The sequence below is a fragment of the Pieris brassicae genome, chromosome 13, assembly GCF_905147105.1.
Source record: "Pieris brassicae chromosome 13, ilPieBrab1.1, whole genome shotgun sequence".
Lineage (NCBI taxonomy): Eukaryota > Metazoa > Arthropoda > Insecta > Lepidoptera > Pieridae > Pieris > Pieris brassicae.
The window spans coordinates 3,636,585-3,768,134 of record NC_059677.1 but is presented as its reverse complement, the minus strand read 5'-3'; the positions used below and the strand labels follow the sequence as shown (position 1 = coordinate 3,768,134).

The 131,550-nt window shown below is 35.0% G+C and overlaps 5 protein-coding genes across 7 annotated transcripts; 4 read left to right on the top strand and 1 right to left on the bottom strand.

Annotated features, from left to right (window-relative positions):
- Positions 1–33,006: 33,006 nt before the first annotated feature.
- On the top strand, positions 33,007–36,005 carry LOC123717805 (glycerophosphodiester phosphodiesterase GDPD6-like). Its single transcript, XM_045674020.1, has 2 exons — positions 33,007–33,157; positions 34,760–36,005. Exons 1-2 carry the CDS (start codon positions 33,155–33,157, stop codon positions 35,882–35,884), a joined length of 1,128 nt encoding a protein of 375 aa, XP_045529976.1. The 5' UTR covers positions 33,007–33,154; the 3' UTR covers positions 35,885–36,005.
- Positions 36,006–36,155: 150 nt separating this feature from the next.
- LOC123717806 (glycerophosphodiester phosphodiesterase GDPD6-like) lies at positions 36,156–38,228 on the top strand. The gene is made up of 2 exons (XM_045674021.1): positions 36,156–37,290; positions 37,321–38,228. The coding sequence occupies exon 1, from the start codon at positions 36,172–36,174 to the stop codon at positions 37,246–37,248; it is 1,077 nt and encodes a 358-aa protein (XP_045529977.1). The 5' UTR covers positions 36,156–36,171; the 3' UTR covers positions 37,249–37,290; positions 37,321–38,228.
- Positions 38,229–39,007: 779 nt separating this feature from the next.
- LOC123717654 (UDP-glucuronic acid decarboxylase 1) lies at positions 39,008–47,721 on the top strand. Its single transcript, XM_045673748.1, has 9 exons — positions 39,008–39,308; positions 39,413–39,729; positions 41,599–41,778; positions 42,940–43,045; positions 44,075–44,188; positions 45,143–45,330; positions 45,766–45,898; positions 46,400–46,536; positions 47,364–47,721. The coding sequence occupies exons 1-9, from the start codon at positions 39,248–39,250 to the stop codon at positions 47,478–47,480; spliced, it is 1,353 nt and encodes a 450-aa protein (XP_045529704.1). The 5' UTR covers positions 39,008–39,247; the 3' UTR covers positions 47,481–47,721.
- A 346-nt stretch (positions 47,722–48,067) lies between these two features.
- LOC123717655 (beta-1,3-galactosyltransferase 6) lies at positions 48,068–54,141 on the bottom strand. Its single transcript, XM_045673749.1, has 3 exons — positions 53,283–54,141; positions 50,063–50,253; positions 48,068–49,851 (listed from the first exon to the last, which is right to left on the bottom strand). Exons 1-3 carry the CDS (start codon positions 53,907–53,909, stop codon positions 49,578–49,580), a joined length of 1,092 nt encoding a protein of 363 aa, XP_045529705.1. The 5' UTR covers positions 53,910–54,141; the 3' UTR covers positions 48,068–49,577.
- A 361-nt stretch (positions 54,142–54,502) lies between these two features.
- On the top strand, positions 54,503–123,292 carry LOC123717909 (ATP-binding cassette subfamily C member 4-like). Of its 3 annotated transcripts, none has more exons than XM_045674171.1 (28): positions 54,503–54,748; positions 55,134–55,217; positions 55,882–55,967; positions 59,746–59,902; positions 76,536–76,667; positions 79,639–79,846; positions 81,643–81,865; positions 90,800–90,956; positions 95,742–95,944; positions 96,658–96,900; positions 99,792–99,960; positions 101,844–101,986; positions 102,319–102,471; positions 105,557–105,750; positions 106,405–106,602; positions 109,176–109,384; positions 111,217–111,377; positions 113,658–113,884; positions 114,298–114,448; positions 115,446–115,572; positions 116,987–117,090; positions 117,422–117,539; positions 119,044–119,283; positions 120,045–120,231; positions 120,634–120,806; positions 121,122–121,221; positions 121,317–121,457; positions 121,932–123,292. In XM_045674171.1, exons 2-28 carry the CDS (start codon positions 55,141–55,143, stop codon positions 121,974–121,976), a joined length of 4,326 nt encoding a protein of 1,441 aa, XP_045530127.1. In that variant the 5' UTR covers positions 54,503–54,748; positions 55,134–55,140; the 3' UTR covers positions 121,977–123,292. The 3 variants fall into 3 exon arrangements, with proteins under 3 accessions (XP_045530127.1, XP_045530126.1, XP_045530128.1); XM_045674170.1 differs by having other exon boundaries at positions 54,503–54,816; XM_045674172.1 differs by lacking the exon at positions 76,536–76,667 and having other exon boundaries at positions 54,503–54,816.
- The last annotated feature ends 8,258 nt before the right edge of the window (positions 123,293–131,550 follow it).

Sequence of the window (131,550 nt, the reverse complement as noted above, 5' to 3'; positions counted from 1 at the left end):
TGGCCTTTTGGCCTTGAGATATAGCCACGCGTTTATTATTTATCGCTCGGTAAAAGTTAATATGGCTTTAAAAATATTTCGATGGTAAAAACTAGTTTTATAACTATTTTAACACCGGCATAAGACCTAAAACTTCATGTGATACGAAATATTGAATTCCTACTTGATTATTGGAACAAAAATTATCACGAAATTTACTGCCGAGACCGTAGCGCGTTTGAGTCAATGTACTAGTACATTGACTCTATTTTGACACTATTCGACTAGGTGTTCAAAAATTTTGTAAACAATTTTTTTTCTTACAGTGGTTGACTGGAAGAGATCGCTCGAAAGCGGTAAGGCAGTTAGTCCTTTTTATTTAATTATGTCAATTGTATTATAATTATATTGAACAATAAATATAAAATATATTGTGTCTCGGAGTTTCACCCCCTTTAATCCGTTCATAGGTACATATATATATATTACTATATCATACATATCCAAACATGGATTACGGCAATATTTTTTTAATATGAATTATTTACATTGAGATTGGCGCGTGTAACCACATCCTTATTCAAAATTTCTTTATTCAAGTTACATTGTTTTACAAGTTATATTTTTAGTATTTAAATTAATAAAACTAATACAGATTATACTCTAATAACAATGTTAATAAAAGCAACTCATTCATTACATAAATGTCGCAATTGAACGTATCGTTTCTATACTGACGTCTAAATATAGAATAAAAAACACAAAACTGCTCTGTGGACACATTCTTTAAAGTTCAAAGGTCGAACTAAATCTGTAAGGAGTTTCTATTACTATTACGTATAGTAAAAGGCGCGCAAATTCTGGTGGTACATTCGAATTTTGGCGCCAATCATAATTGTTACATACATTTACTCGGTTTGTTCTTTAATTAAATATACATTATGATTTTATATTATCGATAGTTAAATGAAAAATGATATTGTTTTAAGACATAGCAAACGGTAGCTTGGACGAAGAATTGGGAATACATTCGTTTAGTTACCCATCTTATTTGTTGATCATTAGAATTTAACATTATTACTCCAGGTAATTTTAAATTTAAATATTAAACTCCATACAAGGACTTTAATCGACTTTGTTTTCTTTCCATACGATCTCAATCGATCTACGATGCTGACAAACCTATCTTGCTTCATCAACTTTCATAACATGAAAGTGATCACCTAACTGCCTATTATTATTATATTGTATAGGTATATATTGCGAATATATATACAATATATCGGAAAGCAAAGATAGTTTTGTAAGTGCGTCGTGTATTGTTTTTTTACAAATACTGATACCAAGACAAGGCGCCATAACCGAACCGACAAATGACAAATAACTTCAAAAATTAAAGTACACGAATACCAACATAAAATAAAAATGTCAAAAATTTAAATTAAGGATTAAAATATTCAAATTTAGTGCGCGTCCCGCTCGCGCTCGTAGCGTCATAACTGCCTGCGCCTGCGTCGCCGGAGCCTGTAGAACATTTCACGAGTATGGAGGGGACTTTTTATACTTTTCCTTTTTATTTTTTTTATACTTTCTCATGTCATTAAAAATATTAAATTTTTAATGACATGAGAAAGTGAATTATATTTTTTTATAGAACAGTGAACGCGGAGACTCATCTGATGCTGTCGTCTAACACGCAAGTGCGTTGCTGGCCTATAAATATTTTGAAACTGTAGGACGCAACACATTTTATTTGATATATACATGATCGGCTCTGTTTCATTAAAATAATGATTCTAGTAGTCTATAATTTATCTTTATTTATGATTGAAGGATTGGAAATTGGTTGAAGATGAGAGACAACTGGATTTTGGAGGTCTTCACTGTGTACACATCGATGTGTACTGTTAAATTGGCTATTTTAAAGATAATTTAAAAGGATTATCAGTACCAAACATTGTGACTATATAGTTATAAACATTTCTAAACTTTCTATTCATTGCTTAAACTAAAAAAGCCTCCTCCGCACAGATGTCTTTACCCGAATACTATAAATTAATGGTCAACGAAAGAAATTTTAAATATTTGAAAGGAGCATTTAGAAAAAATCAAAAGTCCCAGGATAATATATTACATAAAATAAATAATACAATCATAAAGTCGTTATAAATGTAGTGTTTATAAAACGTAATAGTGGTTTTATGGTCCATATATTTGTAGTTGTGACCCATCAGCCAGACAGGGCTATTATCGTTCTGGTGAAGGACAATTTGTATTAATTAAATCGGATTAAACAAATACTTACTTTGGAATTCTAGGTAACAAGATATATCATAGGGTTAGGTATGACAGCGCTAAGTATGATTCCATTTCTCAACGCATTGGACATATCTAGTTCGTATGTTATCATTAAATCACTCGTAACGATAGTTTGTGACTCAACAATATTTTCGTTTTTGTCACACGAGTCATTTACGGTCAATATTTATTTGGTTTGATTTGCTTTGCTTATACACAAACCATTCAGTTCGCAACCCCCAACCAATAGTAGAACTGACATGTAATTCACCAACCAGTAGAGAGAAGCGGGAAATACCTTTTCTGCAAGTTCTCGACACCAAATGTACAAGTCATCGGCAAAATTTGTTGCTGACTTCTGTAAATATGTAAACCATCAGAAAACCTACACGCAGAAATCTTTTGGATTTCTCGGAGGTAGCAACAATTTGCATCCCAAATTTGCCGCCCCAAAAATCCTGCCGCTCTAGGCTCCAGCCTACTGAACCACTGCTTAAGACTAAGGGCGACTATTGTGACATGTCAAAATGTATTCAATTTTTACGCACGGAAGTCATAATATCTTTTTAAATGTTACCTATAGCTCGCATCGAATTGTCATTTAAACTGTTCCGAGCAACAATTTCCTATAACGATAATATAATTGATAGTTTAGATATATAAATAAGTGATGTTAATATGCCTGCTTGTGATGGCAGATGGGACAAAACGATCCTTACTTAGAATAGCCCAGTGGGAAGAATAAAGAGAGGACGCCCACCAGAAACCTGGAATATAGTAGCCAAGCCAAGTGCAAGAATTTTGCAGAGGCTCGGAGTTCGTATACCAATAAATATAATAACATAAACTTAATTTAACACAAATTATAATACACATATTATTTGTTTTTAATATATATAGTATCAAAATTAGTATCCAGGTATTTCTGATAATGACAGGTCATAATTCTCACCCCCGTGCCTGCGTCAGACAAGCGACCTTTGTGCGCTAATACTGTATCGGTGGAGTCTGGCCGAGACGTACCCCATACAATTTATGCGATAATAAAGCATTTCGGATTAGAAACTTTTTTCGAAACACAATTAACTAGAACTAAATATATTATATTTAAACCGTGGACAAACGTAAACGTTAGTCAAGGAAGCAAATTGAAGCCGGACTATAGGCCAGCCCAGGCACCGCTGGACAGGGAAAGAGTGTAACGCCTGTAACAAAAGCATGTTTAGCAGTAGGTTTGAAATAAGTAATAATAATAATCCAGCGACGCTACAACCGTGGGCCAACCTCACGGTAATCTGTATGACGCTTGTCATCGAATGTTGGATTTGAGACATGCCCATTGTCTCTCGATTCCTGTAGAATGTTGCGCACATTAAAAAAAACCCTTATTTCCAAAACATAATTATGCATTTAGCTCATTTATATGGATAAAAAATATCTTTTAACAGTAAGTAAATTTCAATGTAACATTTGGGAACAATTATATTCTTGTTTATCAGGTTTTAGTTCGTCCACCGTTGGACATAGGCCTCCTCCATCCAGATCCACTCGTGTCTGTCGTGAGCCTGACGCGGCCAGGTGGCTTTTCGACACTGGTTTTTCTTCTGTATGTTGTTATATTGTTCTTGGTTATTATTTGAATTTTCAGAGTGTCGAACCGACTCAATAAACAAAATAACTTGGCACAATTATTGTAGAGATTCGTACATATTGATATATCGTTTGCTTTTATGATATTTAACGATCTTTGGACATTTTAAATTTAATTTCTAGATACCTCAGGCAACCCATGGTCCTATTTGTTCCTTTCAGAAGAACGCGTTTTGGTCAAAACTTTCCTAGGTACTCTTGAGTGAGTGAGTGAGTCACACTTTGAAATCAATCTTAGTTATTTATAATTAATGAGGTTTTTCCTTCGTGTCTGTTATGTTTGCCTATAAGTGCGTGTCAAAAGAAGTTGTGTCGAGCGTTGGCAAGCTTTTTCAAATAGATAAACACAATGAGTTAATACATGAAATATTGAGCAAGAGGGCAAGAGCAGTGCTTCGCAAACTTCAATACTGAAGGTCGTGCTTGTCTTAAATCACGAAATCTTGAAATACAACGACTTGCTGCACACTACTCAACTTGCCTCAGTGAATTGGGGATGTTGAGGCCCATAATTAGCCTCCGACTTCTCCTGCCATCTCACTCCTCTCTACCATTACCAACTTGTCAAGACTGTTTGGTTCTCTCCTTGCAATATGGCCAAGGTATATAAGCACTCGTTTGTAAATGGTAGTCGAGAATCTCATAGTGATTTTTATATTGGTTAAAAATGTAAGAAGAAAAATGAAAGGGTATAATTTAATGTTTAATAGACCAGTGTTGGCCTAGTGGCTTCAGCGTGCGTCTCTCATACCTAAGGTCGTAGGTTCGATCCCCGGCTGTGCACCAAAACCTTTCTTTCTATGCGCATTTAACATTAACGTGAAGGAAAACATCGTGAGGAAACCGGCTTGCCTTAGACCCAAAAAGTCGACGGTGTGTGTCAGGCACAGAAGGATCACCTACTTGCCTATTCAATTCACAAACGATCATGAAACAGATACAGAAATCTGAGGCCCAGACCTAAAAAAGGTTGTAGCGCCATTGGTTTATTATTTAATATAATGTTTATCATATATTGTTGTGAAACATAGTGTATAGTAAAATTTCTAAATCCAACAATAATAAACACAGTTTTCTATAAATTATGTATAAAAATTAGATGTGTATGTATAATTAGAAATAAAGATTTAACCGTCGTTTTGAATAACTAACGAAATCTTATACAAACACTCTCGCTGAAAGGAAAAGCGAAGTTAAGGTGACTGAGGCGACTGAGGGCAAGATAGTATCGATTGCCACACCCCCCGCGGCCCGTTGCCTAGTAACCGAATTCACGGAATGCCTTGAGTTCAAATGACTAAGATATATTGTAGATTTGAGGTTGCTGAAATGTTTTCGTTATATTGACAACACATGACAACGTGAGTTCACGTACTTCAGAATCACTTATTCATTTAGGTAACACAATGTACACTTATGAACGTCAAAAACTATATACATATTCAATCCTTATAATGTTACAAATACTGCCATTTCTCAAGGGCGTAGAACGCACGAGAACTGGCAACAAACTGTCCACCGCTCTTTTAATCGTCAAGTTTAGTTTACAAAATGTAAGGAGCAACCATTACACCATGTTCAACATGACATAGTTAAGTAATTAACTATTCTAATAATAAAATATATTATGTCCTTACATATGAAATTGGCGTTTTGTATGGGAGGAAACAAAAAGTCGAATATTTTTAAATATAATATATTTAATTAATCAAAGTATGAACCATTGCTTTCTATGCACTTTTGTCATCTCATAGATAGTTCATTGATCCCTTTACTAAAAAAACCAGTCGGACGGGAATCAATAAAATCTGTGAAGGCGATTTGGACTGCCCCATTAGAATTAATTTTTTTCCCTTGCAAGAAGTTGTCCAAATTTCGAAAAAAATGGTAATCTGTTGGAGCAAGGTCCGGGGAGTACGGAGGATGTCTTAGACATTCCAATTGAAGCTCTTCTAATTTGGTACCCGTCTGTTGTGCAGTGTGTGGTCTAGCGTTGCCGTGAAGTAGCAGTGGCGGGGAGCGATTGACCAGCCTAGGTTGTTTAGCCGTTGTCTAGCTCTTCCATCATGGTTTGCAATTGCTGACAATAGACATCAGCCGTAATAGTCTGGCCAGATTTGAGAAAACTGCAATGAACAATACCGGGACTAGTCCACCAAACGCTTACAAGTAACTTTTTTGGGGTTAATTTTCGCTTGGGGCAGGATTTGGCTGGCTGGCCAGGATCCAACCATTGCGCTGAGCGCTTCCGATTATCGTAAAGAATCCATTTTTCATCACAGGTAATAATTCGGTTTTAAATACCTTCTTTATTGTGCCGGTGCAGTAATGTAAGGTAGCAGTCGACACGCGTTTGCCGGTTTGCTTCAGTCAATTCGTGAGGTACCCGCCTTTCAAGCTTTTTAATCTTCCCAATTTGCTTCAAGTCAATTCAATTGCTTCAATTAAAACAGTTTTATCACTAACACCGCAGCCTGCAGCTAACTCGGACGTGCTTTGCGATGAATCCGCTTCCACAATAGCCTTCAATACTTCATTATCAACTTGGGTCACAGGCCGTCCACGGGGCTTGTTCTGCAGGTCGAAATTTCCAGAACGAAAACGTTGGAACCAAAAACGAACTGTGTTTTCTTTTGCAACATGACCGCCATACACATCATTCGACCTTCGAGTCGTTTCCGCAGCACTAGTGCCACGGCGGAAATCGTACTCGTAAATAATGCAATACTTTAAGTTTTATATTTTGTAAAATGAGTGACGCAGACAGAAAAAAAGGAAGAAAAATACAAATGAATGACGATCATCGATGCACAAATACATGAGTAAATAGCTGTACAAATTTGAATTTGAAATTCCTAACCAAAGAGGAGGTATTTGAGGTCAAAGTGGCCAGTACGACAAAACGCCAATTTCATATGTAAGGACCTAATATATAAACGAAAAAACAAATATTTATCCTCTATCAGCAGTAGGTATGGAATAGGAGCACGCACTTATATTCTCGTGGGAACAATATGCAAACTAAACTAAAACTAAACAGTGGTAATTAGGTAAATATTACACATGAACGGAATTTTCCCTTTATTAGAGACTGTAGATGTTATTGGACACTTAATGACAAATATCCCTTTTTTGTAAATTAGGTTATTTTTAAATTAGAATAAAAATAATAAACTATGCCGTTCTTGAAGAAGAATGCTGTGTAAACCACGATCAGTTTCTGCCAAGTTGTCATCGCTTCTGGGCGAAGCAGAATTAAGAATATATCCGCACAAGTTTACGAGCTAGAGTAAGCGTACCACGCAATTTTATAGCGATTTAAATGATTGAATAAATAATAACAAATCACCTCGGAACTCAGATTTTGATAACTTAGTTTTAAATATAATTCCCTGGGTCTAAAATCAGTAATTAGCAATATTTTCCAATGTCCTTCTGCAAAAACAAACCTAGTCCAGGTAAATTCTTCGCGATTTGAACGGATTGAACAGTGCTTATCCGGAGCTGGATATATTCGGGATTGGTCTAATCGGCTTTAGAGCATTGTTGGGAACCTATCTCGAACCTAATTCGCTGTTTTGCAGTTTTATTTTCTGCTTTACCAAAAAATTCTGGTAATATTACTATGTGTTTATTTTATATCGTATGTTTTAATTGAATTTTTAAATTTAATTATTCTTTGTAACACTTATGTTTACTTCAATTTTCATACATTTTAGATGGAAAATTTTGTTAAATATGCCGTACATTTAGTACTATGTATGATGTTGTAAACTTTAATAAATAAATATAATCGGGTCTGAGTGTGAATATAGTTTTTGGCGTACGGCATATACAAAATATTTGCGACCGCGACTTGATCTATAATGTAAAATTATACCCAAACCAGATATTTTGCGATCGAGTGATCCACCGAGAATCTACATTTTTATATGACAATGAAAGGAGTGGTCCTCCCTCACGTGGTTTCGTTTTACTACTTGAAGACGTGATTATTTATATAAAACGTATAGGTTTATTGTAACATAATAATAATAATAATAACATCATATGAAATTACGTGTAACAGCTGTAAAATACTTTAACAGCAGAAGTTTGTTTTGCATAGTGTAGCTATTGTAATCTTGAGAATTGGAACGTGCAGAAGCGTCCTAGCAACTGTCAACGATACGGACATAAAAGAAAACATTGATGTAAGTTACAGTTGAACTGTTACATATTTTAGTTACTAATAAGCAGCGTAAATCATCTCACATGAAGCCAAATATGAGCCCTTAAGTTTTTACCACACTAAACATTCTCGTTTCCGCTAATGTACAATAACATAAGTGTAATTTAGATTTATGAACCCTTTAGTTAATAATATATTTGCAAGAATATGTTCCAAAAATATAAAAGTGGTAACATAAACTTCGCATATTTTGGCGTGCGAATTTGTCTTAAAAGATAGATCATAGAAAGTTACATTGCAGTTACGGTTAGTTAGTACTTAGTTAGTAATTATTTTTATTTATTACATTCAATTATAAGGATCTGTACAACTTTGATTTCCTTTGGAACCCACTATTGGGCCGTGATGTGCACAGGCGCCAATTAAAGACTGAAGTTGGAAGATAGTACCGGAGACCCCAGATCTGGTGCTTTCGCTCAACGAATAGGTATCGCAATACAGGAAACGCCAGCATTAAAAGTAAACTGCCACCGCTTGAAACACTGACACACGTTTATTGTTGTGTTGTCATAAATTATATCATATTTGCATAAGGACTTATTGTTTCTCATCGCGAAGTATAAAAGTAATATGAATGACTGTTTTACTCTTATCAAAACTTTTAAACCTTGTTAAAATAGAAAATAAAAGAATGCGTCCATTGATTTTTGCGCAGGCCATAACTTTTAAAAAAAATTCTCACCTCTGCTCTTTTTGGTCGTGATGTTCTACAGAACATTCTCGACAAATGGACAATGAATAAACTTTATTTATGATTAGCTGTGTTGCGGTTCCCTCATTGAATTCAGTCGTAGCTTCTCTCGGAAAATAGACTTTTAAATGCCAAAAGAATATTTTGTTAGACTTATGTTGTCGCGGACTTTGAGAAATTGATGTCTTCTATAAAAGTGTAGTACATTGCTCTATTGTCTCCGCAGCGTACACCTTTACACAATCGTAATTTCATACACAACATTTCGTGAAGTCGTTTATTTCTGAATTGTAAGTTTTAACATACCTCGTTATAAAATATCTCGCCTTTGGGAATAGGCCTTCCTTGGCAAATCTGCTCCAGTATGGCCCTAAGGTGTGGCTGTCATCTTGCCGTGGTACTTTGTGCCCCTATCCTCTGGTCACTCTTGCCACAGAATGTTTGTATGCTCCATTTATCAATATTTGTTCAGTATGGCTTCAAGGTCAGGCTGATATCAACCTGCCATCGTGTTTTGTTCCTTTATCCTCTGGTCATTCTTGAATACCACAGAGTTACCTGTTTGCTCCATTTATCAACTTTGGTCCAGTATCGCCCCAAGGTCGTGCTGATGTTTTCTTGTCATCGTGTTAAACGTCCCTGTCGTCTTGTTACTCTAGGATACCATAGTTACCTGTTTGCTCCATCCAACTTTGCTTATCACCGAGTGGCCTGTCCATATTTCAAGTGTCATAGACCACTAGATTAGCGCGTTCATAAAAACCTCTTTAAATGTTCAGCCCCAAATTCCCCATTATACTGTATAATCGAATTAAAACGATCCGTTTTTGGTGTATTTGAAATGCCGAAAACAGTGTTATTTATGTTCACATTATCTCAAACGGGGATCTCGTCTTTTGCCGCTAGTTTTTGTCACCAAAGAAAAAACGCGGCGATGCCTTTTTAACTTTGCGATTTTTATCTTTATGGTATCATTGGTAAACTGTTAAGGTCGTTTCAATCGGCAAATAAATCGTTTAAGAATTAATACTTAAATTAAAGAGTACTCAGTTAGACCTAAAACCCCCTGTGGGCGTCCTCCAGTGGGACCCTTATGCCTGGTGGAGGACTCACGGGGTGCTCTTCGTGATCTTTAAGTATGCCTTCTATAACAGCTTACTTAAAGATCACGAAGAGCAATTAATAAAAGGCCGGCAACAAACTTGCGAGCTCTCTTATTTCTTACTCTGTAACACATCCACTTGCCCACACACACACACACGCACGCGCATACACGCACACCAAATTTATTTTTACGACTCCGTTTTCAATGTTTTCTTTTAGCACTTACTTATTTTCTTCTATTGTATCTTATGACAATGACCTGATTGTACGTGTTCCGGTACGGCTCGTGGAGAGGCTGGATATCTGTCTCTCAGGTCTCAGGTCTCCTGTTACAGAGACCAGTCTCTCACATACACTTCCAAATGTTATTACCTTAGTTTAATCATAATAACCTTCTATGTATATGTGAGAGAATAAAGATTATTTATTATTATCCATATAACACTCTAAGTAAAAAAAACAAAAATATTTTCAATGAATTTATTAAAACAGTAAGGAAAACTGGATATAGATATAACAAACACGATAAAGTACTGAGTAAATTGAAAAAATATACATTAACCGTCCCTTATCAAGTCGATATCAAGGGCGTGAAAAGAATTGGCAAGATACTCACACATTCTTTAAAATTACGATTGTAAATATTTTTTATTGATATCACGCCTTTTTCTCGAATGGCAGAGACAACGGATCTTCACCTTCTACAGTCCCTACCTCTCCCGCTTCATCCCCTTTCAAGACATTCACCATGCATTGAGAAAAACGAAAGGTGAACTCAGTTTCTCACTTAGACTCATAATTGGTCTGTGGTGCGTAAATTCCTGGCTAGCTCTAGCTCCTTCCCGAAGCACAGAAGTCTCCTGGGCACTTCCCAAGCTTCACGAAGCGACCTCACTGCTCAACAACAACAACAAAAGAGTATTTTAGAAGTAATGGATGAGATCTAAAATAAACGGTCCCTGTGGCAGTGTGCTGGAATTTCTTGTATCACAATAAACGAGCGTGAAAAGCTTTGGGGTCACAGGTTCTGTCTCCTACATAAATCTTGAATTGACCTCATGACTATTTGTATCTATTGGCGAATAAACGATTTGACACTATCCCCCGTGAGTTGTAATGAAAACAATTCGAAGGGTTACGCGTTACACAAGATAATAGTTCCGCGCGACTTCTTCAATACAAAAAGTCCCCTCGGGATTTGTGTGCCGCAATATCGCGGGCTACTTGATTGCGAGGATTTTGCATGGATTAGCTGCTGATTCGTAAATTCTACTTTTCAAAGAAGAGTCTCGAGCAGCAGTGATTGTGATGCTGAATTCGAAGTTGCATTTACGATAAAATCTTCCAACGAGAAATCTGGTTCCAAAGACGGTTTTATTTTGTGTATCCAATTAATGTCATGAATGGAATAGTTCAGCCTTAACATGGTAGGGCGATGATTCGACCTGTCAAAGTTAATGTTGAGAATAAAGTTCTGCTGATATCTTTGAAGCAGGACAATTGACAATCAGCTAGCTGGTTGAAGAGCCGATGGAACTTGTTAATTTTCAGCAATGTTTTTTATAGGACTGGACGAAAACAGGCACACCTGATTTTAAGCCCATGGATACTCTAAATGCCAAAGGACTCACCGGTGCATTGTATTTATTAAATAGAAATCATTTAATTGTCCAGGGATCCACTTGATCCACCAATCTACTTGAATTATTTATCAACTTGATCATGTAAAAGAGAGACGCGTTAAACTCGAACAAGTTAAAGTTGAAATGATCACATTGCCCGCGTTTGTGATGATGGGTCATAATGGAGAGGACGCCTACCAGATAAGTGAAGATGAAAAGAGATAGCTGGAAAATATAGTATACATTAGCGAAAATGGCAAGTGGAAGAATTTGAATGGATGAATTTCACTCGAAGGTCGTGTACTATATATATATTATACTAATTATAATGACATACACGTTAAATTACTAGACAATTTAATGTGTGACGTTTGAGCATAGATAAAATAAAAAGATTTAATAGACAATCATAAAGCGATAAGATCTCACAATCCTAGATAAATTATTACACACCTATCATATTAAAATTATAACCTATAATTTAATTTTCAAAACGGACAACAAAAAGCTGACGTCGGGTGTTGTCAGTTGAAAAAAATGGTCGCATATTTGCTTTTTTTATACTTGAATCTTCTAGGAAGACGTTTCATAATTCATAGTTTTGGATTTTTCGACTTTTTTTTCAATTAACTCTTTATGACTATGGTTTTGTGTATGTTTATAGGTTTGATAATTAATAAGTTTTATTAAAAATGCAGAACGTTTGTTTAGCAATGGCTTGCCCAAAGCTAAACTTAAATAAATAAGGGATATTATTAAGTTAGTTAGACACAACAGCTTTGTTTTATTTATAGAACAGGAGGTTCATCTGATGTTAAGTGATGCCCATGTCAGAGCGCTCTAAGAATCGAAGTCAAATCGTATAATAGGTATGCTGTTCACCAACATCTGTAAATTCCAATATCGATCTCTCTACAGTCGGTCAGTTAGGAAATATCTGGAGCAGATAATCTGTTTCTAACGGTTTCTGTCTAGTACCTATATTACAGTTTTCAGGATGATGATGCCTTCTGTGTTACCAACCACAATCAGTTTCTCCAAATTCTCATCGCCTCTGTGCATTGTATAGCCGATTTATAGTATAATTTAGTGTCGGCATATATACAGGCGAGTCCGTATGCGGAGTTGGGTCACGATCGATCTATTGGTGCACTTCGCAGTCCACAGTATTTTTAACATTTACCTCCAGCACCACATCTCAAAGACAATCCTTTTCCTTTCTCAAGCCAAGATAGTCCTAATTTTAATAAGAATACTGGAACGTTTTGTATGCAAATAACTGTCAATGCAAAGTCTCTGGCATTGAGAGTGACCATGGACTGAATCGTTTAACATCAGATAAGCCTCCTGTATGCCCTATTCTTTAAAATAGATCCGTAGCGCTGATGTCGCAACCATTAAATCGGAATCGCTATTGTAAGTTACAGTTCTCCTTATTTAAAACTAATAAGTTTTCAGCACGATCTCTTTATTTATTTTAGGGTATAAACCTTCACCATATTTCTCTTGGTCTTGTGCAACATTCATCCAGTTTTCTCCCGCTAGTTCACTAGACAATTGATTAAGAATAATTATTAATGTCCTATCCTGCTCAATCGTGACTTCTGTAATTCTTTTATTTCTTTTTATTTTGTATTGCATTGCAATTCATGAACCCGTGAGATTAGCTTTTTAGATTGTTTTATTATTATGTATTTTTTAGATTAAGGTTCTATAATTTTTGGTTATGCACTTTTTGCACTTTACCCATGATATTTATTTTTTTCCTTACTAGGAGAGATGGCTTGTTAGCGATAAGGCCGATAATTTTTATTCTAAGTATATTTTTATGTATTATTTGTTTTTGTATGAAGTGAGAACAAATAAATTAAAAGCTTAAAAAGAAGTATTGGCGCTACATTTTTTTTAGGTCTAGGCCTCAGATTACGTTTATAATTTTCCTCCTTGATTAATCTAATAAGAAAAAATATGATCAGCCGTGGTTGCCACATGCCGTCATCTTCTTGGGTCTAGGGCGAGCTGGTTTCCTTCACTGTTCCAGCGAATGTTTAATTAGATAGATAGCATATAGAAAGAAAGTGCCTCCTATACCTGACACTTTGATATTATAGTCTAATTCCAAGTGATGAATGAAGTAAAACCAAGTGATGCTGCATCATTGTTTATAAGAGAAACCATTGGCGCCACATCCTCCAGATCTTCGTCACAGATTTCTGTATCTGTTGGATGTATGTAATTTTAGAGCAAGTAATGCTGCATCATTGTTTATAAGAGAAACCATTGGCGCCACATCCTCCAGATCTTCGTCACAGATTTCTGTATCTGTTGGATGTATGTAATGCTAGAGCAAGTAATGCTGCATCATTGTTTATAAGAGAAACCATTGGCGCCACATCCTCTAGATCTTTGTCACAGATTGCCGTAACTGCTGGTTAGCCTTGTATACCTGTCGCTTCTATATTTGGATCAATGCCGGTTTCCTCACGATGTTAACTATCACATGCTGTAAATGCGTACATCGCTGACATATTTCGAATGACATCAAGTACACTCCAAATAAAACCGTTAAACGAAACAGGTGTTCATTTAACAAAAGGCTTTGCAGGTCCATGTTCAACAATAGCTCCATCTACATATAAGAATGCCCACAAATGATTAATTGTGTTAAAAAAGAAGGTTCTTCTAAAAATTGCCCTTTGTTTGAAGACGCCAAGTTGTCTGCAAAACGATTTCTGATGTGAAATCATTAATTATATTTTGTCTTACTCACGCATTCCATTTCACGTCGATATGATCTATAGATCCGATCTACAGGTCTATCGATCACGCGCTTCATAAACTACATTTATTAATTTATTTGAGAATAGATTTTTTTTAACGCTGTCTTAACCAATACTTAAATTCTAAAAAGTGGTGTAAAAACAGATGTTTTATTGATTAATTTCTATGATATGTCTATGTTATAAGCTATCTTTTCTAAAACAGATTATAATTATGGTAAGTACAATTGTTACCTATGATTTAGTAATAGGTTATTAGTTCATTTGCAGGTTCGATCCCCAACTGTGCACCAATGTGCGCAATTAACACTCGTTCGTAAGAAGGAAAACATCGCAAGGAAACCCAAAAAGAACGGCGTGTGTCAAGCACATGCTCGATATCACGAAAAGGAAAAAAAAACATTTTTATATAATAGGCAAACGGGCAGGGCAGAACAAAAGACCGCGTGGCCGCCCACCGACTAGGTGAACTGACGACACCGTCAAAAAGGCTGGCTCCCCCGAAAATGAACCGAATACAGAGGCTGATGATGTATTTGGTATCAGTCTGATAGGAAAGTTTTTGTATGAAAGTTTTATGTAGTTACACAGTTAGGTTACAGCTCTAATCAAGCTATGATTAGAAATAAAAAAATCATGTATTTTGTTTTTCCTTAAATTTGACCACAATTGCGATATAAACTTTATTAAGGTTAATACACGGCTTTAATATAATGTAATAAACAAATAGCAAACATATGAAAGTGAAAATGTAATGAGCTATTCCAAAATGGCGCAGAAAAATATGAAAACTCCTTGGACATAGGCTATGGTATATATTAAATGTTAACTGAAGGACTTGTATCCATAGTCGTATAATCAATCAAAAAAATTAGATTGTTTAAGAACTGTCTAAAATTTGAAAAATCCTTGTATTTTTGTTACTTCATACGATACTTAAAAAAACCAGTGCTACAACAACCTTTGTTTACCTAACTCCTTTAAACTACTCAACCTCGTGTGCCTGACAAATAGGCGTTTTGGTCTACATAATAATATTAGGATATTTTGAATCACCATAAGCAACCGTTAATTAAAGAGTGAACTACCGGGCCATCAACCACTTAGCTTAGAGTTCCTATAACAAAAGTTATTGTAAAATGCTTACATTAATAATTAAGAGATTCCATAGAACACTTTATTAGAGGATAAGTAATTATCTGTAAACAATATTTCATCTTGGCATGAAACAAAAAAAAAACAAAAACGAAATGACCGCGCCAAAACCAAAACGCCCGTTCAAAACAAATAAAACCAAAACAAAAAATGAAGTCGGTTAATAAGTTGGATGACATTTGGGAATTCGAAAAATTCATTCTAAGCATTATTAATAGCGTTGGCGTCTGTATTATTAAACCAAGACAATTACATGGTTAGACAAAATGCTTCATTAATTAAATGAATTTCGTTTAGGTATCGTAACATTTAAATTATGAACGTCAAAACGATTCTATAATTTATACACAGAATTCGAAATTTAAAACAATTTACCATTATTGTCAATTCCACGTTTGTTTCCAAGGAGTTTTTATTGCTATTTTTTACTACGCGCGCGCAATTTCTATAGTCTATGGCTTATATCAATTTTATTAGCGCTTTGGCGCCATTCATATGTTCTACCATTTGTTAATTGTTTGTTAGGTTATATTTAGTGCAGATGTGTATGTAACTGTTAAGTTTGATGATAATGTTACCGCGAAGACGAAGAACATAAAGGGAAGTTTATTGAAAAGAGTACTTTCATTTGTTTAATAATTTGTAATATTGTTTCTTTAAATTTTACATATAAATTTGGTTTAGATTTAAAACTACTAATAATACTGTTGCAAGTTGAAAAACGTTCTCCGAATGCGTGATGGCCTTTAACAATATGTCAAACCGATATACACTTGATAAATATAGTTTTATTGTTCGTCTGGGTTTAAAAAAAACATTCACAGAGCGGGTTCTTTATGCGTTTCGAAAACGCATTAGTTATTATGGGAGAATGATAATGTGATTATTGTTTTGCGAGCTTTTGGATGATTGATAGTCGATTGTCACGGATAATGAAGTATTTTGGAGTCTTTAAATTTTATGCCCTAAGGGCCCGACAACATTGTGATGTATTGATAATAAATTGATTTATAGTTCCAGTTCTAGTTTTTAATAATATGACATCTAATTATATTTATTTTTACTCTTGGGCTGTGGTGGTTCAAGTGCACAGCTGATTAAAGATTTGCGGATTTATAGCGTTAATTATCTCCCAGGGTAGATAGTACAGGTTACTGGTACAGGTACTACCCCAGAGCTAGTTCTTTTTTTCTTTCATGGTCTACGAATAAGTATCGCAATACAGCGAGGAATTGATGCCAGCGTGTTTAATTTTTTTTTTCTATAATTACTATATAGAAAATAATATATATTTCCAACAAATAATTATACATTTACAAAATTCTTCCCCGACATAATAATAATAAAAAAATTAATAAATAGAAATCTCAAAGTTATAAAAAGTGTGACTCTATAATGCGATACTTATTAGTTGAAAGCACCAGCTCAGGGGTCACCAGTACTTTCTACCAGACACCAACTTAAATCTTTAATTAGCTGTGCACTTCAACCTCACGGCCCAAGAGTCTAATCCAAAGGGAACAAAATAAAAGTTGTCAGTTTTATTCTAAGTTTAGGAAAAAATATTCATTTCAATAATAGTTACAGGTAAAAGAACACACTGATGACTTAGAAGACTGACTGAGTTCTTCTCGCTCTGCGCTCTTGATTTGAGAACTGGCAGTAAATTTGGAAGCATAACTTTTTACCGTCGCAAATAAGAAACATGAAAAACATTTTTGTTTTGAAATAAATATACACTAATACTCTTTGTTTATATATAATATAAGTTTGTTTATAATATTTTATAATAAACATAATTACGAGTTTTCTTTCGCTGTTACTGTTGGCTCTCTTATAAGCGACAAGGCCAATGCACTCATTGAAGCATATTATCGTGTTTTTGTTTTCATGTGCAAGAAACTAAGTTAAATACGTATTGAACTACAAGATGAAATTAATAAACCATATTTGACATTAGTTTTAATTTAGTCTGTCACGCTTTCACAGATTATTTTGTGTCTGGCATCAATAGGTATTGTTCGAATTGATTGTATCGGCACTGACCGAACAATGATTTAATTTATGTCTGATAGATATTCATTTATTGAACCTAGAATCTTTTGATCGTTGGTTATGGAAGAATGTGTACTGTTTCTCAAACCTAACGGGAGGATCTTCAACCAGTCCAACCACTGACTGGCCACAGACCATTCCTTTAATCTCGTAGCTAGACAGCTCAATTGTCTGTTTTCGTGAGCATAGCTTTGACTAAACAGATCTCTTTCCTACTACTTGTACATACTACATGGGCGTCTTTTGCGAAACGCGTCTCGTGAAGGGGTAATAGCCTGAAGTGCAGGACGGGAACACTCACAGAACGAAGGAAAACTCGCCTTCCCTGTTGAAGGGGGCTTTCTACTCTAATCTGATTGGTTTAAGGTCCTTAGTGGCTAAAGACGACAATACAATAAATCTTTAACGGGAAATACTGCGTTTACGCATTTCAGTGTGTGACGTCACCGTGATTGTAGGTATCATCAAAGTATTATCCGAACCTTTTTCCAATTCGCTCCCAGAGCCGTTCGATGATATGAACAAATCACAACGGGAATGTAAAAACCAGTCTTGATAAAATCAATATTGACATTTCAATAATTAATTGCATTTCCAAGGGTCCGTGAAAATAAAATTCCATGTTGAGGCGTGGCTGCCACGCCCGAGTTGACCATCCCACCTATTATTATCCACTTAACTGAATCACTTCTGGTTTATCTCGAATTTAAAATATTTATTGCATCGCTTTAGTACGCAATTATGAGCCTAAACACTTTTCAGTCTGCTGAAGCCTGCTGCGGCTTAATATACGATAGAAGAGTTATAGTGGGTTCGATTCCCTGTTTGATGGGATGATAACAGTGTTAGCTTGAGCTAAATAATTGAACTAGTTAACATTTTTGGCGTTGGATTGATCGATTCCGAGTTAGTAGATTAACAAATTGTCAAAATATAGGCTCCGAAGTATTTGCCGCCCTTGCCTCTACAATTGTCATATGCTAGAATATTTTTCAATCCCACAAATCCCACAAAATAATTTCTGGGTTTGATTAAATTCAAACAAACCATCCAGTTCGCAACCTCCAACCAGTTGTAGGACTGGCATCTATGGGTTTATGGGGTAAAACATGGAAGAGCCAAATACATTTTTTGATTTGAAATTTCTGCTGTTTTCACTCTGGCAATGCTGAGGGCACAGAAGCTGTTGGGAGACAGCGAACTTGCTGTGTTTACTCTAGAATATGGAAGTTGATACACCGAATCTATAATGACGAGCGAAAGGTGTAAGTCATCGATAAAATTTGTTGCAGAATTTTGTAAAACATTAGAAAATCAAATTCGAAAATATTTTTGAATAAGCAAAAAAAATCGCTGCCCATATCTGCCACCATAGGCTACTCAGCATGCCGGTACTGATTCGAGGAAGACCTTAAATCTTAGGAGAACTCTGGCATTAAGAATGACCATGGTCAGCTCTATTTTAGGTCAATTGAATTCGGTTATAGACGGTGAATAAATAAAGAAATAAAAAAGAAGAACATTGTATTCGACTACTACATAATCAGGATTACATTAAGTCCATGCCTATGTTTAACATTAGTACACGATTGATTGCGTATAATTCGCATTTATATTAATGGTTGCTCAATATATACATCCTAAATTTCCTAGACGCATATTTCATCACACCTATAATATGTCTCATCCTTTGGAGACACTAGTTCCGGAACGGGCTGTAGTTGGCACGCGCGATGATGCGTCTACATTTAAGAGAAAAGGATTAAGCAGCCGGTAGTTGTAATTTTGACGTCCCGCAATTATATACAGTGCTGTTCTACATCTGTAAAGTTAAACCAATTAGTTTAAAGAAGAAGGAATCCAGCCACAAGTGGAAGCCTCGAGGTTGAAGGTACTCTGCCGATTTTTTTCTTTCTCTGCCAATTATTCCAAATATTGAGTATTCATTAATTAAATAAATACAATCAACTATATATTAATTATTAATTCAATTGGTATAAAGATATATTTACCAACCTGCGCCGCCACACGATCTCCGACGAAGTGATGGTCTCCTCCAACTAGTCTCTCACCCTCGCCACCATTTTCCAATCCATCCCCGCTATTTCATCTCTCCAGGTTTCTGGTGGGCGTCCTCTCCTCTGTCCTCTCTTGGACCATTCCAATAATTTCCATGGACATTAATTTTGACCCATCTGTCAATACAAACGCGAGCAATGTGATCGGCACATTACCATGTAAAAAAATATATAAAATCTTCGACCACATTATAGCATTTACTTCACGTTGTTGTAATATTATATTATTTGTGGACGACTGTATATGGATGGAACTGTGTATAATTTACTCTTAAGTAAGTTTCAATAACTTAATTATGTGTATTTTGCTCAAAAACAAAACAGGAGTAACGAATCGCTTGTCCCGGAGAACAAAATCGTAAAGCACTATTACGACTGTTTTAATGTTTAATAATTTTTTATAACTATTTATTTTCTGAGTTTCAAAGCATTACAAAAATCGGAGGAAATCTTTATTCTGCGAAAATTATTTTGTACAATTAGTAACACACGTTTATTCAATTTTACTTTCCTGAAATAGATAACAATAATTATAAAGATAGTTTCAGTTTAGATTGTAATTCTACCAAAAAATCATAATGTGACAGTTTAAAAACGAATAAATAGTAATAATAATTTGTTTATTTTCTCCCACATAACATTTGCAACAAATAATAAAATCAGGTTAAGAAGGTTGCAGGGAGACTGGTTTCCAAACTAAGAACCTGTGATATTGATAACCAGGCTTCCATTCCACAGCAAAGTCATATTGAGTGGTAACAAAAAGTACATACATATATGGGTAGGTAAATAAATTTAACGTTTTCACAATAAAACAAAATAGTCAACTGGTTAGAAGTATGTAGAAATAAAGTTGTATGGGTGCATGCGAGGGTGTTAGGAGTATGTATGTGTGTGATAGAGAAAGAGGGGGTGTACGTGTGTGTGTGATTGAGTGTTAGGGTGTGCGTAGATATATATCAGGCACACGCCTGAGAACATATGTGAATATTATTTTAAGATGTTGTACTAGATGTACTAGCATCTTTTCCGTTTGGTCATAGTGGAGTGGAATCATATATCCCTGATTCACCAAGGTCAATTTCCGCGACAAGAGCGGTAATTAATTATTACGTTCTAGACATTCGTCAAAATTACTGTCGTAATATGCGGTTACTGGGTCGTCCGTTATGACTAAACAGTGAAACAATCGTAAAACGCTTTGCTCTACAGTGTAATTACTGTAATGTACATTTAGTATTTTTAAACTATTTACACTAAACATTACATCAATGTTTAAATCGTGGAATAAGAAACAAATAGCTTACATTTGATTTATATATTTGTATGTGTAATGTATAATATAATAAATAGGATTATATAACGACCAAAACATAGCCTTATATGATATTCATAACACATATATAAATAAATTAATGTTTAATACAATATTAATGTCAAAAATTGATTATACTGTTAAAAAAATGCGTACATTACATATCACTGTTGAATCATACATGGGACACGCTTGCGGTCTAGTTTAGCTATCTTTTATCTATAGGTAAGATAAATCTTCGATAAGAATGATTCGTATTTTGAAGTGTTATCATCTGTACTTAACAATCGAAATAGTTATAAGTCAATATTCTATTTAAACGTTCGATTTCTGACAAAACATCTTTATTTATTATCATGCGATACAAAGCTGGTTTTATTTCACACACAAATACTTATACAGTAATAATAATCATTACTTTATTCCGTAATCCTACAGCTAACAAAACTTAGGTATATAAACAATTACAATAAAAATATAGCCAAAGTACACATATAACATAATACATAAAAATAAAAAGGTTAAAACATTTACAAAAGGGAACTACGATAAATATTATTTAATACATCTAACTAAGTCATACATTTGACTGTGTTGTGTGATGTGTGTTTTATTTTTAATTATTATTTTCCGACCTACTCCGTTAGTATCCACTTTTTCTTCACAATCAAAAAAATTAAATTATACTCATTCAAGTTCTGCGTCTCGCGAGATACACCCCGCCCCAGCTACATCGCTTATACATTGCTTGCGAGACCCGTTCTTCAAACGTTTTTGCCTCCGTTACAAGAAATTTTATTACACCGTTCTAGGCACAGTGTGTGCTTTATTAAGATGTCCTGTAGGTCGATACGCTGAACTGTCTGTGTTTGTTTCTCCAGGTCTGCTTCTCTGCTGGACGACGCGAATACTACCTTTCATGCAGCATTTCCTCGCTGTATTGCGATACTTATCGTTGAGCGAGGAAAGCACCAGCTCTGGTGTCATCGGTACTATCTTTCAGACGCCAACTTGGATCTTTAATCAGCTATGTACTCGAGTTGAGTTCAAGAGTAAAAGGAACAAAATTAAAGTTGGAGAAAAGACCGTTTGATACGTTTATTATTTTCCACCAGCTAATTAAGAATTGTTACGCTCTTTTCGTGAAGGACCCTAAGTCGAATTGGTTCGGAAATACTTCAGTGGGCAGCTGGTTCCACATAGCGGTGGTGCGCGGTAAAAATTGCATTGAAAAACGCTCAGTCGTGGAACGGCGGACGTCGATGTGATACGGGTTTATTAATGCGTGTCATGTTATTAATCCGAACAACTCCTCTGAACACTCTCCATGGTTAATGCGGTAGAAGATGCAGAGTGACCCCACATCTCTATGCAACGCCGAAGGATCAAGTCGCTCGGAGAGGGATTGGTCATCGACGATTCGAACCGCTCTTCGTTGACCGAGGGAGGTGAGGTACGTGTCTACACAAGTAGCATCATAATTTGATGTGTATATCATTATAATATACTTGTATTAAAATGGCTTTGATTCCGTTTAGTATCTATCAGAAGTAGAAGCACTAAATGTAAACAAAACACAAGTTGAATATAACACTTTAATAGAACAATAATTACATAATTTGTTTAGGGACACGAGGGCTTTAAAACAATTACAATACCACAATTTATTTGTTTACAACACTTAACACGATTACTACCGTGGGGATATGTCCCAAAGGGCAAGGCTATTAAGGGACGATAATATAATAAACAGAACATAAATTCTAGTAACAGTGTTCTGTTAACTCGTTCATTTGTATGATTGTGGTACATTCTGATTGATTAGTTATAAAAAAAACATATTATAGCCATGCAAATGTCATATTAATTGACATGTCATAATAATATGAACAGTAAAGTTTTTTTTTATAATTATTGTATAAATGCTTTAAGGGCCTATACGATCGCACAACTCCAAAAAAGTACATTGTTTCTTTCTTTTGTCATCATCTCTTGAAGTATGGCAAATGGAAAATATATATAGTGGAGTTGAGTAGTTTATGTATCCATTTTGATAGATCGATACACGATTTAAATAACTGCGCTCAATAGTAAAGAAATCCAAACATAGCCAATTTTTGACACTTTGAATTCATTTTATGACGAAATGTATATAGAATATGATTTTGAAATTTACACAATATACTTTATCGCAAGCCAATTAATCCATTTCAGAGAAAAAAATGATAAAATTATGTTAATTTAATGTTTTACACAACTAATTGTTATTACGGGCCGACGCTCCTCAGTGCTCCAGCTCGTCACTGCGCACCGCGGTCCACCCCGAGACACTGACCCAGCAATTCGTGCTGGGATAGGGCCTTAAAATCAGTGTCCTCTTGAAAGTGAACACGGCAGTGGTCTGTAACTGGGAAGGTGGTTAAATAGTTTGATATCGCATAAAAATTTCTTAAAAACATCTGTAGCAACATTATATAGCTCATTTTGTACTTTACTTATTATTATTTATTAAAAAATGCATATATTAAAAACCTGTAATGTATAGAATAAATAATAAAACTACATTTATGGATTTATGGATTTTTAATGGTTAGAAGTAAGAAGCAAGGAAGAAGAATTCATTTGCCAATTATAAATAGGTAATATTATGTATTACGCTTGTTGTAGTCCCGTGAAATATTCGATAATACACAAATAATAAAACGAATTTAAACAAAATCAGTGGCGCTACAACCTTTTTATCTGGGTCTCAGATTTCTGTATCTGTTACATGATCATTTGTTAATCTAATAGGCAAGTAGGTGATCAGCCTTCTGTGCCTGATGCACGCCGTCTAAGGCAAGCCGGTTTCCTCACGATGTTTTTCTTCGCCGTTCCAGCGAATGTTAAATGCACATGGTAAGTCAGCCAAGAAACGAACCTTTGAGCTCTGGGATGACAGTCGCAAGTTGAAGCCACTGGGCCGTTACTGCTCAATAAATAAAACCGACTATTGAATTCAAAATAAAAATTATTTTCAGTACAAAACACTATGTAAATCCAATAAACCTATTAAAAGCGAAATCTGTAGTTCTTGTGTTTTATCTAAATGCTTAAAAAATTAAATAAAAGGAAGCGCCTGATAGATAGTATCGGTTCAACATAAGTATCGCAATACAGAAATGCCAGCATTAACGTTCCGCCATTAAAGTTTATCCATTATTATTACTATGGCTTTATACGTTAAGAATATTTAGTTAATTATATTAAAAAATCTTCATCGTTTCGCGTACTGGAGGTATTACCTTATTGTTAACAATCCAGTTAATATCATTAGTACTTAACTATGTGTAATGATTTATTTAATGGCGTAAAAAGATATTAAGATATTAAGTAAGTAAGTTAGTAATAAAGTATATTTTATCTAAACTAATATAATAAAGAGCAGTGTTGGCTTCAGCGTGCGACTCTCATTCCTGAGGTCGTAGGTTCGATTCCCGGCTGTGCACCAATTAACTTTCTTTTTATGTGCGCATTTAACATTCGCTCGAACGATAAAGGAAAACATTGTGAGGAAGACGGCTTGCCTTAGACCCATAAAAGTCGACAGCGTGCGTCAGGCACAGAAGGCTGATCATCTACTTGACTATTAGATTGACTAATGATCATGTCACAGATACAGAAACCTGAGGCCTAGACCAAAATATTTATTTTAAATACAATAAAGGGAAAAAAACATTTGTTGTTCCCTGATGAACATAGGCTTTAGAAAATTAAAAAAAAATTGTGGTTGTGAAAAAGTCTAAGTGTGAAAACTAATGCTCACATCTCTGGGTGGAGCTCTCAAATACCAGCTTGTTTCTGAATACCAAATTCAGCGATGAGCTTGTCGAATTGTCAATCTCCAACGTATTGATCGGCTTGATTCTCTCTCTAACCAAAGACATTGCGTCTCTATGCGTTATCTACAAAGTGTACTATGGTGAGAGCTAGTTAGAGTTCTGTAGAATTGTTTGATTTGATCCCTCCTGCCTCGTTTCAACACCGTACGAGCCCTATGAATCAAAATGTCATCAACATCACCTTAATGACTGGAAGTCTTCCACATTTCGTTTCACAAGACACCACCTCCAACTATTCAAAGTTAGAATACATAAGAAAAATGTACTAGGTTCAGTTTTATAGAAGCCAAGTCCATGATATGTCTAACTTAATAAAAAGCTTTAGGCTATAGAACATAGAGCTACGACGGAATTGAGGGAACTGCTAATGTACAATAAGAATACAGACTAGTAGTAACATATATAGGGAGGGAAAAGATGATAGTGCCTGTAACATGGTTGAGTGAAGCAAGACCCTTTTGTAGAGTTTCCTTACGTATGAAATTGGCAATTTGTATGGGAGGAACAAAAAAGTATTTTTTTTTGTATATTTAATTACATTAAGCATGTACCGGTGCTATCTGCACTTTTGCCATCTTGTAGGTCGACCTTTACTTGAAGCCATGCGGACGGGAATCAATAAAATCTTTGAAGCCTTCAACTGGCCCATCATAATTGAATTTTTACGTTGCAAGAAGTTATCCAAAACAAAAAAATGGTAATCTGTTGGAGCAAGGTAGGTGAAGTACGGTGGATGTCTTAAACATTCCAGTTGAATCTCCTCTAATTTGTTAGGAGTCTGTTGTGCAGTGTGTTGTCGTGAAGCAGCAGTGGCCTTGAGCGATTGACCTTGCTAAACATAGCATATAGGTTTTCCATCATGGGTTGCAGTTGCTGACAAATGATATCTGTAGTAATCGCCTGGTTCGATTTAAGAATGTTATAGTGAACGATCCCAGCCATCCACTAAACGCTCACAAGTAACTTTTTCCGAGATGTAACTTTGTTCACAAGTAACTGGCAGTAAGTGGCCAGTACGACAGAATGTCAATTGTAATTCTAATATAATTTTGATAAAGGCTATTTTTATTGAAGTGCAACTCCTTTATCGGCGTTGGAAAATTAATTACCGTCACATTTTTCAGTTACGCGTCACATTATTCCGTTAGGCGCCATATTTTTCTTGTCCCTATCACGGGTAATTCGAAGCCATTAATAACAAAAATATATAATAACGTCTGTAATAACATTAGTAGTAATAAGATAAAATGAAATAATTGTATAATTTGTATTCAAGTCTATGATATTAAAACACTTTTGTTAAACTTTATCTAATTTAACTTTATTTAACCAATTTGTGTAAAGTTGCATATAGTAGATCAATTTAAATAAGGTCAGAAAGAAGCTTCACTTCGTACGTGTGTACACTAGTACACGCACACATTTTTAAGACTATAGACGGTATCTGTATCTTCCCCCTTCGCTAAAAAATAATCAAATCTTTATAAACTAAATCTGTGGAGCTAATAAAGTCTGAATTCACCCTTGCCATAATCAATGTCTAATTCCGTATTCGAAGCTTACGATAATGATTAACGACGAACTTAATTTCATCTACTGGGATTATAGGACGCGAGGGAAGGTGGAAAAAACAAACGAACTTTGCAAGGGATATAGGGAAGATTTAGGGTTGTCACAAACATACATTTAAAACTGTTTTACTGACTTGTTTGGATTAACACCAGCAGCTGAGTTTCATCGGACGTCGAGGCAGAATAAAAAATTCCACCCGTATCACCTGACCGTGATCCACAACCGAGCGTTTTTCAAGGCAGTTTCTGCCGTGAAACACCGGCTCTCCATTGAAGTATTTGTCAACCCATCTATAAACGGCCGGCAACGTACTCGCGAGCCCTCTGTCATTGAAAGTGTCCATGGGTATGACTTAACATCAGGTGAGCGGTCTTCTACAAAAAAAAATTTGGTATTAAAATTTTTGTGTTTTTGGTTCAGTTACAAATATTCATATCTGGCAGCATATGGTAAACTATTTTTCCGTTATATACCTATTATATATTCACTAAAGTAATAATATAATATATTATATGTCTTTAAACTTAAAATCTTATCAGATTTATTTAGAATTGTGTATTGTTAGAGAGCCAAAGTCGTCAATACATCAAAATGAAAAGCTATAAGTCAAAAAAGTTTTTAAATCTTCACGCCTATCGTTACATGCTGTACATAATATATCTTAAAGTACTATATTCAAGTTGTTTTTAACCAAATTCAGATATACTATTGAACTAATAATTTCTCGGCTGCGGTAACCCTAGCAAATCAAATCCGTGTGTCAACAGGGGGCAGTGTTTGTCAAGGGATGTTCAGTTTTAATAAAAGCGTTTATTTAAGAGTAATACCAGTCGTAATCGGTTTAAATTACTCTATGATTCCATAGTATTTGGTGTGGTTTTTTGTGATAATTTTAATTTAAAAACACACAACATTGACAACGCAAATACCGTGAATAAACCAGCTAATTAACATGGATTTAAAACGTCCAGCGTTTGGTCTTTATTAAGAAATATAAAGAAAAATTTGTTAAAAAATCATCTTTGTAATGAAATTTGGAAAGCCAAATGATGCACATCGACGACTTCGAGTGGATCTAGCGCCACCTAGCGTAGAATCATGTAATCAAAATACAGTTAATGAATGATGCAACTGAACTGTAGAGTGTAGATAATACATTATATATCATGTGGTGTACTCTAAACTGTGATGTTAAGTGTGATAGTGATACTTTTAAACGCCTGTAAGATTTAAAGGTTATTTATATTCCGTGTCTTTTTGCTATGCAATTTATGGCAGGCTCTTTTAATTATAATTTTTCTTTTTTTTGTTGCTACGCACAAAACTTGAAGACAGCTGGACCAATTCGAGTATTTGATTTATTTATTTATTGAAATCTGAAGACGGTTAATGGGGTATAGCAATATAGCCCATAAGTTGGTATGTACTAAAAAGATAGGCTAAAATAGATAGAGGCTAAATATGGAAGTTATACAGACGCTACCCCCACACCAGGGTCACCCCTTTGTAGGTGACCAGATACTCTTTACTGCTTCATATGAACATACAACTTTAGAACCAATATTATAAAATGTTGCTAAGGACTAGATTCAATAATACTGTGTACTTTTTTATAGAACAGGAGGCATACGGGCAGGAGGCTCATCTGATGTTGAGTGACACCGCCGACCGTGGACACTCTCAATGTCAGGATGCTCGTGAGTGCGTTGCCGGCATTTTAATTTTGTACAAAGATTTGATTGGCAGTGGCTTAACAATAGGGTGGCAGGGATGGCAAAATTCCACGGGCCCCCAACCAAAGACATCCCTTGCCCAAGAGGCTGCAAGCTCAAAAAAAATGTTATTTTTATTTCATTGTAAATGTATGCATGCAGGTTTCCTGACGTTTCCTTCACTGAAAATCTAGCGAATAGATGATGAATGCATTGAGATATCATGTCCTATGGATGAATACAATACGCATTGGGCTAGCGTGGGAACTACAGACCATTCCCTATCGCCTAAGAGAGCTATTATTGTGGCATTCGTGGGACATATACAACGTGTAATTGAGTACGCTGAAAATGTCGAAGTTTATTAAAATTAAACTCAGTTAAACGTGACGATTTTTACTCATAGAACCACATTAATGAAATTGCCACGAGATGGTATCTTTTGGTACCCTGGACATTATTCGCACGGCCCTTGCGAGCACAACGCTTCAGCGTAATTTCATTAGCGATAATAAAAAATTCCGACACACCTACAGATAATAGCAATCATAATACTTATTTACATTATCAAAACCACAAATTAAACTTATCTATGATAATGTACTAACATATACAAAAATATAAGGGATTAGGAAATAAAAAAATATACGTACATATATGATTTTGTTTCTCATTTTCACTGTATAAGGCGTTGATGGAATCTATATAAAAAAACCTTATTCAAAAGAAGGTACAACTTCTTGCCTTACCTCTACCCTACTGAGTTCTTAGCTTTGGATTCACTAGATCTTCGTGGGGGTAAGAATAATTAATAACGAAAAGGAAAGCGAAGATATTATGAGACGACGTTCCGGACAATTACCACCGCTGGAAACATAACCTTTTCGCTGTGTCAACTCGCACAGGCCAACAACAACTTCCCATTCCTCTTATACTCTCGAAGTTTAATAGTTCTTCGATTCTTCGCTAGAGAGCGATCTGTTTGTGAACCGCATCCCCATAATTATTATGATATGATTTAAAAATATTTATTTATAGTATCGTGACCCTTCGTCGGAGAAAAAATTTAAAATTTAGAATTATGTAAATAACTATAAGTTTTAAAAATAATACAAAGCTTTAATCCATTCAAAAAGTGTTTTTCTTAATATTTATTTATTTATAGCCTTATAGCAGAAGTACAAAATATATAGCTAATAACTATTGTTTTTCTTAATCTACAACAACCGAATCTGTGTGCCTACGAGCAAAGACCTCCCTCATTGTTCTCCATTTTTCTTTATTGTACACCAATCTCGTCCAGATCTTAGTCTTTTCAGCCATTTCCATGATTTCATCGACCCACCTTTTAAATTGCCTACCTCTTCTTTTATGACCTCTTGGTTGCCATAGTGTTATTGCTCCATTTATCTGCTCCTCTTATGGTATGTCCAGCCCATTTCCATTTTAGTTGTTGTATGTTATATGTAACGTCAGCAAACCCTGATTTATCTCTTAAATTCTTGTTAATTATCTTGTCAATTTAAAAATATACTAAAAGATTAATTGATAACAAATGTTTTCTGTTTATATTATAAAAATGTCTTATTTTATATATATATATATATATATATAGTTTTATAATATTTTAATTTGAAGTCTAGTTTGGTTCCACCACACCAACTTTTTTCTATTTAAGATGTATACAGTACATAAATAATCGTAACTATATCTTAGATATATAAAGACTTGGTATTTGAACTGTTTAAAGTTGAATTTATGAGATAATACAAATAATACTATTATTTCATTTTACCTTATTACTACTAATATTATTATAGAATTTCATTAATTGTAATAATATTATATTAGTATGATTATTATCGTTATTATACATTTTTGTTATTAATGACTTCGAATCAACCGTGGTAGACAAGAAAAGATGGCGAGTAACCAAAAAATCTGACGGATTTTTTTTTTCTCGGACCTCGCTTTGGTCGTCTGAAGAGAACCACGAAGAGCGGAGCGGAGATATATTGTGATTTATATCATTTTAAATACTTTCTATACCATTATACACAAGCATTATATTCCCTACAAAACTAATCATTATTTCATAATGAAAATTAATCCTAGTAGCTCAGGGTCGTATTAACAAATTCCTAGTTTCTTTCAGAGCGAAATTATTTTATTTTGTATATATTATCTATCACGTAGACTCCGTAGATTGAGTCACACAGTGATCACTTATCAAGCATAAAATTGTAAATGTCAAGTTAAGCATAGATAATATTATCTTGCGTGTTAAATAAAGAAGTGTACAGTTGTTCGGTAAATGCTTTTATTTTTTTCTATAATTTTATTCCAAATTCAAATTGAAAACAAGGAAAATATACGCGGTCTATCTATATCCGGAGATTATTCTAAATTCAAAATTAGGAGAAAATGGCGTAAACAAGCGTAGATTGTATAATGATTTTAATTTATTTTGGAATTGTACACATTTGCCAGAATTATATTTTAATTGAAAACTTGTTGAATTTAACTATACTAAATCGAGAGGTCAAGGTAAAAAAATAACGTTAATCTGCTGATTAACGGTATTTTATTATACTACAGATATTGTCAGATTTGTTGTCTTAACTATGAATATTATATTCCGAATTGATAATAACTAAACAATATTTCAGAAACAAAGTGTTTATTATTCTAATGCTTTATGATGTTGAAAGAATGTTGTTTTCTTTGTTTATCTTTTCGGGCGCGTATATAAAAATAGTTGGCGACATATAACTGGCAATATGAAAAATATGGATTTTCAAGATTAATGCCACAAACAATTAGCGACTGTAATTATTTTATATGTATTATCAAGATAATAACTCCGATCAAAACATTTATTTTAAACGATATTCATTTCTCTTATATTATCTTCGAAGATATTGGCAGCACGTATTCTTCGAAAAAAGTTTGATTGGTAAAGGCGCTATGCACTGAAAAAAAAAATTGCTATCGTAATAAAAAAAATCAATGGCACTACAACCTTTTTAGGTCTGGGCCTCTGATTTCTGCATCTATTTCATGATCATTTGTTAATCTAATAGGCAAGTAGGTGATCAACCTTCTGTGCCTGACGCACGCCATCGACTTTTTGGGTCTAAGGCAAGCCCTTTTCCTCACGATGTTTTCCTTCACCGTTCGAGCTAATGTCAAATGCTCACGAAATAAAATCCATTGGTGCACAGCCGGGTATCGAAATTACGACCTCAGGGATGAAAGTCGTACGTTGAAGCCACTAGGCCAACATTGCTTAATAAAAGTATTCTAAAATTTTCCGCGCTTTCGTTAATTTTTTCTCACAAAAACCTTTACCTAACAATAACAAACAAAAAAAAAAGAATTAGCAAAATCGGTCCATCCGTTCACGCGTGATGCTGTGACCAGGGAAAATAGTGATTCCTTTTATTATATATAGATTATATTGATAGCCCATTCTTTTATGACATGCAGTTTCTAACTTCAGAGTAAAAACTAGTGTTTTAAATACATTTTTATTTCAAAATTTTACTTAAGTTATGAAAGTCTGTTATATCAACAAAGTATGTAAATCTGGCTTGGCGGAGTCGAAAAACATTGTTCAATTGCATTTTTCCGATGCCGGCTTTAAATTTTGCGTGGTCGTAGCTTCGTAACGTAGAAAATAAGATTTTGAAAGTAGTTTTTCTGCTGAGGCAATCCAACTTTTGACACGACAGGAATAATACACCTATAGACAACTAAACCTTTTGAGTTAATAAACCTAGTGTAGTAAATATATGCAAGTGCGGATCAGATCAAAACATTACAGAACACTAAGACTGCTAATGAACACTACCTTAGTTTAATTCATTAGTATTGTAGAAAATTAAGTCAACATAATATTACTTATTAGCCACAATTATTGTATAGGCTAGATTGTAATTTACGTAAACTCGCATTGTTTTTTGTGAACTTTTTTGCAATAAAAAAGTTGTATTCTTTACTTACTTTATAAGTAAAATTGTATATTTTTGTTATATTCAATATTAATCAAAAAAGAAAAGAAAATGGCGTTATTGCTAATAAACGATATGCTCCAGGTAATTAATAAAAATATCATAGTATAGATGTTGCAGCCAACTAGCTTTGATTAGCCGTTCAATTAATAGCCTAGCCGTTTAACTAAACGACGCCGTTAAACTAGCGGTCTGAAAGATGTTTGCGCACCAGTGATACCTGAAAATCACTTCTGTGCTAGCAAGGACATTTGTTCAAGATGTTTGCCGGTACCTGTAGTAGAAGAGCAAGCAAAAGTTGAAATTAATGAAATCTTAGGTATTTTCTTATAGAACAAGGGGCAAACGGGAATGAGGACCATCTTTTGTTAAATGACACCGCCGCCCATGGACACTTTCAATGTCAAAGAGCTCGCCAGCGCGTTGCCGGCCTTAAATAATAATAAATGTAAGCCTTTATTTATCCACATCTTATTGACATACATTAAACAAAAATTGATATAAACAAAATGTTTACCACTCTAAGATGCGGCCTTAGAAGGGAGAATTCCAATTTCATCCACAATATTTTATTTTCTGGCATGGTCATCCATTTTTTCCATCCAGGCCTTTAAGAAGGTAACATTAATGAAGATAACTCACTTATAAACCAAAACACTTAAAAAAGGTAACCTATTGATAAAAACACGATTTACACGCTACACGCGAGTGCGTTGCCGGACTTTATAAACCTAAAATTAATGATTACAATTAACTTATAAATAAAACAGAGACAGACAGTATTGATAAAAACACGATTTAATAATGACATTAAGAATGATTCGTAATTAATTACGTAAAAAAATTCTTCCATCAAAGTTACTTAGTTGGCCTTTCCTCATTGAGTCGTCATTGTTCACTTGTTTTTAACAGTCGTCTGGCAAAATACTTTTGTATGCGTCTGTAAAAAACAAATTGACAGTTTAAGTATCTGATAGTGCGATACTAAGTGCCAAAGAGATCGGATGTAGCTACAGAAATGGTGAGTAAATTCAAGTTATTAATGTTTATATTTTGGCTCTCGGTAAACGTAATTAATTAAATTAAACACGGACTGATTTGTTTTATATATAGCATGTGTTAATATATATCTATAAAATGGAAACTCTTTGAACAAACTGTAACATATTTAACTTCATAATAACAAACAATCTGTGCAAAAAACGTGTAAGAATGTAGCAATGCAATTTGTTATTGATAAGATTCGTGAATATTGCAAATAACATTTGAGTTATATTATCTTGTTTATTTATTAAACTTATATAGTAATATATCTACGGTATATGTTGCAGACTTCATCTAAAAATGTATAACAATATAGGTAACATAAATGTTCAAAAAAAATACAATAAAAAATCCCAAAAATTTATATAGGCACATAACAATGCTTTTTTTAAAACAGATAGCCCACTACGTAATAGCCACTATATCACTTGTTTAGGTTTGGATATAAAATTTTACATATATCTTTGGTACTTTCTCTTAAGTTTTAAAACTGGTTACCTAAGTATGTCAGTCTGTCGTTTTACACAATATAAGAGCGTTATTAAAATACAATTATTATTTGTACGTAGTCCTGTAACACAGATAATTTTTCTATAAAGAAATTGTGTGATCAGCCCTCAAACTATTCCGAAAACTATACCCTTGAAATCCCATCTCATAACTCCTCCTTTCTTGGCGATTCCTTTAAGGTCTCTGCAGTTAGGCTATGGAACTCACTTCCCGTCCCTATTCGCTTAGCTCCTTCTCTATCTTCCTAACTAGTAACTGACGCGAGACTTATCTTAAATTATCGTGATTTACGTATCTTTTTATTTTTTATTTTTAATGTATCATATTTTAGGTTTAGTTTGCTTTTTTGTTTCTGTTTAGTTTTTGTCTTAATAACTGTGTATAACATGTATTTTTGCACTTTAGGCCTATCTTATGTAATTTGAAACATTTTTTTCCTTTACTAACAGTGGTTGCCTGGAAGAGATCGCTCGAAAGCGATAAGGCCGCCAGTTGCCCTCCTTTTAAATTAATTATGTTCAATTTTTTTATATTGTAATGTAACGAAGTGTTAATAAATAAATAAATATTTAGCAAACAATATTCATGCTGCCTACTGTAATTTTGTGTAAATGAGGTATATGTGTCAATTTAGTTGTAGTTTTTACTTATTGCCTGTGGTAGTTTCCTTGCTACTTAGTAACTTCTCATTTAGGGTGTTTTATAACTTATAAATACAATCAACACATTGCGTATAACGGACAAGAACTAGCAATGAACTCTACATCACAATCGCCAATTTATAAAATGTTTGGAAGGAGCTACAACCATTATATCATTCGCAGGCTCCTTCAAGAAAAGAGCGTACCCTGATAGGTCGGCAGCAAACCCGCTAGTCCCAGGCTGTTCGTTTGCCTACTGTCCTATAAAAAAAATAAATGTAAAGTAAAGTTAAAACGTACCGGTTTAATCGTGAACTTTTTCCTTTACATATAGTTTAAAGCGGGTTCTAACGACCTTGAGAATGACACCCTTAAAAAGTAGCCCTGCACAATTTAAAGATTATAATTTGTCTTGTTTATTTTTTCAGAAGACAATAAAATTAAACGCGCGTACAGGATGGATTCTCTTAATAGTTGGAGGAATAACCATAGTCTCTACATCTGCGGCTATTATAGCGAGGACATCGTCAAGCAATGATCCCGACAAATGTTTGCCAACTGTCATTGCACACAGAGGTGCCAGTGGGTATATACCAGAACATACCCTTGGTTCATACGCACTAGCTATTACAATGGGCGCTGACTACGTAGAACCCGATTTAGTCATGACAAAAGACGGAGCCCTAATTTCGAGACACGATAACGAACTTGGATTGACAACAAACGTAGCACAACATCCAGAATTCGCTGACAGATATAAAACTCAAACTGTAGACGGTACAGAAATAAGTGGTTGGTTCACTGAAGACTTTACACTTGCAGAAATAAAAACTCTGAAGGCTATAGAACGTATTCCAGATATAAGGCCAGGCAATGCGCGTATGGATGGTGTATTCGAAGTGCCTACATTCCAAGAAATCATTGATCTAGTTAAGAGCATAGAAACCTCACAAAAACGATCAATCGGTATATATCCTGAGATTAAACATGGCAGTCATTTCAAGAATCTTGGTTTGGCGATGGAACAATTAGTTGTAGATACATTCCACAGTAATGGTTATACAGGCCAGGATTCTCACGCCTATATCCAGTCGTTTGAAGTAGGCAATCTAAAGGAGCTAAAGAAAATTACAAATCTACGCTTAATACAACTATACGAAAGTGATAAAAGCGCTCAACCAGCTGATCAAGTAATTCTTGGAACTGGTCTTACATATGGAAACATGTCTACACCAGAAGGGCTAGTAGAAGTTGCCAAATATGCATACGCTGTTGGGCCAGATAAATCATACGTTATCCCTAGAAATGATGATAATACACTTGGACAACCCACTACGTTTGTAAAAGATGCTCATGCAGCTGGGTTAAAAGTTCACCCATACACTTTTAGAGCGGAAAATGCATTCTTACCGAAGGAATTTCAAAGCACTGATCCCGCACCTTCCGCTAGGGGAAACTTGGCCGGTGAACTGAGGGCCTACCTTGAAGCCGGCATTGATGGTATGTTCTCAGACCAACCTGATGTGCCAGTCGGAATACGAGGAAAATGCTAGACGACATTGATTGGATCAAGGTTCCACCTTGACCTAAACTTGTGATATTGTATATAGAATTCATGTTTAATAATATACTTTTGTGCTTGATTATGAAAATAAAAGAGAGCGTGATCAATGTGCTGGGCGGTTTTAATATCTTTATCTACTAATTAATCATGATTAAAGGCATATACAAAATAAATTATCGTCAACATTACAATCAGTCTTGGTATTAACATCAAACACAAATACATTTTTCATAGCTCTGGAAAGAGCCTAGTGCAAAGTGAGTTCCCATTTCAATTATGGCTACATTCTCTGTAGCAAAAGTATATTTTGTTGTGTTTTTCACTACGGAAGTTTTCGCAACCTATGTCAGAGTACAACGACCAGGGCCCGATGACTGCGAACCAGTCGTTGTGGCTCACCGTGGTTCAAGCGGCTACGTTACTGAACACACCCTAGGCGCTTATGCACTCGCTGTTACACAAGGCGCGGATTATGTGGAGCCTGATCTCGTTATGACCAAAGACGGCCATTTAATTGCAAGACACGAAAACCAGTTAGAAAAAAGTACAGACATTGCTCACCGACCAGAGTTTGCAGATCGGTACCGCTCAATGTCCGTCTTAGGATTTAACATTACACTAGGATGGTTTTCGGAAGATTTTACGCTTGCAGAAATCAAAACACTAAGGACCATCGAACCAATGCCTCTAATTCGACCGGGAAATACTCGAATGGATGGCTCAATGGAAGTTCCGACATTTCAAGAAATCATAGATCTAGTTAAAGGATTAGAGTACAGTCAGAATCGCACTATTGGTATATATCCAGAACTGAAGAGTGGTGCGTATTTTCGATCTATAGGATTACCAATGGAACCAGCAGTCGTAGAAATTTTTCATAGAAACGGCTACATTGGATCTCAAGCACCGGTATACATACAATCATTCGAAGCCAACAGCTTGAGAATATTAAAGAAAATAACAGATTTGCGATTGCTGCAATTAATTGGGCGAGTTTCAGCACAGGAGAATGCACGCATGATAACACCAGGAGGACTCAAAGATATTGCAACATATGCACATGCGGTTGGACCTCATAAAAACCACATTATTCCTCGTGATTTCAGGAATAGGCTTGGCAGGCCGACATCTCTCGTTATTGATGCACATGACGCGGGACTTAAAGTTCATCCCTACACTTTTCGGGCTGAAAATGCTTATCTACCAGTGGAGTTTAGAAGCGAAGATCCTGCTGATAGTGCTCTGGGTAACTTGGATGAAGAATTGGAAGCATATCTAGCGACTGGAATTGATGGTTTATTTATTGATCAACCAGACTATCTTGTTAGATTAAAGAGTCGTTTTTGTAACTGATATCTATAAAATTTACTTAATAGGGTATCTAAAGTTATTACGTAACGTAACGTGTATATATATATATATATATACATAGGTATTCATGACGAATTAGTAAAATATGATTACCGGCTTGTCTCAGTTTCGCACGGCTGTGTCAATCAGAGAAAATGAATAATTTTACATTGTTTTTTGAGTTGATTCGTTACAAATATACAAATCTTCGTTTAAATATAAGTACATATATATATTTTAACTGTTATTATTTTGTATAGCTAACAAATAGCAGGCTTGATCCCAGTTTAAAGTGTGCGTTAAGAAAGTAACTCTCGAGACAACAAAGTTATAGAGGACCTAAATTATTTTTCAATAAAATTACAATTCCGTCGAGTCAATAAATAATTAATTGTGAAACCAAATAAAAAATGTTTGTTAGTGTTTACTCGGAATTTAAACACAGAGTTTGTATTGCAGGCTTGGTGCCTTGTGCTACACATAGCTAAATCCGGACCCATCACAGATATTATGTATTAGTGTATTACATTAAAAAAAACTTATTACAGTAAAAATAGTTACAAAGTAATACCGAAATGAAAATGTCTCCATTTATTTAAATTTTATATTGCAATTTCTATATTCACAAAGCTAAATGACAAAAGATGAAATAAAAAAAATCTTTCATTGTAATTTAAAGAATATTATGAGTATTTAAATATGTATATTAAGAAAAATAGTTGGACCAGTTCTAAGGTATGAAAAGTGAACAATTCTTCTGCAGGGTCGGAATAACTCTTGGCATGCTCCTTAAATTCAAGAAAATTCAGGAAATACATCAAATTTCGTTGATATTTTAACTATGGCAATTCTAATATTGGGTGACGTGCTTCAACTCTCTTATATTATGGAAATTAGGCAAATTTGTAGGAATCTGCAAAGCAACCAAAGTGCAAAAAAAATCTACAAAACTATTTATATATTATACATGAATAAAGATTTTAATAAACTTACCGTATATTTAATTGGAATTAACTTAACTTTTTTTTTCAAGGTATTTTTTTTTATTTGACCAAAAAGGTCATTCCAGTCGGGCATTCAATTTCGTTCCATACATTTAAAAGAATGAGTACTTTTTAATTTAGAATCTGTTCATTAAGTTTTGACTGTTTACATATTTTATATAGTTAATTTTTATTTATTTAAAATTTAATTTAACGGTATTTTATAACTAGGGTACTTAATAATGTATATTAAGTATATAGAGTCATAGATAAGAACCGCTCATAAAAATAATTATCCACTTGTTAGTGAGATAATGTTCTAATCATAAATTATATTTAAATCAACTATATATACATGATATAAAACTATTTATATTTATTACTCAATATATATTGAGTTTCGATAAAATACCTTGCTATATAACATATAGGAATAGCAATGTAACGTTACAAATGAAATTTGAAAAAAATATAATTCGTATTGATTCATTCTGTATTACTGTATTATTTGTGCCGGTATAGGTAAGGCAGGAGAAATGAAAAAGTGAGAAAGTAATCTTTATTCTAATCTTATTTTAAATTTATTAAAATTGCATGTATAACATCAGGTAGATGCAGAAGGATAAAAGAATATTAAACAAGACACCTACGAAATTATTTATTTGAAATTGTTAAAAATTGAGCTAATCAAAGATGGTTCAGTATCATTTGACAGTTGTCATTTTTTTAAATATTATGGCAAGTTGTCATGTATTTAGTCCTCGGTCATCACTTAGATGTCAAAGTCAGTATTCAATGAAAATTCCAGTTCTATTCACTACCGCTAAAGTTAAAAGTAAAATATAAACAATTCTTGTAACATTTCTAATGCAACTATAATATATTACGAAAACAAACATTAATATAGACTTATATGTATGCACTTTATGTTACAAACCCTGTGATGAGATAGGCATGAAAAAAATCGTTAAACCTTATCGACATGTAAACAGTAGTACGACGGTGAACTATTTACAGAAATGATAAGACAGTCATTAAAATTCCGAAAAACTCTTACAATTATATGTATTGTAGCTTTATGTAAGTACTAATTAAATTGACATTGGCAGTCTATAACTAATCAATAATTTATACATTAATATAATATCAGAAGTATTTCCTTTAATGTTAATTAATCGTTCCAGTGATCTTTATATTTCTTATACTTAAGCAAGACAAAGTTTACGACATTCAAATTGCGAAGGAGGATCAGAAATCAGATGATGTGCAGGGTTTGAGCTATAGAGACTTTAATCGGCAACCAAAGAAAGATATACCTAAAGAGGAAAGTATTAGAAAAATGGAAACAAAAATTGTAGGTGATAATACAAAACAGGAATTGCAAGAGGCTAAAGCCAGAATAGAACAATTGGAAAAGAAGTTAGCTGTTTTAGAAGGCAGAATACCACAAAATTATCCAGAAGTTAAATATCTTGGATATAAACACAGAAAAAGGATTTTGGTAAGTTATAACGCAATTTGGTTTAATTTAGATACATTTTTGTATAACCAAAGCATGTTGTACTTCTGGATAAGCTACATGCTACGCTTTAGGAGGTGGCTGCAAGTAAATAAGCAACAATTACATGTAGATGTCTAACTACAACAAAATTCTAAATAATGTAAAACTCAAATCAAAATCATGAAAGTAAAAATCCACTGATATACACTCAAAATCATTTATAACAACATACCAGTTATATCGTCCAAAATTAAAGGTCCTGGTAGGTTAAAGCATTAGGTACATAATAATAACATTATTGCTAATAACATTATTAGACCAAATATGAGTAGTCCCTGCGATGTTGTTATAATATATTTTGACTGTACCTCCTAAGTTACAAAGGGATAAAGCTGGAAAATTCTATTCATTTGAAAAAAATTAATAGAATTAACTATTAAAGCCTGAATCTTTATTTAAGTTTATAAGAAAAACTGAGAAATTGTCATTTATGTGTTTCTACATTAATTCCTTAATTTATAGGTGAGGCACTAACTTAAATAGGGCCTAGCGCAAACCTGAAGTTAGTAAGTCAATATATGTATTGTGCTGTAGGCGCAAATATTTTTTTAGAGAATCAGTAAATTTAGGTTTTAGAATTGATTTTTTGAATTATGTTCTTTGGGTGCAAGCTAACATAATACAACAATTAAAGTTTAATTATTGGTTGATCACTGATTGGTTATTGATATATTAAAAAAAGTTGTTTGTGAAAAAGCTCAAAAATTTGAAAAATCAATCTTAAGTGTGAATGTGTGTTTTGTAATGGAAAGTATAAAATTAGTTATAAACTTATAAATTGGAATAGGTCTAGTTACTTAACTACATAAAAATCCATAAAAATAACATAGATAATCTATGAAGATGGACTTTCCTACCTAATCAAATGTTTATAATATTTAATACAACAAATTTAGTTATATTTTCGTTAGCAGTCAGGTACTATTGATACATATAAATTACCACTAACAAAAGGTTTTTAACATAACTGTAAATGAATATCTTCTTGTATTTTTTTTATTATTTGCATATCACATGATAATGTTAATTGTGTGCATAATAAATTTGTAAATTTCATAAACATTGAACAGAATATTTGTACAGCTTTTAACTTCACCTTTCAATGGTAGTAAAATAAGTTTTCATTTGAAAAATGTACTAGTTTGTAATTTTTATCATTGCAGGCTTTCAAACTGTATTAACTGTTAAAATATAAATTGCTGAGCATAAAATCTTTTTGTTGCTCCCATAGATAAAATTATTTCCTATATGACTCAGGAATAGTGTGGTTTTCTACTAAATGAATATAAATTATATAATTAAAGGGTCCGTCTTCATGGATGCAACTAACTAAAACTAAAGTAAAGATGTGTCAAGATTGACACACAAGATCTTATTTTTCCACATCAGTAATCTATATATTACAGTAACAATGTTTTTCTGAATTTCTGTATGAACTATTTCCACTAGGAATAAAATCTATTTTTGTACCACTGTTCCCTAGATTATAGAAATAAAGTGACCACTACCAAAATAACAGCAATATTCAGAATTGTAGCAGAAATTCAAAATGTATCATGATTTTCAAGAATTTTAATAAACAGTATTTTGTAAAAAGTAATCCTAATAATATTTAATACACAACTTTTAGCGACCACCATGGGTTTGACAGATACACTTATTGACCTTTGTTCAATTTAACCAATCAAAATAAACAACATTATGTTCAAGGATTTATCTTGGAAGCGGTCTTTTATATTATAGTAATGTAATCATTACAATTATATTTTAACTCTATCAGAAAATATTTTTTTATATTTTATTTTTCAGGTAACAGGAGGTGCAGGTTTTGTAGGCTCACATTTAGTTGATGTTCTAATGATGCGTGGACATGAAGTTATTGTAGTTGATAATTTTTTCACGGGACGGAAGAGGAATGTTGAACATTGGTTCGGACATAGGAACTTTGAGTTGATCCACCATGACATTGTTAACCCACTATATGTTGAGGTATCTATACTTAGATGTTGATGTTTTGAGCGCTTTCCAATGTCATACTCTATAATAAAAAATATTTTGACAGCTCTTCAAATTTGATTGATCTTTTTGAAAGTTTTTGTTTGGCATTATTTATTCTCTCCGGGGAGCGAGATCGCATGGTACTTACATTAATATCGGGAAGCATGTTACAGAATAGCAATGCTGGTTCGAATAGAAAAATATTATTTGTATATCACTATTTATCAAGGATAACAAATAGTAGCGCCATCTCCTACAGAATGTTCCCCCTAGTGCCAATTTCAAATATCACATATAAAACCGCTAAATTTTGTGTTGTACACAAATGATCGGATATCATTTTGGTCTTATTATTTCAGTTAGAGCCACGCTTGGAGTTTATATTTGGCTTAGTTTGTTGGTTGGTTTAAAATATAATTTTGTATAAATTCATACGATTTAAAAAAATAGAGTAAATAGAAATGTTAACGACACCTACAAATAGATGTACAAACAGTAATAACCAGGTTGATATACAACCCCTCGACTATAGCCAAAGGAGCTGGTCGGGCAGTGTTTGACTGAACCGAAGGCTTCTCGAGGATCCTTTTAGATTCAGTCCGTTGATACATTTTTAAATACCCTTAATCTTTTTAACTATAAGCTAACGGAAAAGAGTAAATTGGGCATTTCTTTATCTGTAGCCAACTAATCTCAAATGAGGTTCGACTGGCCGTATAGGGAAGGCTTATCCCGAAATTCGGTAGTGAATATTCCAGCGAATGAAAGTAGAATAAAGGCGGGGTGGTATAAGATAAGGAAGCGCCGTGTGGGTTAAAGACGACGTAGTGATACGGGAATGCTTAGGAGTGGCCATGTAAAAGCTGCTTATACGTAGGATCTACAAGGCTACGGTGGATGGTGAGGTCGGGTTGGCTTGCCCTTGTCGTACGCACTTGGAAATCCAGGACGTACTAGAGAAGGGACAAGTCAAAAGTTCCCGTAGCGGACGAGTGCATGGTGGAAGTCAAAAGTGGATGAAGCAAGAGTGGTATGTCATATGGATCAGGTCAGAGATTCGTGTTCTCTGTTCACACCTTAAAAAGGCGTGAATGTATAAAAGAAATGGATTAAGTTAAAACTATTTGTTTTAATTGCATGACATCATTTCAGGCAGACGAAATATACCATTTAGCTAGTCCAGCTAGCCCGCCCCATTACATGCAGAATCCAGTCAAAACGATAAAGACAAATACACTAGGAACAATTAATATGCTAGGTTAGTATTCATCATGTACAGATACCGGCAAACTTCTTAAACAGGGAGTGGGGGAAAGTTTGCGCGGGACACAAACGTCAACTGAGTTACCAATCACGCGTCGACACGTCACTCTCCTGCCGCCTCCCCTCCCAGTGATACCTAAAAATCGCTTCTGCGCAGAAAAGGACATTTGTTCAAGATGTTTGCCGGTATGAATATTACTAGATGTTGAGGTCAATTCGTAGTAGCGTTGAAATCCTTTCAAGAATTTTCTTGTAATTAGACTGAACTGTTTTGAGGTTACTGACTGAAGTATCCTTGACAGTTGTGTCCTCTGTTTCTAAATGTATTGTGTTTCCGGAGAAGCGAGTAAGAGAAAAAAGTAAAAGCTTATAACGTCTCAAAGTATATTTTGGCCAGTTCTTGCCCGCCCTACGCCCTTTACTTACGAACTGGTAGTAAATGTACAATTAATTTAAATTATTTTCTGACTTTTATAAGTTTACTTGTTTACCCGTATGAATAAAGTTATTTTGAGTTTGGTTGTCAGAATGCAGTCTACAGCATACCTGTACCGAGCACAGATCATTACACTTGATAAAGATGTCGACGTGACAGTTGGCAAATGGATGTCAATTGTCAGTTTACAGTTGATTCAATCATAAAAATATTATTTAAATCAATTCATTTAGCGTTATTCCTTACTTTGGGCAAACAGTTTTAAATATTTATTTTTACAATATATCGAGACCACAACATCTTGCGTTCTCTAAAATTGGAGTATTTTTTTAATGTAAATTGGACATCACCTTCATAAAAACTGAATTTGTAATTGCAATCTTTAAACTTCGTCTCTTTCTGTCATATTGATTCATCGCTGTGATGAAAAGGGATATATGTTTATGAGAGTTTTTTTAAATGAGTATGTATGTGTATGAGTAGTTACCAATTGCTAATCCCGCTTCAATGCTAAAGGCGTTTTTGATAATATAAATAATACAAAATTCAATACTCTATACAGATGAAATTATTTATTTATATTTTCAGGGTTAGCACGCCGTGTCGGAGCTAAAATTCTTATAGCAAGTACTTCTGAGGTGTATGGTGACCCCATGGTCCACCCACAGCCGGAGTCTTATTGGGGTCATGTCAATCCGATAGGTACGTATTTGGCGAATACGGAAAACCTATTGCGATGTACAAAAACAATCAAAAATTGTATTAATCGAATTAGAATGACAGTCATATGCGGCAATTCGATGACAGTTGACATTGACATTTTATCCATAAACATTTAATAAAATTACCGGTAAAACTTGTTTACAGACATAATGAAAGAAGTGAAACTTCTTTATGACCTTATTTTTCGAAAAATGATCTACTATATACGATACGATCTACTTTATATTAGACTTTACAGAAATTGGTTAAATAAAATAAAATTAGATAATTCAGTTTACCTTATTACTACTGAGATTATTACAGAATTTCATTAATTGTAATAGAATAATTACTATCATTGTTATCGTTATTATGTATTTTTGTTATTAATGGCTTCGAATCTCTTTGAATCAATCGTGGTAGGGACAAGAGAAAGATGGCGCATAACCGAAAAATGTGACGCGTAACTGAAAAATGTGACAGCAATTTTTTTCCAACGCCGATAAATAAAGTTTAGCTTTTTATTAAAGTAAGAAATAAAATGATGTAGGCAATGTACTAAAACAGTCATAACACTACACCTCATCAATCTAGGGCAGGACGTAAAAAAGATAAAGCCTACATACTTACGCAGTTTACGCGCGCCTAATGATTGTATTTTTTGGACTAAATATGCGTACTAAAATTCTGATCCACCCTTCAACAAGAGCTGTCAAATTTCAATATCAAAACAGTATTTTGACAATTGATTCATATCCGTCTGTAAACTGACAACTGACAACGGTTTGCCAACTGTAATGTCGACTTTTAGCTAGTGTAATGTTCTGTGCTCGATACAGGTTACACAAAGTTTGAAATGTTATAACTTTTTTTTTAAATTTCTGAATAGAGAACAAATTTAAAAACATAAGTACAACATACCTTTTAGCTGGTAACTATAAAGTAACTTTTCAGGCCCGAGAGCATGTTACGATGAAGGTAAAAGAGTGGCTGAGACTCTTGCTTACTCTTACGCAAAGCAAGAGAAGGTGGTAGTAAGAGTGGCGAGAATTTTTAACACATACGGACCGAGAATGCATGTATCAGATGGACGAGTCGTTTCCAATTTTATTATGCAGGCTCTGCAAAATTTAACAATTACGGTAAGGATGTGCTGTGTAGACGGTTTTTTAGGAAGATCTCTGCTGTAAAAATACCGAGTAAAATTTCCAGGACTTAAGCTTTCTTATGCAAGAAAAAAACCACAGCCCTTTTAAGGATTTAGATTATTTCTTCAGATTTCTATATTTCAGTAATTTTTATAGAACAGGGGCAAACGGGCTGGCAGCTCATCTGATGTTAAGTGATGCCGCCCATGGACACTCACATTGCTAAAAGGCTGGAAGTGCGTTGCCGGCCTTTGAATTGGTGCGCTCTTTTAAGGACTAAGTCTAAGTCCTAAATCGAATTGGTTCCGAAATGTTCGGCAGCTGGTTCCACGTAGTGGTTGTGTTATTTAATGTATACAAGCTGTTTTGGTCTATGACTTCCAAATAAAAGGAAAACTAAAGGAAAATTTAGAATTCGTCATTTTTTAGGTCTATGGAAACGGAAAACAGACCCGATCATTCTGTTATGTTTCGGACTTGGTCGATGGTCTGCTGGCATTGATGGAGTCGACATATACTCTGCCCGTTAACATAGGAAATCCAGTTGAACATACTATTGAAGGTATGTTTGTGATTTCATATATTTTAAATTGCGTTTGAACCGAAATATGAAGTGTCATTTGAAAGTTGACTGAGTGGGGCGTGGCCATAGATAATAAATACCATAGATTTGTAGATACCTTTGACGGTCAGATCAAACACTTGGAAGATCCTTCCTAGACAGACTATAAAGATTCCTTACTTTTTAATTAGTTTTTAATTAGATACATCTTGTAGAAACTGATGTTTGACATGGCTGTCACTAAGGATGACTTTTGGAGGAACGACACTTTCCTTTCTCCACAGACTATAAAGATGCTTAGTAGAAATGTAACAAAAACTCATTGGTGATACATACCCTTGATATGGCTATTGCTAGTTTATTTAGTGATTTAATATTATGTATAGATACAGTTCTATAAAGTATTTTAATCACTCATGGTATTTAAAAATAAATAAAATGCGGGTATGTGTGCAGTACCCGCATAAAAAGAACAATTCAAACTTGTTATTTTTTTTACAGAATTTGCAGTAATAATAAAAGATCTAGTCCCCGGATGTAGGAGTACAGTGGCAACTGGTGCGGCTGTAGAAGACGACCCTCAACGGCGAAGACCGGATATTGCCATCGCTGAGAAACATTTACATTGGTCTCCTAAGGTGAGTTTTGAAACAGAACTGTAAATGTGAAATAATATTGAGAATATTTTCATGTTACCGTAAAGTATGTAGATGAATCTCTATATGTATAAAATTCTCGTGTCACAAATACGTTCGTTGCCATACGCCTCTAAAACGGCTCGACCGATACTTATGAAATTTTTTATACATATTCAGTAAGTCTGAGAATCGGATACTATCTATATTTCAAGTGTTAAGAGTTAAGAGGTTTCACCTTAAAAAAAAACATATTTTTTGGATATGTTTTTATGATACAACATACAACCCCTAGTTTTATTATAGTAGCTATGTTATAGTATTGAACTTAACAAATGTTTCCTGGAAATAATATACATGGCAAAACGACGTTTGCCGGGTCAGTTAGTATGTGTATATTATTCACACTTAAATATCAACAAGAACCACAGATATTTGACGTTGCTGCTACCTTTTTTTTGTTGACAGCACTTACGTCACTATAGTTCGACGGTAAAATATAAATAAGTATATAACTTTAGTGATAAATTAAAATTATAGTAAACAATACTTATATAGACATCCTTAGACAGTTCATGTATTACTTCCAACTATATTTATTTACAACCTTTTAGGTTTGAGCCTCATATTTCTATATCTGTTTCGTAATGCTTGATCTTCTTGAACTTTTCATCAGCCTTTCTGTGCTAGACGCTGTCGTGGCGAGACCTCACGATATTTTCCTTTAACTTCGAACGAGTCTTAAATACGCGTTCGTAAATGTAGTAAACTAATAAAGCCATCATAGACGGCATAATGGCGGGAAACCTACTTGATTTTTAATATTCCAGATATCATTACAAGAAGGATTACAACGGACCATAGATTATTTTAAAGAGGAACTGTCAAGAACCACATTTTACAATAACCAAACTTATATGGATGCCAATGTTAAACTGTTGCACTAGTTTAGAGAATTGTGATACTAGGATTTAGTTGTGTGAGCTTCGAAATATTCTATTAGCATTTTTGATAATTTGACTGAATATCGATTTGAAGTTTTGGCATACTTCAACATGACATTGACAGCTCTGTAAAGTAGATATGGATTAGCTATTGACAACTCTTAAGTGTATTTTACTGACAGTTAGTGACTTCAATCTATTGTTGATGTAGCATTCTCGCTACAGAATAAAAAAATATTTTTGACGCATTTCTTTTTCATAACATTTTATTTTACATACTTAACTTCAAACACATTTGTGGCCTGTAATACATTTATAATTTTTAGATAGTTTTTTTGCTGTGAATGTAAATGTAATCGTAAACTTAATATAAAAATCGAATGTAACAGGACTCTTTCTACATATATTCTTTTAATTTTGACAATTTAACTGACTAAGAACACTTAGCAAGATTTCTAGTTCATCTATTATGAAATATTTAAAATCGAATTGATGTATAAAAAAATGTGTGTATAATTCGTTACTAATGACAATGTATAGATTCCTTGACATGTTTGTTGTGTTTTTGATAAATAAAAGGTATTTTTAAGATTGTTTAAAAAGTCATTTATTCCTTATATATTTGACTAGAAATTGAGGGAAAAACAAGATTAACTTAAGGCAATCAACATCGATTTAAACACACAGAAACTTTCCTGAAAAACATCTTAGTTCTTTATACAAACGTTTCTACTACTTTAGATAAATATGAAGAATTTTTAAAACAATGTAATGTATCCAAATATGGCAGCTCACTTGCGAGCCCTTTGGTAGCGTGGGTGTCCATGAACGGAGAAATTACTCACTTGGTTCGAACACTTAAGTGGGTATTGGACTCCACGCACCACCTCGGTGAGCGGCACTGCCTCAAAAATTTGAAAGTTTGCCCAGATTAAAAAAAAACAGATTATCTTAAATCAAGAATGTATGGGCAGGCTTTTAGGTAAAGAAATGTTCTATATACCAACTACATATCCACGACGTAAGTTTTTTTTAAATATGACCGAAAAATTCTTTCTAAAAGTACCAATCTTAATGACACTCATCTAAAGGTAAGTATTTCATTTTGATTACCATTTTTATAATCTATCTATTCTATATATATCTATTGACAGAGGATGTCAAATTCTAAATAAATATTGATATCTAGTAAACGGTTAAAGGAAGAATTGGCTACTGAGAATTATAGTAAACTTATGTAAATTATTAAGTTATTAGCAAATTAGAAACGACTTTGAAAAATCGTTTTTCAAACCTTAAAATCGTATAAACTTTCCGGTATATTAATCTCACTTTCGAACGCTAAGCGAAACACTAAAAAAACAGTACTCCTGATATTTTACATTACAAAACAAATCGATTTACTAGGTTGGTAAACATTATGAAATGTCAAAATATATTTTGTTAAGTATATACCCTTAACCCTGTGGTTAACTGAATCACTTTTCGACAGGCTTGACACTACCGCCAAAGGGATTTGTATGAAAATAGCCACGTGATAAAGCGTGAGCTAATGTCATTTCTTTATAAATTCGTTTAGTATTAGCGGATCACGGCTCTTGAAAAGTCAATGTCTCAAGCGCCTAATGAGTTTCATATGTTACGTCAAAAACGATCTGACATTGACATTTAAATCTAACAGTTTGACACAATAGAAAATAGACTATATCCGATTATAAAAAACATATCAAAAAATTCAGACGTAGGATAGAAGGGCAGGATTTTGTCTGCCGTTTCCAAGTTGGGGTCTGCACCCATTTTCATACGTAGTTGGCGGAGCTGCCGTCGTTCTCCGTCTCTCTTGCTACCGGGTGATTATGATACCGTGGGGGAACGACCACCTTTCTCGCAGTTAGGCTTATGTCTGAGCTCGTTGGTGCGACTGCCAGGCAATTTGAGTAGCAGAAAGTTTGTTTTCAGAGCGCCCATAAGAACTGTGTTCTTCTATCCTACGACTGAACTCATTGGTAATTGAAGTATTTCATTGGTAAATTTGAAATGTAGTATTTAGCGCCATATAAAAGTACTTTTTCTTTTATTTAGTATTATTTGGGTCCCAAATCATTTACAACACAAACTCGGTAAAACATTCCAGTCATAGAAGTAATATTTGCTTAAAGCAATTTCAGTCCTACACAATTTTTCTCCATGTGAATCGACCAGAGACCTATACATTTGAAACATGTCGATGATTGTTTGCTTGTGTCGCACAAGCATATTATTTTCGCAGCCTCTGGACTTCCATTGAGTATCAAAACGTATATCGTGTACTCGGTTGATGCCTTCAAGGGCTGCTGTCCAGACACCCATTGACACATCTTCGGAGTTGTAATGACTGAAAATTTGACAATGAAAAATTAGTATTTTCAATGTTAACCCCCTGGATTAAGCCGCATAAATTTTAAATCTGTTAAAGGAAATGATGTTTAAGCGCAATCTATTACTGTTTCAAAATGAAGACACAAATAAATGATTGCAAATTAAATAAGCTACCACTAGATGGGTTTATTTCACATATTTATAAATTAAATTTAAGATAACAATACCTTAAAAAGTCAGCATTCCTAGCTATATAATCCACAATACTTTTGGATATGATATACCCACCTCCCAATGCATATGGGAGGTAGGTATCACAGAGAAACCAGTCTTTTTCTTCCCATTTCCCATTAAGGTACACTCTGGCACGCCCATCGAAATAGCCCCAGTATAAGCCTTTATTCTCATATGATGAATGCTAAAAAATAATATTACATATAGTTTGGAAGTACAATATTATATGAGAAAATAATTTGGTTGAGTGTCCGACATAAAAGGTCTAAGCACCATTGACTATAGTAATTTTATTATTATAGAATATATTAACTTTCAATGCGATACCAAGGTAAAAACGACCAACCAGGCATTATACAAGTAAAACTTAATGATAAATCAACCCAAGAAGAGTGGATTAAAGCTGCAAAAACCATTAAAACTATGGTGGCCGATGTTTGCCCCTATGAACCCAACAATAACAAAATAGTATTCATCAGGGAAGCAATGACTAAATACAACAAAAGCATTTTATGGGAAACCAAACAGGAATTAAAGAATAAACAAACATATAAATACGTATGGTTTAGAAACGGTGTGGTGCGTGCAAGACAGGATGAAAACACTAAAATACAAAACCTAAGATCAGTGTTGGATATACAAGTGTTAAAAAAAAGACAGAATGACAATTAACTGCCCAAATTAAATGCATATAAATTATTATTATTAAGATGGATAGTTTAACTAGTGATATTTGTGAATTAGAAGATTGTATAAACATAAATGATTTTGTGAGTAAAATTCCCTGCAAACATTTAAATCTACTGTGTGTACACATAAACATAAGGTCAATCATAAAATACTTTGCTAGTCTCGAGCAATGTATATATGCGGCTAACACTGTTGACGTTATTGTTCTTACAAAGGTTAACATTTCTGATAGAATCAGTTGTTTGTATAATTTAAATGGACCATGTTTTCAGCACTTAGACATAGTAGGAAAGGTGGAGGTATCTTAGTATATGTAAAAAAAACATACATTTAATATACAAATTGTAAAAAGTCAACATTTCGAGAATATACTTTTTACCATCACAACTCAGACAAAATACACTGCACAAATTTGTGCTATTTACAGCCCATCTAGCCTAAGCAAGAACCTGTTTATTGACGAACTTCATAATATTATTAAGAACAACTGTCAGAAAAATATTGACTTGTATCTATTGGGAGACGTTAATATAAATCTAAAGCTAGACATTCCAATAAAACATAAATATTGCAACACATTACACAGTTTAGGCCTTATGTGTGGGATCACAACATACAGTAGGGCGGAACTATACAAAGGAACGATTACAAAATCATGCATAGACCACATATACGCTCGATCCCAAACACACGACCTATACACGGCAGCGGTTGGCACAAAACTTCCAACCATCGAGCGATCGTGCTTGCTTGCACTAAAACACAGCTACAGGATGTTCCAACATATAAAACATTAATTGACAATAATAAATTACGATCCTTCTAGAGCAAATTGATTGGAAGCCGACAATAGAAATGAAGTGTCCTATTGGTATATACAACTTCATACAAAATAACTTAACTCAAGCATATAAAAAATCTGAATTTACAGTTAAACTTAAATCTAACGCTCTTCGAAATACCAAACCATTGGATTAATAATAGAATTATTAATGCATGTCAGTACAGAAATAAACTTTTTACTCAATATATAAAAGATCTAAACAACTTAATACTCAAACAAAAATATAATAAAACCAGAAATTATGTCAATAAATTAATAAATAAAACTAAAAATAAAACAATTAGAACCAATATAGAAGCTAATAAAAATAATCTAAAAAATCTATGGGACATATTAAACCAACTAACAGGAAATACAGCGAACTACAGGACGTAGCTATACAGAACTCATTTGCAAATCAAAATATTACATGTAAAGATATTGCAAATAATTTTGCAACTTCCTTCCACAATAGTATTAGTAATATAGCAACCAACTGTGTAAATCCACTGTTAGATAAAAGCTCTTACCAGCGTGCAGAAAATACTAGTATGAGACTTCAGTCAGCAGACCCTAAATCAGTTGCAAAGATAATTAAATTATTAAACGACAGAAAGTCTCCAGGTGCAGATAAAATACAAAACACAACCACACATGTGCACATTCTTATAACTCGTACCCCAAAAGCTGCAACTGCAACGCCTTAGAATTAGTTCATAACCATAAGTACCTGGGGCTTACAATAGATGACCGAATGTCCTGGCAAGTGCACATTAATTCTGTCTGTGAAAGGCTAAGAGCAATACTTGCCAAATTCACTTTAATAAAAAATAAAATACCTCTTAAAACTCTGCTACTATTATACAAAGCACTAGCCGAATCCATTATAACATATGGACTTTCAAGCTATGGGAGAACATGCAAAACTTATCTAAATCAAATATTTGCAATACAAATATGTATTTTAAAAACAGTTGCTCCCATAAAATTAAAATCACAATATAAAGAGGACTACAGAAACCTATTTGCATTTTTCAAAATTATACCTATACACGAGAAAGTGCAACTAGGATTATTAAATGAAAACTACTTTACAGAAAATTACCTCAAAACAATTAAAACTCACTATCACTATTCACCACATAGAAAACTAAAAAACAAATTTCTATTACCCAAATACAATAACTTATATGGGAAAAAAACATTAGATTACATTATTCCAAATTTAATAAACTCGATACCAGCTACACTTACTAATATAACAAGAAACAATATTAAATTTAAATTAAAAAATACTACATAAGTCAAACAATTATAAATTATGCATAACAAAAATTATGCTATATACGTCATTAAAACATATTCGAATATAGGAACTCATCCTTTATGTGAATGAGAATTCTCGACAAGAACAGGTTTCTTGCATCAGCTATCTATGGCGCGTAAGTGTTTAGATTTGTTTACGACGTTTTACGTGCAATTTTAAATCGTTTGAATGGTTTGATTGTTATAAATTTACAGTTTATATGTCACTGGCCTTAGTATATATATATATGTTAATGATTTAAATATTTTCGACGTCCTGGTGGATAGAAAAACTGTGTACAGTTTGTGTCTCCACCACACCAACTTCATTTATATTAAGAACACTTATACAATAAATGAAAAATAAAAATAACTAGAATAATATTTAACAATACCTTTTTGGTTATGTGTTTATGTATTTCTGGATCATTCATGTTAGGAGCAAATGCTTCCAAATCTTTAACAATCAAGTCAACTCTAAGGAAAGAATCATCGTCACATTTAATTAAATACTTTAGACTTTTCAAATGTGACTGTGCCCATTGCAGGGAATATTTCAATTTCACAGCAAGGTTTTTGTAGCTATCTTCCAAATTATCTAGAAGAAGTAAATCATCTGATCTAATATGTTCAGATTTTAATCTCTCTGACATTACTCCAGTCAAACCTTGAGTCGCCACAACAAAAAACACTTTGATGAAATCTCGTTGAGGAGTATGTCCAACCCATGTATGATTCCATTTATACAACTTCACCTCATTTTCAATAAAAATATTTCCTACAAATTTAGCCCATGTAGCCCTAATAACATCTCTTTTTGCTTCATATTCTGGACCACTTAAAACCAACACTGCATACTCTATTTTGTCAAAATTACTTGGTGCTTCTTTTGCTAATTGCTGTGAAGCAGCTACGCAATCCATTCGTATAAAACTAAGAGTTATACCACAACCTAAATAAAAAAACAGTGTAGTCAAAAGTATCATGATTTTATACTTTCTTAGATAATATGTCCCTAACATATTGATAAACCAGATTATCCACTTCTTACATTATTAGACACTTCCAAAATAGTTAAACATTATTCTTCGTGTAATTATTCCATCATAATGTTTAAAATTGTGAATTAGATCCTAGTCGTAAGTTCGTCAGTTTTTTGTCCTCTCATTACATGGTACACATGCCTACAAAATCCATAACAAGCACTAGTCAAATGCCAATCCCATCCACAGCTTAACTCAATCGTTGCCAGAAGAATATAATACCTTTTCTTGTTCCCAATATGACCACACCTCCTCTCTGTATCCCTTACAATTACTATATATAAGTTCCTATAGGATTGGCCGAAAAAGGCAGCGATCTGTGATGGTATTTAATGATAAGAAAAGTCATTGCAGTACATGCACATTTAAATCAAATTATATAAAACTACTATTTAAACAGTCCATATTTATAATCTGAAACAGTATGTCGATAAGGCGTACTTTTAACTTTATGCCTGCCAGCAACACTGTTGACATTTCTCATTTCTTTTAAGCTTGACATTGACATTTATATTTTACTTTTTCTTTTGACATTCTCATTCTTGCAAATATTAAAATCAAACAGTCAAAATAGAAAAGCGTATAGAAACGCTTGTGTGAGTGATATAGTGCCGGTATAATTACTATAAAAATATTGGATAAAGTTGTAATTTTTTAATATCGAGAAATTATTTGATGTACGATTGTGTTTACACATAAGTGGTTAAAATTATATAAGAATTTAAAATAATAGTGGTTGTGAGGGTAAATAAAAAAAAACTAAACTTTCTAGGGATATCGTTCTGCAAAAAGTGTTTACCTGCTTTTGCTTGACAAAGGTGACAATAAGTTATGAAATCTACAAAATAAAACGTACAATTACTATCTTCATTCTCCACATTTAATTGTAAGCCCTTTTGTAGTTCTTTTACTAGGTATATTATTCAATATTTTTACTTATAACAGTTTTGATTATTCATTCGTTTTATTCATAATTGAGGAATAATATCTTACTTGATAGAGTTTATTTTTTAATGAATTAGAAATAAATGTTCCTCTTCTATATAAAATTAATATTGTGGTATTCTGTGTTTATGACAAAACTGCAGAAATACTTTATGTAAAAATAACCTACTGAGTGGCTAAAGTATAAAATTTATGACTATATTTGTTATGGTTGACATTTTTGATAGGTATCATAAATTTTGTTATTAAATTCTATAGTTAAATAATGGAGTCTTCAAATAAGAAAGGAAGGCCACCTCATCCTCGGGCCAAAACAAATCCCCTATCTGCCCTCACATTTGCGTAAGTATTTTTATAGATATAGTTTAATAATTTACTATACTGTAATGTAAATAAATTTGTATTAATGTTAAGTATCAATTTGCAATAACTATAAACTAACAAATATGACTCCAAAAACTATAAATAATAAGTCCTAAAATAAAAATCTATTGAATTTCTGAATTTTGCAGGAATTTTTATCAAATATATACTAACCTGCATTTTGTTACCACACATATATTCAAATGATAAACAAGAAAATTTTGTATATTTAAAAAGTACTTATACTTTCCATAGTTTTGTCTACATTTTTATTATATACCATTTTAATCAATAAACTCACAATTACTCAGCAAGCTTCCTAGCTAGCAGCTCTGTGATTTGATTTCAATGTACATTATACATAAATCATGTTATTACTTATTGTATGCTAATACTGATTAAATTATAATGCTGTGCAATTGCACGTAATTACTTGGTGTTTAAGGTACAAAGACTTATTAGCGGTTACAAGAACTGACACATATTAGACATCTTGTTTTGTATATTAAGCTCATTGTTCATATATTTGTGCATGTATGTATCACAAAAATCAAAAGTCAGGGTTTACAACATCAGGATTGAAAGTTGCATGCTCAAGTTAATACTGTTTTGGATTCAATTATTTTAATGCTTAAAATTTTAGATGGACCCTACCAATCTTCTGGGGTGGTTTGAAGAAAGAGATGGACGAAAATGATCTATATGAGCCACTAGAAGAACATGCATCAGGTAAGCTTTATTCTATGTATTATATAAAGTCAAGGGCATCCTATGAAATGTGAACTAAAGATATGTTTTTGTGTAACCATGGTGACACAAACAGTACCCTTTATTCCAATGTATAAGCTGTTGAGAATGTAAAACAAGTTCAAATAAGAGAGGTAATAAATTTCCCAGACTGAAAAATTCTGATATCAGATAAGGACCAGGGACTCCAAAATTAATTTTTTTTTTAGATTTTATCAAATTTTTGCTGATTCTGGTGAAATCCATACTAGAAATTGTAACTTCTCATGTGTGATAGAAGATATAAATTTAGCTGATATTTTGGCTATAGTCAGGCAGTTCTTATCACCGGAACAGGTCAATCTTTATAAAGCTCATGCCTGGAGTTGGAATCACCTCAGGGCCGATGCTGCCAATTGTCATCTGCCGTGCAAAGCAACTCTTTCTGTCTTGACCATCATCGCTAAGTTGCGTGTCTTTCAATCTTCTATAGATTGCACTCCCGAAAATACTCCTTTCACAAACCTGGATCTCGCCTTTCAAACTATGCTCGTCTCGAATCACGCTGGAGTGCCTCCTTGCGCAATCCTTCCTTTTTTCTTCGTTTAAGCGGTGGGTAAATAAACATCTCCTGGCGTGCCCTCCAATAGACCGCATCTCGTAAACATAAACATCTGGTAGTATTGCAGCTAAACCTCTTGACAGTTCTTATTTTCAATAATAAAATAATGTGAATAATGAAATATTTACAGTAATTATTAAGTTACAATAATTTATTAAATAATATAAATGCCGCTAGAAGAACGTATTACAAAATTATACATACACAGTAAACATTCCGAGACAGTTGACTAGACAACAAATATTTTTCTAGGATTGCAATATACATTTTTTGCTGTAACGAAAACATTAATTAGAATCTTCCAACGTGCCGTAACCCTGTTTATCGTGAAGTTTCTATTTTGTTTAAGTTAATATTTTTATGTTTGTTTTGTGATTATTTGTTTAATTATTTCCCTTGGTAGCTTGCTTATGTTCTGATATAATTGATGTGTGTAAAATTTGTGATGATTTGCTTGTATAATTTTATGCATACACGTTTTAGAACTTCTTAATAAGTATAATGTTATGTATGGTCCTCAGATATTTGTATATGTTTCATTATCAGATAGGCAAGTAGGTGATCAACCTGTGCTTTACACATGCCATCGAGTTTTTGGGTCGGCAAGCCGATTTCTTTACAATGTTTTTCTTCACCATTCGAGCGAATGTTAAATGCACATAGCAAGGAAGTCCTTTATTGCACAGCCGGGATTGCGCATACGGCCCAATCCCGGCTGAGAGCGCCCAACACTGCTCTGCTACGTTATGAATATGTCGCAGCCAACTAGCTCAATAGCCGTTCAATTAACAGCCTGGCCTTTTAATCAAACAGCGCCGTTTAACAAGCGGCCTGAAAGTTATTCAGCCGGAGCGTCTCTAACAACATTTAATAAACTGACTGGCTAATGCTTAGGCCATTTGTACGATAGTGAGCATGTGGCAGTAATAAACGAGATGAAACTTTGGAAAACAACATCAAAGTTGTGGTTTACCGACGCTATATTGACAGTTTGAAGAGTTTCGTTTCGAGTTCCAGAGTGGCAGAAAGTGGAACTTTAATTCACAGTCAACAGGCTGGTAATGAAACGTCATCGATCCCAGTCATTTGCGTTGCTGTTTGATCAACTGGCTGAATGTCTTCCGGGAAGCTAGTTGAACGGCGCTGTCTAATTCAGCTAGTTGGCAGTGGCATATACTCGAAAATAAAGATTTACGTACAATTATAGCAATTTAGTTTTGTGTTGAAGGTCAGAAGCTGTAACTTCGGCTCGAGGAGTTTTTGTTTTGCGTTATCAGCTCTCCGGATATTGAGAACACATTGAATTAGCATACAAAAACGTATCGATATCGGACGCTGCAACCGTTACACATTATTCATTTATTTCCTCCCGACTCCATCTATCATCTTTTAAAACTCTACTGTATAAACATTTCTTAACCTTAGGCAGCGTTCAAGTATTACGTAACGAATTTTTTTTGGGCGTCCTCTCCTTATTAAAAAAACCGTAAAACGTTACGATGCGGGGCGGTGATTGAATAACGCGTTATTGTTATTATTTCAGCCAGTTTATTAGTTTCCAGTACTTTACACCACATAATGGTAACTTTTAGGTATATAGGGTCACTGGGGGTGGTCACGAAACGTTTTACTATTGGATTCAGAAAACGTTTCGGCGCGTTTCATTGGGGGGGGGGGGCTCCAACGTTTGACGTAATACTTGATACGTATACGTTCCCTTATCCTATGCTGACTATAATAATATTATACTTTTATTTTATTTTTTTGTCACTCATCACTCTAGCGATAAGGCCGCCTGTTGCATCCCTTGTAATTCTTATGTATTGTGTTATTTGTGTTTCTTTTATTTTTATTGCAACGAATAATAAATAAATAATACAATGTCGGTCATGTACCTAGGGCATATGTGTCATCTTCATATGTTCGCAAATTGAGTTCTCAGTAGCGATATCGGCTGCATTTATTATTTCTTTTTTTATATTATGTGTTAGTACTGTGTGTGTGTAGTGTACTTTTGTGAATAAAAAAACTGACACATGACATGGAATGATTTATGATACTCTTCTCGTCGTCGCTACGGCTTGCATAATGCCTGTGTTGCAGCGGCTGGGGTTGTTTTCCCTACGTGCCTATTGTTTAAAATAACACTTGGCGTAGAAAAGTCTAGTATCACATCAGTCGAGGAGCACTGAATCGATGTTGTCATACATGCGGACCTAACTTACCCAACATCTATTTTATATTTGGATAAAAAATTAATGTAACAGTTAAAATGTAGTAAATGTCTGTGTAATTTCTGTCAAAATCTACATTCAAAATGGCGGTTTGCGTTCCGTTTCACATGTTCTGAGATACACACTGCTTGAAATATAATAATAATAATAATTTATTACAAGAATATGGTCCAAATAGTAAGTTCGCATATTCTGCAACATGTAATGGCGCACAAATTTGTCTACAAAGGAGTTTTACATTATTAGTCATATGAATTGTTCAATTCTTATATTATTTGTATCGTTATAATAGAAACGTATAAATTGTACATTTATGTTAATGCATTTCAATACACAAAATTATATTTAATTTTGTTTTAGACGATTTTGTGCTTGGACGCAACTTCGGCAGTCAAACCAATCCATCTTTAATCAAGTGTGGCGAGACGAGTCAGTTCTCCTTTATTTGTCAAAAATGTATAAGTCCCAGATATTTCAATAGAACTCGATAACAAAGTACTACTATCGCAGTCCGTTACTGAAACATTGTAAGTCGCAGGGTCTTTCAAGGTATTCTGTAAATAAAATAGTTGACAGCCGTGGCGGAGTTCTTCTGATTTGGTTTCGTTCTTTGCCCTTTATTTGAGAACTGGCAGTTAATTGTATGACAGTCGGCATATAGACTTGTAATACTGAAATCAAATATTTCACTAAGACAAATAGCACCAGAGAGAACGTGGGCAGCTCAGGGGCTCCGACTTGACCATAAATATTGTTGGGATATTTCCGGAGTATTTGTCATCCGGGACCAGCGCGAGGCCGTCCCTTTTTAGGAAGAGGAGATTTCCCCAATCCCCTTTGGTTAGCTTCACGGTCACACATCTACCCGATACGTGTAGGGGTTAAATTTGTAAAAAAAAATACTCCTCAAATCTATGATACACAGGTCCTCTGGGTGACAAGTTCGCTCGACTTTGGGAAGAGGAAGTTGCCAGCGCCGGTGGTAAAAGAACACCTAGCCTCCTCAGAGTTATTCTAAAAGCCTATGCCGCGAGATGTATGCTCTATGGATTCGTTCTGATGTTTATGGAGTGTGGGATACGGTAAGTGTTTTTTTTTGTTTTATTTATAGATTTACTAAATGGAAGATGTGCCTTGACATCATTTCAATTAGGCCCTTTTGAAAGTCTAAATTACAAGTTCAAAATGTGGAGATTTTTTTTTGGACCACATAATTAGGACAAACACTGGATATAAATTGACATACATAAAAAGCGGTACCTTCCCTATAATATGTGGACACGACCAGCGACATCAAGTAGAAGGAGTGGAGGGCAAGAAACTCTGTACTTACTCTTTCTCTCTCTTCTTTTTACAATATTTTTTATATATAATATTAGATAATTATAATGTGAAGACGTGGATAATGGAAGATGTGGCTAAAAAAAACTAAAATAGGCGGATGGTGTTGTAAGAAACAATTTTTGAAGTGAAATTTCTTTACCGGCGTTGGAAAAAAAATTCACATTCTTCGGTCACATTTTCCGTTACGCGCCATTTTTTTCGTGTCCCTACCACGGTTGATTCGAAGAGATTCGATATATTTCTGTAGTGAAATTTATAATGATTGCCATAAATTGCTTATCTTCGTCTTCCTATTTTTTGTTTTACGAGTGTACTCCTATAACGCGGTCTGGGTTATACCGCGTTATAGGGACCCCCTAGGTTTTCTAAACAACAACATATATTGAACGACGCGTTTAATATGAAATTATTAAAAACTTTTTCATCGCATAGCTTCAATATAAAACGTTATTCAATCAATTTTTAATTAAAACTAGAACTACTGTTATGTAATAATTATCTGTATTATATATATATAAATGATATTTCCCTATTTCCCTATTCTTGGTCCTATTTCCCTTGGTCACGGGAAAAATTTCAAAAACGGTCAAAAATTAAGATAAGTGCCCGGAGAATTGGAAAATTTAAGAATACTTAACCACCATATTAAGTTATCCTGACTTTTGTTAGGATAACAATTTTTTTCTTCAGCGCTTTTACTATTCAAACTTTTTTGTTGTAACCTTATAGCGTTTGACATAACATTGCAGCAATTATCGTCAAAGAGGACGTAAGAACAATTATTTTCGTTTAAAAATGCTTTGATCGGAGTTATTATATTGATAATCTACATCGACAGGACAACGTCTGTTGGGTCCGCTAGGCTATATATATATAAGTTGCTCTGCATGATATTTAAAGCGATTATATATTAAACAAAGTATAAAAGTGCCGACTGCAGCGTATCCAGGGCGCCAACGCATACAAAAAAATTGATTCGGTCCAGCCGTTTCAAGACGAATTCACAGTACAGTAATATATATATGTAGCTGCCCCCGCGAACTTCGTTCCTCCTTAATGTGGTTTTAGTTGCCTTAATAGAGAAAGAATAATTTCACTGCATTATTGTCACTATAATTTGAATTTATTTACATTTCGGTCTAAGTAACACGTGGTTGAATTTCACGGTATTTCGTTTACTACAAAATAAATTTAATTTATACTTTAGCCTCAATAACACGTGGTAATCATGATATTGAATTGTAGCTTATATGACACGTTTGTCGGTTTACCATAGCAGTGCCATCTATTGATTACTTACTCAATCCAGTCGAAAAGTATCGACATTTGTTAGAATCTTTTGGAGTTTACAGATAATTGTGACTGTCAATTAGTTAGACAGTTAATTATAGACAAATAATTTGCAATAAAATAAAATTACGACTATAATTAAAAATCTAAGCTATCCTATCTCAGAAGTTGGACCAGACTGCTCACGGTGTGCAATTTAATTTAAAATCGGTTAAGTAGTTTAGGAGTCCATCGCGGACAAACATCGTGACAGGAGATTTATATATATTAAGATATATATAGGGTCATCTGTACTATGATACTTTGTTTAATATACAATTCGCTTGAAATATCATGCAGAGTAAAGTGTGTCGAGTTCGCTAGTTCAATGTTGAACGCAATTCAATTAATTTTTAACACAAATAGAACTTAAATAATAAATACTATTTTGTACAATAAATATCTGCCATGCTACAATTTGCTCTATAGACAAGATATCAAAATTAGTTACAGTTATTGTATATAAGATATTTGGTTTTTTTTCCTACAAGTTTACAAAAGCGTGCACCTTCATATGAACTACATACATTATATTATGTTGATTGAATATATATGTCTTAGTAAAGTAGTTAAATCAGAGAGTTAATTGAATCTCTAGTCAGTTAATTAAACATCGAGAATTAATCAAGTCTCATTTATTACGTAGTACGTCTAACATTTTGTATATGATAAAAAATAATTATACTTAAGATATAGCCAATCATTTACAAAAGGGAAAAATCGATAAAAACATATTCAATACATTCACTACGTAATACCTATTTGGCTTTGTTGTGTGATGGTGTGAAAGTGTGGTGTGTGTATGGATATTTTTAACAATCCGTTCAAGCATATTCCGATAAAGCTTCTTTATGTGATATGTGTGTAATTACAAAACAATTTGTCCTCTGCCTATCGGGTATTTATCAATATTTATTGATGTAATTGTTTTTCATGCAGCATAAGTATATAATAATGAACGCACATTTCTGGAGTTCTGTTATGAGTGATTCTTGTATATAATTGTCTGAAAGCGTACAATAGAAATACAGTCAAAATCAGTTGTTAGGGACTACTCATATTTGTTCGTGAAAACCGATAGTCGTAACAGCCGATGACTTTGTTAATTACCTAATACAATAGAATTCAGCCTGGACCTTTGATTTTGGTCAATATAACCGGTATGTTGTTCTAAACGATGTCGTCGTAAATTATTATTATATTTTAGAGTCATCATACATTAGCTTATATGTATAAATAACGAATGTTTAAAACCTATATGTTGTGTGTGATATCAGTTGTCCAAACGGAAGTCCTAGCCTCAGTATATTGCCACATACTTTTCTGGACGGTAAGAGCGTCGCTTTGATGGATATTAGTATTGCTAGTAAATACAAATTAACCATTAAAATATATATATGTTTATTATGGAACATAAGATACAAGTATCACCTATTCCACGTCAATAATTTTAAATAAGTAGAATCCCTATTCATCGCCAAAGAAGACGTCAAAGAGGGTGTAGGCTGAGAGAAAAAGCCAGCGTAAAAAACTCTCGGTATAAGCAGAATGATTTGAAGTCATGCAGGCTAACTTAATAATTTATTGAAAGGTCTTGATAAAACAATGTTTACTAAGAAAATACAGTTCTAGGCTTAATATGACACAAAATTAAGAACAACTGATATGATGGGTTTTGTTACCGGTACTGCTAATATAATAGTTTTAAGGTACCTAGAAATCAGAACCGTTCGATAATAAATACATTGCCATTGTGATTAATAATTGAAGTTATAAAAATTGCGACGGTAGGACCATTTTCAGGCGCCGGTCAAGATAAATCTGTGGCACTATAAGGAGGGATGATTAGCGTAAACATACGACAGCCATAATCAGTTTTGGTTAAAAAACTGCCTTCACCGGGGATCGCCATCCTTTACTCCGTACTTCGCTCACTCCAGTGAGCTTCCGTCCTGCCCTTCAGGCTATCGACCACCCCGCGACTTCCCAAGCCGAGGTTCGAGTCTCATAGGAGACCCCTTGCTCTAGCCGCGGGATAAACGCCAATTCAGGCCGAGCTTAGCTGAAAAGACCCTGAAGGCTAACAGCGAGATACCATTAAAAAAAACATTAGTCTGTAAATACTAGACATAGACTGCTCTGTCACTTAGCGATGACAACTCCTACAGTTGGTTCCCCTAGGACCAACTTCAAAAAAACTTCAAGTTCAATTCAAGAGTTCATATTCGGTTTTGTTTGTTGGTTGGATGGAATTTAACTAAACATTCGTTCAACATTCGCATTCTCTATGGTTGAACAGCTGGCAATCGCTGTCCTCGTCTGACAAATGATGTTATGCGTTAACTCTCTTTCACTCTACCTCAACTATTTATTATTGACAGCCAGCAACCCTTATTTGCGGCCAGATTAAACTACGCAAACCATATATGACAATGAATAGAAAAAATAACTTGCGAAAGAAAAAGGAATTCTTCCCAAGATTGGTACGCGAAGCCATTGCAATAAAAAAAAACACCCCAATTTCAATAAAGAAGACGGCCTAAAATTTTCAAACACCTGGGATCTAATAATATCCAAATTAAAATCTCAAGACAAACAAACCGCGAAAATAGAGGACGCCGTGAGTAAAAACTCTTCATCTTTTAGTCGATATCAACTCCGGGGAAATAAATACAGATAATATAGCTTTCTCTACAGCTGTGATACTTTTTGACATTTAACACAGTCTTCAGTCACCGTGACCACGCACGCTGTAAAGCACGCGAAACGTCGGAAAAATTATGTAAAATAATTATAAGTTTATAACAATACCTAGCTTCAATCGGTTACAAAAGTGTTTTCTTTAAATTAATAGAAAAAAATAGCTTCAATTTCATATGTAATTGATAAATGTACGTTATAAACGTATAAATGTATCGAATTTATCCTATTTGAACATGGTTGCGAAGGGGGCGGCCAGGTGCGCAAAGGCAACCGTAATTTTTTAAAATCTTTATGTAAATTGCCGTGATGTAGATGATATTGTATTTAAAAAAAAAGAACCAAATCTTATCCCACAACTGAATTAAAAATACTAGTCGCCAAATTTGTTAGGCAACTTGGTTAATTTTATTCTCTTAATTATATTCTCCTACATATAAAGATACATATAATTTTGTTTCTTAGCAAATAACCGATGAACACACTAAAGGCCTTAAAGGAAACAGATTTACAATTGACAAGCGTGTGATGTATAGGCAAATAATCTTTGTGACCAAATAGGCAATGGAACCGCAAACCTAATGAATGAATCCCTATAGCCCTTGGTCACGGCATCACGCGTGAACGGCTGGAGCGATTTCGCTAATTCTTTTTTTGTTCTGTTTGTTGTTGTGTTTTTTCAGAAATTACCTATCCGAGACCATCTTCGGAGAGAACCTTATGTCCATGTAATAAAGATCAAATTGCCACTTCAAATACGAAAATCTGATAAGAGTTCATGCCCAATTCAGGTGAATGTCCCGTAGGGTTATGATAACGAAGGTGATTTTTTATTAATATGTTGAACTTTTAATTGATAAGTATTGATTTCGTTTATTAAAATAATACATTTACCTGGTTGTTGACGTTTGACAATTGGCCTATGACACTTAATGCTTGTTTAGGTTCGGGCCCTATCTAATAGTAATCGGCGCTTGCATACACAGGTTGATAAGGGACAAATTATTGGTATACTAGAATTATATATGAACGATGTTCTTTATCCAATACGGAGGGTTGACCATATTGTTTCTACTAAAGAAAAGATAGTGGGGAAAACTTAACTACTCGTCTATGTCAAAATTCAATACAGTTTTGAAGTACTTAGCGCCGGATCTTGTTTCTGGATAAGACTTCCCTGTTCTCAAAGCCACGAAAAAAACCCACGTAGTCCTGGAATGCGAGGCTGTGGATAAACAACGTGCAGAAATCCTCGGAGCAGTGTGGTCGCTCCTTGAAGCCTGTCAAGCGTCCAAGAGACTTCTGTGTTTCTGGAAGGACTAAGTGCGGAAACTGAGTCCACCAACCTTACTCTTAAAGCCAAAAAAACCATCGATGACTCTTACGCACTGAGTTATCGTCTTGATGCGGACAAAGCCACGCTGTTACCGTGTCCTACCTCGGGAGACTGCAGGTGGTGCCTTGGGGTTTTAGTGGGTATGCATACCAACGCGTCCCACATAACCCACCGCCAGGCAAACGTGCCGCGGGATGCGTAACGCATTTCCCCTTCAAAAAAAACATGGCAGTCTTCGTGAAAACGTATGTATCAGTTGAGTTGACTGTTTGTTTAGTTTATGATTTAGCATTAAAGTTATTATTAGTGACCGTTGCGTACCATCTGTGCCGCGCCCTTTAGTTCCGGTTGGCCAATGTCATTATTAACGATTTCACTTGAAGTTTGCCATTTTACGACGTAATATCATATAATAAAATACTTTAGAATACAAAAGTAAATAGTACATTAATAAGAATTACTAAGGTAGTAGATTTTACAATGGAAATATATAAACGTGGAAATGGGTACATGGTAAGAGGATACAAAAGTGGAGCAACAAAGTATTAAACTGGTGCCCAAGGTTCAATGAACGGAAAAGTGGAAGACAATTTAGAAGGTAGATAGACCAGGTTAAGGAAACAGCAGGTACATGCCAGAGAGTGGCACAGAGTAGACAGACATGGCGGAATTTGGGCCAAAAATACACAAATAAATGCTTAGGAATTAATACATGTTTTTTCATATAAAGTTTCCGAAATAAAATTATTAATGAAGTACCTATAACAGTGGGCTTCGATCGTGACGCATCTGGGTTTGATTACCGATGATAAAATAAAAAAAATCCGTCTAAGTTTCTATGGCATCTGTAATGAACACTGTTGTCCGAGACTTAATTCGAAGATCCCAAATATCCCAAAAGGACGGAATTCAACATACAATTCTGGTCCATATGCTAAGGGCTTAGTACCGAGAGCGACCTATGACGAGCCTTGAATGGTTTTAGCACCTGATAAAATTCTTCTGGTCTTGTTTAGTCAATTTATTGACAGCACAAATGAGTTATTCAATGTGTCAGAGCGTGTCTAGAGTTTTAACGGGGTACAGAAAGTCAGTCGATTCACTAGATAAAGATTCTTAATAGATATAGGTCAATTTATGATTTACTACACAAAAGGAATTAAATAAATTGTGATAAAGCGGGGTAAGAGGTAAAAAAAATATGTTTAATAATTGGAACATAAAATACAAGTATCACTTATGCCACAAGATAGAGAGAGAAAAAGCTCTTAAAATAGCAAATCATACCAAATGGCAAACAACACTTACTGTAAAACAAATATCGCAAATTTATTAGAAGTAGCCTGTCTAGCACTAGTCCCAGGCATTTTATCAACTGGATTATAACTTTGTAATAAGCCTTTTTATACAGCTTTTCTTTAATACATTTATTATAAGGGATAAAATATCCTCTGGAATTTTATTGAAGAATAGTATTCCTATTCCCAAAAAAGATCTACTAACTTTAGTCTAGTACGCGGAAATTGCAGCCTTCGTTCCGAGTATTAACATTGAGCGTTTGTTCTATTCTAGTAAACTTATCACTATTTTTACTCTACCCTCAGAAACTTCAGACAGCAACACATTTTTATATACTCAATCGAAGAAATATTTATGAATTGGACTGTTTCTCACATCGTACTCCAATCTAAAAATACATAACGGAAACGTCATTGTATATCGTAATATGAGTCAACGAGTTGTGTGAATGCCAATATTCAATAGAGATGTCTGTTGGATTTTACTAAGCTTGGTGTATTAGGGCTAAAGATTTTAAATGATTAAGAAAACACGTTTTGCTTGCTTTACAGCGTGCGTGGTCACGGTGACTGAAGACAAAAGTTGTTGAATGTCAAAACTATCACGTACTAGATACTTACTACTACTAAGTTTATAATAATAATACATAGCTTCAATCCGTTTAAAAAGTGTTTACTCATTGTGTAAAAGATATGTTAACAAAAGACAATACTATTTTAAATGATGTGATGACAGTGGCCTCAAATTATTGCATCTAAGGTAAATAGTTGGACATCTACCAGCTGCGGTTACACATCACCGTGACGACGTTATACCCTGAAAAATGTTAACGAAGTTATTCAGGCTAAGCATATATACAACTTCTCGATAAGCCAATGGGTTTTCGGGCCAGCCAGTGAGTGTTAGAGTGGTCGAAAATCCTTTTTTTTTACGTCAGAATTTTTAATTTTTTTTACGCATATCCCTACGGTATTTTACACCAGCAGGGATTATGTGGGACTCAGACTTAATAAACCCTACCCACTAAAACCTGACGGATGACTTCAGCTCGCCAAAGGGCGAATGAAGGTAACAGCTGAGCCCCTATCCTTACCTCCGCCAAACGCGAATGCGACATTACAACCATGACTCCTCTCACGCACAAATCTTGAAAATCTTCACTTAGGGTAGACGTGCGAAAACACGGCGTCGCTGCCCAGGTCGTCGTTTCCTTACTGGCGGAGCATCTGAATCATTTTCACGCTGACGCTCCGCATTCTCTTTCTGACTCATGACGGCCTGGTCGAAAATCCTCCCTTTAGGTTGAAGGAACAGTACTCTACTTCCCCAACATTGGTGTCCCCGAGGTGATCACTTTAGGGGGAGGATTGTAGTGACACCTAAAATCTGCTCTAACAAATCACTACTGTGACGTCATACCCTGAAACGCGCTAGCGTAGTTCCGACCGCTGGGGATATATACTTCTACGGCTAGTCTGTAACAGTAACTGTAGTCGTCCTGCGATTGGCCCTTCAGGTGATTGGCCAGCCCGTGACGACTCAAGCCGAGATTCGAGTCTTGCAGGAGACGCCCTCGCAGAAATAGCCCGAGTTGAGCTGTCAAGGCTCTCAAGGCCATCAGCGAGAATCCATTCATAGAAAAAAAGCCTTAAACTGTTCGAAACGAGTACAATATCCAGTGATTAAATTAAATTCATGTCTTCATTCATGTCTTTATCGAAGCGTTTAATGCGAGGAATGAATCTAATGAAATTAGAATTGATTTTTCCACGAATGATGGAAATTCTGAATCATATTTTCTAACGGTATATTTCTATATATATAAAATTCTCGTGTCACAATTTTCGTTCCCATACTCCTCCAAAACGGCTCGACCGATGCTTATGAATTTGTTTTATGCATATTCAGTTAGTCTGAGGATCGGCTACCATCTCAAACCCAACAAAGTGGTAAGGGGTGTCCACCTCAAGAGTTTTTTTTTATTTTTTAGAAAAAAAAATGTATGTATTTCTATGACAGAGCACACAAAAATACATATAACCCTTAATTGTCACCCACCTACGATCCACCCCTATTTTTACTATAGTAGATAAGTTATTTTTATTGAACAAAAAAAAATGTTACCTGGAAATAATATACACGGCAAAACGACGTTTGCCGGGTCAGCTATATATAATTAAGTTATAGCAGATTTGGTTTTATCGTTCGAATCTCATCCCTGAGGTCGCAGGTTCAATTCTCGGCTGTGTTCCACTGGAATTTATATGAGCATTGTGCAAATGATGACGAAAAAAAACTGAAGCCCAGGCCTAACCGGTTGTTGAGTTACTGTTTTTATATATCACAACTGTACAAATTCTGGAAAAACATGATAATAAGAAATACTTTATTCAAAGCCAAATATGAATTGCAAATATTCTAAAACTACGAATTGCATGAAAAGCATTGCTTTTCTTTTTTATACTAATACTAGCTGATCCGGCAAACATCGTTTTTCCATGTATATTATTTCCAGGAAACATTTTTTTAGTTCAATAATAATAACCTATCTACTATAGTAAAAATAGGGGTTAATCGTAGAGGGGTGACAATTAAGGGTTGTATGTATTTGTGTATGTTGTATCGTAAAAGAAAACAAATAAAATTGTCTAACAAATAAAAAAAAATGTTTTTGGGGTGGACACCCCTTATTACTTAGGGGTTTGAACCATAGATAGTAGTCGATAGACTTACTGAATATGCATAAAAAAATTCATAAATATCGGTTGAGCCATTTCGGAGGAGTATGGGAACAAACATTGTGACACGAGAATTTTATATATATAGAAATATAAACATTCCTCATGATAACATAAAAAATATATTGAATCATCATTCTACCTAAGACGGCAAAAATCTACTCGGATTGATTATATTTTATGTTAATTTATAATTAAATGGCATTGATTTATAGCACGTTTAAGCATTAATGCGACATCAGTATTTTATGTAATATTTATTCAGAGCACTTAAATTAAAAAAAAAACTCTTTCATTTAAGTATGTTATTTGTATTATATTTCGGCATTTATAAATAAATACACTTAGAACGTTGAAATCTATCTCTTATGTTGGTAGCTCATGGCGTGGTCAGCAAGGAGACATCTGGATCCAGCCGCCTCTGTACAGATTTGTGGACGATGAGGCCTGATCGGTCCATCTGGTTGGTAAACGGCCTTTTTGCCTTCTGTGTTACAAACCACGATCAGTTCACAAATCGCAAAGGGCGTTAAGGAGAACTGGCACTAACACTCTTTTAAATCTTCAATTTATTTCTAATCGACTTAATTCTCTCTAAGCAAAAACATTGCTTGTCTATGCATATTCTACCAAGTCTATAAAGAGTCTACCTGCGTCGTTTCATCACCGTATTAACTCAAAATATCATTCGCATTACCTTAATGGGTGTATGTATGTCTTTCACGGTGAATGAAGCGGTCATTTGACATATTCTCTTGCGAACTGAAACTGAAATTGTTTAAAAAAGAGCATATTTAACCCACTAAAATGGGTTTCCCTGGACAAGGTTAAATTTTTGAATTTTGGGCATCCCGTTGACTCATTTACCATGTAGGATAAGAGATCCTATAAAAAATCGCCAAGACATACCACCATTACACCATGCTCCTCATCAAACCTTAAAGCAATAGACTTATAAAAAAACCAGCTACCGGCATCACGCAAAGATGATTCCTTATGAACTCTTTGGTCGGAGATAACATCTTTTAACCGACCTTTGACCTGTATGTTCATACATATTTCGTGTCCAAACATATCTAAAAACTAGTAGTCATGTCGAGGTGAGATTTTCTAAAATTATAAATGAAGAAGGCACTGTAACACAACACACGTTGAGTATGACGTACAGACCCGAGCGGTAACGTAACTTCGGCTCTGTAGATCGAGAGCAAACAACGTTTATGGCAAGAAAACCCTTGTTTTTTTATGTAATAGCAGGCAAACGCAAGCAAGAGGCTCACCTGATGTGAAGCGATACCGCCGCCCATGGACACTCACATTGCCAGAAGGCCCGCAAGTGCGTTGCTAGCCTTTCAAGAATTGGTACGCTCTTTTCTTGAAGGACCCTAAGTCGAATTGGTTCGAAAATAGCCTTGTTGTGTTTGCTACCGCGGCTAATAAATGGACTACCCAATCAGATATTAGATAGCCTAACGCTAACCAGCATAAACAGTAAATTAAAAAAACTACTTTTAAATGCAATTGTCGCGTTAAACAAGACTGCTATGGTTAAATTTATACAAACCACAGTGGTTTTCTAATGTAACAATATCACGATTTTATTATACTATTTCGTAAAATAAATTTAATAAGAACACAAAGACATTTTTGGCCAACGATTTAATATTTAAATAATTTCTCTAAACATTGTAAGAGAGTAGTATGTACGTATAATAGTATAGAATAGTATAGTATACGTATGCTAAATATAGTAACAACACGAGTTTTGTTGGAGCTTGATTTGTGGCGAAATAAGTGCTGTTAATAGTATGATGAATTGGATTGAATTGAAATGGCAGTGGCAAGTGGGTAGGATTCTCATCTGATGTTCATGCCAAAAGGCACGCAAATCACTTGCTGTCGGCTCTTTAAAGGACCTTAATTCGAAATGGTATAGCAGCACCATAATAGTAAAGTTGTAGGTCCTGGGTGTTGCGCAAGGTCGTGAATGAGCCCTTCATTAGCTTTTAATCATGCGATTAGTGGTTATCTAAAAATTACTCAATGAAAGGGGGGGGGGGAACTTCATTTATAAGTTTTATATATGGCCAATAGTTCTGGACGGCTTTGAAGCTTGGACAATTAAAGATGATATACGCCGGCGTTTAGAAACGTTTGAGGTGCTATCGTCGCATGCTTCGTATAGGCTGGATCCAGAAGGTTTCGAATGTTGGAACGTCGAAAAAACTTATGCAGAACGTTGAACAAGGGATAGTTGCCCCAGCCATGTTGCGCCATCTTCTTTATATATTATTCTTATGTATATTCTTATAAGAGACAGATGGCCAGTACCTCTAGTAATAAACAGAGAGTGTATATATATTAATATTCCCCCCCCCCCCCCCAACAAATAATTCAAAAAAATCAACCTTTTCAGGTCAGCCTCAGGTTGTCTGTGTCATGATCGTTTGTTAATATAATAGACAAGTAGGTGATCAGCCTTCTGTGCCTGGCAAGCCGGTTTGCTCACGATGTTTTCCTTCACCGTTCGAGCGAATGTTAAATGCGCACATAGAAAGCCCATTTGTGCACAGAACATCGAACCTTTAGGGATGATAGTAGCGCGCTGTAGACAACATCAAAAACTTACAAACTACAGTTATCAATTTGTATAATAATTACTTTCGTTCGATTTGTGTGTATTTATTTTGTATGTATGATACGTATCTGGCAAATTGTTCTTTTGTTTTTCTAAGTACTGAGGCCATTTGACGGACAAGGTTTAAGAATTGATGACATTCTATTGTCATTCTCGGTCATTACAATTATATATGATATAATAGTTTTCCTTATTTTATGGTTTGTTGAGCCTTGGGCTATTTTAATGATAAATACACTGTAGTGTATTTGACGGTGTTTATAAAAAAAAAAACATTGACAAGAGAAAAAATATAACATTACTGATGTGAAACTTTTTTATTGGCGTTGTAAAAAAAAATTACCGTCACATTTTTCGGTTTCGCGCCATCTTTTTCTTGTCCCTACCACGGTTGATTCAATGAGATTAGAAGTCATTAATAAAAAAAGTATAATAACGATAACAATGATTGTAATAATCCTATTACAATTTATGACATTTTGTAATAATGTATTAATAATCTAACAAGTGCGTGGAGGACGTTATACGATTTTGACATACGGGATTTCGCCCTTTCTAATTTTTGATAATTTATGTCGTAACAACCGCGTATCTGTCAGCTGTAATTTGTAACACAGAGCACATATATTAATTGTATTATTATCGGTCATTGAATAATCGTAAATCGTTAATTGATAGATCTAGCAATATTATTCGAATAAACATACACAAGTATTAAGTGATTTGACTTTGACGTTAATTAAACTCTGTAACATAATGACAATGGCAGATGACAGGAACGCCATTGCTCCGGTATTAGCATAAAATATAGATTAGTTTTATATCAATTTAAGCAAGATATGAATGTTCGTAATTAAAGGATTTGTGTCCATGGCCAGTAGTATCACGTGAAGTATGGTGAATGTTACTTGTATATAAAGCTTTAAGCTTCTTACAAATAACTTTAATCCCACCAAAACATTGCAAGTACATATGTACTTGATAATATTTGAGCCCCCTATAACGCGATTTCCGTCCCCTGTATCACGTGGTATCTGCGGTAAAACGCGGTGATTTCGCAAATTATATTTCTGTAATGAGTGATGAGTGATGATCTATTAAGTACATAATTAGTTTTGCGCCTGTTTCAATTGTGTGGTTTTTAAATTAAAGTAAATAACTTTATTAAATTCGTCTTCTGAGAATATTCCAACAGCGCGATTTCCTGTATTCGCGGTCCAGGTCCCAACTTCTAAAACTACTTGTCAATGTCCTTGGCTTTGTTTGGACATATGTTTTAATGTTCGCGGTTTTGATATTATGTGTACAAAGTACTACTAGTATAAAGTACTTCTAAAATAGTAACTAATATCTAGTCATCATCAGTATTATTCAGTCGCTGTTCTAAATGTTTATCAGTTATGACAAAGCGATGATTCACCACTGATAACATGCTGGAGCAAAATAATAATGTTAATAGAGCAATGAATATATGAAGCATGAGCTGGGATTGTTTGGCAGTTATAGAGTACGTACAACCTTACCGTAAACCTTCCTCGTAAATCCTTCTAGATGTTGGTCGCAATAAATACAGTGCAGTAGCGTAGCGAAGGAATTGTTTTTCTATAATATATAAGCTATGTATATGCTGACTTTCGTCGGTGTAGAATTTCTACTTCTATATTTTTTGATCTCTTATCCAGCTCTTCAACTCTTCTCTATACCTTAATCTCTTATCAAGTTCTTCTCTATCTCTTTATCTCTTATCAACCTCTACAACTCTTCTCTAAAACCCATCATTAACCAAATACGGGACTCACATTTTCGTTTCTGGACCTAGCCCTTCGTGTTGGGTTTGAAAGTGCGTTGCGTTGGTCATTTTGCAAATTTATAACAAATATTTAATATGTATGTCTGATACATGATCCCTTTGGAGTTGTGTTGCGAGATGGGGGTCTCTCTGCATCAGCTTCTACTGCATTTACCGCTCATAGGAGTTGGTCCGACTAATACCTGCATCTGAGTTTCATCAACGGACTTCAAGGCAATATACAAAATACCATCCGTATCATCTCGACATCCGTTAGATAACTGAGCGTTTCTTTATTATGTGGAACCAGCTGTGCCCACTTAAGTATTTCCGAACCAATTCGACTTCGTCCTTGAAGAAAAGAGCGTACCAATTCTTAAAAGGCCGGCAACGAACTTGTGAGCCTTCTGGTAATGGGAGTGTCAATGGGCGGCGGTATCACTTAACATCAGACGTACCTCCTCCCGTTTGTTAATTATTCAAGAAAATGCTATTTAGAATTAGTACAAACTTAGTATAACTAAACAGAATTTTTAATTAACCTTGCGACTTAGGAATTAAATGTATTTAAATGTGTTAGTATCCTATTTGGGACTGGGCGGTGTAACTTAATACTGTGTGGCCACTTGTTTGCCAATTGTTATATGAATGTAAATTGTTTAAATTATACGCTATAAATAGATTTATTTCATATTTTAAAAGAAAACTACGCAAGTATAAACGAACCTTATGTCTGTCCAAGCAAGATTAATATTGCATTGTAAATTACACCTTAATACGTACAGTGCCACATACTTTTCTTGGCCAATAAGAGCGTTGCTGTCATGGATATTAGTATTGCCAGTTAATAAAAATTAACCATTATAAGGGGAATAATTTGAAGTCATGGCTAACTTCATAATTTATTGAAATGTCTTGATAAAACAATGTATACTAAGAAAATACAGTTCTAGGCTTAATATGGCACAAACTTAAGAACAACTGTTATGATAGGTTTTGTTACCTGTACTATTAATATAAAATCTTTTAAGATACCTAGCATTTTTTATTAGATGTCGGTAGTAAAATTAGATATTGTACGCATCAAAACGGCGAGGGTAGTACGAAATTCAGCCGCTGGCCAAGAAAAGCATGTGGCACTGTGATAGAGTGTTAATTCACATCACGAGCAATCTACGTTACCGACACGGGCCTTTCTTCTTCATGAATAATCATAAGTCAATAGCAAAATAAATTCCTGTTCAGTTTTCGAGTATCGCATACGGATAGACGCAAAGGACAAAAAGTTAGACATGTCGCGCGCTTTGTAGGCATTATCATGATACAGTATAGACACTGAAGGGACAATCTTATGATGTTTTATGTTGTTAAATGGTGAGAAGAAAACATCGATAATCCATGACTCCAACTTATTGATGGTCAGCAACAGTCTACAAGTGCAAGCAATCCCATTTTGTAAACAAAAGTATCTCTTAGAAAATCCGCATGCATCATGCCGAAAGTCGAGTTTATTGCGGGCTTGGATAATAAAGCGACTAAAGAACGTACACAGCTGCGCAGTTTTTTTTATTATTTACACTTCGTTACACTACAATATTAAAAAAAATTAACATAATTAAATCAAAAGGAGGGCAACTGGCGGCCTTATCGCTTTCGAGCGATCTCTTCCAGGCAACCACTATGAGTAAAGAAATTTTTTTTTTACTAATTTTAGCAACTTAAAAAGTACTTAATTGTTGTCGTTATTAAGAGTGGATGTAATGCTATGTAAAGTGTATCATTGTATGAAAGACAAGCTAAACTAACCAAAGCCAATTTATTTCGACGGGAGTTTGTCATTAAATCGAGGGACGATATATGGAGTTTACACTGAATCAGCAGCGGTGTTCGTAATTAACGTTTTTGTTCGACTGACAAATCCGATTACCACGAAAGAGTATTTTATTTCCTGCATTGCACAAATAACAATGGCTTTATATTGGTTATTTTTAAAATCAGTTCAGTAGATCCAGTGATACAACCTCTCAAACTTTACCTGTTTATAGTACAGTGTTACGCCTACACAACTATCAATCCTAGTACCTGTTTGAACTGTTAACTATTCGTTTCTGTTAAATATACCCCTCAACAATACCACCTTACCAACTCTGTAAACCAATTTGCTGACTAGGCTAGGGTGGGTTGGGTTTTGAAAATTAATATAGCCAGTAGTTACAGAGTGTGTTGGTTACATATACATTTCCGCTTAAGATATAATAAGTGTCCGCCATCTTTATGAGATTTTTTCAACTTATGATAAAATTAAAAGATTCTAGAAAAAGTACCGTGTAATTAAATTGAAATCAAGCTGTTTGATCAAATGGGTGGATTATGGCCGCTAGTTGAACGGCGGTGTTTAGTAAAGAGGCTAGGCAGTTGATTGAACGGCTAATTAAGCTGGCTGCGACATTCTTAGCTATAGCATATATATCTTTAAATATTTAAAAGTAAGTTTTATTGAATAATTTCTCAGATTTGTATTAAAATATATTTTGTCCTCTAGTATTCAACAACCAAGACTGCTTGGCATATTCATCGGTCACTTCAGTCGGGAGCATGAGATGTTTATGCACAAACGACTTTTGGAACTGCGTAGTCAAGTTATGAGAGCGAGAGATACTCCCGCTAATATTACGTAAATATTTCTTTCCGTAATGTTTTGAATAGATAGAAGTTTCTAGAAAATCGTTAGTGGACTGAGTAGTTTAATTTGATTTTAGAACGTAGTGTTCGTATGAATACTTTGTGCTTTTGAAGTTGTGGCGTTCTTTTTTCAAATTTCGCGTAGATTTTTTAAAACGTTTCTATTTCAAATTGTAGTTGTTTTGTTTTGTAATTTAGGTTTTTTAGTATTCTAATTTTAAAAATTGTCTTTATTATTACCGGTTATTAAAGTTTCTAATGTTATAGCTTACCTAACAAGTTTTATTAAATAGATGTTATGTTCCATTTTCAAATTCAATATAGATTCGTCATTTCGAACGTTTTTTTTCTTCAAATTGACGTCGGTAAATTATTTCATCAGTTATTGTCAAAATTACGTTTGTATATAAAAACATTGGTAAGTATTTTAAATGTTGTGTTTATTATGTCATATCTCAATTTTATACGTTTAGGTAGATTTGTTGATAATAATATTTTATTTTTCATCAGTACATAAATCTTTTTTTTAACTCTTTAGAATTTGCATTTCAAATTAGAATAGTTTTAACACAGAGTCCACTGTGCATGTACTTTAGTTGATTTTAATTACGATAAAATTAAATTGATTTAAATCAATACTACAATACTTTTAATGGTTCATGTTTTAACTAAGGTTGGAATATATTAATTAATTTTCCGTTTCATATCATTTAACTGCTACACTATTTTTTTTTTGAAAACCAATAGTTTCCTAGTTAACGTATAAAACGACACATACAAATATTTCTTTATAACATTGAATGCTGATGGTATATGTATAATCAAAATTCAATAGTCAAAAATCATTTATCGTATAGGTAACACAATGTACACTTACGAACGTCAAAAAAAGAAATATCCATTAAATGCTCCTAATTTTATATTTACTGCCAGTTCTCTATACAAGAGCGTAGAACGGAAGAGAAGAACTGGCAAGAAACTTTCCGCCACTCTTTTTAATCGCCAAGTTGTTTTTGTATTACACAACGTTTGTAAAGAGCTGCAAAAATAACACCATGTTCCACATGACATCAGCAGGAGGCATGGTGAAATAGGATCACGCACTTACATTCTCGTGGGAACAACACGCAAATACATAGTCGAAATAACTAACATCACCGCATACACGAATTCAAGCACGACCAGTCACCAATGCATGGCATAGATAATTTTTATCTATAAAATGTTGACACAAGTGTCGCTAATTGAATTCATCGATTTTTGTTATCGTTTGTTTACTGAAGCCTACTAAAGCCGATTATTAAATTTACCATTTGTTCGGACGACCTAAAGATATTCGTTGCCATGGTAATAAGCCATGACTAGTAGAATGATGCGTGTAAGTACGTCATTTTTGTTTATATATTTGCGCACGCGTAGCCTCACACACGCATACTAGAGGTTACACACACATGACACGTTTTGTTTCGAATGAAGTTTATTATGATATGGACGTCGAACAATATAGTTTAGAAAGGTGGAAGCCAGATGTTGTTCCTGTGGTTCAGTCTCTACCAGCTCGGCGTGCAGATAGGTTTCCGTGGCCGTGACGGACGGACGTTAGTCGTAAACTCCACGTGTTTCATTTCGAGATTCGGTTGTTCAGATAGCTTCTTTCGCCTAGTAACCATGGCAACAAATACAGTGTTCCATATAAGGTCGCGGAAACGAACAACTACATTACTAGAAATAGATTTAACTTCCTGTGTCGTTTCCGTACTTCCGCTATGGGGTATTTTTTAGATTTTTAGGTCTAATTTATCTCATCTCATCAGGTCTCATCCCTGAGGTCGTGGAAGGAGAAGGCAAACATCGCCATCGGCATGACTTTGACACGTGACAGACAATGTGTATCCTCTGTAGCCGTTATTAACTACAATTTACCCCCCCCCCCCCCCCCCTTGTCAGCAACAGTAAGCAAAGCTCTCAAACATAATAGTACGTATAAACGTATCGACAATGTGTAAAAAAGTAAATAATTACTGATGACGTACCTAATGAGACAATCAAAGACAATCCCCCCCCCCACCACCAACCCCCTTTAATATATTAAAACCAGACATAAAGTGGTGGGAACAGAAAGTACGCTCCAGGTGATGTCTTACTGACCACGACGCTCAGGCATGAGCTGCCGATTGAAGAAAAGAATTGCCTGGATGCTTCTTCCTTACGGTAAAGGCTTACATGAAGACCTGTCAATAAAATTTATTGAAGAAACGGTTGCCATCTCAGGCCAAGCGCTACTGGATTATTTTTTATTATTTTATATGAGGTACTTAATATGAAAGAGTTGCACTTTGTCATCAGACATCCGTCATCATTCTAGTCTTATTGGCTCGTTCTGATGTGTATCTGTAATACACTTTTAATTTAAGACACAGTTGAAGTTTTAGAAGAAACATCATCCATCATCCAATGCCTCATTTCCTATTTACCAAAGTTGGTTTAAATCGAACCAGTGGCGCTACAGCCAGCCAGACTAGACCTGGAAAGGTCTTCAGAGTTCTGTATCTTGTTGACTAATCTTGTGAACACACACACGTTTTCATAGGCAAGAATGAGCCTTCTGTGCCTGACACACGTCGACTTTTGGGTCTAAGCCTTAAACTTATCGTGAGAAAACCTTTCCTTACTAGCCTGGATGAGATTGCTTGTTAGCTTAAGTTTGATGTATTATGTTTTTCTAGAAATCTAACGAAAGTGTATGTATTTATGTTAACAAATAAAATGTTAGTTTAGTATTGTAAGGATAGTGTATGTTTGTGTATAAATAAATGTCCATTGTCACGGTCGGAGTTTGAACCGCCAGGGTTGAAGGTCGCGCGCTGTAGCAACTAGTTGCTAGTTGGCCTAGGCCAACACTAGTTGAGCAGTGAATTAATAAAACGAGTTACTTACCATTCAATTGATGAATTTTGTTACAGTATAGCACAGCCCGTCTTCCTCGGGAAATTGGTGGAGTACTACAGTCCAGATCAGAAGACCATGAAGCCTAAGGAGGCGTATTTGTACGCTGGCGGTGTGGTTATCTGCTCAGCATTGAATGTGTTTGTGGTGCATCCATATATGATGGCCATTCTTCATATGGGGATGAAGTTCAGGGTCGCCTGCTGCTCGCTTATATATAGAAAGGTAATGTTCTTTTGTTCTATACAATTCTTAAAAGGCTGGTTGTCGAACGCTCTGGCATTGAGAGGATCCAGGGGCGGCGGTAACATTTAACAGCAGGTGAGCCTCGTAGCATAAAAAAGCCCGTGGCTACAACCTTTTTAGGTCTGGGCCTCAAGTTTTTGTATCTTGATTCATGTTCATTGGTCAATCTAATAGGCGTGTAGGTGATCGTCCTGCTGTGACGCGCACAGTCGACTTTTGGTCCAAGGCAAACCGGTTTGCTCACGATGTTTTCATCCAACGTCGAAAGTCAATTGGTGCACTGCCAGAATCGAACCTACGTGCTCAAGATGCGACTCGTACGCTGAAGCCACAAGGCCAACACTGATGTTCTCCTATAGATATATTACGAAACCCTACTTTTTTTCTGTAAATATTTCTTGTTGATCTGTAATCCAAATAAAAAAGATGTATCGTATTACAAGAACTTGCAAGTCACAATGAAGTAATGTTTCCGAAGTCATTGTTTTCAAATGATTCATGAGGAAAAACGTGTTTTGTTATGTAAAATGTCTACTAGATGGGCACGCAGCTCTCGTTTTGTTTATGCAAGAACGCTTACGACGAAATTCTTTACGCGTTTAGTGATTTTATTCAGTGGATATTGTTTATTTAAGTACTTTATGTTTGTTTAATACTATATTTCCTTAAGGTAACCTGTATTTATTTATTTGTGCTCGGCATAGTGATACATTGGTACAAGATTTTTTTTTACTGTGACAACCATTTATAGGCAAACGTAGTTATAGTACGTTGTACTATCTCCGGTAAACTCTCTCCTTTAAATCTTTGCCGTACAATAATTATTTCCACATCATCAGAAATCGTGATTCATGTGGTTTACAACAGAAATATACAGTATTCATAACGTATATAATAATAATAATAAATAAAAAATTTTTTTCAATAGCGCCTTGCAAATCTACGGCACTAGAGCCTACTTCAAAGGGAACAAAATCAATGGAGAATGATTCCGAGTCATTATTATTTTCTTCCACCTATCCTGCAGCTTAGGAACGTGAGACGGAGCTTACATAAGTAGCATCCCCGTCAGATCCTCTTGCTGTTTGTGGGTTTTGTACCCATTGTCGTATATGTCGTCCTCGAAATCGTTTGATTATTATACTTGCTATGATTGCGATAAAAATATCTAGACGTTTAAAGTCTCGACTGAAAACAAATAAATAAATCAATGGCGCTACAACCATTTTAGGTCTTGGCCTCAGATTTCTGTATCTGTTTCATGATCATTTAAACTAATAGGCAAGTAGATGATCAGCCTTCTGTGCCTGACGCACGTCATCTAAGGCAAGCCGGTTTCCTCGCGAGGTTTTCCTTCACCGTTCGAGCTAATGTTAAATGCGGACATAGAAAATCCATTGGTGCACAGCCGGGGCTCGAACCTACAACAACCTACACCCTACAACAACCGCATTGGTGTTCGAATTTAACATATCATTATTTTATTATTCTGTAAAATAAATATAACTTCAGGGTGTCGGTTTTTTGTGACGGTGTGCGCGCGCATCGTAAAAATTTCTCTCATCATTTTCCCCAAACGCGCTTAAATAAGTATAACTTCAAAAAAAAATGTTTTGTATAACTAACTTCAAGGTGTCGGTATTTTGTGACGGTGCGCGCGCGCATCGTAAAATTTTTCTCTCATCAGTTTTCCCTGAGGCGTCGAAAGAAGTATAGCTCCAACAATTTATTGTGCACTGTGCAACAAATGATCTAAAAATATTTTTTGGTTCCAGTCTCTTCGTCTGTCGAAGACTGCTCTCGGCGAGACCACTGTGGGTCAAGTTGTGAATCTCCTCTCGAACGACGTGAACAGATTCGATGTAGCCATCATCTTCCTGCATTATTTATGGATTGGACCCCTGGCTACCGTCATTGTCACCTACTTCATGTGGCTGGAGATCAACTGGGCTGCTATTGTCGGAGTTGGGTTTATGCTGGCGTTTATACCACTTCAAGGTGAGTGAACTTCTGGAGCGATTTTAATAGGTATCTCGAGGGTCGCAAACTTGAAATTAATCAATAAAGCTTTTCATAAGTTTGATTCTAATCCTTGGTATTCCTTGCCCACTCTACGTCCTTGCCGAGCTGATAGCAAATGTCAATTTAGAATCAACAAAGTTTTGAGTTGAGTTTGTTTTAAAAGGGTTGTTCAAAAAATAATAAATACAAACTACATATAGGCAAAAAAGATTCGTTAAAAATATCGCGCTAAGCACATATTATTATAATTTAACAGTGATGCAAGACTATAACTCTTTGGCTTTTTCGTGGGTTGTGCAACATAGAAATGGTTCAGAAAGATGCCTTAGGGAAATTGCTATATTAAAAATGTCCAGACGTTTGAATCCGGGACAGGTCATGTAATAAGATCAATATATCGTTTGCCCCGGGGAACAAAGTCTTAATTATTACCACTGTTTTAATGTTTTCTCATTTTTTACTTCCTTGAATGATATAAGTGATTTTTTCTGTCTATAAAGACAGTAATTTACGGAAATTATATTGTGACCAATGTTAGTAATACTCATTTACCTAATTTTCCTTTCCTGAAATATATTTTAAGGACGGCAACTCACTCGCGAGCCCTCTGGCATTGAGAGTGTCCATGGGCGGTATCACTTAACCTCAGATGAACCGTGCCTCCTGCCCGTTTGCCCCCTGTTTAAAAAAAATATCGCATCAACTATAAGGAAAGTTTATATTGTAATTCTACCAAATAATCATAAAAAGTTAACTATCAAACCGAGTAAAATAAGTTGGTATTAATAGAACTCCTTTTCACCAAGGTCACATTTCCGCGAAAAGATTGGTTATAAGTTATTACGTACTAGACAGTCGTCAAAATTACCGTCGTAATGGGACGGCTACTGTGTCGTCCGTAATTATGTTTAAACGGTGGAACTTTGGGGCAAGACTTTATCACTTTATGAGGTCCTAGGCGTGTGAAGTATACTAATTTACACCCAAAGAATTAAAAGATTTCGTGGAATTTGCAAGAGAAAATACGCTCGAGAGAAAACTTATGAACCGTGACAATGATTAGTCGTAGTGGTTTTTTTTTTTAATTTATTTATTTTGACGCCATCATTATATCTTCTCAGTTACAACTAATGCGATACAATAATACATACAACGACTATCGTACAGTTAAAAAACATACCAGATTTCAGTTGTCCTATCTAATTTCTTCCCTGGGCCAAAGGCCCAACTAATGACAAGGCTTATTAGTGAGTTTGCCGAGTAATCCAAACTTAGTATTGTCTTTTATTAACATAGCATTTACACATTTAGAAAACACTTTTTAAACGGATTTAAGCTATGTATTATTATTATAAACTTATAATTATTTACATTTTTTTCTTCAAAAACCCTTCATCTTTTAGTCTATACCAACTCCGGGGAAATAAATACAGATAACACAATTTTCTCTGCAGCTGTGATAATTTTGACATTCAACATCTTTTGTCTTCAGTCACCGTGAACACGCACGCTGGAGAGCACGCGAAACGTCGGATTTAAAAAAAAAATTAAAGTTATGTAAAGTTTATAACAATAATACATAGCTTCAATCCGTTTTAAAAGTGTTTTCTTAATCCAAACTTGCTAGATTTGACTGGAAATGCGCTAGCCGTCAAAATTCAGCGGCTCAATTGTTGTGTATTGCCTTTCTTGTGGTATTTTTTAATACCAGCTTACATATCAAGATAAACCAAAGGATTTGTGGTTGAAATCAAAACTTTACGCGGTCGTTGATCCTTCGTAATGTCAAGCAGGGGTCGTCGTGTATCGAAACATTGTAATAGAAAATTTGTTATTTTTGACGTAATTTAAAAAAAAGGAACAGTGTTTGCCGTGAGCCTATTATTTCTAAGGTCATAATAATCACGGCGTTGCAATAATGTAATTTTCTGGGCGCATTAACATTCGGTGAAGGAAAATATGGTGGGGAAACCGGCATGATAGACCCAGATATCGGCGTGTCGGGCACGGAAGGCTGCCTATTAAGAAAAATATCTCTTGATAAGACAAATAACAGCAGTCGATAGCGTGCGTCAGGCACATGATCACCTGTTTACTTATTAGATTAACAAACGATCATGTAACGGATACAGAAATCTGAGGCTCAGACCTAAAAATGGTTGTAGTAGCGCCATTGTTTTTTGTAATACTAATATTATACAAAGATTGTAGAGCAACTATGTTTTTATTGAAGGAAAGTTGTTATAGCGTATTTCCATTAACGCATTGATTTGATACGATTAAACAAAATAGAATATCAAAAATTCTAAATAAATTTGTTTATGTATTTATTATTTACTTAACAAATACTCGATAAATTAAATAAAATCTATGTGCATTATAAGGTAGTCCTCGGTATTTGGAAGTTAAAGTCGCTTAAATGTCATTGCTTGTGGCGTAGTTATTTCGACTATGTATTTGCGTGTTGTTCCCACGAGAATGTAAGTGCGTGCTCCTATTTCACCATGCCTCCTACTGATAGAGGGTCTTTGACAATCTGAGACAAGTCTTTGTTTTTAATATATTTTATTATTATTTATAACTTAAGATGTCATCTGGAACATGGTGTAATGGTTGCAGCTCATTACAAACATTGTGTATAACAAAAATATTGGCGATTAAAGAGTGGCGGAGAGTTTATTGCCAGTTCTTCTCTTCCGTTCTACGCCCTTGATTTGAGAACTGGCAGTAAATTAAAATAAAATTTAATGTATATTTTTTGACGTTCATAAGTGTACATTGTGGTAGGTGTACCTATATGAATAAATGATTTTTGACTTTGACGTATTCAAAACAAGCAGACTTATTTTCAAAAATTGTGAACAATTCTATTTAATTGTTAATACGTAATAATAAATTACGAATTTTAATCAAAATCTTATTTACTTGAGTTGTTAAACAAACGCTTGTTATTTTGAATTCTCGGTAGGGTAGGGAGTATTACGTATCGAATTTCGGGGGGGGGGGTTTCCCCCTCTTGTTACGATGCGGAGCAGGGATTGAATTACGCGTTATTGTTAGTATTATTTTTGACTTTCTAGTACTTTACACCACATAATGGTAAGTTTTAGGTATAAAGAGTCAATGGGGGTGGTCACGAAATGTTTTACTATTGGATACAGAAAACGTTACGGTGCGTTTCATGAGGGGGGTTAAGATTGAAAATTGCGACACGTAATACTTAAACGCCCCCTTACTTGAAAGTTACCTTTGATCCCTTGAGTTTTAAATTATCAAGAGTCAGAAGTTGAAAAAACATCAACTCAACAAATATCTCACGAAATATAGTTTTTAATCCACCCAAAAAACTTTTACTTCTATTATTATTATTATTTGTTTCTATTGAGTATTACATTCTTATTCTTCTTTGCGACTGAGGCGCAAACTAGCTGCTGTGGTCTCTGGCAGAATGACCAGCGCTGTGGAACGACTCTGCTCCTCAGCATAATGCTGAGCCAGGGCTAATTACAACCACAGCACACGCGCAATACACATTTTTCTTTAATTTTTTTTTAATATTGTTATTTTATGTGAGTCTGTGTGTTTTGTTAGTAATTAATGTTATGTCTATTTTTTTTGACACTGCGCGTATATATTATAATTATATAAAGAACTAGACTACTTATTACATAGTTTATATATAATGTATGTAAATACCTCCTCCGCTGTAAAATCTACAACTAAAAAACCAATACATAAAGAATAAATAAATTCCTGTCCCAGTTTCTTACATAAATCAGTTTAGTATATTTAAAATCGGACGTACCTCGAGTTTGGTTCATTAACCTAAAAAGATTTATCATTTATTCCAAACACGTTTCTAACCTGTGTGAATTGTATGATAATATTAAATACTAATCTAGTGGCGCTAAAACCTTTTATTTGTCTCATCATCCGTCTCGTTCATAATTTTTATTTAGACAAGATTATCAGTTTTTGATGTTTCATTGATTTTTGAGATACACCAGCGTAACGATGTTTGCCTTCACCGTAGAAACAAGTGCTAATTGTTTAGTAAATTCATGTGGTACAGAGATAAGGCTTACGCCAGCCACGAATTTCATCATCAGACGTGGAGACAGAATAGAAAATTCTACCCGTAACACCTCGACCTCACCTCGTTCCATACCTGAGTGTGTAAGGCAAATTCTGGACACCACTATGTGGAACCAGCTTTTCACTGGTGTATTACCGAACCAAAAAGAGCGTACCAATTCTTAAAAGGTTGACAACGCAATCGCCAGCCTTGTGAGTGTCTATGGGTGGGCGGTATCACTTAACATCAGATGAATTGCCCCCGTTACAATAAAAAAAACTAGGCCTATACGAAAACATCTCTTCAAATGTGCTCTAAATATTTAAGATAAGAGTCCAGACTCAGCACACGCTGATTCTCGTACATTCAATATGGTTGTGACACTCTTCTCCGAACCCTTGTGGTGCGTTCCGACCTCGTTGTTATCCACTGAACTGCTTCAATCTCTGACAATCTAAGTGACTGAGACCTATGTTTGGTGATACCTGGTCGATCCGTGTTGGGCTCCATCCCCCTTGGTCGCTTTCCCCCCATTTTCCTGGTTATTATAGTCAAGGTTGTCAAGAAGTTTTCGGGTAATTTGGCCGGAATTTAACAATACCAGAAATGCCTGAAAAACTTGGAACTGAAACCTATCTGTCCAGGGAATACGCAGGATACGTTGCCAGGGTAGGAAATGTTTGAAATGTACCCGATACAGAAACACGACCATATTTGTTTGAATAAATTTCAACCAGCAAGGCTGACCTTATTATATTTTTATTTATTTTTTTTATTTATTCATTTGGGAAACAAACAGATACATCTCTAAAAGTAGAAGTCAGAAAAGAAATATAAACATAAGAATTAAAGCATTGGATATATCCACAAAAAGTTTCACTGATAAGAAAGGATATAAAGCAAAACAAAACGTGACATGACAGAGAACAAAATATTTAAGTAGACAATACAAAGTTTATAGATCGGTAGAACGACAACAAAACACATACTAGTAGCCAAAATAAGAAGAAAGATACAAGGTTTACTACTCGAATAGTTGTTTTAACCTATTCTTAAATGAAGCAGCAGTATACGTAACCATTGAATGATTGATTTTATTTGTAGATTTAAAAATCGAATTATGCACGAACGATTTAATTTGAATCGCAGGTCAAAGACCGGTTTAGTGACCTAATGTCCTTTGAATGTTTTTATCGTGCTTTTTCGGCTTCTGTATTCCGATTACTGACCTAAGATTTGTCCAGATGTTCGCCTAAAATCCCTAGCGAGATTCAATTTAATGTCCCAACTGTCATTAAGTTAGATTTTAAGGTTTCATTGAAGTAAATCATTCTTCAGAGTGGTGTTAGCTTCAGCATGCGTCTCTCATTCCTGAGGTCGTAGTTTATCCGGCTGTGTACCAATCGACTTTCATTGTACGCATTTAACAATCACTCCCAGGCGTGTCTGAACCTCTTCCGTATCTGTGTAATAATCATTCGTCAATCTAATAGACAATCAACCTGACAGACGCCGTCAACTTTTTGGGTCTAAGGCAACCCGGTTTGCTCAATATTTTCCGTCACCGTTCTAACTAATGTTAAATGCTGTGCGCATAAAGAAAGTCGTTATTTTTATAGCCCTAATAATAAAACAAAATTTAATAACAGTTTATAGTTCACTGGTTACTTTGACCGTATATTATCTAAGGGACGCCAGGTCATTCCAATTAACCGGCTATCAATGTTTTCAATTAGGAACAAATTGATTAAATATAAAAACAATTCGACTAGCGAAATTAAATACGGTGAAATATTGAACAACTTTTGTATGGAAAATTACAGTGCTGTATTGGTGTATGTGTTTATACGGCTAACGCGAAACTGACGCGTATAACAAACAGTTAACGCTAAGTTCAAGGTACTAGGATTACATAGTTGTGTAGATTTTGATAATTTATTCGGAAATTGTAGAAAAATGTTATGGTGGTTAAAGTTTGAATATTCGGACTTAGTAAGGGCGTGCAATTTTTTCTAAGGTATAATAGAAGTTACATTATGAGTCATATCAGTATAGTCAATTTATAGGGCTCGTTCAACAGTATTAATTGCCTTTTTTTACACATATTAGGGAGCGTTACGTCACGCAATTTTTGGAGATTCTTGACCAAACACCCCCCACCCCCGCCATGAAACACACCGTAACGTCTTCTGTATCCAATAGTAAAACTCTCCATTACCCTTTGTACCGTAAACTTACCATTATGTGGTGTAAAGTACTGGAAAGTCAAAAATAATATGAAAAACGCGTAATTCAATCATCGTAACGATTTACAAGAAGACCTCTAAGGAAGGAAAATAATTTGTAACAGTAAATCTGCTTACGTAATACTTGACCGGTCCCTTATATTATTTTATTACCTTATCGTTTCATTATTCAAATATTACGTTGATATTAATTATAATATTTCACGCAAATTATTAATAGAATAATAAATTTTTTTCCAAAAGTAGTACAAAGTCAATTTCAAAAACTCTAGTAGAAAGATATTTTTATGTTTTTGGTAAATTACTATAAACCGTGATTGCCATACAAAAGGTGATTTTCCTATACAGTTCGAGATTAAGTTGTAGCACAGCCTATTTCTCTCCATGTCTACTTCGACAGATGTCTTGACGTTGACTTAAAAATATTTATCTTTATGTAAACTAATAAGGACATTTCTAAAATATACATATAGGGAGATAAAATTTTGAGATTCTTAAAGGTAAGTAATTAATTGTTTTATAAGACATTTTATTTAGCCTCAAAACCTCTATTTACTTTGAGTGAATTTCCCCAAACTATTTTCATATCTAAGTATAGATAAACATGCATGATAAGCAGCTAATATTGTATTATGGTTAACAGTTTCCCTTTGTCGTTTTAACCCATAAACGAAGTTTTCTATGTTGCTTTGAAATTTTTTATATGTGCTTTTCAATTACAAATTTTATCCAGTGAATGAATTATGTTTATTGATTTATTTTAAAGAGGCACACAAACGAAACACATACAATCACTTACAAAGAACACAATACATGCCTAAGCATCAATGACGAGCACAACATTCAAAGGGAAACATTACAATGATAAAAGAGAAAATAAATTGTACCATAAAAAATGTTATATATTTCTACTTTGTAATTGTGTACTATATATATATATATATATATATATTAATATTATTATTAATTATATATATATAATTGTATACTATATTGTGTGGTGTCAGTCAGTCGTGACCCTTGCTTTCAAAGGGATCGCAATCTGTTGAAAAATAATAAATACAAACTACATATAGGTAGAAAAGATTCGTTAAAAATATCGCGCTATGTACATATACAGTATATGCCATACAGTTATGGAGTCGCAAGGCTGTTTTACTTTTTGGCTTTTTCGTGTGTCGGACATAAAAATGGTTGAGCAATGATGTATGTAACACATTGTTGCATTATACATTTGGTAGTTGGCCTTATCGCTAACGAGCGATCTCATCCAGGCAACCCTAGTTAGGATAAATAAATACTTAGGATAAAGTGCAAACCTAAATTTAAAAAACAAAATTACAAAACCAAAATAAAAGTAAAAAAAAATAATAACTAATCGTGAATCACAACGCCTCTAAAGTACATAAAAATAAATAAATTAACAATTACAAATAAATAAAAATATTTTGTTAAAACTATCACGAGTAAATGCATATGGTTAAGAGTTGTTCATGTAGAGTTTAAAAGTAAGTTAGACTTGAGAAATGAAAAGATTTTTTTAGAATGAGAAGATTGATGAGCAGCAGCTGTGTGTATTGCGAGTGTGTATTGTAAGTGATATTGCGCTGCCCATGGGTACTCTCTGTAAGATGGAAAACCTTTCCGGAAAAGCCTGTAAAAATTATAGCAATTTATGGAGGATATATAATCTAGAATAATATATAATATCTCGTCTTTCATCATCGTACCATTTCTACTTAGTGTCCTTCGAGAAAAGAGAGTGAGTGAGTGAGTGGTGAGCTGCCTGACCGTTCGGCTCTCTATTAAAAAAATGTATAATATTTGGATAATTTAGTACTTGTATGAATCTTTGATTTTACTGTCGTGATATCTAAAGACATTATATCGGTCATACAGTTTTAATATTCGTAGAGTGTGCTACTAACAATGTTTTCGAAATACTAGAAATAGTTTTGTCACTATTGAAAGATAACCGTGTTTTGTGATAAATATGTTGTAATATACCTGCTGTATTGATATCTTGACCTCGTTAGGTGAAAATGAGCACTCAAGATGACACAGTCTTAATAACCAAGTTTTGTTTATTTATTAACACTTTGTTATCTTTAACATATAAAAAACAGGTTGTATAAAATATTAGGCAAGGGACGGCCGGCTCTAACAAGCGATTTCTTCCAGACAACCCTATTATGTAAATTAAAAACACAACTGTGGATACAAGTACAAGATGTCCATAATTAACAAAAAAACATAAAACTTGAACTAATTAAAACTAAACTAAACTATAATCTAAAAAAAGGTTATGAGTCGTAATTAATCAGAAGAGAAACGTTAAAAAAGACATTTAATGACTGACCTGGTCTGATATCGAGGGGTAGGAAACTCCAAAGCAGGATACTTTGCATCGTAAATGTGCATTGATAGAATTCAGTTTAATAATTGTCATCGAAACGTGGATAATAGAACGCAAATCAAAACTATCAAAAAGGAATATAAACTTTTGCTTTAAGTATCTAGGAGCTTTAGGATCATTTTCAGCTTTATATATCAGACGATAATTCTTTCTTTCTTCTTTCTTCTTTTCAGCATACCTGGGCAAGCGGACATCCGTGCTCCGACTGAAAACAGCACTTCGTACAGATGAGAGAGTTCGATTAATGAACGAAATACTTTCTGGTATACAAGTCATAAAGATGTATACATGGGAGAAGCCTTTCGCGGATTTGGTGGCTAAAGCCAGGAAGTAAGTATTATCACTAACGATTCAAAACTGTATAATAAATAATGTTAAACAACACCTTTTCAAACTATTAAAACGGAAAGTTCTTCTGCAACAATCGCTATATTATAGAATATAAGTGGTATGTAGAAGTGTCCAGTACTGTTAACTTTTTTAATTATGTATATAAAATCAGTGGCGCTACAACCTTTTACAACCGTAGTAAATAAAAAAATCGACCATGCCTTTATTAATATTGACGATTAGCCTACATTGTAACCTATATGTATACATAAATGTTGATTTGATTAATAAGAATCACAGTTACACCACGCTATATATATATTTAAATATTAACAAAATGTATATAAAACATAAAGATAAATTACTAGCATTGCAACCTTTATGTCTGCTTAAGATTTCTGTATCTGTTTCATGATCATTTGTCAATCTAATAGGCAAGTAGGTGGTCAGCCTCCTGTGCCTGACACGCCGTATTTCTAATGCAAGCCTCGAACCCAATCAATATACTAAATCGAAATATCTAAAAGATATAATAATATTTCACACTTCGACAGCACCCACCTAACGGACCCAAGTGATCAATCACGATAGCTAACTACAAATTAAAAGCCGTCCGCGCACTTATAAACCGCCTTTAAAAAAAAGCGAGTTGCATTCGCAAACTCCGGTGAGCTTCCGACCTGCTTTTAGGCGATTCACAGCGATTTTTCGCTAGTCAAAAAAAGCCCATTTTCAACATCCCGGGCCTCTCCAGGGCCGCCAACAGCGGTTCCTTTCGAAAAAAAGTCGAATATTTTATTTCATTATTAATTCTTTCGATTGTTAAGTGTGATCAACATATATTTTAAAATGTTTTAATCATTCCAACTCTGAAAATCGATCTATATATTTAAAAACGAATCCCTATTTCCCTTCATCACGGCATCACGCATAAAGGGCTGGACTGATTTCGCTAATTCTTTTTTTGTTGTGTTTGTTATTGTCAGGAGAAGGTTCTTATGAAAATTAATAATTAGCTAATTGTTTGTGACATTAATCTTGGAAGTGATGTTTTGCACATAGCCAGTTATGTCGCCTGTTCCCATGTCGGAATACCAACAAAACTATTTATATACGCACCAGAAAAACAACAAGGAATGTTGTATACCATAAAGCATTAAACTATGAGTAATAAACACTTTGTTTTTGAAATATTTTTTAGTTAACTAGCGGGCCCCACAGACTTCGTCCTGTCAAAAAGATTTTAAATGTAGCAGTTTTTTGTTCCTACCAATTTTATAGTCGGCGCAAAAAATTCTCATGAGGGTGATGGTTCTGCCATCACCCTGATGATAGGCCGATGTGTGAGGTTAAGCTCGGGTGTTTTCTGTGCCTCATTGATATGTTTTCCTATTAGTATGTATTCAAATAATTTTGCTCAGATAGGGATATTAAATTAATAATTCAAAAATTAAATCCTTTTTTAACGCGATTTGTTTGAGTGAGTGCTTGTAATTTAATATGTAACTTGTTCCTTAAGGAATTAGTATCAAAAGGTCTTGTTTAATGAACGAAATGAATACATTGCGGTTTACATTTGAACTAAACAAGGCTAAATTCCTATTAATTGATTGTACTTTGTAATTACTTATGTTCATTACACGAATGAAATGTCATAGATATTAAGCTGGATTCAGACTACGAGCTAAGCTATAAAATAGAAATTAGTCGCGTGCGCATCAAAGCCATTTGTTTTTATTATTTATTAAAACTTCGTTATAAAAATTATTACATTATTAGGGATGCAACGGGTGGCCTGCACCCATCCAGGCAAGTAGTAAGGAAAAAAACGAAAACAAGAAATACCTAGGGCAAGAAATGCTACAACCAACACAGAAAAAAAATTACAAATAACACTAGAAAGTTATACAATTACCAAACTTTTAAATCTAAACGCTAACATTAAGGTTCACGTATTGAAAAAAGCAATGGACAGGATAGGATTGAAGAAGTGTTTATGTAGAAGACTTCAAACGGTAGCCAATCGTATGGAATTAGCAGGAGATGAACATTTGAGTGATGAACAGGTCTGCTGACGAATACGCAGGAAATAAATATTATTATTGACTCAGAAAATTCTCTAGAACCACGATAACACAAGCGAGTACGTTAATCTATTTCGCTAAGTTTGAACCTCCCATCAGTTTAAAAACATTTTCACCTTTTGTTTATGTCCTCTATTTTGTCTTCCCTTATTCCATGACTAGTTACAAATATTTTTTTTCAGAATCGTTTTTCTTTTTCTAGTGCTCTTTTTATACATAGCCTATCAACAATGCGATCAGGCAGATATGTGGCCAAGTAGCTAGGCAGCATGGGAGCGTCAAATCTCCTCTATCATAAAAAGTACCTTAATTTAAGAAAAACACTTTTTGAACGGATTAAAGCTTACTTTAACTTATAATTATTTACATAATTCTAAATTTCTAATTTTTCTTCAGTCACCGTGCGTGACGCTGAAAAGCACACGAAACGTCGGAGTTTTGTTGGTAAAAGCTATTTTAACAAAAGACAATACTAGGGACTTTATTTACTAAAACTTTTGTCCTTATATATGGTACGCTCCTCTAATAGATGTTGTTTGGAAATTCCATCTCCTAAGTCATCCTTCTTTGGCAATTCGTTTAGAATCTTGGTTATTAAGTTGTGGAATAGACTGCCTGACTCCATACGATTGGCTACCTCTCTATCATCTTTTAAAACTCTTCTGTTTAATCACTTCTTGACCTTATCCTATGCTGATGAATCGTGACCTTTGTAATTCAAATATTTCTTTTTTTGGATTGTATTGTAAACTATGTTTAGTTAATTTAGTTTATTTTTGTATTACTTTAGATTAAGTTTGATAATTCTATCATTTTGTTGATTTCGTTATGCACTTTATTTTTTTAGTTTCTTCTCTTACTTGCATGGAATCGATCGATTGTTAGAGTTAAGGCCGCCCGTTGCATACCTAATAATATATGTTTTTTTCCTTAAATGTGACCAAATTTAATTAAATAAAACTTGGTCTGGTGGGCTAGGCGTCTTCTCCGTATTCGGACGACGAGGACATACTAGTGACAGACATGTTTCATTCGGTTATGTTTAAAGTTATTTATACTTATAGTTTGACTCCCATATGTCAAAGTCGCACTTAGCAAATAGTTTCGAAATCACAAAGTTATTGTCTTCCGTAACCATCCTATTTTTACGTAAGGCTATTGGCACATTTTCTTGAGCGAATTATTCCGACCCCACAAAACAAGACCCATGGTAGATTCATTTGGAACAACTCCAATCTATTACCCCCAGTCTTTCTCTTTCGGCAGCTCATGCTGAGAGTCGTGGTCAGCAATGAAGCATCTGGTATGGACTATCCGTTTCTACCGGTTCCTGTCCAGCGGCTCTCTTACGCCAGTATACAGTTTTGAGGACGATAAGTATTTCATATGATCGGTTCATGTGGTTGGTGAACGGCCACGTGATCTTTTGCCTTCTGTTTTACCAACCACGGTCAGTTTCTCTAAGTTCACGTCGCCGCTGCGCATTGTATGTGGGAAATAAGATATGATTCGTTGTCGGCCTATGGTAGACAGGCGAGTCTATATGAGGAGTTGTCAGGATCGTCACCAGCACCACATCTCAAAGGCATCGATCCTTTGCCTTTCTCGAGCCAAAATAGTTGTTTCTACTTCTTACAGGAAGATAGGGAAATTGCCTCCTAAGATACGGGAAATAGTAATGGACCCGTTACGTATACCCCTGCGAAGGTTTTTGGTAATTGGATTCTGATGACAAAAGTATACGAGTGTGGCGTTATATTTTTCTATTTAACTTTGTCATAATATTATTTGTTTCTCATGTAAGTGATATGTACGTTTTTAATGAGAATAAAATTCTCGAAAGTACATATGGCTGGTAGTAAATCTTGGAGTATCTTGATATGATTGCGATACAGCTTTTGTTCTTATCTGCTTGGAAGGCTTTAGCAGCTTAACTTGAACAAAATTATCTAACCAGTTAATCTTTATAAGCCATAGGCTTTTTGGCTTATGGATTATTTTGTCCACCTTATTGACTTTTACGCGAGCAAATAAAATTCTCAGCAGTGTTGGTCTAGTGGCTTCAGCGTGCGACTCTCATCCCTGAGGTCGTATTCGATTCCTGGACACCAATGAACTTTCTGTTTGTATACGTAGTTTACTCGCTCGTACGATGGAGGTATACATCGTGATAAAACCAGCTTGGCTTACACAAAAAGTCGACTGTGTGTTTCGAGGACAGGAGGCTAATCAACTAATTTTCTATTAGATTGACAAATTATCATGAAACAGATAAAGAATTCAAAGGCTCAGGTCTAATAAAATGGTTGTAGCGTCTAGTAAGATCTTTTCGTTTCCTTAGCCAATTTCAATGTATGTATGTAAAAAATGAATTATATAATCGTAAACTAAATAAATATATAACAAAATTGGTGGTAGCAAGCTTCTAATCTAAAATGACCCTCAAATCCTGCCATTTTTCGTCTCATCAGAAATGAATCTTTCCGCCTTATGGAGGGTAGATAATATAATTTTTAGTTATAAAAGAGCAACTACCCTCTCCCGAAAATATATTTTTTTATTGAAATTACTATCGTTAATTTTCTCACAACCTTATATTTACTAACTAAGGCAGCCATTTTATTTTTAATGTGTCCAGGCTGTGCTGGAATTTGCTCGATAACTACATAGGGATAGTTTAAAAATAACTTTATTATTACAGGCAAGAAATAAAACAGATAAAAGCAACATCATACATCCGTGGTGTGTTGACGTCTTTCATCATGTTCACAACCAGGATTTGTCTGTTCTTCTCTATCCTGGCGTTTGTTTTGGAGAATAATGTGATCAGCGCCAAGCAAGTGTTCGTCGTCACCAGTTTCTATAATATTTTGAGACAGACCATGACTGTCTTCTTCCCTCAAGGTAATTTTACGTTCTCGCCATCCAAGTTGACGGCAAATGGATTCGGGTAGGCCTTGTCGTATATACCTGGAGAAAATCCAGAAGGTACTTGGATAGGGGGAGGTTAAGAATGTCCGTATACATGGTGAATGTCATGAAAGGAAAGTGAGAGAGTTGTGTCTAGACCGTGCCAAGTCTCCACTTGGTTGATCCATGGTTGATGTTCTGCTTACCTCTTCGGGAAAGAGGCGTAAATGTATGTTGTCTGGAACTCCAGATATCCAATTCATTTTCAAAATGGGCACTGAATAACACCTCGTTTGGTTAATGAAGTAATCGGCATATCTAGGAAACCAAACTCGACGATGCGTCAACGTCAACGGTTCAAAAAGTTTTAGAAAAGGTTCAAAGGCCGCGTTGCCGGCCTTTGACTTGCGTGGTTGGGCAATGATGTATCACTTTAGATTAGGTGAGCCTACTGCCGTTTTGCCTCCTGTTACATTTAAAAAAATGGTTTCACCTAATGACATATTATTATCTGCATTTGAGAGCCTTCTCCATGGGCGTTTGCCTCCTATTTAATAAAAAAAAAACATGCCACTAGAGTACCTTATGTAGATTTTTTAAATGTTATTTAAATCCGTTACAGACTTTATTTAAATTTCCAGTCAATCAACGTAACAATTTATCACTGTATATTTACTATATATATGTATATTATTTTCAACGTTTAGGTATCGCACAAGTCGCGGAAGCGACGATATCCATAAAACGTCTTCAGAACTTCATGCTATATGAAGACACGAGTAAACCTGTGCCCGGGTTGGCAGAAATACAAACATCCAAAAAGAAGGAGGGCCTAGTACGGGACTCGGCAGCCTCTTCAGTTAAAGGCGACTTAGATAAGGAAAAGGAAACCTCTAAGCAGTCCCTTGAGTCGCCGTTGGTGCCCAAGAAGCATGATGGTAACGGAAACGGTAATTACTTTTTTCACGTATTTTACGTCACTTCCGCTGTACGCTGCGACTGCAGTTCGAAAGAGCATACATATTTTAATTTATTTATTTAAGCAGACCATCATAAGCACATATAGTTATTTTTGTGTTACAATATAGCTTATAGGGTATATTCAGTCATAAAATTAAATATTTATTATAAATTGCATACGTCCATCGCATCAAACCAAGTCATAGTCAAAAATCATTTATTCATATAGGTAACATAGGTACATTCACTGCCAGTTCTCAAATCAAGGGCGTAGAACAGAAGAGAAGAACTGGCAATCAAACCAGTACTTTACCATGGAGGCAAATGCAGTCAATTGCAATGACCCACGTATGAGCAATCCCACTATTGCCGCCAGCATGCTTAGGGCCCCCGAGTGCGCGCCTCACCAGTACATCTTAATTGCGCATCGTGGCGTAAAAAACAGTTTACACCTGCACGACAAAAACATTGTAGTCAATGATGTGCCGTGTGAAGTGTTTACCCACTGATTCATAAGTTTTCCTCAATACTTTAAAATGGCTTTAATGTGTTTCCGGGTTTATTAAATTAAAAAAAAAATCCGTTCCGAAGGATCAAAATGTGTTTATTTTGCCATTTATATAAGTCGTGGAGATAAATATTACAAAATAAATCTAAATAACTATTTCGTACTGATTGATCTAAAAATATTCATGTGTCTTTTTTTTAATTTTGTCCTGTTCACTGTGTACATAATGACTTTGTGTTGTTCGACTAGTTTTTTCTAAATAACTATATGTCTTATGTATTTTTGCACTTCTTGCGCTTGCGTTATCTAATTTTATTTCTTACATTGGTTGCCTGGTAGAGATCCCTCGAAAGCGATAGGGCCGCCAGTTGCCCTCCTTTTAATTTCATTGTGTCAATTATTTCTGTGTGTAACGAAGTGTTTATAGATAAATAATTGAGACATGCGTACTACATGCAATAAGTGTCATAGATAGGTCTAGTCGGAGGCCCTGTTCTATGTTATTTATGGGTACCCGCAACGGTTTGTACAAGTAGTAGCCGTCTTTTACACACCCTTGTACAAACAGTTTGATTACCACGATTACGATAATAATTGTTTTTATTTGTCTAGCTGTGATCTGCGAAGCTTTTCTCCGTAAATAGAATGAAATGAAAAAGGATTTTTTAGATAATGATGTCTTGTATAAAACTTTAGTACATCACTTTGCTTTATTGTCAATAATTACGTACGGTACGTGATTTTGGCATTTCATACAGAACACGTTTTTGAAAATACGGCGATAAATAAAATAAATATATTTTAACGACGAGCTACCTAAAGCGTCGAAATTGGCTTTGGTTTTTTTTAAGCTTGTATTCCATACAAGTAAAAATTACTCTGTACATAGGTAATTTTCTCAATATTATAAATTTCACACTACAGAAATATAAATTGAGAAATCTCAGCGTAATTGGGTGAAATACCGCGTCATTACTGTACTTTTGATACTGGCAGTATTTCCTCATTTCAATCTTCTTTAAATATAAAAATTAATTGCTGTTCGTTTGTCTCACTAAAACTCGAGAATGTCTGGACCGATTTGGCCATTTATGATCTTTAAATATTCGTGGAAGTTCAGGGAAGATTTATATACTGGGAATTTCAATATTTCGTAAAGCAAAAGGCTAAAAACGACAATTGAATATTTCACAGTTCCCAAATAAATTATGGGAAATATTTTACGTCTTTTTAGAAATAACAATTGTTACTTAGTTGTCATATATTTATAGATACCTTCATACTTGTGTTTTATAGCTGTAGTATGATATTCGATCTCTATAGTCTGTTTTAAAAATGTTGTAATATCTTTTCCCACAAATGTATGTAGGTCATTCGAAGTTCACCGTGTCGTCTAGTAATTAAATAAATTCTTAATTAATTATAATTAAAGGACTAATTCGACTATTTACACAATGAAACATCAATTAAATGAAGAAACCTTATCGATCTTTAGGTATTTAGTTCAAGTTCTTTAAGTAGCACGCAATGCATATAATCCTTTTGTCATTCCATTCCCATTTCATATTTAAGACGTGTGTTTGTAAGGTTTCACTGTGTATTTTGAAACTTTGGGACTTTAACATTGAGCTATCAGGTATATGCTTGCGACGGGTTGTGTCTCTCCCTAATATATGCCGATGCGTCATACTCGTGTACGGGTGAAACTTGTGGTGACTGGTCGTAGTTGAATTCGTGTATGCGGTGATGTTAGTTATTTCGACTATGTATTTGCGTTTTGTTCCCACGAGAATGCTACTGTGTGCTCCTATTTCACCATGCTACAGGACAAATCTTTGTTTAAATTTGTTTATATATATATTTATTATTTACTCAAAGATGTCATGTGGAACATGGTGTAATGGTTGTAGCTCCTTACAAAGATTTTATAAAACAAAAAACTTGGCGATTGAAAAGAGTGGCGGTTATTGCCAGTTCTTCTCTTCCGTTCTTGAGTTGAGAACTGGCAGTAAATGTAAAATATCTCACATCTTACATCGTAACATTGTTATCGTTTGTTTTGTTTGAATGCAGTAAACATTCCGAGACACTTAGACAATAAATATTTTACTAGGATTGCATTTTTTTGCTATAACGAAAACATCACAAAACATCTTCCAGCTTGCCGTAACGTTGTTTATGATACATTTTCTATTTAGTTTTAGTTAATATTATTTTTGTTTTATTTTTTCCCTTGCTAGTTTGCTAATAATTGATGTGTATGTGTGTGAAATTTGTAATGTAATTTTTTCTTGTATAATTTTATGCATACATTAGAACTTTAAAATACATACATAAATTGCAGTCAAGTAACATGTCCAACCAATGTTTCAGGTAACTTAGAAGCACCACTCGAATCTGGTGAAGAGGATACAGAGGAACTAGCTACCAGGGTAGAAGAGGACGCAAGAGGTGTTCGACTCAAACATGCTACCGCGAAGTGGACAGTGTCCCACGCAGAGAACACTCTAACTGATATGTCACTTACTATAAAACCCGGAAAGTAAGTTAATGCTTTTGTTAATTTAACACAACACTATAGTATAACTAACAATGTGACAGATAAAGAATAAAGGCTTACTACAAAGTTAACGATTATCTAGTTGATAAAAGGGCCTGGGATTAACTGCTGGATAGATATTTGTTTTAAAATAAGTGTTGTTTGATGATTTGATATTTTAAAAGAGTACCGAAAAGTTCCAGAGAGGTACCAAATTCAGGTGGTAACAATTCCTGAGGTCGTAGCCTCGATCCCCTATGCATCAATGGACTTTCTTTCCATGTGCGCATTTAACATTAGCTCGAACGGTGAAGGAAAACATCGTGAGGAAACCGGGCTTGCCTTAGACCCAAAGAGTCGATGGCGTGCGTCAGGCACAGAAGGCTAATCATCTACTTGCCTATTAGATTAACAAATGATCATGAAACAGATACAGAAATCTGAGACCCAGACCTAAAAAAGGTTGTAGCGCCATTAATTTTATTTATTAAGTTTAGAATTTACTGTTTTGAGTATTTTTGCCAGATAACAGAATGATTACTTGCTTATCAGACAGACAAATGACTGATAGATAAAATATGTGAGGCCTAGACCTAAAATATTGTAGCACCACTGAATGTTGTATAGAAGGGATTATTGAACACAATTCTTGTTTTCAACTAGGCCAAAACGTACCGTAAACTGAACTTCAAATTTCCATAAATTTGTTTAATTTAACAAGAGTTTCAGATCAGCCTTTGTATGTCCATCATACTCATGTTTTAATAACCGTCATTACGCAGTCCTTGACAATTACAATTTGGCGTAAAAAATTATGTGCTTACCGTATTAACTGGCTAGGTTGATAAGGCAACAATGTATTCCTTCCTAAATGTACGTTTCAGTAGTTTATGCGTTCAAAATCAGCTCGTTTATACTCCAACAACAATTTTAAGCAACTAAAGGAGACTGTAAGCGAAAGAAATCTTTGTTCAATATGATTAATGATAACTACAGCTTTGTTGTCCAAGATACTGTCCAGGACTTCCGATAGAATTCTAAGCAATGATGTGGTCTCCGTTTTCTACTGTAATGATGGAATGATGACATAAAAGTGGCAGTATCTTTAGGATTTTTAGGAGCAGTGTTGGCCTAGTGGCATCAGCCTGCGACTCTTATCTCTCAGGTCGTCGGTTCGATCCCCGGCTGTGCACTAATGGATTTCCTTTCTATGTGCGCATTTAACATTAGCTCGAACGGTGAAGGAAACATCGTGAGGAAACCGGCTTGGCTTAGACACAAAAAATCGACGGTGTCTGTCAAGCATAGGCGTAGACAAATGATCATTAAAATTTATACAGAAATCTGAGGCCTAGACATAAAAAGGTTGTAGCGCCATTAGTTTATATCAGGATTGAAATTAATAGCAAGTTAATGTTCTGAATATATGTTTCAATATTTACGTTCGTACAATGAACAACAAATAAATTCTATCAGAAACATAGATTGTAAAAAAATCTCGCAAGGCAGTTCTTCTACCGTAAAAAGTTGTGGGATTCCTGGACCAAGACAGTTTAATTAGGTTATATTAATTTACTCAGTACTTAAGGGAAATTCTGTCTGATGTTATTACGTAATTAGCCAACCCAACATTTTATAGACCAAAATTTCAAAGCTTTAAATATATAATTGACTTAAATATTCAGGCTTCATTATCCACAACGAAAATAGGTGGTCGAAAATTGTTTGAACTCTTTCGAGAAACTTGTACGGACGATCCGCTTTATTGCTCGACTTGCCCACCGAACAACGTTCATTTCGATCATTCTTTAGGTGCTAATCTCCGTCCTTGAACCTTTCTTCCTGTATTTCTAGATGTAATTAAAATTATCTAACATTTTTTTCAGGTTGATCGCGGTCATAGGACCAGTGGGTGCTGGCAAATCTTCGCTCTTGCATGTCCTACTCCGGGAGCTGCCTTTAGTCTCAGGTTCGGTGCACGTGGGAGGCACGGTATCTTACGCGAGCCAGGAACCGTGGCTGTTTGCGGGTGAGACACAAAAACTATGTGATCATGGCATAGTAGATAACTTGTTAGTTCTCCTTCATTTTCCTTTTTATATCACAGCTTTTGTTTCTACATAGTGAAGCCTTATGATCCTCAAGGCTGGAGTCTTCCTGATGTGGCTTGGAAGCAGAGTGATGTTATCTGTCAGGCACAGAAGACTGCAGAACGAAAGACTGATTCCTTCGTTTCTTTATGATATCTTAAACGCACGTAGTATGTCATATTTGTCTGCGATACTGTTTAGTCTTTCTCATTCCTGGACTAATGCGGCTCCTATATCTCTTTCTCTTCTAGATATTTAGTTTATGTTGTAGGTAGTGTACGTCAGAACATCCTTTTCGGGCAAGCGATGGATCGGCCGAGGTACAACGCGGTTGTCAGGAGATGTGCGTTGGACAGAGACTTTGCGCTGTTCCCGCATGGAGACAAGACCGTTGTTGGAGAACGGGGCGTCAGTTTGAGTGGGGGTAAGTGAGTTAGCGCCAATCAATTACAAAAAAAAACAAAAAGATGATACATTAAAAAAATTTATTTCATACAATTACTTCCACTGCAAAAGAGTAAAGCAGAGCAGAGCAAGCGAGTTGAAAGAGTTTACCACGGACTCCCTACGAAACTCGCTGAACTAGTTTTATTATATTTCATACGATTACTTCCACTGCAAAAGAGTAAAGCAGAGCAGAGCAAGCGAGTTGAGAGAGTTTACCACGAAACTCGCTGAACTAGTTTTATTATATTTCATACGATTACTTCCACTGCAAAAGAGTAAAGCAGAGCAGAGCAAGCGAGTTGAGAGAGTTTACCACGAAACTCGCTGAACTAGTTTTATTATATTTCATACGATTACTTCCACTGCAAAAGAGTAAAGCAGAGCAGAGCAAGCGAGTTGAGAGAGTTTACCACGGACTCCGTACGAAACTCGCTGAACTAGTTTTATTATATTTCATACGATTACTTCCACTGCAAAAGAGTAAAGCAGAGCAGAGCAAGCGAGTTGAAAGAGTTTACCACGGACTCCCTACGAAACTAGCTGAACTAGTTTTATTATATTTCATACGATTACTTCCACTGCAAAAGAGTAAAGCAGAGCAGAGCAAGCGAGTTGAAAGAGTTTACCACGGACTCCCTACGAAACTAGCTGAACTAGTTTTATTATATTTCATACGATTACTTCCACTGCAAAAGAGTAAAGCAGAGCAGAGCAAGCGAGTTGAAAGAGTTTACCACGGACTCCCTACGAAACTAGCTGAACTAGTTTTATTATATTTCATACGATTACTTCCACTGCAAAAGAGTAAAGCAGAGCAGAGCAAGCGAGTTGAAAGAGTTTACCACGGACTCCCTACGAAACTCGCTGAACTAGTTTTATTATATTTCATACGATTACTTCCACTGCAAAAGAGTAAAGCAGAGCAGAGCAAGCGAGTTGAGAGAGTTTACCACGGACTCCGTACGAAACTCGCTGAACTAGTTTTATTATATTTCATACGATTACTTCCACTGCAAAAGAGTAAAGCAGAGCAGAGCAAGCGAGTTGAAAGAGTTTACCACGGACTCCCTACGAAACTAGCTGAACTAGTTTTATTATATTTCATACGATTACTTCCACTGCAAAAGAGTAAAGCAGAGCAGAGCAAGCGAGTTGAGAGAGTTTACCACGAAACTCGCTGAAATAGTTTTATTATATTTCATACGATTACTTCCACTGCAAAAGAGTAAAGCAGAGCAGAGCAAGCGAGTTGAGAGAGTTTACCACGAAACTCGCTGAACTAGTTTTATTATATTTCATACGATTACTTCCACTGCAAAAGAGTAAAGCAAAGCAGAGCAAGCGAGTTGAAAGAGTTTACCACGGACTCCCTACGAAACTAGCTGAACTAGTTTTATTATATTTCATACGATTACTTCCACTGCAAAAGAGTAAAGCAGAGCAGAGCAAGCGAGTTGAGAGAGTTTACCACGGACTCCGTACGAAACTCGCTGAACTAGTTTTATTATATTTCATACGATTACTTCCACTGCAAAAGAGTAAAGCAGAGCAGAGCAAGCGAGTTGAGAGAGTTTACCACGAAACTCGCTGAACTAGTTTTATTATATTTCATACGATTACTTCCACCGCAAAAGAGTAAAGCAGAGCAGAGCAAGCGAGTTGAGAGAGTTTACCACGAAACTCGCTGAACTAGTTTTATTATATTTCATACGATTACTTCCACTGCAAAAGAGTAAAGCAGAGCAGAGCAAGAGAGTAAAGAGGAAAAGGAGTCCGTTGCGTATGCTCTTAGAAAATTAGTTTTGAACGGAGTGTCTCGTAAATCGTTGTACATTCGTAATAAATCTCCATTTGCTTTCCTTGAATGTGTGATAGTTGATCCAAAATATTCTTCTTTTTATAGTGATACAGTTGTAAGATTTTATTTACCATAAAAAAATAAATCAATGGCGCTACAACCTTTTAGGTTTTCTCAGATTTCTAAATCTGATTCATGAATAGAATAGGCAAGTAGGTGATCAGACTTCTGTGGCTGACACACACTGCCAACTTTTTGGGTTTCCTCAAGCCGGTTTCCTCACGATGTTTTCCTTCATCGTTCGAGCTAATGCTAAATGCGCACATAGAAAGAAATTCCATTGGTGCACAGCCGGGATTCGAACCTACGACCTCAGGGGTGAGAGTCTCACGCTGAAGCCACTAGGCCAACACTGCTCTTGAACCATATTAATATAATCTTCAGAAAAATCTGACATAGTGAAATTCACAAAAACGTCTTCATGCTACGAAGGGCTGCCCAATACTGGTGCTCAGCTCCCCACTGGCAAAAGGACGCACCACCTCGCTGGTTGGGGCCAGGTTTAGCCCGAAAATTACTTTCATTCATTTCCCGCTGCCCGCTCCGCCTAGCCGCCGGACATCGTTGTCTGTGGAAGGCGAAATAAATTATATTAAAAACTCTTTCTTAGAAGGCAAAAACTATTATTTTATTTATTTTCTCCCATATAACATTTACAACAATAAATAAGATTACAGTTGAGAAGGTATTGGGAGACTGGTTTCCAAACTAGGTATGAACCTGTGATATGGATGACCAGGCTTCCATTCCACAGCAAAGTCATATTGAGTAATAACAAAAAGTACATACATATTTGACGTTTAGGCAAACAAATTTGACGTTTTAAATAGGGAAAGTAAAACAAAACAAAGCAGTCAACTAGTTAGGAGTTAGTAGAAATAAAGTTGTATGGGTGTATGTAAGGGTGTGTGTATGTGAGTGTGATAGTGGGAGAGGGAATGTACGTTAGTGAGTGAGTGTTAGAAGGGTGTGTGTGTATGTCAGGCACACAGTCATCAGTTATCATTTCAAAGTCAACAATTTCTCGCTCAAGGTCGGCTTTAAACTTAAAACTAGTTACAGGAGTTTTCGAATAATGTTCCTGTATGGACAAATATAAAAAGATTAACTCAAATATAGAAATAAACCTCCAAAGCTTACCGGTCGGCGTGGCGTAAAATTTTCTTCAAAAAATTTCCTAATTTCGTCCCTTTATACGTTCTAGGCCAACGTGCACGTATATCACTCGCTCGCGCGGTTTACAAACGCGCTGATATATACTTATTGGACGACCCACTGTCAGCCGTGGATGCTCATGTGGGCAGACATTTGTTTGAGTCCTGCGTTGTGGGGTACTTGAGGAACACGACCCGAGTGCTGGTCACTCACCAGTTGCAGTTTCTGAAAGATGTTGATCAGGTATGTACCAACTGACTCCAAAAAGGGAGGAGCCTTTTGACTTGTAGTTTAATCCTTATGTTATAAAATGTAATTCACTAATATAGTACAATACACTAATAGTGAGATTCTTGGGAATGATATCAGGGTATAAACCATGATGGAGATTGCCAAAATGTGTTTATTTTAATTTTGTGAAGATATTTTTTTAATTTTCTTCCTCACAAGGTTTGCCTGGACAAGATCGCTTGATAGCTATAAGGCCGCTCGTTGCATGCCTTATAATTTTTATTTATTAATAGGAATGTTACAGGATAAACCCAGACAATTTAAAACAAAATGTATGACACGTATTTTTAGTATTATTGGAAAAAAAGGAATGTTAAACTGGAGTTAGTCTTCTGCTCAACCAGCCCATTCCAACTCTTTTGTATGTGTTAAGGCATCTTTTCTGTTTCTACGGCGTAGCGCACAGTTTTTAATTTTATCTTCAACTCTGGCATCTATTGCTTCCTTTCCTTTGGCATACTCCAATATTCTTTATTAGCGCCTGAAAATCCACGTTTTGCATCCACATGATAGTCATGGAAGGATGCATGTATCCATGACTCCTCTCTTATTAAGTTTAGGTCGGATTTCAGAACTTTTGTATTAATTAGTAAATATTTTTTTTAGATTATTATTCTTAAGAACGGTGCAATAGCCGCGGCAGGAGATTTCGAAACATTAAGCGCATCTGGGCTGGACTTCGCCACTCTACTGGCGAGGGATGATCAGGATGACGAGAAGCCGGCTCTAGAAGACAAATCTAACGTTGACGAGGAATCTGTACTGCAAGGAAGTTTCAGGAAACGCCAAATGAGCATACATTCGGTAAGTGTTTTGTGTGCTTTCTATATGATAAAGAAGTTATTATCATCAGTGACATCAGTGTGTTACTCATTCCTGAGGTCGTAGGTTCGATCCCCGGCTGTGCTTCAATGGACTTTTTAGGCGCATTTAACATTCGCTCGAACGGTGAAGGAAAATATCGTGAGGAAACCTGCTTGTCTCAGACCCAAAAAGTAGGCAGCGTGCGTCAGGCACAGAAGGCTGATTGTCTATTAGATTGACAAATGATCATGAAACAGATACAGAAATTTGAGGCCCAGACCTAAAAGGGTTTTAAAACCACTGATTTTCTTTATTATCATACAGTCCATGGACCAAGATGGAATGGTTGCTGATCATACAGATATTGTTGAGTTATTAGTTAATGTTAAATGATACTTTTGCAATTTTTGGAGATTTTTGTCCCCCCGATGAAACGCGCCGTAACGTTTTCTGTATCCAACATTAAAACGTTTCGTGACCACCCCCAGTGACTCTTTATACCTAAAACTTACCTTTATGTGGTGTAAAGTACTGTAAAGTGGAAAATAATATTAAAAACTAGCTGCCCCCGCGAACTTCGTTTCTCCTCAATGTAGTTTTAGTTAGCCTTAATACCGTGACACGACAGAATAATTTTACTGTATTATCGTCACTATAATTTTAATTTGATTTACACTTCGGTCTAAGTAACACGTGGTTGGCTATGCTAATACCAAAAATTAAAATAGTAGAAATAGTATTTCGTTTACTACAAAATAAATTTAATTTATACTTTAGCCTCAATAACACGTGGTAATCATGATATTGAATTGTAGCTTATATGACACGTTTGTCGGTTTACCATAGCAGTGCCATCTATTGATTACTTACTCAATCCAGTCGAAAAGTATCGACATCTGTTAGGATCTTTTGGAGTTTACAGATAATTGTGACTGTCAATTAATTATAGACAAATAATTTGCAATAAAATAAAATTGCGACTATAATTAAAGATCTAAGCTATCCTATCTTTTAAGTTGGACCAGACTGCTCACGGTGTGCCAATTTAATTTAAAATCGGTTAAGTAGTTTAGGAGTCCATCGCGGAAAAACATCGTGACAGGGGATTTATATATATATTAAGATAATCGTAACGTTTAGTTTTACAAGAGGGGGGGTGCCCCCTCCTCTCCCCAAATTTCATTCATTCATTCATTCTCTACAGAATCGGTATTAAAACAAAATGGTGGTGAAAAAGATGGAAAGTTTCTTGCCATTTCTTCTCTATACGATTTTGAGGTGACAATACCTTACCTATATAAAAAGTGGCTTGACTATCTTGGTTATTTTGGGTAATTTTTTGGGATAATTTGCAAGAATATGGTACAAATATATTTTGGTGGTACTATCTAAACTTTGCATATTCTGCCACATATAATGGCGTACAAACTTGTCTTACATTACAATTGTACGAGCCAAGGCTGTACATTTTGCTCACTCAGGCTTTCTTAGTTTATAAGCGTGATGATCCCTATGTACGTGCCAAGGCTCGCACAAGTTGCTCATTTACAAGCTTGACGATTTCCTATATTTGTACGTGCCATGGCTGTACATATCGATCACTTTTAAGCGTGACGAGCGTGAGAGTATAGCCCGACGCAGGCACTCTCTTTGACTGTTAAATTGTATTCATTCGGTATATAGCAATTAGCACGTCATTATTTCGCTCATATTCTATTGTAACACGCGAGTGGTAAATATAGAGTAAATCAATAAATCTCTATTATTTGAAGCATCCCGTTGATCCAGGAACCGTACATTTTGGTCCTTCGAGCCATCCAGAATCGTACATTTATATCTTATAATCAAAGGTAGAATATCATCATAGTTAATTCTAATTTTCTATCATCATCATCACATTAAAACATATTATTACGTTATGAAATTAATATCAATTATAGTAAAACTAGTAGGAAGGAAGTGAAACTTCGTTATAGGCGTTGGAAAAACAATTACCGTCACATTTTTTCGTTACGTGCCATTTTTTCTTGTCCCTACCAGGGTTGATTCGAGAGCTTCGAAGCCATTAATAACAAAAAAAAACGGTAATAATCTTAGTAGTAATGTGGAAAAATTAAATAATTGTATTATTTGTATTCATGTCTATGATAATAAAAGCCTTTTGTTAAACATTATCTAATTTAACTTTATTTAACCAATTTCTGTAAAGTTGCATATAGTGGATCATGTTTTTAAAAATAAAGTCATAAATAGTTTCACTTACGTGTGTACACTAGTACACGCACGCATTTTTTTGAGAGCTTTGCTTAGTTTTTCTGACAAGAGGGGGGGGGGGTTTGGTTATAAATTGCTGTAAATCTGCTTACGTAATACTTGAACGGCGACTGTGACTCACCATGTGGACTTTTTGGTTTAATCCAGGACACAGCCGTCTAACTCCTGCACTCTCTAGTGCAAAACTGCTTCTTTTACCAATATGATAGCTTCATTGAGTGGTTTACTAACCTAATTTACCTAAACCTAAATTACTTACCTAATTTATAGGAAAATATATTTTAGTATATTACTTCCAGGTGAGTTCAGTGGACAATCTCACGGCCACAGCGCCACCGGAAGGTGGAAGGGAAGAAGCGGAGATGAGGTCGGCCGGTGCGGTGTCCAGCAAAGTGTACGCTGCGTATTTGCGGGCGAGCGGGAATCCCTTGCTGGTGACTTTGATGGTGTTGGTAGCTGTGCTTGCGCAGTTGTTGGGATCCAGCTCCGATTGGTGGACGAGTTATTGGTTAGTAGTTTTAAACTGTTCTTAGCAGTTCTCATAAACAATAAAGCGTGTGGTTTTTGACATTTTTTGTTAGGAATATTGAATGTGTTTTTTTTATGAATGGGCAGGAAGTCCATCTGATAGTATTGTCTTTTTTTTAACATAGTTTTTACACATTTAAAGTTTTTCTACCGGATTGAAGCTATGTATTATTGTTATTATAAGTTTATAATACATAACTTCAATCCGGTAAAAAAGTGTTTTCTTTAAGTTCATCTGATGTTAAGTGATACTGCCGCCCATAGACATATTGCCAGAAGGCTCCCAAGTGCCGGTTGCCGGTCTATGAGGGTCCTCTCAATTTAAAATTAAAAAAAAAACAGTATTTGTATAATTAAATTTTGCGTTGAGAGGTGATGATAAAAAATGAAAATTTTATCAATCTCGGAACCTATTTACTCATTAAATTGGTTAATAAATATACGAAGCCTATGTTTTAAAGACTGTATCTGTATAAAAATAACTTAATCTTATTATATATTAGAGTGGGTCAATTTTTTTTAAAGTAATCGTTTTCTTATAGCGAATATATGTTGTAGTTAGGTATCGTTATAAACCACTTAAAATATTATTGAATTATTTTTAGTCGTACAGCTCGGGCAACGCCCTTGAAGTTTTGAAAAAAAAGCTCAAGTATCCACTTTTACACCTTAACTTACACATTTTACGTTGGGTATATATGTATATATATACATATATATATATATATATATATATATATTAATGTGCATTCACATTCACGTTAGTTTTGTTATATGAACTCTGTTGTGTATTAAAAGAACATTCAGAGAATCCATGTATCAATGTGGCTAGTTTTTAGTGAAATGTTGCGAAATTGTATATTATGCAATTTTTATTTTAGAACATGGAAGTTAATGTAATATTATGTCAAATAATAGACAGTCATACAACTGCCCTATAATTGGAACAATAGACGATAGTATTGTCTTTTGTTAAAACTTTTTTTACCGGATTGAAGTTATGTATTAAACTAGTGAGTAAGTACTTAAGGTTACTAAGTCAATAATTTTAAAATTAAAAAAGTGTTTTCTTTCACTATAGAAGACATAATAAAAAACGTGTATACATAATATATATAATTTATTAAAGACATCAAAAATTTGTAATTCACCATATATCACAACTAAAACATATGGTAAGGTGCAAAATATTTGGAAGGCTGTAGATGGAAAAAATTATCTAATAACTTATGGACAATTTAATAGATAATGAATCCATCTGAAATGGTTAAGAATATAGCAAGAAATTATTTTAGAGGTCCATAATAATCATCAGTGATGGAAAACAAGCCACACAACCCAGAAACCTCCAACCTCTAGGCCTTTCCTCCCCTTTGTCCATTAAAATTCTTTTTCCTACTTCAATCTCTATCCTCCTATCTAATATAAATATTGATGTATATAGAATTTTAGCCAGTTTCATTTTTCATAACAATATAAAATTATAATCATTTATGAACTTATTATATACCTAATTTATCTGATACTTTTCAAAATTCCGATCCAATTTCCAAACCAATAAAATAAATCTAATAACACACTTCCTAACTTTTTTGCATGGCTGACGCACAAACCGTGCAGGCCAAGAAAGGGAAAAAAAAACCTCTAGGCCTCAATTGTCTATAGCAATTGTCACTCCACAGACTACATACTTCAAGTGTTAATTGTATAGAAAGAAGTCTATTCGTCCACAGTCTTCTGTGTCACCTTTTAGAGGAATATAACACCGCCTTGTCTTCCGAAACTGGATAAAGCATTGTTAAATTATTGCAGGGTAAATCAAGAAGAACAACATCCGCTAACGACGCTTCGCACGTTAGACTCGAACGGAACGGGGCCGCTCCAACTCACCTCGAACTTCACGAACGCGCTCGTTAATAACGCGGAGTTCCAATCCGGCCTCACGAGATATGATTGCATTTATATTTATTCCGGTAAGATTTCTTTTTAGAGCAGCAGTGGCTTCAGCGTGCGACTCTTATCTCTCAGATCGTTGGTTCGATCCCCGGCTGTGCACCAATGGATTTTGTTTCTATGTGCGCATTTAACATTAAATTTAAAAGATTTTGAGTTCAACAAAATTTGAGTTGAAGCCCGCTGATAAAATGCCTTGGCGTTGCGTGGAGATGTTGGGTCTCTCTGCATCTTCTACCGCATTTACCATGGGGAGTGTTCAGAAGAGTTGTTCGCTCTAATACCCGCAGCTGAGTTTGACTATCGGACGTCAAGGCAAAATACAAAATACCATCCGTATCACCTCGACGTCCGTCGTTCCACAACTGAGCGTTTTCGAAGGCAGTTCTTGCCGCGCACCACCACGATGTGGAACCAGGTGCCCACTGAAGTATTTCCGAACCATTTCGACTTAGGGTCCTTCGAGAAAAGAGCGTACCAATTCAACAGCCGGCAACGCACTTGCGAGGCTTCTCGCGATGTGAGTGTCCATGGGCGGCATCACTTAACATCAGATGAGCCTCCTGCCCGTTTGCCTCTTATAAAAAAAACTTGATAATAATCAATGGCGCTACAACCTTTTTAGGTCTGGGCCTCAGATTTCTGTACGTGTTTGTGAACTGAATAGGCAAGTAGGTGATCAGCCTCCTGTGCCTGACACACGACTTTTTGGGTCTAAGGCAAGCCGATTTCCTGCGCCAAAAATGCGTCTAAAAAGTCCTTTGGTGAACAGCCGGGGATCGAACCTACGATTTCAGGGATGAGAGTCGCACGCTGAAGCCACTAGGCCAACACTGCTTGGCTCTTATTGTTCGTAACAATATTCGTTTTAAGTTTTAGTAATGAAACCAAACTATGAAACAATAATAAAAAAAAAATTAAGTAATAGAAAGAATCTCAATGACTCAATCATAACATATCCTAGCATCACATGACATATTTTTAGTTTGTTGAATGATTAGAATAATATTTTTTTTTATTACTGGAAATAATAACTCGAATTGAAGTTGTAACTAAAGACAACTTGACATTTGATTTGACATTTTCGCAACGTCATAAATAAGAGTAACTCTAGAAATTTGGTGTCACCACCTCTCTCGCTTCCACTATCATGATATTCACCGTGCATGCTCGTCAGTAATGGGTACTTTGGCCATGTGGAACGGATTAGAAGCCGTAAGCGTTTTTGGCTTACAAGGCAACCGTGGTTGGTGAGGTTGGCTAGGTGTTGTCGTACCATACAAATCCAGGACGTACTAAAGAAGGCACATGGTGAATGTTATGATAGTAGAAACGAGAGGTATACAACCGTAGAAAGAGATGGAGATTGAGATCCGTGATCTCTGCCTACACCTTTGAGAAAAATGCGTGAATATAACTGAAAGAAAGAAATATAAACGTCTTAAAGTCCTAACAAGATATACAACGCATTTTATTAGTACAGATTTGTACTTATTTTATTGTATATGTGTAATTCTATATCTATAGAGATTTGTCGATAGGAATTTTACACTGTATAAACAGTTGGAGTATTCGTTTGTCCTTAATAATAATAATAAACACTACCCCAACTTCTTGAACCAGTTTCTTTCGTATACAGTTTCTGATATTTAATTTTAATATATATAAATCTCCTGTCACGATGTTTGTCCGCGGTGGACTCCTAAACTACTTAACCGATTTTAAAATAAAATTGCCACACCGTGAGCAGTCTAATCCAACTTAAGAGATAGGATATCTTAGATCGTTAATTATAGTCGTAATTTTATTTTATTGCAAATTCTTTGTCTATAATTAATTGACAGTCACAATTATCTGTTAACTCCAAAAGATTCTAACAGATGTCGATACTTTTCGACTGGATTGAGTAAGTAATCAATAGATGGCACTGCTATGGTAAACCGACAAACGTGTCATATAAGCTACAATTCAATATCATGATTACCACGTGTTATTGAGGCTAAAGTTGAAATTAAATTTATTTTGTAGTAAATGAAATTCAATTATTTCTACTTTTTTAATTTTTGGTGTTAGCATAGCCAACCACGTGTTACTTAGACCGAAGTGTAAATCAAATTAAAATTATAGTGACGATAATACAGTGAAATTATTCTTTCGTGTCACGGTTTTAAGGCTGACAAAAACTACATTAAGGAGAAACGAAGTTCGCGGGGGCAGCTAGTACTTATATATATCTTATTCGACGAACACGCCATGTCCACAATTTGACTTCAAATGTAATATTAAAATTTTCTTTCCAGCTATGATAATAGCCCTAGTGGTAGTATCTCTGCTCCGGTCTTTTCTGTTCTTTTCGATGGCTATGCGTGCGTCGACGCGCCTTCACAATAAAATGTTTTCGTCAATCACACGTGCACCAATGCGATTTTTCCATACAAACCCATCAGGGCGTATTCTAAATCGATTCTCGAAGGATATGGGAGCCGTTGATGAAGTGCTGCCATCTGCCCTATTGGATGTTTTGCAGGTTAGTTAACTTTTTCTTCTAACTAACTTCACGATTGTATTATAAATAGTTTTTGCGTCAGTGAATTTGTATTGAACAGCAAACATGGGTCTGCCAAGCGTCCGCGAAAACAAAACACATTGTAAAATAACTATGAATCCAAGGTTGCTAATCAATATTGATAATAATATAATGTTTATAATGTACATTGAAAGTTATATAATAGTCAGAAATTGAGGATTTTCCGTTTCGAAGGACCAATAACAGTCTGGACGTATAAGTCGATTTTAATATATAAAGGGTAGCTTTAAACACATGGAACGAATCACCAGTCACGTGACACGTGCCATCTCCTGTGCTGGATCCGGTACAATTCACTCAGCCCGAAATTTCATGCTTTGCAGACCTGCTTTAATGTTTCAATATTTTGGTAGATCGGCCTGTCACTCGTCGGTATAGTGGTGGTTGTTGCGACGGTGAACTACTGGCTGCTGATACCGACTGTGGCCATCGGTTTCGTCTTCTACGGGCTTCGAATATTCTACATAGCAACGTCTCGTAGTATCAAGCGCCTGGAGGGTGTAAGTGAGTCACCTGTGAACTGTTTTCTATAGGATATTTAATTGACTTGACATTTGACAGCTAAAAATTTATTTAAAATGAGCCGTCTGCGCCTGGCAGGTGCGATATATCGAATAATAAAAAAAATGTTAGTCTTTACTAGACAATGTTGACTGTTTATTTAAAGAGTAACTGTTCACTAAACAGTAAAATATAGCAGGGCTGCACCGAGTTCCATATTTTTGTTGTTTTTTTTTCAGAAATACTAATAAAAACATTGGAATATTTACAAAAAATTATGAATGTTTAAAAAAAATCTCCAATATGTAATGTTTTGTTAAGTTCAGCAAATCCGTAATTCAATATTCATTGACAACCTGTATAAAGTTTGCCGTTTCAGCTGGGTTGGTAAATACATTTACCGAAAACTTATAAAATTTCTTATTGATGTTCAGTTAATAGCCTTTTAATTAACGGCCAGAAAGATGGTCAGCCAGTTAATCAAACAACTTGCTAATTACGCTAGTTGGATGCGACATATATATCATCAGTAAAAAAGTAAGTTTTTGGTAAAAGTATTTAACAGATTTATTGATAGCATATGAAAATGTTTAAATGAAACAAATACGAAACGCAATGTTATTAACGTATATAAGTATCTTACCTTACAGATTATTCACGGCCTTAAATTTTACCATACACTTAAATTATAAAAATACTAAAAACTAGTATTGTTAACATAGCTTTTACACATTAAGAAAAACACTTTTTTAACGGATTGAAGCTATGTATTATTATTATTAAAAACTTACAATTATTTACATAATTTTAAGCGTGCGTGGTCACCGTGACTACAATAATACTAAGCTTCAATCCGTTCAAAAAGTGTTTTTCTTAAAGACTAAAAACAGATAAAAACCGCTTTAACTTGCTTATAAACTTATCTTTTTTATTAAATTTTAATGCATTTATTAAAAGTATTCGTTGGTCCCTTTCTGAAAATTTATATTTTTTTCTTCAGCTCGCAGTCCCGTGTTCTCACACCTCAACGCCTCCCTTCAAGGGATTACTACAATACGAGCCTTTGGCGCTCAAGAGACACTTATCAAGGAGTTCGACAACCATCAAGACTTACATAGCTCCGCTTGGTAAAATATTCAAATTTATTTTCTATTCTAATAATATACATAGGAAATATCTGTTTGCATTGACTAAGCTGAAAGACTACAGGTCTGATATGAAAAATTCTTTCACCAAAACCCTCCGTTATACCTGATGTATTCATCTATAGATTTTCAAAAAAGTTATATAGTAATAGTAAATTATATAAATCGCGTACGCTTTGGAAACTATTGACAATAGAGCAAAGTGATGTACTACAGTTTTATAGAAGACATAATTGTCTAAAAAAATCTTTTGGCTGACATAAGCCTTAAGCTTTAGAACATGCTACGGACGTATTAATGAGGGTAGATCCGCAAATCTTTTTTTTTATATCCAAGGCATTTGCGCATACGCCTCTGAAAGTTGCAGTATGTGTGAGTCGATCCACACCAAAATTTCTGCTATTCAGAGTCTGGGTGAGCAATACTCATTCAAACCACCTCGAGTAGTTCTTTCTTTCGGGGTAGATCAGCACATAAAGATTTAAAATTAGTCCCTGAACATAGACTATATTTATTTCCAAAATATTAAAAAGTCCAGCTCTGGAAAGCCGATAAAGACAATTTACTGCGAAATTTTTACTTTTCGAGTGCTTTGCAGTCGTAGTCTTTTTATTTAACCTTATTGTAATGTTGCCAGATAATGTTAATACATTATTTATTTGAACAAGATATTTACCAGAATATCAGCTGACGTGCGTCTTCAAATTTGTTACCATACATGCAATCCAAAAAACCTATTGATAATAAAATCGGGAGATACAGTAAGAAGAGAGATTGTTTTAAATTTATTCTCTACATATGAAATTGTATCATAGAGATCAGTGAACCGCGCGTGGATGGAAGACATGCCGCCAATTTGAGGTTATTATGTATCAAGATTTGCAATATAACTTTGAATGTAAAACGATGTTTGTTTAAGTTTTTATTCGTCTTCAAATTCTATCTAATTGGTTTGGTCCCTGTGGAACTGTACGTTTAATGCTGCTATTGCGATACTTATTGGTTGAGCGAAGACTCGAAGACCGCGAAGACCAAGCCTCGGGTCACGGCACTGTGTACCACCAACTTTAACTCACGTATTGTTGGTGACGAAGCGAAGAAATACAATTTTCATAAAATTCTGAAGCTTACGTAGTGTGTGGCGTGTAGTGATAACACTATAATATTCACTTGCACACAAAAGTTCACGATTCAAATCACTTATACGATTACACACTTCACTAATTGTCTATAAATGTCTAAAATTCCGGCTCGAAGGACCAAAATGTTGTAATATTTATTTCGTAAAAATGTGCATCACACTATTTACACTAACAAAATAACAATTTCATCGTGCACACGCATTTAAATAATATGTTCATATTTTAGGTTTTTGCTAAATATTTTTTTTTTACAGGTATATGTTTATCGCAAGTTCCCGTGCGTTTGGATTCTGGTTGGACTTGGTCTGCGTGGTTTACATCGCAGTAGTTACCATGAGTTTCCTCGTTTTTGGACAAGGTAAATAATAAGTTCAAAATTAATCACTATGAAGGTGTTGTAGTCGCAAGTTCGATATCCGGCTGTGCACAAATGGACTCTATTTGCGTATTTAACATAGTGACGAAACCATGTCTCAAATCCAATATTCTACAGATTGTCATACAGAAGGCTGAACTAGTCTAGGAAATAGAAATTATGAAAAGATACAATCTGAACACAAAAATCAAGTTTGCATTGATGGAGGAATTGTATTAGAAACACGTGTTTGTCATTCGGTTCAAAAATATTTAAAATTTTAACAGGAGTGTATACGATTACAGTAAAATAATGAAAAACATATTGTTTACAGAGAAATATGGAGGCAACGTGGGTCTAGCAATCACCCAAGCGATGGGCCTCACCGGTATGTTCCAATGGGGAATGAGGCAGTCCACAGAACTCGAGAACCAGATGACTAGTGTGGAGAGGTAAAAAAACCGCGCTGTCCATTATCTGTGCTTTTTTCTCTCTAATCTGTGACCTCGTGCCGTTTTTAATCTGTATTATCGAAGTCAAGATATAGTGACGTTTACTTTATGTCCCTAGAATTTTGAAGCATACTTTTTCCGAAATCTATTGGAAATTATTTTTTTCAATGGCAACATTTATTGTCATTGTCATCTGTCAAAGTATAAGCCTAAGTCTTGGAAATTGTGAGTTAAATGCCGAAAACAATTAAAAGCCATTTAAGAAAAGTCGTCCATAGTATAGTCTTTTGTTAACATAGCTTTTACACATTAAGAAACGAAAACACGCGAAACGTCGAAAAAAAATTTAAATTTGATATTATCTAAATAATAATTATAAGTTTATACATAGCTTCAATCCGTTTAAAATGTGTTTTCTTAAAAGTCGTCCATTTAAGATTTGTCGAAAAGTCTGAATGGAGTGTTTGACATGTGTCAAATGTCATGCATGTGTATGTGGTGTTGCTATAATCAGAGTCAATCGACGCCAGAGCAGATTATTTTATTGTTCGGGCTAATAAAATCATTTATTCATTTTGGTAACACAATGAACGTGAAGAAATACATATGAAATGCTTTTATTTACATTTACTGCCCGTTCTGAAAACAAGAGCGTAGAACGGAAGAGAAGAACTGGCAATAAACTCTTTAATCGCCAAGTATTTTGTTTTAAAAAATGTTTGTTAGGAGCTGCAACTATCACACCATGTTCCACATGACATCTTAAGTAATTAATAGTGAATTAACAATTATTCTAGTTTACGAGTTTTTGCCGAATATGTATTTATTTATTTACACTTCGTTACACTACAATATAAAAAAATTAACATAATAAAATCAAAAGGACTGGCGGCCATATCGCTTACGAGCAATGTCTTCGAAAAAATAAAAATTTATTAAATTACATAAGATAGTAGTGCAAAAATACATGCTATACACTATTAAGACAAAACTAAACAGGAACAAAAAAAACAAATTAAACTAAAAAGATGATACATTAAAAGTAAAAAGACACTTAAATCACGATAATTTAAGATAAGTCTCACGTAAGTTAGTAGTAAGTAAGAAAGTTAGGGATACGATGTGGACAGGTAATGTTTGTACAGAAGAAATTTAAAGAAAAATAGAGAAGGAGCTAAGCGAATAGGAACGGGAAGTGAATTCCATAGCCTAACTGAAGAGACCTTAAAGGCCGGCCGCCTGCGATCCGCGAAGAAAGGAAAAGTTATGCAATGGAATTCCAAGGATAGTTTTCGGAAGAGCGTAAGCTATAGTTATGGGCTCCCAAAAATTTGAAATCATTTTTAAGATAGGAAGGAGTTTTAGGGTTGAACAGAATGGAATATAGGAGATGGAGAACATGAGCATCACGTCGCTGACGAATCGGTAACCAGTCTGACCATCCATTAATTTAAGATAGACATTACTCTAGCAGTCACCTTCTGATATTTTAAGAAATTTTCAGGATAGAGGAGTACTCAAACATAGAGCCTGAACCACCACTGGAATCGGAGCAGAGCAAAAAACCGCCCCCATCGTGGCCTGACGCTGGTCGTTTGGATTTCAAACACGTCTTCCTTTACTATGCCCCGGGGGAGGCGGCGGTTCTGAAGGATCTCACCATGGAAATTCTTCCCCGGGAAAAAGTGGGAATTGTCGGCAGAACTGGAGCCGGGAAGAGTTCTCTTATAAACGCTTTGTTCAGGTAAGTTTTACGCCGGTCGTACTTTAATCTAGAGCTGTCAAACCATTTCCGTATGAAGTTTGACATATTTGACAGCCCACGTGAGCGTGTGACACGATACGAATTACAATTAGCTTTTAAATCATATAAAACAGCTACTAATTATTTAGCCACAGTCTTTTTGTCTTAACTGTCATTTGTCAACTTCAACTTTTACATCAAGATTTCACAGACTTAAATAAAATAAAAATCGTGTGTAATTGACGTCAAAAATACAATTATTTTTGAATTATTACAAATATTTTAGTTAATACAGACGTATTTGTGTTTTTAAAATTGTTCAATAATATTTTATTAAAATTCTTAAAAGGCCGGCAACGCACTTGCGATCCGTATGACATCGAGAATGTCCACGGGCGGCGGTATTACTTACGGTATTAAAAACCATCGAATGAATAAATCCATACTTTTTTGACGCTTGTCTGACTTCTCTCGGCTAAGTCTGGACTCTGAATCTTACTTAGTACCGTTCATGATGATTAGTCATTCTATATTAACAGACAAATTTGACTTTGACAAACTTTCACACAGGTATTGTGTCAAAACGTGTCAAAGAAACTAATCTAAATTTAAAAGGTATACTCAAATAATTTTGCAAAAAATTATTCAATGACTTGGTTAATTGATGTTATATGAGACTTTTGCTTGCTTTCTCAAGGGATTCTGACACCATGACAAACCCTGGAGAAACTCTTAAGAGGAATTTCTGTTGAATTTTCCAGGCTAGCAACAATAGAGGGCGAAATAATAATCGACGGTCGTGAAACAGCGTCTCTAGGTCTTCATGAGCTTCGAAGTCAGATCTCCATCATCCCACAGGAACCAGTTCTCTTCTCGGGGACTATGAGGCACAATTTAGATCCATTCGACGAGTACCCCGATCAGGTGCTCTGGAGGGCTCTCGAAGAGGTGATTGTTTTAAAAGTTTCTACGGTTTTTGAGAAGCCACCACCAACCACAATGAACTGGAATTCACGGTGGTAGGTTAAACAGTAAAATAACTGTTGGAAATTGGGGTTTCTATAAAAAAAAATGTCTAAATTGGTGATTTCTTTTGCTGTGCTACAACCTTTTAGGTCTGAGCCTCAGATATCTGTTCCATGGGCATTTCTAATAGGCAAGTAGATGATCGGTCTTCTGTTCCCGACACACTTGGGTCTACCCCAAATAGTGGAGTGGAAGGTAGGAACCCAACAGGAGTTCAGGGAAGACCTTGGACCAAGTGTTAATAATTCAGTGGCGCTGTAATCCTCAGCTTTGCGGCAGATTTCCTGATATCACTATCCAACTGAAATGATTAATCAACAATAGGTGGAGTTAAAAGAAGCGGTAATGGAGCTGCCAGCCGGTCTGAGCTCCCGTATGTCCGAAGGCGGAGGGAACTTCTCGGTGGGCCAGAGGCAGTTGGTTTGTCTCGCTCGGGCCATCGTCAGGCGGAACAGGTTGCTCGTGCTGGACGAGGCCACGGCGAATGTGGATCCGCAGTAAGTTATTTATATTTTGGAGTATTTCTGATGAAGGTTTTTTGAGGATCTTGCTAAGAGTGTTGGCATCCTGCTACCCTCATCTCTGAGGTCGTAGGTTCGATCCCCGGCTGTGCACCAAAGGACTTTTTAGGCGCATTTAACATTCGCTCGAACGGTGAAGGAAAAACATTGTGAGGAAACCGGATTGCCTTACACCCAAAAAGTCGTATGTCAATCACAGGAGGCCGTTCACCTGCCTATTAGATTGTCAAATGATCATTACACAGAAATCTGAGGCCGAGACCTAATATGATGCCCTAATTAAATTTTCAGAACCGATGCCCTCATCCAAACAACGATTCGTAACAAATTTGCTGACTGTACAGTACTCACAATCGCTCACAGATTGCACACTGTCATGGATTCGGATAAGGTGAATTGCACATCTAACGGCTGGACTGATTTTGATGAAATTTTTGTTGTTTGCAGATTGTTTTAAAAACTATACAATTTGTTGTGATTTTCCAGGTTCTAGTGATGGACGCCGGTCAAATGGTGGAATTTGACCACCCCCACATGTTACTGCAGAAGCCCAGTGGCTTTTTACGAGCTATGGTGGACCAGACTGGCCGGTCTATGGCCGATATCCTCGCAAAAGTCGCTTTACAGGTCTTTTTGATTGATCCCTTTATCCTCAATCTAATTTACGAAATTATAAACGAATCCAGAATTCCCAGGTCCCAGGTCGTGGTTCAATTTCGATAATTATTGTGTCTAACATGTCTGAAACACATACGACATGTCAGGCACAGAAGGCCGATCAACTTATCAACGAATCAGATCTAATCTTAAAATGTCTCGAGATCCCTTGAAAGCTTTAAGTTGGCTTCGTTATTTCACTGGTGATTTAATGATCACCCGGCAACGCACTCGCGAGCCTTTTTGTGTTGATTGTTCATTGCTGTATCACTTAACATCAGATGAGCCTCCTGCCCGTTTGCCTGCTTAAACTCTTTGAAGAATAGGCAGGTTTATGACAGGCGTCCTTGCTTGAATATGTTTTATACATTTTCATTGACCGTAAAGTCAGGAAATTCTTGACTTAATTTGTAGGTACCCACAATAATAATATTTTATTTTCAGGCGTACAACAAAAAGTACCCGCAAACTTCAGAAGTCGCCGAATGAATGTTCCTACTTAGTGATAAATACTTAATACTCCCGCGATGGGTTTTCTCTAAGTGAGATTTTTAATTTATTTGCATGCATTTCATTAAGACGAGTTCCAATTTTACGCTTAGACTGTAATCTATACCAAGAATCTCCAAAAATATATACTATCTGTGTACTTTTGAATACTTACGTCCGGGATCCAAAAAGTCCCATCTGCGCATGGGCCGAAACCTACGACAATTATATTTGTATAAATCTCCTCCGACTCGTTTTTATGAAATCGCATTTATTAAGGATATTTATATTGTCCGGTGAATAACTGCCGTATCGAAATTATGATTTAAAAGCTCAAATTTGTATGCCCTAGGGGTTTGTACGGTCGTTTCTGGGTGCTAGTACGTACAGTACTTAATTTTTAAGTAGTTAAATTATTCCGGACCGAAGGACTCTCGTGTACGGGTACCGTCAAATTTCGTGACATTAGGTTGACAGTTGGCGTCTGTCATGTCGCGTTTAAATTCTAGGATGATTGGGGGTTTTGGTGCGTTTTGTCAATGGGTTAAACAAATTATTTTCAGATTGTTCCACATGTAACCGTGTTCAAGAAAAAAATCATGATTTTCGTAAAAATCGTTTTTAATTTGATGAATCTATTAAATCTTTTATTTATTTTTTTACTTTTGAGGTTATATGCTAAATATAACTTTCGACAATTGACATTTTTAATGTAAATAATTTTGTTTTTTTCTTTGATACACCTTGGCTACACCTATATCGAGAGAGAACGGGCTTTAGATCATTAGCCACAGAAGGCTGATCTATCTGTCTATTGGAAAACAAATGGTCACGAAACAGACACAGAAATCTGAGGCCCAGAAGTAAAAGATAGCCATAAAATAGCTCGCGGTTTAACATACATACATGTAGTTTTTGTTTAATCACATTGACAGAGCCCACAAATACTGTAAGTTTAACGTTCAGGCTAATTCGACACTGGGCGAAACGACTCCCGCATGTCTCCAACCTCTTCTAAGTTGTGATAATCTGGGCGAAACGACTCCCGCATGTCTCCAACCTCTTCTAAGTTGTATTAATCTTCCCCATATTGATTTGTGTGTAGCGTTTGAACTGTCATTTAATTTGACGTTATCTGTACATAGGTACTTAACTCGTTACCAATTTACTTAAATCGGGTAATTTTATTGATTAAATGTGTGTTTTCTCGAATATTGAAATTTGTGTGATTTGTAATGAACAGTGCCTGCTAATTATAATGAATCTATTTTATTAAGATCTTGTTTGTTGAATGTTAATTAAATATATTTGCAATTTTTGTTGGTTTTATTTTCGAATCGAGTTTTGAACGAGCTGATCATGAGACGAGACAAAAACGTGCGGGATGGAGATGAATCAGAAATCCTAGATATCATTATATTTATGGAAACAAGATCAAATCATTTCATTCAATTAATTTATAATATAAATAATTTTGTGTATTATGATTTTCTAAGGAAATAGACAACAGATGTCGGAAACTTTTGATCGGATACCGCACATCGGACCGGTCAATTCTCAATTAGGAATAAGTCTATAATATAGATCATTGATCGTGCATCCTAGTTATTTAATTACAGTTATTTCAATGCATTTTGTTTTTTTTTCTTGGGATTCATTGCATTCATTTGCATTTTACAATTGCACAAGATGCATTATTAGATAGGATTTTAAGAGAATCGGATAAATTAGAGACCACCATCCACCGTGCTTTTAAAACGTATTTAAAAGGTTTAGAAGATCTGGGCTCACAAATACGCTGAGTGAGACCAGAAACATTACAAGTGGCGTTGCAATATGCAAAGGAAGAGATTTAAATAATTTCTCTCCAAAACAACTTGCAGCCAAAATTAACTAAAACTATTCATAGACTACCGAACGGTTAAAATGCTAAGATACAAAGTTTTACACCTCAACGACCCAACAATTGTTTAAAGCTTTACTCGTTACGTTTCAAGAGACAAACTGACTAGGTATATAAAACATAAATGAAATAGACTTAACAGTTAAAATCATTCGAACCGGACTCCAGAGTTTAACGAGGCATCATTAATTCATTAAAACTCTTAATAAATTTATTTCTAGGAATCTTGATCAAAATAACGCTCTGAGATATGAGACAGCTATTCATGTTTTAAAATCAAATAATAAAGAATTAAGTTCTAGATTTAATCAACATATTTCACTTTTTAAAGAAATAGCATAGAACAAACTCAGGTATTGAATAATTTAACAGATAATGAAATTAAATTAAGCAAAGCCCTTTACTATATAATAAACATGTCTTACTCTGACAATCAAAGTGTAATTCGATACTCCCACTTGCCGTGAATGTTCAACATTATAAGCGATAGCGTGCATAACGATAATTAGCATAGAAAATATTAGGTCCTTAAATATGAAATTGGCGTTTTGTATGGGAGGAACAAAAAGTCGAATATTTTTAAATAATATATATTTAATTAATCAAAGTATGAACCATTGTTTTGTATGCACTTTTGCCATCTCATAGGTAGTTCATTGATCCCTTTACTAAAAAAACCAGTCGGACGGGAATCAATAAAATCTGTGAAGGCGATTTGGACTGCCCCATCAGAGTTAAATTTTTTCCCTTGCAAGAAGTTGTCCAAATTTTGAAAATAATGGTAATCTGTTGGAGCAAGGTCCGGGGAGTACGGAGGATGTCTTAGACATTCCAATTGAAGCTCTTCTAATTTGGTAGCCGTCTGTTGTGCAGTGTGTGGTCTAACGTTGTCGTTAAGTAGCAGTGGCGTGGAGCGATTGACCAGCCTTCCTTCCAGCCAGGCCAGCTTTTCCATCATGGTTTGCAATTGCTGACAATAGACATCAGCCGTAATAGTCTGGCCAGATTTGAGAAAACTGCAATGAACAATACCGGCACTAGTCCACCAAACGCTTACAAGTAACTTTTTTGGGGTTAATTTTCGCTTGGGGCAGGATTTGGCTGGCTGGCCAGGATCCAACCATTGCGCTGAGCGCTTTCGATTATCGTAAAGAATCCGTTTTTCATCACAGGTAATGATTAGGTTTAAAATACCTTCATTATTGTGCCGATTCAGTAATGTAACACAGCAGTCGACTCGCGTTTGCCGGTTTGCTTCAGTCAATTCGTGAGGTACCTTTAAAACTTTTTAATCTTCCCAATTTGCTTCAAGTGAATTAAAACAGTTTTATCACTAACACCGCAACCTGCAGCTAACTAACGCACGTGGTTTGCGATGGATCCGCTTCCACAATAGCCTTCAATACTTCATTATTAACTTGGGTCTCAGGCCGTCCACGGAGCTTGTTCTGCCGGTCGAAATTTCCAGAACGAAAACGTTGGAACCAAAAACGAACTGTGTTTTCTTTTGCAACATGACCGCCATACACATCATTCACCCTTCGAGTCGTTTCCGCAGCACTAGTGCCATGGCGGAACTTGCACTCGTAAATAATGCGATACTTTAAGTTTTCCATTTTGTAAAATGAGTGACGCAAACAGAAAAAAACAGACGAAAAAAACAAATGAATGACGGTCATCGAAGCACAAATACATAAGTAAATAGCTGTACAAATTTCAATTTGAAATTCCTAAACAAAGAGGAGGTATTTGAGGTCAAAGTGGCCAGTACGACAAAACGCCAATTTCATATGTTAGGACCTAATATTAATGATTTAAAAATAATGTTAGGAAAATAAAAAAAAACTATTCAAATCTTAGATTTAGATATTAGAAACTTTTATGATATAATTAGTTTATGTTCATATTATATAGACAGGAAAGTTGTGGTTGTCCTTAGCTTTCCAAGGACCTTACCTCCAATTTTCCAACGTTATCGATTGTGTCCTGTACCTACTGATGAATAGAATGTATATTCTCAGGTAATTATTCGTCTACGTATAGATTCGTCCTATCTATACGTAGCAACTGGTTGTCGTAAAGACAGAATGTCCGACAATCAACAGGTGGCATATATGTGAGAAAAAACTACGTCAACAGATGAAAACAAAAAAAGGACTGGATCTACGAGATTATTCATTCTTAAGAAATAGACAAATCATGTTGCACAACGTCTTTTACCATTATCATTCCCAAATCCTACAAAAGTTCAACTCGTCTGCTCCCACGAAAAATATGTAACACGGCAGCTATTTCGCAACAATATCTAAATCATACTTATTGAAGTCCTCAGAATTTACGGCCACGAACATCGACGATCGAATCAAGGCAAGCAGTGTCATGAATTTTCCTCGAATGGATAACATCATATAACAAAATCAACCAGGTGTCCAACTCAATTGAGGAGATGTGACATATCCATTGCAAACCCTTTGACCCGCATTACCAATACCAGTACCCCTCTGACGCAACACCGTCATAAAAGGAAATGGACAGCAGATATCGGGACCTTGGATCGGATACCTCACATCGGACCGGTCAATTCTCAACTCGTAATATGTTTATAATATAGATCATTGATCGTGCATCTTATATCGGGCCGATTCAATTTTCTTATTTAGTTAAGTCTTAATTATTGTAGTTATTTAATTAAAGTTATTTCAATACATTTTGTTTTTTTTTTGGGATTCCTTCACTTAATTTGCTATATAAAAGTTTAGTTTTAGAAACCCGAAGTGATAAACAAATAAAAAATACAATTCGAAATAACGTAAAAAGAGATTAAACTTCAATTTTTTATAGAACAAAACACGATATTCTCGAAATCACACTAAATCTACTTTAAAACTAACTTTTATACAATCAAAAATAAAAACCACCGTATAATAATAACAAGGAATGAACTCACAATATACGGCTTTTTTTAATGGAATTTGGCTGTTTTGCCAAGAGTAGGTCGGCCGGGTTGGGCGTTTTCACCGCGACTCCTGCAAAATGTTCCCCCTAGGACCAACATCTAATACCTAAATGTCGATGAAAAACCCCTAAAGTTTTTGTTGTACACTTCGTTTGAGAGGTTATTTCAAATATGAATTAAATATACGCTGAAGAAGTAAAATAAAGGCCTTGTATTTATGTGAGTACATTTTACATATTTATATATGTTAATCAATGACCGAATAATATTAATGATAATAACAATGAGATGAAACGATTCTTATTTTTTTATTTATGAACTTTTCGAATGGAAGTTTATTCGAAGTAATGAGTATTTCGAATACATAAAATAAAATATATTATTGCACAAATCATTCCAAGGATTAAACGAATTAACCCATTTCAATTTTTGACCGAATTAATTCAAGTGTCATCTATAACTATCTAGATGTTGCATGGTCCATGAATGTAATAATTGTATTAGCCAGGTAATCAAGAGATACGTCTAATGAAAAAAAGGAAATTTAGCCTGGTCGAGAAGCGAAGAGAAGCTCCTACGTGGTAGACCAACACGCCGGACGTTAGGCCATTGATTTGTTCGGATTAAGTTATTGTTTTTCGATATTTAAGCTGTAGCCAGGCTTGGAGTTTATATTTATAACTCCTAACTAGTTGACTGCTTTGTTTTGTTTTACTTTCCCTATTTAAAACGTCAAATTTGTTTGCCTAAACGTCAAATATGTATGTACTTTTTGTTATTACTCAATATGACTTTGCTGTGGAATGGAAGCCTGGTCATCCATATCACAGGTTCTTACCTAGTTTGGAAACCAGTCTCCCAATACCTACTCAACTGTAATGTTATTTATTGTTGTAAATGTTATATGGGAGAAAATAAATATTCAAAAAATTTGGTTTAGTTTGTTGATTGCGTTCGAAGCTTAATATAAATTGTATAGAATCGTGTGTTTGTAGAGAAAAAAATATTGAATAAAATACTTACCTATTATAAATTAATGAACCCCCATCATCTTGTTTCCCCCTAAATTTTGCGGGAAAACCCCCATGTTGGCGTTGGCGCTGCCTGTGAGACTCGGACCTCGGCATGGGCCGTCGCGGGGTGGTCAAAGAAGGCCTGAAAAGTTAGCGTTCGCAGTAAAGGTTCCCCGGTGAAGGCGGTTTTTTACCCTAATCTGTGTTTGGCTATTTTTATTATTATTGGCCGCGCGGGCGGCTTTTAATTTGTCGTTTTCTACGGTAATTGCATCATTCGGATCCGTTAGTATGTGTCGGGGTCTCCTTCGGGCCTTTTTGTCGGGAGGGGGAAGTGGACCGGGCAGAAACAGAGACCTTTCTCTTATAATAGGCGGAGGGGGATCGAAATCACTCACGATTTCTGCTTATAATATAGAAACAGGTTCACAAGAGGGAAAGGGAAATGATTATTCCCCGTTTTAAACACGCATTACATTGATTTAACTGTATTGCAGCTTGATAAGTTAGAGCGCTTACAAATGTAAGTACATAATGTATGTTTTCATCAGATTCATATTTGGCAAAACAAAATTGTATCTTCCTCTCCGGCGGTAATTTTGATTTGCGTACCTTAGATAATCTAATTCTTGAAACTCCTATTCATAAACTGATTTCTATCACTCCTCCTTCACTGTGCAAAGTATCCTGCTATGGGATTCCTTACCAATTGATATCAGACGAGCTCAGTCTCTAAATTTATTTAAAAATCTTCTTTTTGATCTATTTTTTTCTGTCTCGCCTCGTAATTAGCTACTAGGTACTTATTTATATTAATTGTGAGTCAATTAACCTTTGCCTGAGCTTTTACATGTCTGTTTATACATACTATTATTTATATTTTTTCTTTGGATTTTATTTTATTTAATTTTAGTTATAGTTGCATGTTACATTGAGTTTTTTTTTGTTATTTAATTATGCACTTTACCCTCTGTAGGTGTTTCTTTTTTTATCCTCCCATATTAGGGTTGCCTGGAAGAAATCGCTTGTTAGCGATAAGGCCGCCTGTTGCCTAATAACTTATGTAACCTACTTACCATTTGATTTTTGTTTGTATAATTATTTATATTACGGTAACAAAGTATAAATAAATAACATTGAAAATCAATTAGATAATAGGTTAGATATTTATAAAACTGTTTATTTGATATAAAATATAAAGAGTTAGATACGATAAAGTATGCTCGGTTTCCAGTCTTAAGAGCTTATCAGTGATAATATAGAAGAGTTGTTATTAGTAATTCGTAGAATTGATTATACATTAGTATAACGTAATACGTCTGCACATTATAAAATTACAGGAATGTATGTATTACGTAGTATATTAAGAACATTAAGTAGTCTGTATAACAGAGGTTAACTGTGTCATATTTAAATATGATAGTTACAGCTTTGAGAGTATCCATTATACCTGCAATACAGTGTAATCTTTTGAAATTATATACATATATTGCTAAATCATCTTAACCATTAATTATCCCTCCGTACAGAGGTTTACCATTTACGCGACCGGTTTCTGTGTGAAGAAAACCTCAATTACCAAATATAATGTACACCAGTACGTAATTTATTATTAAAAATTTAAAGTCGTTGAAGCGTGGCCTATACACGCCGTCATGGAGTGATCACGCGGCGATGCACAGAATCACAGATGCATGTTCAATGTTCATGTATACTCGTCGGCAGCGCGCAGATGACGCATCAACGGTCCTAAGTTAATGCACAATACGCATTATTTGGTTACAATTTGTATAAGTTACCATACCTTACCTTTAGATACCAGTTATTAAATTTATACTTTGATGCAGCAAGTTATTGTTTTACAAAACAAGCAATGGAAAAAATGGTTGACAGCAGTTATGTAAACCAAGAATAGTTACATATCTTAACTTAAAAAATAACTTAACTAATGTTGGGTTACATAACTCCTGCCTCCTTAAGAGAGAAGTATACTGAAGAGGTAGATTGAAACACACTCTGTCATTGATGCTGATGTCTTCAGTGTGTGACGCCGGAGCCAGTCTTCTTCTTTTTCGCCGTTATAAGATGGTAAAAGTAGAATTATTCTAGCATAATCTGTGCCATAAGGTTAGGTTAGGTTAGGTTAGGTATACTAATTACACTATAACTACGACACAGGACATTAACATACATTAGAATAAATCTAAGTTTAATACACAATTTCTTACAGTTGTTCTTAACAACTGTAAGAAATTGCATTGCAATTACATATACATAATATATACACGGGCGTTGGAAGTAACAGATTGTATGCTTACTCCAAAGATATGAAGCCATTTTAGGAATCATTTCCACTGCCCCATTAATGTAAAAGATTTGAACCAAATTTCACTGATTTTATATGAAAACAAAGCGCCGTCACTGTATTCCATTCTTTGATCGCGTCAAGGTATTCCCAGTCAAGTCGAGAAGTTCAATAATATTCCACGGTCCCTAATATTAAAAAGAGTTTTAGCCATAATATATAGCCGCGATACTACCGACTTCTAATGTAATGTTGACTAAAATATATATGTAACTTAACTAATATTGGGTTACATAATTACGCATTACTCAGTAGTCTTACCAATTCAAACCAAGGATATATCTCTACCACAAGGGTTGTTACCACGCAATTACCATCGAAGATATTAGGCTGGTATTAGAGTCACACTGACGCTCGGCGCTGAGATCAACGCGAAGATATCAGCGCGTAGCTATCAGCGCGTAGCTATCAGCGCGTCGCTGCTTCTTTTGGCGCGTTAGGGAAAAATGAAAAAAAAAACACAAAAAACCGACACCCTAAAATTAGCTATAGTCAACATTTTAGTTTTTTCTAATGTTAGTGTTACCAGTTTTGAACTGATTTGATTTTAAAATTTTACAATGGCAGCTTACAGTAACGCCATTACTCCATCATGTGTATTATATCATCTCGCTAACCAATAGAATATAATGCATATATGGGCAACCAACGTCCCGCGTAAGAAATAATCCGGCCCGCGAGACAATTTGAAAAAACTCAACTACTAACTATAGTTTGTTCTTAAGTTTATGAACGAAAAATAACAAAAATGATGTCTGGTGGATAGAAACGAAAAGTAGATACCGAGAGTCGCCAGTTTCAAGAAAAATGGACTGAAGATTATTTTTATTATTTTTTATCTTGCACAATGGTAAGTATTTGTTTGCTGTGTAATGTCATTACTCAACTAAGCATGCTACGCTGCACTCACTGACAGAATAATTAAGAACGGATAAAATCCAGGAGCTTACCGCAAATTTGGAAAATCAGCAAAAAATATTTCGTAAACAATGAACACAACTTGATAATGTTGTGAAAGCTAGTTTTATAGTTAGCTCAAAATTGGCAAAGGCATTGAAACCATTTGCCGAAGGAGATTTTATTAAGGAGTGTATGTTAGAAGTTTGCGGTGTTTTGTGTCCTGAAAAGAAAAATTAATTTGAAAAAATTTGTTTGTCAAGACGAACGAAACTCGTCGTTTAGAAATGATGGCTAATGATATAAAAACAACATCGACTGACTGACTGACTGTACTGGAATTAAATCATTTTCCATAACATTAGACGAGAGTACCGATTTGTGTGACATAGCTCAACTGGCTATATATATTTATTCGAGGAGTTGCTTGCTTTACAGCC

Coding starts and splice junctions, on each gene's coding strand:
- LOC123717806 (XM_045674021.1), top strand. CDS start 36,172: ATGGCTACATTCTCTGTAGCAAAAGTATATTTTGTTGTGTTTTTCACT.
- LOC123717654 (XM_045673748.1), top strand. CDS start 39,248: ATGATAAGACAGTCATTAAAATTCCGAAAAACTCTTACAATTATATGT. Junction 45,899..46,399: donor AGTTGAACATACTATTGAAG/GTATGTTTGTGA, acceptor TTTTTTTTACAG/AATTTGCAGTAATAATAAAA. Junction 46,537..47,363: donor ATTTACATTGGTCTCCTAAG/GTGAGTTTTGAA, acceptor TTAATATTCCAG/ATATCATTACAAGAAGGATT.
- LOC123717655 (XM_045673749.1), bottom strand. CDS start 53,909: ATGTTAGGGACATATTATCTAAGAAAGTATAAAATCATGATACTTTTG. Junction 50,254..53,282: donor ATAAACACATAACCAAAAAG/GTATTGTTAAAT, acceptor ATTATTTTTTAG/CATTCATCATATGAGAATAA. Junction 49,852..50,062: donor AGGAATGCTGACTTTTTAAG/GTATTGTTATCT, acceptor TCAAATTTTCAG/TCATTACAACTCCGAAGATG.
- LOC123717909 (XM_045674171.1), top strand. CDS start 55,141: ATGGAGTCTTCAAATAAGAAAGGAAGGCCACCTCATCCTCGGGCCAAA. Junction 95,945..96,657: donor GACTGTCTTCTTCCCTCAAG/GTAATTTTACGT, acceptor TTCAACGTTTAG/GTATCGCACAAGTCGCGGAA. Junction 115,573..116,986: donor GACTTACATAGCTCCGCTTG/GTAAAATATTCA, acceptor TTTTTTTTACAG/GTATATGTTTATCGCAAGTT.